At 49.0% G+C, this 133,884-nt stretch overlaps 10 protein-coding genes across 16 annotated transcripts; 1 reads left to right on the plus strand and 9 right to left on the minus strand.

The window, feature by feature from the left end:
- Positions 1–23,072: 23,072 nt before the first annotated feature.
- Positions 23,073–25,219, minus strand: HOXD1 (homeobox D1). The gene is made up of 2 exons (XM_037044729.1): positions 24,480–25,219; positions 23,073–24,103 (listed from the first exon to the last, which is right to left on the minus strand). The coding sequence occupies exons 1-2, from the start codon at positions 25,111–25,113 to the stop codon at positions 23,790–23,792; spliced, it is 948 nt and encodes a 315-aa protein (XP_036900624.1). The 5' UTR covers positions 25,114–25,219; the 3' UTR covers positions 23,073–23,789.
- A 14,526-nt stretch (positions 25,220–39,745) lies between these two features.
- On the minus strand, positions 39,746–58,969 carry HOXD3 (homeobox D3). Its single transcript, XM_037044395.1, has 4 exons — positions 58,885–58,969; positions 44,121–44,226; positions 42,935–43,558; positions 39,746–41,313 (listed from the first exon to the last, which is right to left on the minus strand). Exons 3-4 carry the CDS (start codon positions 43,473–43,475, stop codon positions 40,556–40,558), a joined length of 1,299 nt encoding a protein of 432 aa, XP_036900290.1. The 5' UTR covers positions 43,476–43,558; positions 44,121–44,226; positions 58,885–58,969; the 3' UTR covers positions 39,746–40,555.
- On the minus strand, positions 57,472–75,474 carry HOXD4 (homeobox D4). Of its 5 annotated transcripts, none has more exons than XM_037044399.1 (5): positions 75,021–75,474; positions 64,567–64,715; positions 64,286–64,311; positions 59,834–61,365; positions 57,472–59,308 (listed from the first exon to the last, which is right to left on the minus strand). In XM_037044399.1, exons 4-5 carry the CDS (start codon positions 60,255–60,257, stop codon positions 58,980–58,982), a joined length of 753 nt encoding a protein of 250 aa, XP_036900294.1. In that variant the 5' UTR covers positions 60,258–61,365; positions 64,286–64,311; positions 64,567–64,715; positions 75,021–75,474; the 3' UTR covers positions 57,472–58,979. The 5 variants fall into 5 exon arrangements, with proteins under 5 accessions (XP_036900294.1, XP_036900293.1, XP_036900292.1 ...); XM_037044398.1 differs by having other exon boundaries at positions 59,834–62,020; XM_037044397.1 differs by having other exon boundaries at positions 59,834–62,039.
- A 3,939-nt stretch (positions 75,475–79,413) lies between these two features.
- Positions 79,414–82,600, minus strand: HOXD8 (homeobox D8). 2 transcript variants are annotated; one of them, XM_037044402.1, is made up of 2 exons: positions 81,254–82,600; positions 79,414–80,846 (listed from the first exon to the last, which is right to left on the minus strand). In XM_037044402.1, the coding sequence occupies exons 1-2, from the start codon at positions 81,813–81,815 to the stop codon at positions 80,554–80,556; spliced, it is 855 nt and encodes a 284-aa protein (XP_036900297.1). In that variant the 5' UTR covers positions 81,816–82,600; the 3' UTR covers positions 79,414–80,553. The 2 variants fall into 2 exon arrangements, with proteins under 2 accessions (XP_036900297.1, XP_036900296.1); XM_037044401.1 differs by having other exon boundaries at positions 79,414–80,849.
- Positions 82,601–87,155: 4,555 nt separating this feature from the next.
- Positions 87,156–89,775, minus strand: HOXD9 (homeobox D9). The gene is made up of 2 exons (XM_037044403.1): positions 88,472–89,775; positions 87,156–88,125 (listed from the first exon to the last, which is right to left on the minus strand). The coding sequence occupies exons 1-2, from the start codon at positions 89,235–89,237 to the stop codon at positions 87,884–87,886; spliced, it is 1,008 nt and encodes a 335-aa protein (XP_036900298.1). The 5' UTR covers positions 89,238–89,775; the 3' UTR covers positions 87,156–87,883.
- A 2,540-nt stretch (positions 89,776–92,315) lies between these two features.
- HOXD10 (homeobox D10) lies at positions 92,316–97,053 on the minus strand. Its single transcript, XM_037044404.1, has 2 exons — positions 94,639–97,053; positions 92,316–93,269 (listed from the first exon to the last, which is right to left on the minus strand). Exons 1-2 carry the CDS (start codon positions 95,381–95,383, stop codon positions 92,992–92,994), a joined length of 1,023 nt encoding a protein of 340 aa, XP_036900299.1. The 5' UTR covers positions 95,384–97,053; the 3' UTR covers positions 92,316–92,991.
- On the minus strand, positions 92,316–105,291 carry HOXD11 (homeobox D11). 2 transcript variants are annotated; one of them, XR_005066169.1, is made up of 3 exons: positions 104,122–105,291; positions 102,903–103,358; positions 92,316–93,269 (listed from the first exon to the last, which is right to left on the minus strand). XR_005066169.1 is itself a non-coding variant. In XM_037044405.1 (2 exons), exons 1-2 carry the CDS (start codon positions 104,900–104,902, stop codon positions 103,123–103,125), a joined length of 1,017 nt encoding a protein of 338 aa, XP_036900300.1. In that variant the 5' UTR covers positions 104,903–105,291; the 3' UTR covers positions 102,638–103,122. The 2 variants fall into 2 exon arrangements, 1 of the variants encoding a protein (XP_036900300.1); XM_037044405.1 differs by lacking the exon at positions 92,316–93,269 and having other exon boundaries at positions 102,638–103,358.
- A 6,182-nt stretch (positions 105,292–111,473) lies between these two features.
- On the minus strand, positions 111,474–112,432 carry HOXD12 (homeobox D12). The gene is made up of 2 exons (XM_037044730.1): positions 111,859–112,432; positions 111,474–111,712 (listed from the first exon to the last, which is right to left on the minus strand). Exons 1-2 carry the CDS (start codon positions 112,430–112,432, stop codon positions 111,474–111,476), a joined length of 813 nt encoding a protein of 270 aa, XP_036900625.1.
- Positions 112,433–117,484: 5,052 nt separating this feature from the next.
- Positions 117,485–119,265, minus strand: HOXD13 (homeobox D13). Its single transcript, XM_037044731.1, has 2 exons — positions 118,491–119,265; positions 117,485–117,735 (listed from the first exon to the last, which is right to left on the minus strand). The coding sequence occupies exons 1-2, from the start codon at positions 119,263–119,265 to the stop codon at positions 117,485–117,487; spliced, it is 1,026 nt and encodes a 341-aa protein (XP_036900626.1).
- A 9,639-nt stretch (positions 119,266–128,904) lies between these two features.
- EVX2 (even-skipped homeobox 2) lies at positions 128,905–132,477 on the plus strand. The gene is made up of 3 exons (XM_037044732.1): positions 128,905–129,331; positions 130,219–130,490; positions 131,764–132,477. Exons 1-3 carry the CDS (start codon positions 128,905–128,907, stop codon positions 132,475–132,477), a joined length of 1,413 nt encoding a protein of 470 aa, XP_036900627.1.
- The last annotated feature ends 1,407 nt before the right edge of the window (positions 132,478–133,884 follow it).

A 133,884-nucleotide genomic window follows, 5' to 3' on the forward strand; every position in this document is an offset into this window, starting at 1 on the left:
CGAAATCTTTGGTCGTCATCGCCATCAGCTACCCCATCAGCTACCCCATCATATTTTCCTGAATCTCATCAATGGTCTGAAGTCTCTTCCCTTTCAAAGGCAATTTTAGTTTTTTGAAAAGCCAGAAGTCACAGGGTGCCAAATCTGGGCTGTGGGAGCTCTGAGTCCCTTGGGTGATTTGATGTTTTGCCAAAAAACTCTGCATGAGACGTGATGCATGAACTGGTACATTGTCCTGATGAGCTGCCAATCACCAGTTGCCCCTAGCTGTGGCCTTCTGAATCATCTGAATAGTTTCTGTGGAGGAATGTTCAAGCTTAATGCAAAATTTAATGCAGATTCATTGGTCTACTCGCTCATCATTTTGAATGTGACGGCCACACAGTGCACATGCTCACTCAAAAGAGCCTATCAACCCCACTGACAAGTGCAGTGAAGTCGTCAAATGTTCATGCGTGTGTATTCCAGTCCACTCTCCTTGGTTGCCAGGTTACATTGATATCACACAAATCATTCTCATTATATTAACAATGGCTGGACTTTTCTGGACAGACCATGTATATCTCAGTGAGGGGGGAATAAAATGATGGCCAAAAGTCATGCTTATATTAAAAATATCGGCCCTGGCTGGTGTAGCTCAGTGGATTGAGCACGGGCCTGCGAACCAAAAGATCGCAGTTCGATTCCCCATCAGGGCACATGCCTGGGTTGCAGGGCAATTCCCAGCAGNAACCCCACTGACAAGTGCAGTGAAGTCGTCAAATGTTCATGCGTGTGTATTCCAGTCCACTCTCCTTGGTTGCCAGGTTACATTGATATCACACAAATCATTCTCATTATATTAACAATGGCTGGACTTTTCTGGACAGACCATGTATATCTCAGTGAGGGGGGAATAAAATGATGGCCAAAAGTCATGCTTATATTAAAAATATCGGCCCTGACTGGTGTAGCTCAGTGGATTGAGCACGGGCCTGCGAACCAAAAGATCGCGGTTCAATTCCCCGTCAGGGCACATGCCTGGGTTGCAGGGCAATTCCCAGCAGGGGCCAGTTCCCAGCAGGGGATGCACAAGAAGCAACCATACATTGAAAAAAAAATATTGTCATTTGTGTAACAACCAACATGACAGGACAAACCCCCAAATCTTTCCATCATAGAATCCCTAAATAGCATACTTAGGCATATAACCTATGCTTTGTTCATCTGATGTACACTGAAAGTAAAACATTTAATTCTAAGAAAATATCCAACTTGAATCACTAGTTATCTACCCTGAGAATCATTCAGGTGAATAGAATTCTCAATATAAGTTTACATTCCATATTTGTTTTTACATTTCCATCATAACAAGAGACTTTAGGTAGGTTTAAAAGTATTTTTAAAAGGAAGCAAAGAAAGAGATCCAATGGGCCTCTCTTCTCTACTATGGAGTTAAGGTTTTCAGATAAATGGTTGGTGGATGTGCTTTGCCATTCTATGCACCTTTGCTAACTTCAGCATTTTCTATCCTCTGAAGCTGCTCACATTAAGAACTTTAATTTTTAAAAATTGCTTGCAATTTCAATATCAATTAGCAAATATCATATGACCGAATCATTTAACAAGGTATTGGTAACAATGCTAAGACCGGCAGACATGAGGTTCTTCCAAACCTCAGACTTCTCACTCTTCACCAGGAAAAATATTTCACAGAACTACAGATTTTAACCAATGTAGTGCCACCCCAAAGGAGATACAAAGCCTAGGAGCGTATCTAGGGAAGTTAAAATTTCCCAACTGTCTCCCACCCAGGATCTTGGCACAGTGGATTTCAAGTAAAAATATGCCATATGGGCAGACTTAAAAAAAAAAAAAAGAAGTCAAAACAAGGCAATGGGAAGCCTGATTTGCATGCAGGAGAAGGGGAAAGAAATTCCAGTCCCCTTTACCAGGATAAGAGCTGGCCTTGCACGAGCTTCAGCTTTCCTACCCTAACCCTCCTCCCACACAGCAAATACCACTCCCTCTGTGACTCCCTCCTTGGCTACCTTGGTCACTCTAAGCCCCAGTTCAGGCCTGGCTGGCGTAGCTCAGTGGATTGAGCACGGGCCTACAAACCAAAGGATTGCGGTTTGATTCCAAGTCAGAGCAAATGCCTGGGTTGCGGGCCAGTTCCCAGCAGGGGACACACGAACGGCAACCATACACTGATATTACTTTCCCTCTCTTCTTCCCTTCCCCTCTAAAGAAAAATAAATAAAGTCTTTAAACCCCAGTTCATGGTGCATCTGTCGACTGTCCTGAAAATTATCTGCTGGTACTCATGAGTACCTAAACTGACCACCAAAATTTGCTGCCCACAGCAACGTGAAATAAATTTTGAGTTCTCTTAGGCATGAACAGCCTTATCTTTTAAACTAGTGGCATTATTTATTAGTAGGTTTTAACAAGCAATTCAGTTTGAGTAGCACATAAGGTTGACCTAATAACCAAATCACTGTGACATTCAAATTCTCAATAGCACTTCATCCAAGGTGCCTAGGTATTCCCCATATCACTTAAAAAGCACAGAAGAAGCTTGAAATCACTTCACTTGTCTTCTTCAATCAGGAATCCATGCTTTTAAGTCCAAGAGGGGGAAAAATGTATGGACTTCTGAAATACCCTTTATTAGGTAGCTAGCTACTAGTCCCCCGAATTCAATAAAATTAGGTTTTTTGTCAACATCGCTTTTATGAGATTCCCTGCAGATCAAAGTATTATTTGCACCAGAGATTGTCGAAACCTCATAGTTTCTTATGATGCACACGTAGCTGTGGGAGATAGCTACAGGATCTGCCACTCCAGAAATAGTTCCAGGAGCCAGCAATCTTCCGAAAACTAAAGTATTACTTGAAATGAAAGTGTCGTGAAGTACCAAGCTAAATTGCTGATCTATAGAAAGTTGGTAGCATTCAATCTTCTATCTGATTTTGAAGGTGAGTTGCATCCTAATCAAATCATTCAAGTGCTTGACCAGTTTTGTCATTGCCCCTCTGAATCATAAACCTTAAACTAGAAATGGCAAACCAGAGGTCCCAGAAGACACCCTGACAACCAGCATGACCTTTGCCATAAACTTCTGTGATGTTTCTATTCTTTAGAAAGAAGTCCATCTATGTAATTCCAAAGTTCTCTCTTTCTCTTGTTTCCTAATTTTTAAGGTTTATTACAGACACATTATTTAATAATCGGGTCATCAATAATGAATATCTTATTAAGAATGAAGACATGTTTAAATTTGTCTCAGATTTTCATGCAGCAGAATCATGTGAAAATCCTCAACATATTGATTCCAAGCTGTGTGATCCTGGGAAAATTATTTAATATCCCCTGACCTGTTTTTTTCTTCTTCTGTAAGTGGAGCTAATAATACATACCTTGCTGGGCATACTGTAAGAAGTAAACAACATATAAAGTAACGAGAATTTCTTTCTTTTACATTTTATTTATTTTCAGAGAGAGGGGAAGGGAAGAAAAAAGAGAGGGAGAGAAACATCAATGTGTGGTTGCCTCCTGTGTGCCCCCAATTGGGGACCTAGTCCACAAGCAAGGCATGTGCCCCAACTGGTAATTGAACCAGTAACCCTCTGGCTTACAGGCCTGCACTCAGCCCACCAAGCTACACCAGCCAGGGCTAAAGTAACTAAACTTTCATAGGCACATAAAAGATGTTTGACTCTTTTTAACAAACATTTAAATTTATTTATACACAAACTTGTAAATAGATGTGTTTTCTTTTGCCAGTAATGTCTTTAATGTTTAATTATCTCTTTTTACCATTTCAAAAAGGGAATTAATCAAGCCTATTTAAAATTTTCATATTAAGGACTGATTTAAAACATTTACATGCATACAATATCACATTCTGTTTCTCCTATTTAGTTAGCTTTATATTTTAAGAAACTATTTTGTATAACTACATAGTCTGTATGATATCCATTTTGTGCACATGAAATTTCTGTTATTGGATGTATAGTTTGTTTCCAGTTCTTCAATATTATCATCAACAATGTTGTATGAGAGAGGAAACTCTGTGCATAAGAGCTTTCCTAATTCGTTAATTGTCAATATCTTAAGCTACAGTTCTGAAAATGGTATTAGTGAGTCAGAGTATGAACACCATTCTAATGGTTTTGATCTGCTGATTGAAGTGTAGGAGGAAAGTTACTATGAGGTAGGATTATCAGAAGTCAGAATATGGAGATTTGGACAATGGGGAAAGGAATCTTTTATGGGGGAAAAAGAGCCTGAAAAAATAAACAGAAACAAGTAAGAGGTTTATATGAAGAAAAGACGAAAGGAAGTGAGCCTGACCGAAGTGGAAGTAGAGGTGTTTTTGGCAGCTATAGAAAATCAGGCAGCATGAGTTAAGGAGATTTTTTTAGAGGCGACACTTAAGAGTGAGATAAAATAGTTTCGGCCTGCTGCAGTCTCCTAGAGCCAGGCCAGAACAGTGTGGTTTGGGGGTGGGAGGCATGGGAGTGAGGGATGGCTCGTGCAGAATCACTGGTGACAGGACCGAGGCTGACTTAGATGGGAAAGTCGCTGGGGTCACAGGAAATAGCTGTAATCAATGGAAAGTGAATCCACACACCTGAAGAGAACAATGAATAAAGGGATGTAGAAATAGGTTAGTGTAAGAAAAGGACGGAGATTGTATTTCCCAAGAGTTTTCATCTGAGTACCTGGAAGTAAAGAGAATCAGGTGTCACTAAAATGGCAGGAGTCTGGTCACTGGGAAGGGGACCAGTTTACTGAGGAGTAGATTGGGTAGGGGATATATTGATTTTGAGCTAAAAATAAGATGGATACTCGGGTGGAAATGCCAAGTGTAGACAATCAGATGCCCTAGCATTCTTCAGGACTTCAGTGGATTACGTTGGATACGTATAAAACAAGAAGTTCTTACTACAGCCCAGGATATCTTGTCAGAAGGTGGAGAAGGGACTGTGGAGCTTCTGAGACGGTTGGAATAGCCAAGGCCTTGGACCAAGGCAGCAAGTAATCCTGACTTATCAGCACGTTGCCTCCCAGGACCAAGACATGAGTGTCAGAATTTAATCAGAAATCATGTCCCATTCTCTAGTCTTAATAACATTTCCGTGATCAAACACAATTATGGTGAAGCATCAGGACAAACAAGGATGAAATTTAGAATTATTTTATTTAAACTAGATGCAAACCTGGCAATGCTACTATCTCAAGGCATTTTATTTGGGGACCGATAACATATTGTTCATAAATTATTAACTGCTTTACTTCAGAAGGTACCTGTGTCAAAGATCCTCTAAAATACCTGGTAGAGACCCTGAAAATCATCTCTGGTAGAGACCCTGAAAATCTTCTCTGAAGAGCAGTATGAATAGCTTTCAAAAAGCATGCAAGAGTGAAAATTTGGCAGGACTCACACCTGCAAAAGCTTACAGATGAGCTCCAATGTCCACACCAAATAGTCAGAATTTCAGATTCATCTTTTAACTATAGAGAATTCCACAAGAAGAAACTAGTAATCCCGTGGGTCACCCAGAACCACTGAACTCATACCCTATATTCTAAATATAACTCTTGGTATTTTTTCCTTAGAGGAACACTAATCACATATGTGGGCCATATGTTACAGTCTAATATCTCCCCAATCAGCAAGGAATTTCCTCAGATTTTTCACAGGATCCCTGAGGACCCAGAAATAGACAGCAGGAGAATTCAGTTTGAAGTAGTCATCTTAGATTGAGTTAAATATAATTATATACGTAATGATACCAGGATCCACTAGATAAATTGGGGTATATCATGTGTTTCTGTACTTGTGTGTTCTATTTATTTTTAATTATTAATTTTAAAGTTATAGAGAATATCTCCCATCAATATATTTTCTAATTCAAGAATCATAAATAAGATTATTGGTGTAAGGCCATAGTTAGTCCCCTAAAAAAGACTCTATCTTCAAGGTGAGAATATAATGCACCAGAATAACTCATCAACTGTGGGACTAACTGTGGCTTGAAGGGCCTCCAGCACAGTCTATCTGCTGAGCCTCCTCTCCATCTGCAGAGGAGGAAAGCTTTGGAAATTGCTGTCGGTGGGTCTCCCTAAAGCTCTATATCAGAATCAAATCAGAAGCATGTCAGGTACATCCATCTCCCAAGAGTTCTGAGCCACAAGAGGTCTCCAAGGTTTTCTAAACCTCAGGTCTCCAAGGTTTTCTGAGTGCAGAAAATGCTTTGGCCCAGGGTCTCCTTCTTTCTCAAGGTCTGTGGAGCTGGAGTGGAGAGAGAAGGGAAGGAGAGGGGTGAGTGAGAACACAAGGACACACTTTCTTGCCCATTACTAGAGGTCATTTTGATTCTTTTAAATTGAAAATTCGCGGAATTATATTTTTTTTCTTTTCTGTAACTCCAGGAAAAATATTCCTTGTAATTAAATAAGATTTTGCAGTCCATTACCCTGTAATGGATGTAGCCTTTGGGTATTTTTGAAAACTAAAATTAAAAGAAAAATGAGCAAGTAAATGTGTTGATTAATGCATTTATGAGGATCTTTACACTATCTGTTAAACAGACTAATGAACATTTTTAAGCAAAATAATAGCATGAAAATAAGTATACTGTGTCTTTGTAGGGATAGACCTGTCTTTCAAACCAACCACCAATGAACAAAGAGTCAAACCCATCCAAAGATGAACACAGGGACACATGAAGAAACTAACTTACTCCCACACACAGTAGGTTGGTAGGAACAGCAGCAGCTCTCTAAAACTACTGGCTCAGCCAGGTGACAGGGACGAGCAGGACGTTTGTCAAAAGTTTCAAAGTTGTGCCCAATTTATTTATATTTTCCAGTCAGTGCCTTCCTTCAGGGGCTGTGCCTTACTGACTCGGGCGGCTTTCCAGGCCCTTTGTTAGGGCAGAGAAAGGCAAATGAAACTTCTGCCTCCCCTCCCCACCCACCCAGGGCCAACTTAAGGCCTCCCTCCAGGCCCTAGCCCATCTCCATCTTTCTCCTACTCCGGGGTGAACGCACAACTAGGATTGAAACTGAAGATGGGTATGACAGCGGCTTCCTGGGTCCTCACTTCCTGGTCTTCAGCCTCCCACCCTAGGTCAGAGCTGGCCTGTGTGACCCATAGAACATTCTGCTGTGACAGTGTGTCTCTTCAGAGGTTAGATCATAGAGGCATCACAGCTTCCCCCTTGGTTTCTTGGATTTCTTTTTTCAGAGGGACTCAGTAGCTAAGTCATGAGGACACTCAAGCAGCTGCATAGAGCAGCCCACATGGAGAGGACTGAGCCGTGTGAGTGCGCCACCCTGGAAGGGAATCCCCAGGCCCAGCCAAGCCATCGGACTGCTAGAGCCCAGCTGACATGGGGCTGTAACCTGGTGAGAGATCCTGAGCCAGAGCCACCTGGCCAAGCTACCTCAAACCCACAGAAACTGTGCAAGTTTAATAAATGATTATTTTATTGTTTTAAGTCACTAAGTTTGGGGTGATCTGTTAAATTGCAATGGATACCTAATATAGGATGTTAATATAGAACCCCTCTTGAGGGGCATTTATAGTTTAACCAGAGTATCTCACTAAAGAAAAAAATGGTGAAATGACAGCCCCTCTCTATCACCAGGCAGCCCCTCCCCTGATCTGCCTGCTCAGTAAGCTTGTCCTTCTTTCTGTTGTGGGAGAATAAAAGGTAGTGCTTTGGGCATCAGGTTCCATCTTTCCCTCAGCCCAGAGATTCTTTTTTTTTTTAGCCCAGAGATTCTGAACTATAACATTCTGCTCCTGGTTTCGAGAAGCCCAGAGAGCTAATGGCATATCTGATTGTTGCAGCTCCGACCCTGCACTACATCGAGCCCGCAGAGCGGTATCTCTGGGGCCCGGTTCTTCTCAAGAGTAAAATGAGGGCTGGCTAACACAGGTTTAGTGCTTGCTGTATACTAAAAGACATCCTTAAATACTTTTTAAAAAGGCTTTTATTTATTTATTTTTAGAGAGACAGAGAGAGAAGGAAAAAGAGAGGGAGAGAAACATCAATGTGTGGTTGCTTCTCACACATCCCTAACTGGGAACCTGGCCTGCAATGAAGGCATGTGCCCTGACTGGGAATCGAACCAGTAACCCTTTGGTTTGCAGGTCTGTGCTCAATTCGCTGAGCTACCCCAGCCAGGGTTCCTTAAATACTTTTTATGTATTATTTTATTTGACCCTTACAACAATCCTATAAGGTAATACTATTTTGTTCATTTCCCTATAAGGAAACTTATGACTAAGGTTAAATGACTTGCCCAAGGTCAAATCATAACAACTAGAGTCAGAACTTGAACCCAGACCATCTGATTTCCAAGCCCAAGTTTCAAGCTCAGTTAGGATCCCGCACTATGAAAAGCTGCTTCTCCACTCCCTGCCTCACGCCACCCAAAGCACTGTCCACCCTCAGCCAGGTATGGTGGGGTCATCTATCCATCTTAGACGCTCACCTGCCCTGGCCACACGAATCTCACCTCCTTCTTGTCATTCCTGCTCTCCTGAAGTTCCCATTGCCACCTTGACTCAAACTCATTAGGGTCTACTGAAAAATAATTCCTGGTTAAAAAGTAAATATGTTACCTGGGAAGTACACAACAACCTGTTATCATCATCCTTGACCTGGTAGCAGAGAACATAACCCAAAAGGAATAGGAAATAGGGCAAATACATTTGAATCTGGGGGGAATTTGGGAAAAATCTAAAAACATAGCATTTTGGGGTGTCAGAAGAATACTGCCCCTCGCACACCCACACCCCAGACATACTCCACCCACATCCCAGACACAGAGAAAATTTTAACTTCAATTATCCAGAAGTTTGCAATCAGAAAAACCAGAAATGTGCTGTTTTAATTTAAGCATTTACATAGTTTAGTATCATTTTGAAAAATATAATGTTATCATAAGTGATTATAATGGAGGTGAGGTACAGCAAAATCATTTATTTTGAAAACATTATACTAATTGAAATGAGCCAGATAAAAAATGCCAAATATTCTATGGTCCCACTTAAGTGAAGTACATAGACAAATTTATAGAGGTAGAAAGTAGACGGGTACTTACCAGGGGCTGGAGAGGAGGCATGGAGTGTTTAATTTGTATGTAATTTCAGTTTTGGAGGGTGAAAAATTGCTGGTAATGGATAGTGGTAATATTTGCACAATATGAATGTGTTCCATGCCACTGAATCGTACATTGAAACACAGATCAAATGTAAAGTTTAGATGTATGTATATTTTACCATGATAAATTTTTTTAAATCATTTCTGTTCCTAGAGCTCTAAAGTCTGTATCTGGTCTTATCACATCTCTTTGGCATCAGTTACTAACCCTTCACATTTTTCTCCAAAGTGTCTGTTTTATGTTTTTCTCTCTTTTTCGTTTGCCTGGAGCCCTCATCATCTCCTATCAAGGCTCCTGAAATGAATCCTTAAGTGGCCTCTGTGACTCCTGCCTCTTCCCATCTAATCCATTTTATAACTCTGCTCTCTAAGTCATCTCAGCATTTAACACTCTCAGCGTCTCGTTCTTGTCTCTAGTAGAAACTCAAACCATATTAAAACAGTCTTATCTCTGATTCAGAGGGAAATTCAGTACTATACAGAGTGGTGGGCACATATTTTTAAAGTGTATTACTTCAGTTATCTTGATTGTGAAATTCAGCATACATCCAGAAGAGTGTATTGAACTTTTGGGTACAGTTGAAAAACAACAACAACAACAATCAAAACAGACCACTTGTATAACCAGGTTAAGTTAGGACATTGTCAGTGATTGCTTTAGAGTTGACTTAACCCACTACTGACAGGAAGGTGTAGATCAATCTGTGGGGGGCAGGGTGGGTAGTGGCAGAAAAAGCCTCATAAAAAGAAGGTATGGAGACAAACTGCTCTTACTTATCATGTTAACCCAAGTATGGGAGGCAGCACCTTCTAGAATAGGACCAGAGTAGGCCACACATCCAACTCCTTTTAAAAAAATCTCTTCAGCCCTGGCTAGTGTGGCTCATTTGACTAAGTTCTGGCATGCGAGCCCTTTGTCGCTGCTTTGCAGACTTCCAGCCAAGATGGAGGCGTAGGTAGATACAGCTGATTTCTCACACAACCAAATGAAGGACAACAACCAATTTAAAAACCAGAAACAACCAGAACTGCCAGAAAACCGAACTGTGTGGAAGTCCAGCAACCAAGGAGTTAAAGAAGAAACATTCATCCAGACTGGTAGGAGGGGCAGAGACAGGTAGCCAGGATGGAAAGGCAACAGACAAGACAACAGACCTGGCCAGGTAAGGTAGTGGTTGGTGGACCAGGCAGTCCCACATTCAAGTGCATATAAGCTGGGAGGAATGACTGGGGAGCGAGATAGGCAACACAACCCAGGGTTCCAGTGTGGGCAAATAAAGCCTCAAACCTCTGACAGAAAATACCTGTAGGGGTTGAGGCAGTGGGAGAAACTCCCAGCCTCACAGGGATTTTATTGGAGAGACCCACAGGGTCCCAGAATGCACATAAACCCACCCACATGGGAATCAGCACCAGAAGGGCCTAATTTGCTTGTGAGTGATGGGGGAAGTGACTGAAAGACGACAGACAGAGGAGCAAGTGGCATTGTTCTCTCTCAAACCCCCCCCCCTCCACAGTGCTGCAATTCACTGAAGTGGGTTACCCCGCCCTGGCGAATACCTAAGACTCTACCCCTCACTACATAACAGGCGCACCAAGACAAAGAAATATGGCCCAAATGAAGGAACAAATCAAAACTCCAAAAATAGAACTAAGCAATGAAGAGATAGCCAACCCATCAGATGCACAGTTCAAAACACTGGTAATCAGGATGCTCACAGAATTGGTTGAGTTTGGACACAAAATAAAGGGAAAAGTGAAGGCTATGCAAAGAGTAATCTTGGATGAAGTGAAATAAAGAAAAAGTGAAATAAAGAAAAATACACAGGGAACCAACAGTGAAGGGAGGGAAACTGGAATTCAAATCAACAATTTGGAATGGATGAAGCAAATAAACATTCAACCACAACAAAATGAAGAAACAAGAATTAAAAAAAAATGAGGAGAGGCTTAGGAACCACCAGGACAACTTTAAACATTACAGTATCTGAATCATAGGGGTGCCAGAAGGAGAAGAAGAAGACCAAGAAATGGAAAACTTATTTGAAAAAATAATGAAAGAGAACTTCCACAATCTGGCAAGGGAAATAGACTTCCAGGAAGTCCAGGAAGTTCAGAGAGTCCCAAATAAATTGGACCCAAAGAAGCACTCACCAAGACACATCATAATGAAATTACCCAAGATTAAAGATAAGGAGAGACTCTTAAAAGCAGCAAGAGAAAAGGAGACAGTAATCTATGAAAGAGTTCACATAACACTATCAGCTGGTTTCTCAAAAGGAACTTTACAGGCAAGAAGGGGCTAGAAAGAAGTATTAAAAGTCATGAAAGGCAAGGTCCTACATCCAAGATTACTCTATCCAGCAAAGCTATCATTTAGAATGGAAGGGCAGATAAAGTGCTTCCCAGATAAGGTCAAGTTAAAGGAGTTCATCATTACCAAACCCTTATTATATGAAATGTTAAAGGAACTTATCTAAGAAAAAGAAGAAGATCAAAACTATAAGCAGTAGGCCCTGGCTGGTGTAGCTCAGTGGATTGAGCGCGGGCCTGCGAACCACATGATTGCGGTTCGATTCCCAGTCAGGGCACATGCTTGGGTTGCAGGCCAGTTTCCGGCAGGGGCCAGTTCCCTGCAGGGGATGCACGAGAAACAACCATACATTGATGTTTCTTTCCTCTCTCCTTCCCTTCCCCTCTAAAAAGATAAAGAAATAAAGTATTTAAAAAAACTATAAGCAGTAAAATGACAACAAACTCACAACTATCAACAACTGAACCTAAAAAACAAACACAAAAAACAAACTAAGCAAACAACTAGAACAGGAATAGAATCACAGAAATGGATAACACATGGAGGGTTATCAGTAGGGAGTGGGAGAAGGGGGACAAAAATACAGGGAATAAGAAGCATAATTGGTCAGTACAAAATAGACAGGGGGAGTTAAGAATAATACAGGAAATGGAGAAGTAAAAGAAGTTACATGTATGACCTAAGGGGACAGGAGGAATGATGGTGGAAGGGGAGGTACAGGGCAGAGGGGGATAAAGGGGAGAAAAATGGAACCACAATAGCATAATCAATAAAATATACTTAAAATTTTTTAAATAAATAAAATGAAAGGACAAAAAAACCCACAATGGGTCACCAGTTTGATTCCCAGTCAGTGTGCATGCCTGGGTTGTGGGCCATGTCCCCAGTAGGGGGCGTGTGAGAGGTGAACACACATTGATGTTTTTCTCTTTTTCCCTCCCTTCCACTCTCTCTAAAAATAAATAAATAAAGATCTTTAAAATAAAATTTCTTCAGTAATTATGGTATAGAAAAATCAGAACGGCATAATCAATAAAACATATTTTAAAAATCAGCATGACACTAAACAAAGCAAAAATGAATACAGTAGAGAATCCAGAGTTAGGAAGATGAATATATTACAGCTGCTCTCCCGGAGGAGATAGGCGTGGTGCAGATCATCGCAATAAACAGTCATGGAACAGTGCTGTAATGAAGATGGGTGCTAAGTGCAGTGTGGAGCACAGACGGTTTGGAAACAGAAGAAATTAAAATTAACCAAATTGCAAAACAAAGCAAGAAGCAATTGCTAGTGAGATGTTTGTTCATCATTGGGTCCAAAATTCCCACTTTGAACTGAGACAGTTCTTGGGAAGCAGAAGAGATGAAGGGAAAAAACCTACCCCACTTCTCCATCGCCAGAGTCTGCAGAGCAACTCAGGGCCACTTACCAGTGGAAGTTTTGGAGTCCCAGAGATCTTGTGATTGACTCTGAAGGCTTATGCAGTCTATGGGCTGCCAAATTTGTTAAAGCACCTGGATGTGTGCCAGACTGCCACTTCATTTTGTGCTGTGTGGACACAGTCCTAAGCATCTGAAGCTCCCAGAAAGCACTTAACGTTATTTTTGGACTTGTCTGATCTTCCTTACTACTGAGTTTATAAGTTCCTTGAGGGCAGTGCATCACACAGGATTCTGAGACAAGCACTGCCCCCACTCAAGCTAGTTTAAACACACCACACACACACACACACACACAAAGGTTAACATTAGTGATCTCCAGGAGGATCACAGCCCTAGGCTTAGAGGTGGCTCTGCAGCCCCGAATGTAAGCCAGGCACAGCCTCCAGAGCTGATATCACCACCATGGCACAAGACTCAGCTGTTCCTCTCGCCACAGAGGAAAATGGAAAAAGATTGTTAGAGGAAGAGGGAGAAGATACCAGGCAAGCCAAAACAAGCAAACAGCCTTGTTATAGATGCTCCACCAAATTTTAATAATTTCAAATGAAGGTATCTAATAGAGTTAGAAAATGTTTATATATATATAGTTTTTCACAGATACCTATAGGTATCAAGTTGCAAATAAAATAAGCCAACTTTCAAATAAAACCAGTGAAAGAAGAAGCATTTTCTCACTGTGGTTATCTAACCCTTAATTAGCCTCTTAGAAATTTAACTAAACCTGTTTTGCCGGGGTTTTTTTTTTCATTTTTGGTGGGTTTATCTCACAGACTACTGAAATTTTATGTCTTTCTGAAACTGAAGGATCAAAATCAAAGAACATTTTGGTGTTACTCTGCAGGAAAAAATGCAAGGCTTACTAAGAATACACATTTTTGTCCTTGCCAATTGGCTCAGTTGGTTGGGGCGTTGTCTAGTACCACAAAAGGTTGTGGGTTCAATTCCCAGTCAGGGAGCAAATGGGAAGCAACCATCAATGTTTCTCTCTATCTCTCTCCCTATCCCTTCCTCTCTCTAAAATCAATAAAAAGATAGCCTCAAGTAAGGATTAAAAAAGGAAATACATATTCTTTTTTTGAGATTTTAGAATGATTTTTATTTTAAGTATATTTTATTGATTATGCTATTACAGTTTTCCCAGTTTCTCCCCCTTTCTGCCTCCTCCACCCCACACCCCCCCAATCCTCCAGCATTCCCCCCTTAATTCATGTCCTTGGGTTATACATATAAGTTCTTTGAATTCTAATCAAAAGCTTGCTTGTATTTTTATAAACTCGCTTTTAGCATTAAAAGCAGCATTTCTATAGTTTTTCTTTATAAGCATTGAAAAAAGTGATAATCAGAAGTACTGTTTTCCATACTTCTTGGATCTCCATTTTACTTAAGCTGAAGGGTTTTTTTTTCTTATTCTTTTGCTAATTGTGAATTCTGCTTTTATCAGCACATTTTGGAGCTTGTTTCCAGCCAGTAAGACGAAAATTGAACACATGTGACACCCAGTGCTGAATTCCCTGTTGAAGAAATGAATGATAGACCTTATCTATCATTTATTTGACTCATGTGTACACCCATGGATATTACAGACATTTTTATTTAATTATTCAAGAATTGGCACATGAGATGCATTATCTAATTCCTCTGGGGTCTCCCACTGGCAAAAATTAATGCAACAACTGTGGCTACCAAGTACATTTTTCTCTTTGTCACATATTTTAAAGTAATGGCATTATTTCCTCTACATTTAATGATTATTTTAAAATTGGAAGCAATATATAAGAAAATTACTACAAAGAAAAAAAATCAACAAAATCGTACTATGTAAAAATAATTATCATTATCTTTAGGTGACCATATTTTTTGTCATCTCTCTGGGTAGACACAGATATAAAGTGATAGATGGACACTAGGAGACATTGTTGGGTACACAACAATAATTTTATAAAGCTGGGTACATACCATGCATATTATTTTTAAATAAAAATACTACATTTAACAAGAGAGAGAAACGGATGAAACTAACAGATAACTGTCTCTTCTTCACTAAGGGAGTAACCTCTCAAAAGAGCCTTCTGATATTAAAAGGGAAAAATATTGTAAAAGCTTGAATTTTCTTAGCAAGCCAAATGTATTTTTGAATTTTATTAAAGTGTCCCTAATACTACATGCTCATAATTGACAAAGCTTTAAGCTAACTCTACTTGCCCTGCGTTCAAAATGATAATTGTTCAAAATGATAAATAGGAAGGGGCAGAATTGGAAAATGTAACTTTGAGTTACAAATAACCTGAAGTAGCTTGCCTTTGTCTTTGTGATGCATATTGAGTCAGGGATATTTATAAACTAATACCCTTTTTTTATCTTTGATTGTTCAGGATGAAATTTCTCCAGTTTATTGGTGTAATAAAATATGTAACTTAAAATAGTTTGAGTTTATATGGGACCAGTTAGGGAATCTATGACATTTTTCATCAAACATATACATTTTCAAAATCAAGGGCCAAACCAAAATCCAAAAACCTTCCATGAAAATGGACTTGGACTGTTCTTGGATAGCATCACCATGTGACAAGTTCCAAAGCATATTCGGGGATCCAAACATAGCTGTTTTTGAAGTTTAGAAAGAAACTACATGCTGATAGGAACAAAGATTATTCTGGTTGCATGTGGGCTTTTATTTAGTCAAGACAGAAGAATAAATTGGGCTTTTTGGCAGGTTAACCCAAGAAAGTTTAAATCATTTTTAAAATTGATTGACGATTTTAGGGATAAGTAGTATGCTATTTTTGTCTGAATGAGAAGTATTATAGTTTTGATTTTTCCCTTGGAGCTTATTTTATTTATATATCAAATCTATCTTTTCTACAGTTCTTTCATAAACTAGTAATTTCTTTTCTTGACCCCTATGATGAAGCCAACATACTTCATGAATTTGAAATTTAGATCAAGTGTAAAATGTAAGAGGATATGTGAACATTTTTATATAATAGCCACTCATTCAAGCAACTGAACACTAACACTATTTGGACAATCGGTAATAGGCACACAGGAAAAATGAAAGACTTTCTATTTTATTTACTATAGTCATTAATTAGACCTCAAAGTGTCCTCTTGGCAGCAAGCTCCCCCAACCCCGCCAGTTTAATAAAAGGCTTTCATAAACCCCCAGTGCAAATAGTTATAGGTTTATGTGCAGTTGGGAAAATCCATGATTCCCCACTGCCAGAGTAGGTAAAGGGAAAATTTTCTTTTTTCTGTAGCAACAGAATCAAGAATGTGGTCAATTCTATTTTAACTTTGATGTCAACAGAACACAGCAACCAGACAGAGTCTCTGTTTTCAAGAATGATAAATTCAACCCAAGAGGCACCACAATGTAGGAAACTCATGTAAATCATCACTGCATTCTAATTTATAACACCTGACCCTCAAATGCCATGCATGTGAATTCACATGTCCTTTTGCGTAGGGAAAAATTGAGCAGAAGTGTGGTGGATCTCAGTTTTCTGCATTGCCCAGAATGATACAGTAAACTGGAAGCAGTGTTTAATTATCTGCTCCTTTTGTCCTTCATTTCTCCCAGGCTTCTTCTAAGGTCTAATATCCTTAGAAGGATATTAGCCATCTGGGCTTTTGCTTAACTCAGTGGATACTAAGCTACTGCTCTCATCAAATACCCATCAACTGCCATTTTACTTTCCTCTGTTATCATGTATCACCAATATTTTGCAAATTTTATCAATAACTCTAGGCCTTATTCTCTTCAACCTGATTCCCTGTGATTTTTGTTCCCTTCTCAACATCTTTTAACTCTAATAGTCCGTGCCTGATACTTGGGAATTCAGTAAATATTTGGTGTATATATAAATATGTCTCTCCCTCAGCCCATGTCTTTCCATTCTAGCTGCCCATCATGACTCTCATAATCTATTGTCTTAGGAGTTAGCAAATTTTTATTAAACATCAGACATTGTGCTAGCAATCTACATGTTTATCTGCTTGTCCTCAGAAGTAAATAAGTAAGAATGTTAGTATTCCCATTTTTAAGAGAGGAATGCAGCCCCGACTAGCATAGTGTCGCTTGTTCCAGGATCTGCTCCGAAGCTCATCTGCCTCCACGGTGCACCGCTGTAACCACTGCCTTTAATTGTCTCCAAACCTTTCTTGAGAAATCCCACACTGGACCTCATTTGGTTTCAACAATTCTCCAGGGATTTTGTTCCCATAAGGTACACAAGTGACATTAGCAAGTAACAAATGCAATATATGAAAAAGCCTTAAACAACAACCAAAGTGCATTATAAATTATATTTTGTAAGGATTAAAGGGATTTTTTTAGATAATATTCACACTCTTTGTTGGTTTACACTGTATTCAATCAAAAGAATGTGACTTAAAGCATAAGCGAGAGGTCTATAGCTCCCCTTCATTCACCTCCTAGACTCCTATTTGTATTTTATTGCGTGGTCAAGAGTAGCTATGTTCTACTGTAAATAATGAAATCCAAAGAGTTCTTGGCAGTAAGTTGTTACACTGCTCTTCACCTAGTATGAGAGGTGCTTGATGAGTAGCACTGAACCCTTTGATCTAATAAAACTACATTCAACATTCGGCAAACAGAGTAGGATCACCACTATGTGTAAGGTATTCAGTGAAAGATAAGATATATACCCGGGGAGAGAGAACAAATGAGGTAGGGGGAGAGGGAGACAGTGGCAGAGAAGAAGGAGATGGAGGGGAGAGAGAGAGAGAAAGAGAGAAAAAAACCAAGAGCTCATAATATGGGTGAAGATCATAAGTGCCAAATGACTTACAAACAATAAATGCTGCAGAAACTCAAAGGAGTTAGAAGTTCTGAGGTAAAAAACAAACAAACAAACAAACAAACACCTGGCTGGTGTAGCTCAGTGGATTGAGCACAGGCCTGCGAACCAGAGGATCCAGGTTTGATTCCCAGTCAGGGCACATGCCTGGGTTGCAGGCCAGTTCCCAGCAGGGGATGTAGTTCCCGGCAAGGGGGCACATGAGAAGCAACCACACATTGATATTTCTTCCCCTCTCTCCTTCCCTTCCCCTCTAAAGATAAATAAATAAAATCTTTAAAAAAAACATAAATTTCCTTTGGGCAAGAATGAACAGACTACTCTAAGTGGGTGAAGTTTTTGCGTCAAGAAATGATTTGAGATGGACATGGAAAATGCAGATGTTCTGGTACTTGAATCTCAGGCTAAAGACATTTCTGTTTCTTCCACTGGCAACCAGGAACTACTGAGAATTTAAAGTGGAACATGATGAAGACAGGGCTTTACAACGGATTGGCTGGGAAGGATATTAGAGGCAGGGAGCCAAGTGAGGCACCCGTGTGTGTCTGAACGAGATGATAGATAGCACTGAAGCCAAAGGAAGGGGAAGAAGGGCAGCACTTTGGAAACAAGTAGTGATTTGATTGTTCATATCTCTTTTCTGCCACAGAAGAGAGCATTTATTTTGCAATTCACACATGCATTCTAAAGCTAGAGAGATAAAAAAATTTTTAAGATTTTATTTATAGAGGGGAAGGGAGGGAGAAAGAGAAGGAAAAAAACATCAGTTGGTTTTTCACAGGATCTGGCTCTTCCACCCAGCAAGGAAGTGAACCAACCCTTTGGTTCACAGGCCAGCACTCAATCCACTGAGCCACATTAGCCAGGGATAGAGAAGTGAAATTTTAAAGGCCTCAGATAGTATTCCAATAATATAGCCTATTGTTGACGATAATCTTACAGTTTCAATATTTCTAAATACACTATTTATTTTTTTAAATGTTTTATTTACTTATCTTTAGAGAGGAAGAGAAGGAGAGAGGGAAAGAAATATCAATGTATGGTTGCTTCTCATGCGTCCCCTGCTGGGAACCGGCCTGCAACCCAGGCATGTGCCCTGACTGGGAATTGAACCGCGATCCTGTGGTTCGCAGGCCCACACTCAATCCACTGAGCTACACCAGCCAAGGCTAAATTCACGTTTTAGTAACAAATGGCTGAGCAAAAGATTACGGAAGAATACTAAAGTGATAAGAAAACTTAATGGCCATCCAGACCAATTCCCTCGTGTTTTATAGGAGATACTGAGATCAGGGAAGTTATTTTCCCTTTTAATCAGAAAACAAAACTGGTGGAAAAATCCAGACTTCCTCCCTTAAGAATAATGTTTTGGTTTGTTTTTACATGGTCCTTTACTTCAGCCTCAGTGATCCTACATTTCTTTTTTTTTAAAGGTTTTATTTATGTATTTTTAGAGGGGAAGGGAAGGAGAGAAAGAGAGAAATATCAATGTATGGTTGCCTCTCATGAGTTCCTGCTGGGAACCGGCCTGCAACCCAAGCATGTGCCCTGACTGAGAATTGAACCGTGATTGTGTGGTTTGCAGGCCCACACTCAATCCACTGAGCTACACCAGCCAGGGTTGATCCTACCTTTCTTTAGAAGCCAGAAGTGTAGCTGTGGGCTCTCCAGCTGTATAGTTCTCTTCTGATTATGTCACTGAGAAGAAAATACACAGAAAAGGCCCTTCCAGGATGAGAGAGAGCTCCCATTCCGAGGGAGTCAGTAGCCCAAAGCAGAATGGGATTGAGATGCTCAGATTGCAGAACAGAGCCCCAACCTGCCCTTGTCCACATTACCTATTATCGAATACGCTTGAAGAAGACTGAACAATAATTCTAGCTCCAAGATGTTGGAGGAAAGCAATCATTATTGCCATCTTACAGGAAATGGCTGGGTAGCAGGCATGGAGCAGTGGTTCCAGGAAGAGGGCAGAGATGTCTTTACCATGAACCCAAAGAAACTTTAACTCTACTAACTTGGGCCCTCCTACACAACCCTCAAGGATAGGATGTGCAAAATAGTCTGCCACCCGCTAGAAATACCTCAACGTGTCAGTGACCTGCTTTCTGAGCTATTATAAGTCCAAATATCCCCTCTTTGGCCATTCTTTCCAAACTATATCAGTAACACTATTAAAAATGGAAGAGATCATGTTTAAATCTTTACAAATCCAAGTAATAGAACTCCTTATCGCATCAATAGTTAGGATGTCTTTCTTCTTAGTTCATTATGGAATTTAAACAGTTTCTATTGAGATTATATTTCTGAATAACAAGTATTACTTAAACAGATACAAGTTAGATGTTAAATTGAAGTATTTTGTATATATTTTTTGCATGTGCCTGTCCTGGAAATATGCTATAGAAGTTAAAACCATGAAAATCTTGATTTCTATTTAGATGGAGATTTATCATTATTTGTGAGATATGTCCAGTATGGTTTCACTTTAAAACCACAAATAAAGTTTTAACAATGGGCATTTTTCTTGTTGAGAGGTCTGTGGTCAGACTAAACATCTCTCTGAACCTGATTAGGTCCTGAGGTTTTCAAATTCAATATTCAGCAAATATAGAACATTTGTTTGGCCATAAGAAATAATTAAGAAACATCAAAGCTCATGCAACTCTCCTGAGCCTGCCCCTCCTTTCTAATGAGATGATAATAGGACATAACCTCTTCTGGTCTTGGGCCTTGCCATACGTAAGATTGAGGCAGAATAAATCATACACAATTAATCTTTTTGAGAATCTAGATGACACTGCTTTAGGTTTTTTAAAAGATGTTATTTATTCATTTTTAGAGAGAAGGGAAGGGAGGGCGAAAGAGAGGGAGAGAAACATTGATTGGTTGCCTCTCACATACCCTCAACTGGGGACCGGGCCCACAGCCCAGGCATGTGTCCTCACCAGAAATCGAACCTGCAGCCTTGCAGTTTCCAGGCCGACACTCAGTCCACTGAGCCACACCAGCCTGGGCTGCTTTAGGTTTTCACAACAGCAAGTCCTTCGTTTGCTAGTACTCAAATAATAAAAGTTTTATATGCTATTAAGTTATTTCTTTTTCCTTACTCCCAACTATCCTGAATCTAGAAAAGTAGGCACACAGTCATTCTGTGAAGACAAAAGAACATTGACTAGTTAATTATACAACAGCCAGAACTGTCCACTGTGTATTCATTCTTGTAATGTGTTACTGGTGGGTGAATTAGCATGTTTAGTTTCAAATCCTGTAAAATGGACATGGGATTGTTTTAGTTGTTGCACAATTTTAGTGATAACTATCACACTTCATGTGGGAGATCTGACTCAAAATAACTCAAGACTAATAACAAGAGGGCTGTTCTACAAACAATCCACACGGCCTGGGTACCCCCACTGACGAGCTGTATCTGATCATTTCCAAAACCACTTTTCCTGTATAAACACAGTATCACTGTGATTCCAGAGACAGCATCTCCTTATTTGCTTTCTTAGAACTGAATTCTCCTTCTTCCAATGATAGGTGCAAAATAAATCATGCAAATATCACTGAATTGTTTCTGTAGCATTTTCATGGTGAAAGGAATCTCCGGAGGTCCTCTAGGTCATCCAGATCGCCAGTCAAGACTATCCCCAATACTGAATATAGCTGTATAGTGATCTGCATTAAGAAAGCTTTTAAAGATCCCTAGGGTTGATCAAAAAATAGCTAATATTGGCCTGATTCATAGAACAGCATTATACATGTCAAAATAGCCACCTTCATCAAGGAAGACATCCATCAGGGCTAAGTGCTAGTAGTACTTAAAAAAAAAAAACCACTTTATTTTCCCAAAGAAAAAGGTGGTAGATCAAGGAAATGATCAAGTGTGTTGGTATTTTTTTGTTTGTTTGTTTTTGTTTAGGTGTACATTTGAACGCTTATCAGCAAGGAAACATTGCCTTGTCAAAGACCACTGCAGGAGAAGCCTGGAGGTGGTTGTAAGCAAGCTGATCAAAACTCCTTTAACAAGTCCTTTCAAACAGCTACAGAGCTCAGAGGGGAGGCTGTTGTTGCAAACAAGATCTGATTAGCATGACGTTAGTAAAGGGAGGATGGCAAACATAAGAATAATATTGACAGACTTACTTTTTAAGTGCTTTTTCCCTTTATCAGCTGAGTTTGTTTATAGCTGATAGTTTTATTCCTGCAATTCTAGCAAACTGTGAGTGCAAAGGACAGGACTTTCACTACAATTTCAATCTTCTAAAACAATTAATCACATTACTGTTTTATAAGGAAAGTAATCCTCCACAATCATTAGACCCCTGAGTTATGGGATTTGAGGCACTACTCCAGAATCTAGAAATCCTAGCTAAAAGGAGAGCTGAGGTTCTTTTCTGGATCATTTGGGCCTTTAAGCCTCTCAGTTGAATTGTACAGAGAACTTAAAGATATAGCTATAGCTATCTATATAGTGAGGAAAATGACCTGCCCTCACAATTACCCCAGGTATCTACTTGATTTTGTGTATTAACATTACCACTTTTCAAATATTTCTGTAATGTTACATAAAAGTTTGGTCAACCACAGGTGCCTTCAGGATTGGGAATTGGGTGGAAATAAGGTTAGAGAAGACTTTTTCTTTTACACATACCCTCATGCCAAGTTTCAAATTGTGTGCTTGTGCTTCTTCCTATGAATTCATTTGAAATAATTTAATTGCAAAAACAGAAATTAGTGTTCTCTTTCAGCCAGATATTCAGTCTGGGTTATAGGAAGTAGATAGCTTTGACTACGGGCTTCTTTCAGCCTCTTTATAATATTTGACTTTGGAAGTAGGAATCTAACCACTGAAAATTTTTGACATGCAGCTGCATTTCTCAGAGAACACTAATCAATTTACTAGCAAAGTCTCCAGGTCACCCTTCCTCTACTTTTTCTAAGACCAGAGGTAAAAGAACAAGATCTCCCTACAGTGTCTCCTTGGCTTTTCAACATTCCCACAGGGAGCACCGAATCTACAAGGTAATGTGCAGTCAACATATCTACCATAAAATGAGGGTACTTAAGGTACTGAAGTAATTCCTAGGTTACTTAGATATTTGGTAGAGGAGGATTTTTTCCTCCCTTAAACTACTCAGAAAATAGTCCCTAATTTGTTTGTGTATACAACCTATAAGGAGTATTCTTTTTTAAAGTTATCAACCTAAAACAAACTCCCACAGCAGAATCAAGAAATTCCAAATGGAAGAAACTGAATCGGCTTGAAAGAAAATCAAAATGAGAGTAAGGAAAAGCAGAGAGTAGCACATTCTGTAGTTTTTATTTTAAAAAGTTCAAACCTTTCCCATGCCATGACATTAAATGTCATATATGTTCATTTCAAGCAAGCCTTTTTAAAAATATACATACTGTATGTATTTACATTCAAGTTTGAGTAATTGGTGTGACATGTAGTTCAGGTTCTAACCCTTACCCACCCTGTGGATTTGTTCAGCTACTAACTAAACAGCGATTGTATCTTCACTCAGGCACATGGAGAGGTAGAAATTGCTCCTTAAAGAAAAACAAAACTGGAGTGCAAATGTGAGGATCATCATCCAAGCAGCTTAGCTACATCAAAGAGGCCGAAACTAGCTTTGGTCATCTCAAGAAGCTGAATACATGTAGTCTTGTCCTTTTAATTAAAACCAGAAAAACTTTGGGCAGATGCTCTTTTGAGCACTTCAGGGGGTTGGCAGAGTTCTGCAAATAATGCACTGCCATTCTGCACCCAGGAATTGCATATGACTAAGGCAACATAGCAGCAGAGTTGGGCTGGCAGCTGGGCACGTTTTCCCTGATAAGACACAAATAATACACACATGAGTGGCTTAAGAGACCTCAAATTAATATCTAGACACCCACATAAGTCAACTAAGACACTTTCTTTCCCAAGTGAAACCTCTATTTCCACCCAGGTCCACCTCCATCCCAAACTGAGCTAGTAAGTCTACAGGGTTGGGTTGGCCTATAACTTCTGCAGGCCAAGTTTCCTCAGCCTCATGAGGGCTCTTGGGCCTGAGAAGGGCTCCCTGGGTTCTTGCCTGAGAGGGGAAGTTGGAGAGAAGCCACAGGGCTGGCCAAGGGCAGAAGCCCTTCTCGTTCCCTCTTCTTCTGTTTCATCCTGCGGTTCTGGAACCAGATTTTGACTTGGGTGTCATTTAGCTGCAAGGAGTTGGCTATCTCGATGCGTCGGGCTCGAGTTAAGTACTTATTGAAATGAAACTCCTTCTCCAGTTCTGTCAGTTGCTTAGTGCTGAAATTCGTGCGGATGGCGTTGGAGGGGCTAGCGGCTCCGTATTCGGCGACTTTGCCTGCAACGTAAACACAGAACATCAGCGAGGCGTGAGGACACGGAGACCGAACACCGGCGAGCAATGGGGCTATAGTTAGAATCAAAGTCACAACCCAGCCCTCCTGGGTCTCCATGAACACAGTTGTGCCTGGAGAAGTGCTCCAAGGAGACAACCCCCCTCCGGCAATTTTCTCCACGCCTGGCACACTTTCCGAGAGTGTGTTCGGGAAACGCTCATGGGATTTGCCTGCTTCGATAACACCTCGGAACGCGTTTCCTCCATAGAACACAAACCGCCGTCTAGAGGGACAGCTGCAAGATGCTCCTAGCGCAATTCCGCGGAGGCGGCTCTGTCCCCAGTCCCAGGAGCGTCCGTTCAAAGCTCCAGTACTTACTTTTCTTAGAGGCGTTCCTCTTCACTTTCATCCACTCGAACGTGCTGAAAGCAGCGGGGAGGCTGGAGGCTGGGGAGGAGGACTTGGGGTAGGCACCAGGGTCCGGGGACGCGGTCTGGAAGGCCCCGAACGGGCCGTCGGCGGACTCTTTGAGACACGCCGGTAAGGGGCCGGGCTCGCTAAAAGCCGCGTAATCCACCTGGCCGCTGAGGAGCAAGGAGCCACCGCCCGAGAAGACGGCGGAGGTAGCGTAATGGACGTGCGCCCCGCCGTCGTCCGCCGGCCGCCCCAGCGCGCACGGGAAGTCGTAGGCGGGCTCGGGCCCCCGGAAGGCGTAGTCGGCGCCGCCTGCCGCGGCAGGTGGGGTGCCCGGCTCGTAGGCCCCTTCCAGGGTGCACGGCGCGTACGGCGGCGCGGCCGGGGGTGGCGCGGGAGTGACCGGGGGCGAAGACGCGGGTCGGGCCGCGGCCAGGGGCAGGCAGCCGACGAAAGCGCCGTCGCCGCTCCCCAGGGGGAAGGCGGGCTGCAGGGCCACCGGCCGGGCGTCGGCGCGGCGGAACTTGGGCGCGAAGCTAAGCAGGTCGCCGCCGCCCCCAGCGCTGCCGCACGACACGTACTGCAGGTAGGAGCTCATGGTTCCGGCCCACTGACCTGAGCGCGCAGTTCGGGGCTGGGCTGCGGGGTCCTCGGGACCGCCGCCCTCTGCGCTGCTCCGCCTTTCTTCTCTACCCGCGAGGCCGTCGCCGAGCCACGGCGAGGGAGCCGGGGGTAAATAGTGGCTTAATATAGAGGCCGGGGTGGCCACGTGGCGCCAGCGGGCCAATGGGCGTTTCCCCCGCACGGCCTCGGACTCCACGCGCCTGCCCCGCCGCCAACTTTACCGATTTTGCGGGAGGTCGCCACCCAGTGGGCCCTGGCCCGGGGGAGAGCTGTCGGGGCCCTGGGGCAGCCTGGGGAAGGGCAGGTTGAGGGCGTGGGGCGAGCGCCTGGGGCGCCTGATACCCGGACAGGTACTGGGCGAAGTGTGGGGAGGAAAGCTGGACTGGCCTCTCTGGTGAAGACGAGAGGATGGAGGGGGTGAAAACTTGTTCAGGGTCTACGGTGGCTGGTCGCTCAGGTGCGGACTGTGGGCGTGGCGGGGTGGAAAGGTTTAATGGGAGCTCGGAGCTCGGCCATTGGAGACGGCTCCTAGCCTTTCTCCAGGGCAGGTAGTTATTTCTCTTTGTTTTTTGCTTTGAGCCGTGGCGCTTTTGATTTTCTTGGCACTAGTGTTATTTCTATCCTAAACCTGGAGCACATGTTTAATTTTTCTCCCACTGCCCGACTCATGGGACTAAATTTTATACTGTAAGTGCTGGGTACCTGGAAAAGCAGCCTTTTCTTTTTCAGACTTCCCACGATACTTCACAGCATTCCCTTCATCTTCTTCCCCCCTTCCATTGGCGGCTGCATACGTGCGAGTGTTGAAGTGCCAGGTTTTGATTTGGACAGAAGATACAGTTTCTACCTTGTTCGAAAGTTTAGCTGATTTTTCCCTCTGACTATGGCTGTCAAAATAAAGTCTGCTCTTGTAATGGAGCGCTCCTAGTGCTCCTATCTGGGAGGCTGGCCACGCTTTCTCCTAGGCACTTGGCTCACAGGCGCAAAGGCTTCCCAGTGACCGGTCAGATCTCAAAGGTTTGGACAGGCTTGTACCTCGAAGCAATAAAAGCTTCTGTTCCATCAGATAAGTGCTGCGTCTTCTCTTGCGAGTGTAATGTGAGGGCTTACAATGTTAATGGGCTCACGTCTTTCCCTTGATAATATGGTTTTGTTTACAGAGTGTAGAGAGACGGGGAAATAAAAGTGCAGTTGGCACAGGAAATGGAGAGTAGAAGGGTCACAAAGACACTATTTACATTGACAAACTTTCCAACTTCCTTGAATATTTCTTTTAATGTTTCCCTCTTTGGGGTTGTAGGAAAATAACAAATTAAATAGGTGTTATTTACACACAGCAGTAATGAAAGAGGGTGGTTTCCTAAAAATCTGTGTTAATAAACAGTCTACTCTGGGCTTTTCAAGTGCCCTTGAGAACTTGATCTATTACAGCCTCTGAGTTATGGTGACGGAGGTTTTATTATTGTTTTACTGATCCATTTGTCATGAAAGAGCAATTGAGCCCTTGCCTAAAATTCCAGTCTGAGGAAGTCTGCAAAATGGGAGTCATCACAGTCGAAGGAGCCAGTTCCTTACCGTGATGTGAACTTGTGAATAAACAAAGCCACACCAAACTGTTACTGCTGGTAAAGCTGAAGTTGAGCCACGATGGGGGGGGAGGGGGGGAGCCCTGGTGGTGTCTGGGGCAGGTAGAAAGGAACCAGCACAAAGCTGAAGGGACCTGGGATTCCTGCGCTGCTGGAGTGCTTGAATTTCATTGGACAGTAGAATCCTATGCTGAAAATAGCCTTTCAAACTTGATGTTGCCATTTTAGTTTTCTTCTGTAACCAATCAAATGAAGAAGGTCCTAAATAGTTTTTTAAGAGAGAAAAATAAAGGTGTTTCTCTAGCACCCAGGTCAGGAAATGATAGAGCTCTTCAGAGCTAGCTCTGGCTTCAGATGTAGATGCATTTCTTCACTGCCCTCCCTCTGCACCCTTAATGCAAAAGTATCAGCAGATCGGTGCTGCTGTGTTTACTGTGCCGGGATAGCCACCCCTGGCCACACTTTAATAGCCGTTTTTTACCAGCATAATGTCTCACCCAGCTCTTATACTTCTATCTGAAAACCATAAGGCCCTCTCGCAATAGGCACTCATCAAATGACTATTCCTAGGCCCAGAAGCCCCAGGGGGTCAAGAAGGAAGTGCAGCCGTGGAAACCTCTCTGTAGGTGTCCAGCTGCTGCAACCCAGGATGTAGGACAGAAAACCCAGCTTAACTGTCTGGGAAGTTTGGCCAAAGTCTAACAGATTTAGAGCCCTTTTCTCTAAGATTTCGGGAAAAACAGGCAGCCTAGGTTCCTCGGCAGCCTGCATTGCCACAAGGACCAGGTTTTCGCTACCGAGCATTTGGGGCAAAAGTTGGACCCTTCCTGTCAAAATTAAATACTCACTTTGATGCACTTATGAGCTTTCCACATTATTTCACTGAGGCAAATTTTTGGACATTGAGCTTTTGCTGAGGGAAAAGAATGAGATTTTAAAAATTCAGTTGTTTTCACAACTGTGGGTGAGGTGTTCACTCTTTGTTCAGACTCTCTGATAAGTGCATCCAAGGGAATACAGTCTGTCCATCCTTCCTTCTACTCCCTTTAATATTCCAGTCTTTGGCAGATCCTACACCTTGGGGTGTGGAGTTGTCATCTCCACTGTCAAACTGGTTCTTGACTTGCCAAGTTCACAGTCAAGTCTCTGGTCATCTCAGCAAACATTTGCCAAGGACTTACTATGTTATTTTGTTGGGGGAGGGTTAGGCTGGGGAGAAACAGTCATAATCCAGAGGAACAAGGGGTTCGTTTCTGGCACAAGTCTTAGCTATAATATAAATCTACCCCAGTCTTGGCTGATGTGGCTCAGTGAATTGAGTGCCAGCCTGCGAACAAATGGGCCATGGGTTCAATTCCCAGTCAGGGCACATGCCTGGGTTGCTAGGCCCAGGTCCTCCTACTAGGTACCCAATAGGGAGCTCATGAGAGGCAACCACACATTGATACTTCTTTCCCTCTCCCTTTCCCCTTTCTCTAAAAATAAATACATAAATCTTTAAAATATATATATATCTACTTCAGAAGAATTTGTCTATAGTTTTCTAAGGAGAAATTGGAAGATACTGGGGGAAGTGTGTGTTGAAAGATGTGAATGTAGAGTATTTTGAGTAACTCTAAAGTTTGTCTTCTAGATGTTCACAGGGCATGGGAGAAATGTCTTACCGATTCTGTTGCTTGTTCAAGTCATGAATTCCCAAGGGTCACTTGCCCTGTTGTGTCCTGGCCTGAGAGTCCTCAGCAGGAGGTGATAGCAGAGGGGCCTGATTGCCAGGTTGCGTTTGATGTAGGAATGCTTTGAAATCTTTCTTGTCCTACTTACCGGAGCAGCCACCTCCTGCCCACTCCCCAGACTACTTTTCTCCCCCATTTCGAAAGGACAGGCTTCTTTTCTGCAGGCAGAAGTGATAGAGCATGGCAATCTGGTCCTCCTTCTATTTACAGTTGTTCCTAAGAAGTCTCTTGGCAACCCTCTCCACAAGCCCCACCATGTTATACCTTGGAGACACTTGAGCACATGCAAACTGTTGGTTCCACAGCCCCAAAGCCTAGAAAGGTGCGGGTAAAAGGGTGGAGGGGGGCTTTTCCCAGAATGGCGATGGGGATGAAAGGAACCCTAAGGACAGGAATTCTAAACCTATTAGGAGTCTGATAATATGACCCTGCCTCTGGAAAACAGTTTCAAGTTTTCCCTGTGCCATTCCCTGAGAGCTTTGTGAATGGAAGGCTCATGACTCAAGCTTGTGCCTAGCACGTAGTAGGCTTTCAGGAAATCTTTGCTGGGCAGAAATAAAGAGTAGACAGAATGGTGTGTCTTCACCATAACTAATACTAGCTAAAGGTTTGCTCCCCAAACCACTTCATGTGGGTAGGAATCACCAGAGGAACTTGTTTAAAAGTGGGATTCCTCAGCCTGTACCTAGAGCTTTTCATCCAGTTGGTCTGACTCAGGCGTCTATATATTTTTCTAAGATTCTATTCGTTTACTTTTAGAAAGAGGGGAAGGGAGGGACAAAGAGAAACATTGATGTGTGAGAGAAACACTGATATAGAGGCAGCTCTCACGTTGATGTGAGAGCTGCCTCTCGAATACCCCCAACTGGGGACCTGGCCTGCAACCCAGTCATGTGCCCTGGCTGGGAATCAAACCAGTCAGTCTTTCAGTTCACAGGCCAGTGCTCAATCCACTGAGCCACACCAGCCAGGACAGCAGTCTATATTTTAATCAACCTCTTGGGTAATTCTAAAGCGAAGTTCTTTGGAACCACACTTTGGGAATTTCTGCTTTAGGAGCTGGGTTGAGGAAGCAATATCGGGGAAGAACTGTTATTCTGTGGGAGGGACCCTAGAACCAGCAAGATGACAACTCGTGGCTAGTTGGAGTATGAGTATACCTGAGAAGTGTCTTGTAGCCTTTTGGATAGTTGAGACAGAGAGGTCAATGTCAAGGTCAAATTTAAATCTAGTTGAGTGGAAGTTCCAGAAAATATCCTTAAAAAGTAATCAGTAGGAATTTCCCAAGTTTTGCTGACATGATGGTACTTTGAAAACTGGGCTCACTTTCTCTCTTTGCCACCTCCCTACCTTGGCTTTGATGATGCCAGTGGGATAAGAAGTAAAAGAGGTATGTCTCTCCCAATCTCTTCAGAGAAAATTTGGACTGATTCTGAGGCAGTGGGCGGAAGGAAGGAGTGGGAATGGGGGTTTCAAGAGGGAAGAGCCAACCCTCATTTCTTTCCACCTCTGCCAAGTTGTCTAGAATCTGCAGTTGAGCTTCAGGGATCCAGAGAGGAGGAAATGCCCCTTGGACTAAGCTGTTTCCCTTCCGCTGGCTAACGGCTGGCCTTTCACAGCATAAGATATCGATGCTAGAAGGCCCCTTAAAGATAGTGAGATCAAACCCCTCCTCATTCTAGGAGGAAAGTCACGTTACTCAGAAGTTAAAAAGAAAAACCATCCTGCAAAAAATGAGGGAAATAACTTGGGTCTCTGACTCTCCATAGTCTGTTGCCTTTCCATAGTCTGCAAAAAGCAGGGAGCAAGGCAGCCCCTCCTCTGTGTAGTGGCCACCTGGATGCTGAGCAAACAGCACAGTGTTGAAGGAGGCACCCTCATTTCTGGAAGCACACCCAGCCAGTGTGGCTGACTGGGAGGCCTACTGCCCTCTCTTCAATAAACTTGTGCCCCACACTTCTGAGGCCCCACCCTGAGCTACTGCTGCATAGAGGCTGTGATGGACCTGAGTCTCCACCCACTCCAACACCAAGCAAGGGTAAAGGATCCCCTCATTTCCTGCTGAGCTGGTCAGCGTAAGGGGCCTGGGGGGACAAAACAAGAAATGTCCCAAGATTAATTTGTACCTGGGCAGAGCAAGTACAGATAAGGATATGTGTGAACATACACAGTGCATTCAGGCCAGTTACAGTTGTACTGATATTTTTTTCTCATTTATTTTTTAAGTAGGTAATAAGTTTAAATCCATGTAATTCAAATTACAAAAGTACAAAAGGGTATGCAGTAAAACTCTCCCACTCCTGTCCCTAGTCACCTAGTTGCCCTTCATGTAGGCAGCCAGTTTTGTGAGTTTCTTATATATCTTTCCAGAGACACTTTGTGTATGTGTACACTCACATCCAACATTTTTTACACAGCCAGTAGCATATTAGATTCCTTTGATCCATGCTTTTCTCTCTACTTTATCTTGAAAATCATTTCCTGTATACAGAACTTAAAAATGCATACAGAACTTCCTGGCTCATTTTTACAACTTCATGCTGTTCTACTATCTACGCCTGTCACAATTTATTTAGCTAGTCCCTTATTAATAGGCATTTAGCTTATTTTCACTCTTTTGCTGTTAAAAACACAGATTCAGATTTTTACGTATTAGAAAGATTCCTTGATGAAAAACTAGTCAAAAGTATGTGTGCTGCCAATTTTGATACATATTGCATAGAAGTGAATCAGTTTATACTTCTACCAGCAACAAATGAGAACTCCTGTTTCCTCACACTTTTGCCCAGTCAGTAGACATAAGCTGTTTTATTTCTGTCAGTGTGATAAGTGAAAAATAATACTTTTTACTCACCCATATAGCATTTCCAGAAGTGTCATTCTGTTTATCTTACTGATCCTTTCATAATTCTATTTTACAAATAGTAATACTGACACAGAAAATATAAGCAACTTGGTGTAGCCACACCCAATGTAAATGGCCAAGGTCAGATGTTCAGCACTCTTTCCTATACAGTAGTGTGCCGTAGGGAAGCCTAAGAAGATTCAAAAACAGTGGGTGGCTCCCAGCATTCCTTGAAAGATACATGATATAAAAAAACACGGAAGCTTTCTGACATCTGCTAAGAGGCTTCCTCTTTAGTGGTCTGATACCAAGACCATATTTCGCTGCACGTGTCCCCTGGAGAGTAGCACCTTCTGGAAACAGCAATCTCATCTGACCTAGTCTTAAACATTAGCTTGCATTCCGTATCTAGGAGGCAGTAGGGTGTTGTATTTAATTTGCTGAGACTTATTTCTCACTGGCCACCCAACACCTAAGTATTGATCAGCATGGATGGGTAAGAGGATGTTTCCCCTAGGTTTTATATTTATATAACAAGTCAGTCACTTGGACCTAATGAAGACAGTAAAACACACACACACAGAGCTCTAATGATGAGGTAGACATCTATATTGACTATTTCATTGATGATCAAACTGAAGGCCAGAAAGATTAAGTGAACTGCTTATGGTCATGCAATCTATCAGTTAACAAAGCAGAAAATACAATGTAGACCTAAACTTGAACTAATTAGTTTCCCCTGCAAACTCTCCTCTTCCCTCACCTCTATTCATTTTGGTGAATGGCCTGACTACCCACTCTGGCCCTCAAAATAGAAACCTAGGGCTTAGCATCCACAACTCTTTCATCCAGTTGATCATCTATTCCTATAATTCTTCTTCCTAAATGTCTCTTCTCTTCATCCTTATTATATCAGTTCCTCTCTAAGCTGGATTATTACAGCAGCCTCCTTTTTTTTTTGTCTTCTTGCCTCCTAACTCTCCTTTCTCCAGTCAGACACAGTACCCCCAAGAGTTAGCTTTCCACGTAACCTCACATTCCAGTTTATGACTTTTGGTGGCTCCCACTGCCTACGGATCAAGTCCAGACTCATTTCCATGGACCTTCTACAACCTCTCTTTCCAGCCAGGTGCCCCACTTCAAACCACTCTCCTTATTCCAGGTCCAGACTTTTCTCTCTCCTCCCTCCCTGCTTTTTTATGTGCTGCTCTCTCCACCTGGTATGTCCCTCCTTTTTAGGCCCAAATCCCTATACTTCAGGGACCTAAATTCGCCTCTCCTGAGAAACCTTCTTTGACACTACAATATTGTTAGTGGTGCCTTCTCTTTGTTCCAGGACTGTTGTGGCCACACCTCTATTACAGCATTTGTCGAACTGTTTTAGGATCGGTTCTTTCTCTCTCCCAGTAGATAGAAGGGCATTGCCATCAGTGACTCATTTTTGTATCCCAGAGCCCAGTACAGTGCATATAGAAGCTGTGCAGTCGGCATTGGTGAAAAGGCAAGAAATGAGGATATCGGGACCAAGTATTTTAATTGCTCAGTGAGTCAGGGCACTGTGCAAGGCCTAATGTTTTAGCTTCTATCTACCTGGAGTAAAAGAACAGCAGAACATTTCTCTGAAGGAAGTTAATTGCCACCCCAAGCAGATGATGAGAGAGAAGAGGACCCGGGAAGGCGGAGAAAGCCAGGACTTCCTATCCTTCAGAGACTCCTTTCTGTGGGCCGTGGCAACACGTTCAGCTGTCTTCAGAAAATTCTCACCTGATAGGACTCAGAAAAAAGTTAAAAGAGGGGATAGCCTGGAACTTTCTTTGAATTTACAAAGAGGTGAGTATGTACCACTCAAGGAGGGGTAGAAGAATGCTTTGCCACCCACTCACACAAAGCCTCCTCTGTAAGTGGCTCTTGTCCGACCGCCCCCACCCCAAACTGAGAGTCTGTCCCTTTATTGTATTGCTAAGATGAACCTGAAAAAATTGCAGTAAACTGCTCCCACAGCATGGTAACTATGGCTAATAATACTGTATTGCATATTTGAAAGTTGCTAAGAGAATGAATCTTGAAAGTTCTCATCACAAGAGTAGCCCTGGCTGGTGTAGCTCAGTGGATTGAGTGCGGGCCTGCAAACTACATGCAGCAGTGATTGAGTTCCCAGCAGGGAACTCACGAGAGGCAACCATACATTGATGTTTCTCTCCTTCTTTCCTTCCCTTCCCCTCTAAAGATAAATAAATAAAATCTTTAAAAAAAATTCTCATCACAAGAGTAATGTAACTATATATGGTGATGTCAGCTAAATTTATTGTGATCATTGTGATATATACAAATACCCAATCATTATATATGTATATATGTATGTATGTATATATGTTTATATACATATATATAAATTGTACCTGAATTAAAAATTGGAAAAATACTGAAGTTCTGCCCTCACATCAAACAATAGAGGAGAGGCATATCATTGTAGTTGGTGTTTAAGTATACTTTTATTATTTTTTTTTAAGATTTTATTTATTTTTAGAGAGAAGGGAAGGAGAAAGAGAGGGAGAGAAACATCAGTGTGTGGTCACCTCTGACACACCCTGATCAGGGACCTGACCTGCAACCCAGGCATATGCCCTGACTGGGAATTGAACCAGAAACCCTCTGGTTCACAGGCCTGAGCTCAATCCACTGAGCCACACCAGTCAGGGCTTTATTGTTATTTTAAATGGCATTCAAGTTTAGTTCCAGTTCAACAAGAGTCTTCATCCTGCTTCCTCCTACATAAATACTCCTGTAAGTTAATAGAACTAAACTAGTTCACACCCTCCCTTGAAATCTAGTCCCTGGGGAACATCTTTTTTTAAACTCTTAAATAAAAGTACCTGCAAGAACCTTCTAACGCATTGGAGTTTTTCTTGTCCTGCCATCTGAAATGGATTTGCCCTTCTCTGGGGGTAGAGCTGTGCTTAAGGGTGTCACTTGGACAAGCAGGAGGTGTGTAAGGGGCAAAGGGAATGCAGAATCAGTGAGGGGCAGGCTTAGGGGCAGACATGTTGGGAGGGTGTTGGGCACCCTGAGTCCTCTGAGGGCGGAGCTGGTGGGAGGCAGTGCTGGCCACTGTGTGGGGAGGTCCCCAGCCAGTGCTTCCCTTGGGCTGCACACAGCAGAGGGCTGGCGCGGCTAAGCCGCTGCGGGTGGGCAGCTCACTCTGTGTGCCTGTGTCTCCTCCGTTTGTGGTTTCTGGTCGGTTCCCAGCTGGCCCAGACTTGCTCTGAAGGAGAAACCGCTGTCTAGCGAAAAAAGTGCATACCGGGTGATTGATGAACTCTTAATAGAACTAACCTCTCCCGCCCCTCACCCCCCACCCTAGACACACACTGAGAAATCATTCACCCCAGCCCTCTCCCCAGACCTCCTCACTGGTCTGGGGACGCTCAGCAGCCAGCCCTTTGGGTGATTAAGTCACCACACTGTTTGTCTTTCCAAAGTATTCCAGGTGGGTTCAGGACCAGCCACCCACCCCTCCACCACAGCACCCTGTCACGCAGGGAGGTGGGCAAGGGAGGCTGAAGCAAGCACACATGTCACTTGGTGGTACAGTCCAAACAGGTCTTTGTGCAGCCTGATGATTGGAAGAAGGGGTTAGGCGGTGCTATTGTTACCCGCAGGGGAGGGAGATGCTCAGACTTGGGGTCCCTGGCAGCCTTCTCCCCAGAGTATCCCCAGATCTGAGGACTGGCGGGGGTTTCCTTTGTGTGTGCTCTGCCTGCCACAAGGATGGCATCCTTACTGCCCCAGGGGGCAACAGACTTGGGGGTGGGGTGCCAGCTCTGCCTCTGACTCCCTCCAGCTCAGCTCATCTGACCCAGTTTCCCCACTCTGCCCTTGCTTTGAACAATAGATCCATAAAAAGGCCTTCTCCCTGTTTCCTTATAAGTTGGGGATGCTCTGCCCTCCCTCAAAACGGCCCTGGCCCAACAGGTCCTCCCTCTAGGGCTGGTTTGAGGCCTGCTTCCCCAGCAAAAACACCTCATTTGTACCAGGGTTCCCCATGAATCCTGATTTAAGTTAAGAGCTTGTAGTTGGGCTCTTGTTAATGTTAAAACTCTATTATCATGATTTTCCAGATAGTCTTCCATAGAAATGATTCATACTAACTAGAGAAAACAGTCAAGACACTTTGCCACAAGACCTAGGACAAGAGGACTCGGCCATCTTTCCCACCTTGCAGATCTCCTGGGGACCCTTCATCTGCTTCTGCAACTGCAAATGATTGGACATCCATTCACCTCGGCTGATCCTTCACACGTGCAAACCTTTTGTTCACTGTGCATCGGGCTGGCCCTGGCCTGAAAGTAGGTTTTTAGATTGTCTTTGTACCTTTCCAACTTGCCGATGTGGGTATGAAACCTGCTGGAAGTGTTTAGGTATAGGGTTCAGGTCAAGTATGTAAATTCATTTGGCACCAACTTTGGGTCCCAAAGATAAAGGTATTTGTAGAGACAGGGCACAGTGAGAACTAAGGTTTTGTTCTGTGATGATCTTCCCCATCAACTAGCACTACCGGAAGTTTCATGTACTTAATCTTTTCTCTCTCCTCCAGGCCTTCTGCAAAAGAGATCTAACTGAGCCAGACCTCAGAGACCATGAGGGTGGGGCTGGCGATTCAGTCTCAGCTCCCTGTGCCCAAACAGTCTAGGTAAATAGGTCAGCTCATTCTCTCTGGGAAGTGGCAGTGCTCTCAAGTGATCAGGCTATATACCTGTGAGGAACTGGAGCTTTCTGCTCTTTATTTAATACTCAACAAACTTATGTTCAACTTGTTCTTTTCTTACAGTTTCTGAAAGAAGGGCCAACATAATGCCAAGAACTCTCAGATGAAGAGGACCTTTCTAAATCTATAACTGGGATTAATCAGTTCTTTAGGAGGAAGTTTCAGCTAATTCTCAAGATCAGTCAAAACAGTCCTCTGACTGTCCTTTAAATACGGAAGGTGTAAACAAGCCTCTGACTTCCCCAGGTCAAGCAGAGAAACACTTTCTAGTAGGAGTTGGGTTCCTCCTTTGTTATTCAAACATACACCCACACACATCCTCTTCACCCTCCCCAAATGAAAAACCTCAACAGATGGAGAGCCTAGGCTCCCAAGTCTGCTGGCTGAGACGGTGCACTCCACTCAAGGGTCAATCAGCTGGTAAAGAATGGGAGAGGGAGTAGCTAGCTAGTATAGGTAATCGCCATCTTTTAAAACTGTTCAACAAGGTTAGCAGCCTCTAGGGCTTGGGAAACCAATTTGGCTGATGTGTCTCTGATAGGGACGAGGCTTGAGGCTGTATACCAAGGGGAAAGTACTCGCTCTATATTCTCCCCCTATCATTTGAAAGCCTGTACAAAGAAATGGTACAAATGGATGGTTAACTTAACGATTCCATCAGAGGTGGATTTTTCTCTGTCAGGTCCCTGGATAAAGCTGAGGTCTGAAAGCCAGGAGGCAGAACACGTACTTAATCGCCCTTTCTTACTGCCTTTCCAGGGGCCAGTCGGAAGTACCCGTGCTCCTAAGGCCTGTCCTCTGCAGCTCCCTCACCCCCGTGGCTAGCTCAGCTGGGTCTGCCCCCATCACACCAAGCTAGGTCCTAACTTTTTCCTGGTAATCAGGAGACGCTCTTGGTTTGCCTAAATCTCTTTCCCTACTGCCACCTCTCATTTTGCAGTGGACTGTTCCTGCTGCCTCACGTTCATCTCATTTGGAAATCTCATTCACATTTGATTGAACAAAACGACTGCCACTCCCCATCCACCGGCCCAGGCTTGAGACCTAAACCCCTTTCTTCGGGCCTCAAGAGGATCCCCCACCACGTCCCTGATCCCCCATCTCCCCGAAAGCGGTCTCTACAGGGGGCAAACAACAGAGCTAGTAATCAAGGTCTGAGCCAAAGAGCCATTTGCTCCCTGTGGGCAAACGAGGTGAACCTCCGGGAGAGCAAGGCCCGAAGGTAGGCCAGGACCTTCCCCGCCTCCAGTTGCCCAACCTTCCCTTTGCGTGGCCCCTGCCTCCCAGGAGCCGGTGGAGAAGAAGCTACGCACACAATGGTGCAGCCGCTTCCCAAAGAACGGCAGCTCTGGGCGCCCTCAATCCAGCAGCCGGCAGCGAGGGCCAGCAGCCTTGAGGCCTCGGTGCGTCCCCTATTGTCCCTGTGTCGGGCGCACACGCGCTAGAGTGGAAGTTTGCTTCCTTGCCAATTCGACCCTTCCCGCTGCAGATCCTCCCCATGAGAAGAGGCCTGGGCCCCGGAGCACCGCAGCAGGGCACGGCTCCCCTCCCCCAACTCCTTTCTCTGCTGGGGGTGGTGCGGTGGCGGGTGCCTCTGATAGAGCAGCTATTGTGACCTTCCATCGAAGAGTGGGAACCCAGCCGAGTGTGTACCGCCGGCGATGGCGGGGGAGGAGGCGACTGTGTGCAAACCTCGAGTGCGGAGGGGAAATAAATAAAACTTGGCAACCTCGGGCAGTCGGGCCCTTCAGAGGGCTTTTGGTTGTGTTTAGACTCTGGTGCTTCCTAACACTAATTGCAGGCTCAAAAGGAGCAGAATTTATGGCGAAAGCCAAGGCGGCTTGTTTATAATTTATGAAGTTTTAAATGGCTGTGTCGCGGCCCCGGTCTCGCTCTGGCCTGTGGCTGTGCAAGAAGCGTCCTACCCAGACTCCCCACCCACGCCAGGAGCGACTCAGTGTAGCCCATCTGAGTCTTTCTCAGAAACCTGAGGAAATCATTCCCCAAGAAGTGAGAGCGAGGCAGAGATTTGTCCCAAGAGAACTCCCCACCCTCCTCGAGAAGGTGCCTTGGTGCAGCGGTGGCTACCTAGAGAGGGAGTCCTTAACCCCGCGCTTCGCTGGAGCCCGAGTGTGAGAGGAAGCTAATGTCAGCCAGGCTAGACACCGTTTAAAGTCTAATCCATGAAACCTTAAGCCACAGATGACACTTGGGGCCTTACAGACACCCGCAGACTCAGCAAATACTCCTGCGGTAACAGACCGCGCTGGAAAACGCCTGGAGCCACGATGCACTATGTATTTTTTATTACTCATGGCAGAAAGAGGAGGGAAAAACGGGCTGAATCTAAACAGCCTAACAATTCATCTATTTAATATTTAGCCAGTTAAGAAAGGTTGTTGTTATCCCTGCAAGGCAGAAAGCTCTTCTTTGATTTCCCTAATAGTTTAAAAAATGATTTCTTACAAGATAATTAGAAATCCTGCCTTTGGACGCAAATTTCATAGAAAACAATTTTAAGCCTTGAAAGTAGGTACTATCCCTTCAGTTGAAGTCATTTATTCTGCTGATACACTTCTACAACATACTTTAAACCTGCTCAGAAAATGTGAAATTTAGCAAAAGGATAACCCCCTCCCACCCCCAATCTAACATGCCATTTTAAAAACAGCACAAAGGAACAGGGAAACTAAATTATTTCTTGAGCCATCATTATTTAGCGAAACACAAACATCCAAAGAGAAACGATTGTTGTTCCACCAGAAGATTAGAAGTTAAATTATTTCCACACAATAGGAATTTCACCTTGTGTCACCAGGGATGTAGTAGGAGTTGCATTATTTGTCAAACCAAATAGAGATGTGTGGGACGACTTTGCTGAAATACAAAGAATTGAACCTTATCTGAAGGCGTTTGCCAAGTGCCTCCTCCCAGAGAAGTGGGTGGGAATTGTCCACCCCTAGCTAAAGCCACACTGTTATTTACAAAATGCTTATAAATCCTTGGAGACATTTCTTACCCATTTAGTACAAAGAACAAGAGTAAACAAGGTGTTTATACTTACGTTCCATTAATGAAACTTTTATTACTTTATATCATGGGGAATGTTTGCTTTCTTTAGAAATGAACCACCAACCACTATAAAGGAAAAAGTCATGACATCGTTTCCTACAGAAAAGGCTTAGGTGCATGTCTCCAAAGGATCGTTTCTTTCTTTTTTTTTTTTTTTTTTTTGCACCTTAGCTTTTTCATAGCTCAATTCTTACAACTTTGCTTCTGTCTCTATTTTTTTTTTTTGATTGTCAGGTTTTTTTTAAAGTTTTTTATTACTTAACACAGAAAAGTGAGCTCGGGCCTCCCCAGTGTGAACGCCATGTAAAAATGTGGATTTGTATCTAGAAAGGGGGGGGCAAGTAGAAACTGCAAGCAGGCTCAGTACAAAGCCCTACCCAAATCATTCCCTCCAACATCTCTAGGTTTGCATCCTCAGATTTTCCCCTTAATGTCAATAGCTGGGATGTAATCAAGTATCCCTAGAAGCAATCTAGGTACTATATTGGAGATGCATGAAAAAAAATTCAGTGGGTCAGGCTATTTGGGGGCCTTCCACAGGGATTGTTGGAAAGATAAAGGCAGTGATCTATTTGCAAGTGTGTGTGATTAACACAGATACTCTTCTGAGAATTTTTTTATTCTAAATATTTGTTCAAATAGTACCAGACAATTTGAAATCAATAAACTGTGTCGAGTTGGAGGGCTGCGGCTGTTGAGAAATGAGTAACGGGTGTGTCTACCCATGAAGGACATTTTGCGGTCTTGATCCTTTACATCAACTACAAACACCAGCCACGGTTACAACTGTTCAAAAACTACTCTCTTTAACTAATTCAGACCAAGGGGACTAAAGAGGTGAAATGTGGACCCCAGGGCCTGGGAGCGCGTTCCGAAGCTGGCTGGAGAATTCTACAAATATACACATAAATACATTAAGACGAGGATAAATAATCAGAGAAACGAAATGACTCGCTTCAAATAATAAATACAGATTGTTGAGTCCGATGCAATCCTTACAGGACGGGAAGGAGCATATAAATTAAGGTGTCCGCAACTAGGCTAGACACAGGCCAGGCCCGGAGCTCTCCGGGCTCTGGCCCTCTGCAGATCTCGCTGCCGATGGCTCTCAGACTTACCTTCGGGACACCATTACCAGGTTAGAGTCCCTCGATCCGCGGTACATGGCACCGTCGGGCTTACAGAGGACAATCCTTGCGGCTGATTTATGGCAAGTCACCCAAAGGAGGACGCGCCAGGAGGGGAGGCCCAGTCTCCTGTGCCTCGGCCGCTGTTGGCCCGAAACCAGGGAGGCTGCGACCCCGGCTAGGGTGAGGGAGGAGTCGCCCGCTGCCCTGCGGGCCCCGCCCGCCACCCCCGCCCGCCACCAAAGCAAAAGAGGTAATTGGGCCACTACTTCGGGCCGTTGGCGGCCGCTACAGATGCGTCAGTTTGGGGGCCTCGGGCAGGCGTCCCTGAGACGAGTGGTGGGCCGAGAGATCTGTGTAAGTGGGATGAGGGTCGCACGGTCCATGGTGGTGGTTTCCGGGAATCTGCGCGGCGCAACTGTAGTCCACGCTGGCTGAAGACGGATGCGAGAGGTGGCCCAGGTTGAAGACCGGCCCAGACGCGGGCGCCATGGAGTCGACGAAGTTACCGCCCACGTACACCGGGCTGCCCTGCAGGTTGGCGCTAGCGAAGCCGCCGCCGTTGCTCGCCATGGGGTGGGGCTCAAACTCGGGCGCCGCGTAACGCTTCTGCTGTGGCAGGCAGCTGCTGAGCGGCGCGGTGTAGGCGGTCAGGCCGTACATGTTGGGCTGAGATTTGGCGAACGCGGGAGGCGAGGGCGCATCGTAGGCTAGGCCCGGCACCGGCGGCAGCTGACCGGAGTAGGCCACGTGGCCGGCAGAGCCGCCGAGCGGCGGGCTGCGCTCTGGCGACTGACCGGCTGGCGAGTGCAGGATGCCCTTGGCCTTCTGGTCCTTCTTGTACTTCATGCGCCGGTTCTGGAACCAGATCTTGATCTGGCGCTCGGTGAGGTTCAGCAGGTTGGCCATCTCCACGCGGCGTGGCCGGCACAAGTAGCGGTTGAAGTGGAATTCCTTTTCCAACTCCACCAGCTGTGCACTCGTGTACGCGGTGCGCACCCGCTTGGACGCTGGGCCCGGCGGGCTCTTGTCCTCGCAGCTCTCTCCTGGACCGGAGGGAGAGAGAGGGGCGCTGAGAAGGAGAGGTGGAGACACCCAGGGGTGGAAGGGGTGCTTCCCTTGTTCCCTCCTCTTCCCTCTCCTCCCCCCACTTTAATCCTGGCTGGAGTCGGGGAGGGGCTGTTTGGAAGGTGAGATTCTGAGAAGAAACTCACCAGCCCCGAGCCTACTAATCAGTCGCACCTGAAACCCCCATCTGCCGCCTGAGGTTGATCCTCTGTCCAACCCCTCCCCTCCCCTCCCAAAGGCCGTGGAGGAGTTTAATGGGAGACTAGTAGCAGCTGGTAAGGCCTCTGCTCTGTCAAAGAAGGGCCAGACTTCTTTGAACACTCCTCCTAGCCTCCTAGCCTCTGCTGGGGGAGGGGAGTGAGGGAACAGTCCCAGCCTGCCTTGCTCAGGGGCTGGCTCCTGGGCAATGTACCCAGGAAGCGTGGACTGAGGATGGAGATCTTAGCACCTCACTCCAGCCCAGCTACACCCAAAAAAGCTTTGCATCCAAATGCAGGGAGATGATAAACCATAAAATTACTGCCCCAGAGTTTTGGAGGATACAAGGCTAGGCTGGGAGCATATGAGTATTGCGGTGCTAGCACCAGCAGCCTCAACACTGGTTTCCACCACCCCTGCCACCTCTCAGCAGCTTGTCCACTCCCTCACTGGGAAGACAAATGGATTTCTCCTGGGAGGGAGGGCCTGTGCCTGCAGCTGGGAAGGAGGGGCAGGAGAAGGAGCTTACAGGCTGGAAGATACTTTCCCTCTAGGAGCAGCAGCCCCAGAGCAGCAGGCAAACTAGAGACCTGATAACAAGCTAGCTACAACTCAGGCGGCAAAGTGGCCCTGAACCTGCAAGCAAGTTCATCTACTTGAAGATAAACCACATCAGGGAACAAAAGGCCAGAAAATTTCAGGAATGGAGCAGGCTGAGAAGAGAGAGAGGCAGCAGGCCTCAGAGCTCCTGTCCCTGCCCATTGCCCACATACCCTGAATGGACCTAGAGAATATCTTCTCAACTCTAGAGTCTCCCTTTGCAGGGAGAGAAGCACAAGGCTGCCCCTGTTTCAGAGCCTATCCTCCTCTCCTAGGATATGCCCCTCCCTACTATGGATTTGCTGGGATGGGGAGAATTGGGTTGGGTGTAAAGCACTTAGGATGGTTCTTAACATAGCACTTCATAGACTTTAGTTCTTATTAACTTAAGAGACTGGGAATTCATGTGACGTGGACTGCATAGCCACCTGGGCTCAGGGAATCATACCTGTCTTCAAGTTTTGAAGAGCTACTGGATGGAAAAAAGGAGCTGAGTTATGGCCAGCAGCCCAGGAAAGCAGTTATTAGGTCAGTATAGGGAAGAGCTGTCTATTAATAACTATGAGACTTGCCCAGCTATGGCACCAACAATCTGGAATGGAAGTTAGTTCCCTGTCACTGTAAGGGTATGACCCCAATAAGGAACACTAAAAAGAAGGGACATTTCTGTGTCAGGCATTTAGACATATGGCCTCCAAGGTTGTACTTCCAGCCTGAGTTTCTTGGTTCCTAAGTGAGCTAGCTTCTTGGGGTCAGTGTGGTGGGGATTTAGTCCAGGGTGAAGCTCCCCCTGAGAGCTACCTGCAGTGGCACAGCTGTTCTTCTGCTTGGAGTTCTGCCGGGACTCTTTCATCCAGGGGAAGATCTGCTTGCTGATGGTGGCTGAAGAGCCAGAAGCATTGGGACCACCCTTGGCCTTCTTGGCAGGCACTCCACCTCCGGGATTGGTGGGTGAGGATGGGGGCAGGGTCGGCGGTGGAGGAGGGGGCTGTGGTGGCTGCTGCTCTGAGTTCAGACCAGGAGGCTGACTGCCACCACCCCCACCCTGGCTGTTGCCAGTGCCAGGCCTCATGCAGCTGCCATTGAGTTCAGCCCCTTTGTGGGATGGCGCCCGCAGGGGTGCAGAGCTCTGGATAGAGCAGGCAGAACCTGGGTAATCAGTGTCCAGGGAGTTGGCAGCAGCAGGGGGTGGATAAGGCTGATGAGGGGCACTGTAGCCATAAGTGTCAGTGGCTTTGCTGTAGCCATAGCCTCCAAAAAGTCCTGGGTTGTCATAGTAAGCAGCCTTCTGCATCGTGCACTCAGGAAGCTCCAGGGCCTGCTGACCCTGCTCAAATAACATTGACCACCACTGTCTCCTTCACTGCCACCTCCAATGTCTGCCAAATCCTGAGAGAGCTGGGGCAGCCCCAGGCTCCAGTAGACCTGCAGAGAAGAAAAGTGAGAGGCCCCAGCAGGACTGTCATTGGCAAGACCAATCAATATAGAAGGACTAGCTTAGGCTCTCTGCTTCTCACCCACTTCATAGTGGGGAATCTGGAATTTTATGAAATTCAACTTATTTGAACCCTTGGAAAAGTCAGAAGTTATTTCTCAAAGGCATAAGAAAATATATTTTTTTCTTTTTAGTTACATCCAAAGAAAGGGACTTTTCTTTTTTTCCAGATACAATTTTCTTTCTCCAAGAGTGTCAATTTAGCATTTGATACTGCATCGAAAAGCACTTATGGACTTACACACTTTAATGGCGGATTCTCCCACTTGACTTTGAGTTCCTTGCAGGCAGGGAGTGTGTCTTATTTATTAATATATTCCTAACATCTAGCCCAGGGCCCCAAATATAGTAAGTGCAACAAATGCTTATTGAGTGAGTGAATGAATGAATGGACCGATCAACCATGGGACCATCTCAGGGTTTTGGTGGGCAAAAGAAAGCCGTATAACTCACTCAGAATAGCCAGAGTGCTCAACAGAATATCTCCCCCACCTGGTTTCAGAATCTCAGCATCCTTCATGAAGACCCAGATAGTCCACCTTCTGGTAACAGGGTGAGAATTGGCCCAGTTAGCTCTGTGGGTCAGCTGTGAAATCCACTAGGAGATAAAAACCAAGAATAGAACTTGAAGACTCCGGACTTATTTTGAGGCTAGAAAATGTTTCTTCTCTTTCATCTACCTTTTTCTAGACTCCTAACTTGGTCCTCCACTACTTTTAAATGGATACCCTGAAAATGGGTGAAGAGATTTAGAATTTGAAATGCAGGGAGCAGAGATAAATGGAGAATGCTTTCCAACGATCATTTTTTATTCTGCACCTATTGTGTAGATACTATTTACCTCTGCTCTGCATCCTCCATTCTACCACCACTATCTAACTCACAGCCAGTGAGAGAGCTTCTTTTGGCATAATGAATGGACCCAGAATTGGAATTAGAAGGAGGGAAAAAACACCTAAGAAAAATTCTACTACCCCTTTTGTGTCCTCTGACTCTTGATAGACATTTCCCTTCTTACCCACCCTCCCCATTCTCCTGAAAGGCTCCCAAGGAGTTAAAGTATAACTAATACATTCAACTACTTTTGTCTACTTGATAAAGAAAACTCATTGGTCAGCTCCCTGGCCTTAATTCTTGGTCTCTTCTTTTGAGCAACTTTTTTTACCCACAACTCCCTGTCCTACCTACATCATGGTCACCAAGGTGGACCGCGTTATCTAGACAACTTATGCGGCCTCATGGATTTGACCACTGGTACCAAAATCACTTCCTAGTCATTCATTTACCCTCGCCGTCACCACAAAGCCTAACTAGATTTTAAAAAATCAGTTAGGCCAGGTGACTCAGTCAGTTGGAGCATGGTTGCCCACACACTGAAAGGTTGTGGGTTCAATTCCTGGTCAGAACATATACCTAGGTTCTGGGTTTGACCCCCAGTCGGGTCATATGTGGAAGGCAACTAATAAATGTTTCTCTCTGTCTCCCTTCCTCTCTCACTAAAATCAATAAAAACATATCCTTGGGTAAGGATTTTTAAAATAATTTTAAAATAAATTAAAAATTACTCATACTAGCCTCTGTTTGGTACTATTATTGCTCATTTTTGTTCTAAAATATAAATGAATACGCCACTTATCTTGATAGGAGGCCCTTCTCAATAGAATACTAGGATGTTGTATTTTAGGAGTTGTTTCTAAAGTTGTTATTAAAGGTATGCAATTAGGGCATCTACTCAACAAAGCTGATCTTAATCTTTCTTTCAATTCATTGTCTATGTTCTCTGACTCTTAGAATTGCTGATTATCAAATAGACAGCTACCTCCTAGTTCTACGACTAATATTTATGTGTCCCCAGGCAAAGGCACCAGGGACCCTGAGTTTGCTGAAGTTTCTGTACTATTCTGGGGTCCTGCTTCCAGTCTTAAACTGTGGGCTCCCCGGATGTCAAAATGGTCACATTTGACACTGTGACCAAGAGAACTCGCTGCTGCTTCTGTCATTCCACTTACAACAGTGGAAGAAAAACATCCCCTCTTGCCTCCCAGGTTGACCAAGTTATCTTGGTAGGTGAACCAGTCATATTTACAAAGGTTCTTTAGGAACTGACCAGGTCTTTGAAACAGATGGCTTCACATGTGTATTTGTTCCTATGGCATATTCCTAGAAAACACTCTGTGTACAGATGTCAAAAGTGCAAACAGTGGGCATCCTCATGGGTAACCACGGAGTCTGTCCTCTGTTTTCACTGAATTCAGGGACTTCAAGGCACACACAATGGTGGTTCTCCACACCACCATCCACCTCCCTCGCAGCCATGGCAGCAGCCCTCTCCTAAATGGGAAGGACTTTGCTGTCTCCCCCAAATCCCAAAATATACTGTGCCCCAAAGAAGCCACTGCTTCTAAAACAGAACCTGAGAATATTGTCAGAAAACTTTTAAAAAAAAAGCTTATTTCTTTCCAGAAATCCCTATTCCCTGTGAACTCTGCCTGAACCTAAAAAGCAGGAACGGGTCATAAATCACTTGGACAATGGTCAACTGTTCAGTGGCTCATCTTTTCGACCACCCCCCACCCGTTCTTTAAGGCTTTCTTTTCTCACCCTTTGGTACCTCTGCTCATTTGGGCTCTGGGACCCAAATGCCTTGGGGTGAAGACAAGCCCCTGTAGGGGGAGGGGCAGTCATCCAAGTCCTCAACAGCCCTTTCCTCTCACTCCTCCTCTCCTCCCCCGACGCCCCCCGCCCCCCCAGACCAGGGAACCAGCGGGGCAACCTCTCCAGAACCCTGCCGGCGCCACCCCGGCCCCTCTTGGGGAAGGGGCGCCAAAAGGGGGTCGAGATCATCCCTTCTGGAGCTCCCGAGAAGCTGATGGAAGGAAAGCGGCCTCTAAGCGACCACCACCCGCCGGCTCCCCAGGCCGCGTTGCCCGCCGCACCCACCGCGCCTCTGAAACAGCCGAATCCAGATACTTGCTCACTGCACTTAATTCTGCCCGGGATCAATACCTAATATGATACCGAATAAATAAAAGGCGCTCACAGCGGCCAGGGGACGGGGTTATTAAGCAGCTGGAGCTCTCACGGTGCATATCAATGCACCTGTCATTGTGGTTTGTAACAAAATTTATGACTGCGAGCGCTGCGGCAGTAAACGCTTCAGTAAGGAATGAAAAGAAAAACACGTCCCCAGGCCCGGCACTTCTCAGAAGTGGAAAACGGACTGAACGTAGGAGGAAGCGCGGCAAAAGAATGCCCTACTCTGCACTTTTCCCGGCCCGCGCCCCCGGAGTAGGGGGACTATATATAAAGTGGCCGGTGCCGCCCCTCGGAGCAGCTCGGCCGGGCGCCCGGACGCGGCAGGGACGCGCGCAGCCTCGCCGCCGAGGCCGAAGACCTGCTGCCCGCAGGGCCCGGGCCTCCCGAGGGCCCGCTCGGGGGTCTCGCGGAGGCCGGCCGGGCGCCAGGCTGCCCGAGGCGGCCGTGGGAAGGGCGAGGGGCTTGGGGATGGAACGGGCGGCCGTCTCCGGGCCGGACTGGCGCTCTCTGGTCGTAAATCACGGATAGGTAGAGGCGGGTGGTGCAAGTTGAAAGAAAAGAGGGCGGCGGTGGCGTGCTGGTCGCATCTGTCAGTCTCACATTTTTCTAAGGTTCGTTCTAGTTGCCCTCGGCTCCTCTCTCTGTTTTGCCTAAACCAGGACCTTGGAAGCCCCCCCCCCCCATCTCTTCTGGCAGGGACGGCCCTTGCTGGGTAACCCCGTTAACTCACTGGAACTGAGCGAGGATTCTTCCCTCCCGTTGGCTTCACTACTTCGGGATTTTGGAACTACCCCCTTTAGGGCGTGCTCGGAAAGGGGGGTGTCTCTCACAGCTTTCTGCCCAAGTTCTCCTGCTTTCTCAGCCTGGGCCTCTTTTGCCCTATGAGGAGCACTGGACGGGCCTTCTAAATCACTCTTGTTTAGCCCAGATAACTCAGTACGCGTAATACACCCTGCATTTAAGGCACTGGGCTCACTGCATTAAAATGCCATAAATTTGAAGGCCGACGATGGGTTATCATGTAACCGCGGCAGTTCACACTGAGGTGATCCACCTCAAAGCCGCCCTTTGTTTCATGTCTTGATGTATGAATCCTGAGATGGCTACCTTGAGGTGCAGGACAGATGAACACGGAGTGGAAATTATTTTTTTAATCACGTCACTCACAATTGTGTGTATGAGTGTGTATATGTGTTTTCTTGAATTTTGTCTCTAACTCTTTTTGTAGGTTCTTCGGGTTCCTTTTGATATTCTGTTCAGGCGGATCTGGAACAAAATGGAAAACTCCAAGTGGCAGCCGGTACTTACAAACACATATGGAGAGGATTTACCCTCTTTAAAGATGTCATAATCAATGTGAATATTGTAAAATGTGACTGCGGCCATTCAGGGTGCCTTCTCTCAGGCAGAAAAGAGACCCGTGGCTCCTGGGGAGCAAGAATCCTTTAACACGAAAATCCTTGACTGGTCAGGAGAAGGGGGAGTTGAATCACACCCTTGGCCAGGGGGTAGGCCAAGTATGTCAGAGGCACAGAAAAACTAGTCCCTCTCCCCCTGCTCCAGCCAAGCTTTAAATCCTCCAGGGCAAGCCCACCCTTCTAATAGCAGAAGAGGGGACTGTGCAGAATTGGAATGGGAGGGAGGCTACAGCATAGCACCAGAAAAGGTCCGTGAATTGTGTAGATGGGCCTGGGTGAGTCCCAATCAATGGTTGCCCAGGCAGCCTGAGTAAAGTGGGAACTGGGTACTATTTCTCCGTTTGTACGTTATACATTGATGGTTTCCCTGAGTTTATTATATTCCAGTAAGTACCGGCCACATTCCTGACCTGGGTTTCCCACCCAGCTGCTTAAGGATCAGGCTGCAAACCACCTAAGAAAGAAACATCCTTCTTACCTTTACCCCCAAACAGACGGAGCTGCCCACCACTGCCGGAGCTCAGTGGGTACCTGCCCCATCAGGTTAAAGTAGAGATACAATCCCCCCACTTGCATCTGTCCTGTGCAATTTGTCGACTCAGTAGTTTGCAAACACTAAACCGTGCTGGGGAAGCCCCACACAAAGCGTTCCGGGCCCTTTTAAAGACTAGAGCGAGCAGCCATAAGCCTTTGAAGTGACCTTTGGCTCACGCGGCAATAACTCACCCTTAATGAACACCCAACGGAAGCACCTCGGAGAGATCCCGGCCGGGTAGAGATCCTAACATCACGCCTGGACTTCAGCTTCCCAGCCGGCCGGGATCCAGGGGGTCCACTCTGCTGGGCGGGCCCCAAGGGCTTCTCAATGAGGCGCGATGTACCCGGACCCAACGACCTGACCAGCAAATCCCAAAGCCGCTTTGTATGATACATTCACGTGGACGGACGTCAACTTTTGCTGCTTGATTTATTTATTTTTTTTAAAAAAAGATGTTCCTTAAAAGTAGGAACTTCCCCTCAGAAGAATGGCTAAATTGGGAACCCACCCAGAGCCCCGATCCCTGGATGCAGGTAGCTAGATTTCGTTTTCTCAGCCGCGGAGGAATAGGGTGAGTTTGCAACTGGGCATTGAGGTGCTCTATACACTCTTGGTACAAGAGGCTTAGGGAGAGAAAAGAAGACCCCAAGGTGGCCAAAAGTGGGCCACCCAAAGCCCCCACCACCTTCCCCTGGGCTCCCTCCCCAGTGCACCCACCATCCACCCCGGTGGACTTCAGCCTCTTGCTTGTCCAGAATGGAAGACTTAAACCAGCTGGCTTCCGTCCACCAGCTCAATACCTTTCCACAGACAGAAACTGGGAGAGCAAAACCCCTGGGAGAGCTGTCAAAGAGGAGCTGGTCCTGGGCAGGCCTGCCGATACCTCACCCCCTACCAGTACCCAGGAAAAGTCTTTAGGATAGGGAGCCTTTAGGATAAGGTGCGGATTATTGAAAATTTCAAGAAGTTATAAGTGAGTGCTCCATGGGGCCAAATGAAATGCTGCTCGTAGTAATTGGATTCAGCTGACTAAGTTGGCCAGCGCACAGCTCCAAGGCAGCAAGCGAAGAAAAATGTCCAGTGACTCTAAGTTCTGATGAAGCCAACCACAGGCGATTGACAAAACAACTTTGCTGCCCTCCTTTGATGGCAACTCCCCTGGAAGTCGGTCCCTCTCTCACTAGCGCCCAGTCCTAGCCTGGGCTGAGGGAGTGCTCCTTGCTTTGTGGGTTCCTGCCCCATAAAGGCCCAGTCTGACTCAGCCCTGTGGCATTCCCTTGAGCGTGGAGCCCTTTATTGGGACTCAGGTTGCTCCTCTCTCAAACTGTGGTCTCTGGAAAGACCCGGGATGGATTGTCCTGTCCTCCCCATGCCAGCAGCCACAGGACATAGTAAACAAAAGGATGGATGGGATGCTGGAGTCAAAATGCAATTTACCTTTCTTCCTGGATCTTTGGGAAGAAGGACCCAGAAGCCCTAAACCTTTCTCTGCCACTCTTGCAGTCAAAACCCTAGATTAGTGCAGGGGAGTGTGGAGGAGATTCCAAACTCTTCTGACTAGTTTGGAGGTTCTCTTGAATTTGGGGAGAGAATCTTGAGTGGTACTTTAACCTTCCAAGAAAAAAAATTAAGCCAAGAGCAAGAGATAAAGGCCTATGTATGTGGAGCTAGCTCCCTGAACAATGCAGGGAGCTGGCTGGCCACAGAGTTTATTTTAAATACATATAAATCAACCTGCCTGCGCCCAGCCGGGCAGCCCAAGACACTGAATTAATATGATGCTCCATCTTACTTTGGCGTGACAGTGTAAAAAAAAAGTTTCTTTTTATTCATTTTCAGCCCAATCTCATAACTGCACATTTACCCCCCCAATACTTCCTTCAACCCCCAACCCCCTCACTGACCGACTCCTCAAACTGCCACCTTCCTCTCCCCACCCCATGCCACCGGCCACCCTCCAAGTCTGGCAAGGTAATGTGTCCTCCGAACCTTTGGGTAGGCGGGGAGCATTCCCACAAAGCGAGCCTTGTTACGATTAATCACCGTCCTCGATGTATATGTAGAAGTATATCTAGGTCTGCGCAGGCTGCCTCAACAATTGGCAATAATCAAGATCACAGATTACACAAAATAAATCATATTTAGTATCCCACTCAGGGCAGCAAGCAGCCCCCTGCCCAAAGATTTCCATTTTGTCATGCATTTGCTTACCTGGATCCCAATTTATCATAAACCCGGTGTCCTCGGCCTCAGAGTGGGCGCCAGTGGGGGGCAGAGCTAGCCTTCCCCCTTTGTCTGCAGACAACACTGTCCCAACCCTGGTCTTGCGTGCTCGCTGACGCGGCCATATACCCGAGCACACAGAATTCCCGGTAGAACGGAACCAGGCTGAGGTTCAACTACCAATAAACGCAGGAGGAACGAGTTCGTAGTCCCCAGGCTGGCTTCGCCTGCTCTGCGCGCCCGTCGGTCCACCCGCCCGCCTGTCCGCTCACAGGCCCAGAGCGGTGGCTACCCGTGCCCCCACCCACTCCTGGGTTCCTGCCCAGCCCTCCCAAGCCCCCCAGAGCTCGGGGGTTTGTTTTGCTTTCGGAATGTGGTCCTTTCTGGATTTGGAGAGAGCCCCGGAAACCCCCTCATAGTCGGGAAACACAGACGCTGCCTTCAAATGCCAGCATATTTGTTCACGTGACCCCGGGGGAAGATTGTACTGATTGAGACTGAAACTTTTACACCATCCAGCCCCCGGAGCACAGCCAGGCCTGGGGGCTGGGAGGATGGGCAGGAGGCGTGGGATCCGGGCCCCTTCCCAGGGGCAGACATTGGAGGGTATGAGGATGAAGGAAAGCCCCCATCTCGCTGCTCTGGACAGACGTAGTCCCAGTCTGGCCGCTGGCAGTGGGTCGGGGGCGCTGGGAGCCTCTCCTCCTATGACCCCTGACCCTGGCCTGGCCTACCTCGAGACTGGTCACGGGATGGAAATTTTACAGGCCGCCTATCTTAGAGGCTTCTCCGCAGGCGACTGTGGAGCATCAGATGCCCAGGGTCCCCTTGGCTCCCGGTCTGCACCCAAGTTCCCCCTCTTCCTCAGGCACCAGGGCAAGGTGCCGCCTAGGCTAGGGAGCACTTTCCCCTTCCCTGGGCAAGACAATCGCGTTGCAGCACAGTACAGGCTCCGGTTGGCGCCTCCAGCGCACTGACGAGGCCCGTAGTCCCACCACAACCACCGCATCGCCACTGCTTGAGGCCTTGGCTCCGCCGGCAGACGCCCCAGACAAGACGCAGCTCTGAGCGCCAGAACAGGCGTGCGAACGGCAGCCGGTTAGCACCCAGAGCGGTTCCCGAGCTGTTCCCCTCTGCACCTTTGTCACTTCACCCCGGGTCCTGCGAGGCCTGCAGCGGCCGAGGTGCCCAGCGGCTGTTTGCCAGGACCTGTGAGCCTCCGGATCTGGGCAGGGCCCGCTGATCCCACAGGCTGCGACTGCAGGACTGCACAGCCGGCCGTGCCTTCCCGCTTCCTGCGGCACCTTTAAGAAGGCGCGAGCCAGATTTATCTGGGGGAGGAGGGAACTTATGTTTTAGAAATATTAAATCAAGACAGGTTCGCAGCATTCTTTGAGAGGTCGGTGAAATTCACGGTAACAATTCTGCATGTGGTCCAGAGAGTTAAGATGCGGCAGGCAAGCGGGAGCCAGCTTCTGGCCCTCCAGCGAGACTCCCCGCCTCACCCCGCCCCACCTGCACCCCAGAATCCCACACCACGGAGGGGTCTCCACCCCTTTCCTGAAGTCTCCCTTTCATGGCCAGCTCTGATCCTCAGCGGCAGTGGGCACGGAGCAAATGCCCCGTCGCTGCTTGCAAGGTCTCCAAAGGGCAAATGTGCTCTGCAGCCGCAAAGAGCCTGGGGAAACGGGGTAAGGTTCTCCGCATCCCCATTCCAGAGGCTGGGGAAGACCCAGAGGGCAGGTCGAGGCTCGAGCTCCCAGACCTGTCAGCCGGCCCCTTCTTTTGTGCACCTGGCTGCGCCTGGCTGGAAGCCCACTCGGGGAGCCTCATGGAGCTGGACCGTGGGTGCCCCATTCCACCCCCGCCAGGAGGACCCGCCCCCTAGCCTCCCACTAGGGGCGAGCAGCCGGCCCGCAGCAAGTGTTAATCTCCAGCCAAAGAGGGGGGCCCCTTTGCGGGAATTTGTCTCCAGGAAAGGATCTAAGCCTTCTTCAATCGGAGCATATGTTCATAGAGCAATAAACCGGAAAGATTTACAGTCCTCGCCCGGCCCCCAACAGCCTCGCACCCTTTCAGGAATTACTTACGATGATTTATCACACCAACCCAGGCAATTGTCACACTGATAAAATAGCCCGGGCCGGTGCCCGCCAAGCCCGGGCCTTGGGAGGCTGTTGGCTGCCAGGCTGCCAGCAGGGCTAGAGAGGCGGGTTATTTTGTGTTGTTGTTTTTGTTTTTTATGTGGGTTCCTCTCCCGGCCTACCAGGAAATGTGAAGTTCGGTTGGAGTGGGTGGGGTTGGGGGGTGGGAGGGGAGCCAATTCTCATTGAGAAAAAGGCAAGTAACTTGGAGGAAGCACCCGGAATCTGTACTAGAGTCACTTGCAAAGCACATAAACATTTGTCATCTTTGAATAATTGAATTAATGTGTTATTGTTTGAATGTATAATTCATAATGGAGGAAACTCTGTCTCTGTCTGACGGGGAAATATACACACACCAAAAAAGAAATCATAAGACACACAATCCCCAAACAACCACCGAGAGCAGCTAGCCTCCGAGAGCAGAAATCATCCTCAAAGCCAAGAGAGGGAAGCGGGTGAATAAAGAGGCTGTCCTTCCCGGCATCCTGGCGGGAGGGAGTCGAAAGCTAGAGGAGAATGCCCCCGGCCCCCATCCCCTGTCTCCGGCACACTGGGGGTGGGCTGGGGTGGGAGGAGAGCAGAGTGGCCCTGGAACCTTGAATCTCCTTGCAATGCATAAGAAAAAAAGGCTGAAAAGGGAGAAAGCGAGAGATACAGCCTTTGCATCTCCTTCTGGCCTCTCCTGCATACCCCTTCGTCCAGGTTTCCGCAAGCCCCAGGGTCTCCCACTCCGGAGGCAAGGACTTCTTTAACTCGCTTTTATTTTAGATCACCCCCCCCAAAAAATTAAAAATACATAAATAAAAAGGAAGAAGGGAAAATTCCTTGCTGGGATGACAGAAGCAGCAGAGCTTGGGTGGGGAAGGAGGGGATTGGGAGAAGCAACTCGGAAATCATTATCTGTTGGTTAAAACCTGCCTGGGGTAAAATTTCAACTCGATTTTATAGCCTCCTATTATGACGCAAAGAAAAATTTACGACCCTCGCTTGAAAAGAGGGCTGGGGCCTTTTCTCACCGGTTTAAGAATAGGCGGCAGATGCCGTGACAGCGACCATTGTTCCCGGTAGACACAGGCGACCGGGCAACCTCGGCCCCGCGTGCGCCAGGCGCGTCCCCCAGCCGGCCAGTTTTTACAACTCCTGTTGTCTCCGAACAGCCTGTGCGCACCCTCGCCCCCTTTCTTCTCTCTCTCTCACACACACGCACACACACACTCGGCCACACTCAGTAATTTTTCATAAGCGCAAAGCTTTGCTGAACCAAAGGTCACCATCCAAGCCACTAACAACTTCTCGCCAGCGCGTGGTTCCAAATCAGGAAGCAAAAGGAACTATTTGTCAGCGGCCCTGACAGCTAAATTCATTAAGGATTTAAATCTGAAGAAATAAAAGTCGCCAAAATATTTACCTGCCGGCTGCACTCCCCTGCGCACGCCGTGTGGGGGGCCCCCTGGGCGGGTGATATTCTTGGGATCCCTGCACTTTCCAAGTCGAAGAGAGCCCTTTGCGTGGCAGATTAATGACGACTCCGTGTTTCTTAAGGGACGTGCTGAATTAATTATTTCACCAATCACGTGGTCGGGACTTGTAGAAATCTATTCTTATCATCTTCCTCGCACTTTGAAAATTCTCCGGGTTATGAAAGGCCCTCCCCCAGCTGCCGGCGAGCCCCGGCCGCCAGCCCGGCGCGGGGGGCGGGGAGGGCTCCCCAACATGGCGGGCGCGCGGGCGGGAAGCGCGGCTCGCTCGCCCGCCCAGGGGCCGGTTTACTGTACTGGACTCGGGCGGGCTGGGCTGCGCGCTCGCGGCGTCCTCATCCAGCCGGTGATTCAGTGCACACAGTCTATTGATGTATTGGTGGGCACAGGAGGAGCCATTAGCCAGAAGACAGGCAAAGGACAATCATAAAATTTGTCTGAATATTTAAACTTCTGTCTACGCACTTATAAATACACATGTCCACGCGTCTGAGGCGAGCGCTTCCATATATTAAGGACACATGTCTGATTTTACGCATTCTGCTTATTTCCTGTCTCGAGCCAGGCCCTCCCACCCCATCTACTTTGGAACTCCTGTCTTGGCCCCTCTTCAAGGCGAGGCCAAAACGTGAAAAAGCCCTCGCGATAAAAATAGCGCACGCCACTTTTTATAGTGGGGAGTGTTTATTGTCGTCTGGAGGGCGGAGTGGGGAATGGGCGAAGGAGGGGCAGGTGCTGGAGGCCCCGGTGGGGCTGAGCAGCACAGGAAAAGTAGAAGGAACCCAAGATTGGAGGCCAGTGGGGTTAGGTCAGAGCAGCCACCGGCCAGTTCCAGCTTTGCCCAGAACCCAGCGTGTCCACCCACTCCCAGAGTTGGGGGGTGGGGCCGTCTCTCACCCACCGGTTCCAGGGGCTGAAGGGGTCTGGGGCTGACTGGAGCCATGCAGAAAGCCAGCCTGGAGTCTCCTTTGAGGCCAGTAACTTATTTTCCTTTCAAAAATAGTGCCCACCACCCAACAGCCTGAATTCAATCCTAGGCTTCCCAATGCTCACAAAATATGTGCTGGTCAAATTGGGAGTATGTATGTATGGGGAGGATGTAATGTAATGATAGAATTGCTAAGCCTTACACAGTATAAACTTCATATGCCAGGCATATTGCAGAAAATTTTAAAAGTGCTTATACTAAACATTAGCTTTCAGAAGACTTAATGGAAAATGCTTTTGTGGAGGCACCAAACAGGAGGGAGATTTTGCTATACCTTTTATTATTTCAAATATAGATCAATGAATTACATCAAAACTACAGGCAACAATTAGTATAAATAATACTTTAATCAGTGGCAGCAGAACATTGGTCGATTCTATGTAAAAAGTACCTTGTGTGAAACACATCATGGGCTGACTGACAACGTCTTCTCCCAACAAAAGACTGCAATGGACAGAGTGAGACGGGAGTCTGAGGGGCAAAGTCCTCAGCAAACACTCCATTCCCCCTAGTCACGACCCCAATACAGCTTTTAAAAAAACACCAAAACAAACTCTTCTGGCTCATATTTGGTGGAACAAAATAGAAACAAATACAAGCAAATGGGCACTGAGTCTTTCTCCATCCAGCTTTCTGCAGAGCACGTTCCCAGATGGAAACTCATTTCCTTCCCTGCCCTAGGTAACGTTGGGGGGCCCTGCTTCTTCCCTGCCCCATTCCTGTAGGCCCAAATGGACGGTGGGGTCCAGTTGGGACCCCAGGGTCTTGAGCTGCCCTCCAGGCCATCCATGCTCCATTAACATTTCAAAAGACAATCCCTGGAAGCTGAGAAGGATAGCTGAGGACTTATAAACAAAGAAGTTGTTTCTCTGATTAAGTTACTTTCCTAAGTAATGGGGCTATGTTTGAGAATGAGCTTGGATTTTCTTCATCAAAACATGCCACTTGGCTTTCTGCTGGGACAGGGGTAAAGCCAGTTAAGTAATTTTGGCATTTGGTCTAAAGCTAGGGTAAGGGACCTGAACTTTTAGGAAGGGGGAAAATCTATATAATAATCTCTATAATATACAGGGGATTGGCAAAAGTAGGTTTATAGTTGTGAGTACGTGAAACACAGAGTTTATCCTTCTATTATTATTAATTACTGTATTATTCATTTGTAATACAACTCTAAACCCACTTTTGCCCACCCATGTATATGTAGTTGGATGCTGTGAAAATATATACTTCTCTCCCCTCCCAAGGAGAAGTTACACATATTCACAGATTTGGGTTTAAGGAATGAATCTTAGCAACTTTTCAACTTGCCTGAGGATAGCGGCTCTTTTCAAATGCTACATCCAAAGACCGCTCTCCATGTTCGAGGGAAAAAAAGAAGAGAAGGGTAGTTAGAGTCCAAAAGGTTAAGGGTTTAGAGGTCAGTCCTCCCGGCTGAAATACAGCTAATCGAATAGAAAATTTGTCCTCTGGATGAACCTGATTCTGTAATTTAGCCCCGAACTTCAGTAAAATACCTTTTCAGCTTCTCAACGTGAGGGCGTCAGAAAAAAGACATCTTGACTATGTATGAACTCTGTGCTTTTTGTCATAGAAACAATGATGGGAATAATGCAGGAATATCCATCTTTAATATCCCGACATGCTGATATTCAAGTATTGCCATGTGCAAGTCTGAGAGCCAGGCTCACCCCAAAGAGGAACAAAGAGCTGTCCCCGGGGTCTCATACAAAAGACCAAGGCTTGGAGGATACTTTAGAGAAGTGGAATTTCAGCCTAGAGACTCCAGTGAATACCTGCCCTCAGCTCTCAGGAGACACTGAACCAAAGAACACGACTGCTGAGAAAAGTCTTTTCTTTCCCCTACACTGAAATGTATTTTTAAATTACCACTGAGACCTTCTAAAGTATTCTGAAGCACTGAAAAACTAACCCCAATTCTGAGTCTCTCTTTCAAGCTCACTCTTTCTCTCTCCCCACTTTTATCACTTCTCGATAGCTACAACCTGAGAGGGGGGTTTGGAGCCTGAGGCTTTGGGGTTTAAATTTTTGAAGACTTTTTTCATTTGAGTATATGAACTCTGGTCATTACCTTTGACTCTTTCCCCTTATCCCTAAGGGTCAGCATTTTAGGAAAATGAGCTTTGAACCCTTACCAGGCATGGCATTAGAGAAATGACTGAAGAACACCTCTCCTGTTGTCTGAGGGTTGTTTTAAACCACTATTCTCAGGAAGGAACAGGGCCTGACAACTTTTGTACTTTTACAATTTCTGCTTCTAATTAAATGGGTTGAGAAAAACTTCTTTAAGATATGTTTTAAAAATAAAAACCTCAGGGGAAAACCCCTGAGACCAACTTTTGTGGACTTCTAGATTCAATTAATTTTTTTTCTTTTTTAAAGTAAGACTTCCTCTACTTCCCAGCCTCTCCCCCCACCCGAATACCCCCTCTCCCATATAGGCCATACACCAATTCTTATAAAAATATTACTATATGGGTTATTTGGGCATTTGGAATTCAGTTGGAACAGAAAATTCAGCCATTATCTAATGACCCAGAACATAGAGGTTTTGTTTTCTTTCCCCAGAAGAAAAATGTTGGACCATTTGTTTCTTTCTTTTTTCCTCTTTCCTTTAATCACTCAGAACTTGTTGTAGCACAGTGCTGAAAAAAGCACATATGGAAACATATTTTCAAGAACTCAACTCAGAGTGGACCCTTTGCTTCCCTCTAGTAGGGCTAAGCCCCCCCCCCATTTCTGGGGAATAGGGAGGGGGTGGGGTTCAAAATACCAGTTACAGCCAGAAGTCCACACATCTCTGATTCTGCCCTTTTTTCCATCTTAAGGTTTTTTGGCACTAAGATGTCAGTTATTCCTGTACCCCATTCCCCAGCAAATAAATATTTAAGCAAATATAATCTAAACATAAAATAACCCGTTTCCACTTCCTTCTTAGACTCATTTCTTTGGGCATGGGGCCAGTGGGAACAATATATATATATATATATATTTCTTCACACTGGAAATTAAATAGACAACCCAGAAAGTTCAGAAATCCTGGCCCAGCTCTCCTGCTTCCACTTAGCACAGAGGTGGCCAACGTGCTGCCTCAACTCCCCCACGTTATTAAACCACAAAGATCCCTGGAGGGGTGGGGTGGGGGAGGATGTTCAAATTCACACTGGGATAAAGCATTCAACCTTCACTTGCAAATTCAAGATCCAACAGCGGAAGGTTTTTCATGAGTTTAATGACTCACCAAGGTTTTGTGTTCTCAGTAGCTCCTGCCATACGATAATATACTTAGAGAGAGAGAATCCCGCCCTCCCCTTCCACCCCCGCACCCGCTCCAGGGAGGGACTGCCCTCGGGCAGGATGCTAACCTAGTCCGAGGGCGGCCTGCGTGTCCCAGGCCCACCCTACAGTACCTTAGAGCCCAACGAGGTGACAGCAGGCCCGGCCTGCCCCCGCAGCTTCGGCTCAGCCGGGAGCGCAGGGAGGGATGGGCCCAGGGTACCCACTTCTATAAGGTCGTCAAGTCCGTATGGTCCTTGGCCAGAGCCTGCAAATGCTGGCCGGGGGTAGTGGCTGAGGAAGAGCAGGATGAGGACGACGAGGACCTGCCTTTGGTGTTGGGCAGCTTGTGGTCTTTTTTCCACTTCATCCTCCGGTTCTGGAACCAGATCTTGATCTGGCGCTCGGACAGACACAGGGTGTGAGCGATTTCAATCCGACGGCGCCGCGTCAGATACCTGTTAAAATGAAATTCCTTTTCCAGTTCTAGGACTTGCTGCCGAGTGTAGGCCGTCCGGGACCGCTTGGGCTCCCCGCCGCCGGTGTAGTTGGGGTTCACTGAGAAGCAAAACAGACAGCATGATCAGGCGCCTGGCCACCAGTTAGGCCCCCGGCCAGCGCTGCTCCCTTCCTGGCACTCCCGAGGCCCCAGGCCCTCCCCGCGCTCCAAGCCTGCTCTCCTTCCCTCCCTCCTCCCCCCAAGCGCACGCTCACTACTACCCACCCTCTCACACCCACACACTCCCCAAGCTAGCAGGCGGGGGTCCCTAGTTGTGCTCTTCTCTCTCTGGCCCACCGAAAGCTCCGGAATTTCCAAGCATTTTGGAAAGCCCCCTTTCCTCCACCATGTACCCTCTGTTCTGAAAATGGAGTCCTCCCCCACCCCACCCTCATCTCCACCCCCTTTTTTGCCCACAGACAAGCAGCCAGACATAGGGTCCCAGCCTGCTCCCTCAGCTATAAAAATTTATGGAGAGAGTAATTGAGGCGCCCACTGAAGCTCCCACCCACTCGCAGCTCCCTCCCAGGGCCCAGGCCACTGGGCTGGCGTGGGGACTGAGGGGTTGCCGGCCCACGCCTTACCAGAATTCACGTGCACCTTCTTCATCCAGGGGTAGACCACGGCCGGCTGCTTGAGTGCAGTCCCCGGGGGCGGCTGCTTGGGGCCGCCCGGCTGGCTGCAGGCCCGGGCGCCTGGCAGGGGTGCGGGTGGGGGCGCAGGAGGCGCCGGGCACGGCTCTCCCGGGGCGCCGTAGTGGCTTCCTGGTTCTTGCGGGTGACCCCGGGTGGGCAGCGACGAGCCCGGACCCGGGCCGCCTCCGAAGGTCTGCTCACCGAAGTCAGGCCGTGGGTAAAGCCCCGGGGGCTGGAAGTCGGCACCCTGTGCGCCTCCGCCGTAGTAGTCGGCTCCCTGCTCGCCTAGGTAGCCACCCTGCAAATATTCCTCACACGGGGGGAACTTGGGGTCCACATACTTGGAGTTCACCATATACGAACTCATGGCCATTAATTTCAGAAGGTAGAAAATACTAATTTTTCTCGTGTTGTCTTTTTTTCTCCTTCCATAGGGCCCTCCTACTTGCTGTCAACTGAATAAAGTTGGCGGCCATGTGACCAAGCCAGCCAATAGCGAGGAGGCGAGTTTATCACCGGGTTGGTGAGCATCTCATAATTTTCGCAAATTTAACTAAATAACATACGTGTAATCAAGAGACTCACTGTGGCAAATATGAGGGCCCTCACCAGATGTTAATGTACTTCTGATCCCCAGTACCCTCACCACCCGCAGGTAATCCCAGCTTTTGTCTGCCTCTGACTTTGCTAACCTCCAGTGCCCTTTCCACTTACCGACCCGCCTGAAAACAGCTCCCCAAAGTAGGCACAGTTCAAGGGAATCCCCATATGTGTTGGGGTGTGGGCACCAAAAGGCAGGTGGGTGGGGTAGCATCTGAGCTGGGCAGGCAGAATAACCCAGCAGGCAGGGCTCCCGCCAACCCAGCCGCGGGAACGGGGACTCTGCCATACAAAGGCTGAGTCCTGGCTTTGTCTTCATCAGGGTCACCCAAAAGTTACCACAATCTGAGTGGCCTGAATCAATTTAGGCAATGAGTAACCACGAAGCCTTCTGTGAGTGCCCAAGCTGGGATGTTTTTAGCCAAAGCCGGGCCTTGCGAGTATGACAAGAGTCTCCCACTGCCTCAGCCTGTGAAGCTAAGGGGTACTCCAGGAAGACAGTGAGGGCACCGCCACCCACTCAAATGTACCCCAAAGGACCCTGCACTCCTCTCCAGCTTGCCTTCTTCTGGCACTGGCAGTCGATGTCCAGTGAGCATCTCACTGGGCTCCCTCCAACCTTGTGATCCTTGAGGGCAAAGCTGGGGTTACCTGGCCTCAGACCTCACTCCTCAGTCCTCCAAAACCTAGCCTTTTGGCCCTGAATTCATGCAACCAATTATGGTTCACACAGGAATCTCTGTCTAGAGGTGAAGTGCTTCTCGAAGAAAAGGGTGCTCTGTGCCACCAGGCTCAGTCCATCCTCCTGGGGTCCAGTGTACTAAAAGAGGAAGAGGCAGCTGACCCACCCGGTTGCTTCTGGCCTCTCCTTCCGACTCAGGCTATTTCGGAGAAAAATGAAGTTTTTGCATCGACCATATATTCCCCTAGAATCGAATCTGTGACTATGTCGATACCACACAAATTCGGTTCTACAGGGTATATATAGACAACGTTACTACCTCCAGGTTCCACCCAAACGGGGCACCCGGACCACTGCCAGCCTTGTCCTCTTCCTCGGAGCCACCACCAGCCCGACACAGCCACCCAGCATTTTCAGAGACAGTTCAGGTAGCCTGAATGGCTTAGTGGCAATTTGTAGGAACGAGCTCCCCATCCTTGTACTAGGGCTGGGGTTACCAAACAGTCAAGGAGCCAGGACAGTCTTCTTAGGGAAGAAAAAAAATCCATCCCAGAAATGGCTGCTTTATTATTCCCTTTCTCCAGATCCAAATAGCAGCTCCCCCTTATCAAGTGGTATTTTCCAGAAAGGAACAAATCCTCCTAGTGGCACAAGAAAGGCAAGAGGAGAATATTCTCCGTCCATTATTTTTCGCACTGCTGGGCAAGCCAGGTTGACTCACAAAGCCAGTTCTTCACGAAGTCGCATGTTCACCTTCCTGGGCCCTGGGCCCGGCTGTGGCTGGTCTCTCAGTCCTGCTGCTCCTGCTGCTGCAGACCCCCGAGGCAGGCTCTGCTTGCAGGCACCGAGCTGCCCTGGGTTGGGGCCAGAGTGCTAATGGTGAAGGGCAGGGCGAGGGGTCATTCGAAATCATTTACAAACATATCACTAAGTTTCATTATTTTTGCTTTGCCGACAGCAGCACCCAAGTACAAAAGTTCATGCAATGCGCGCCCACCCCAGCGCCTCCGTGCTGTCTGGGGCTCAACCCTCAATTCAGGGCACCAGGAGCACGGGCGCACTCAAGGCCCTGGTGGATTTCAGGGACAGAGGCATGCCTCGGCTCAAGTAGGGTTTTGAGACCCCTGCCTGTAGGTTAGAGGTGTTAAAATATTTTTTTGTTTTGATTTTTCCCTTCATGATTAGAAAATTAATTCCTGCCTGGTAAAGTGGAGCAGGAAAGCAGGGAGACTCCTTTTTGCGTGCCCCCCCACCCCCCGCCCCAGACTGGCAAAATTGGGTATCTGTTTCTCTTCTGCACTTTGCACACTCCCCCAACCCCATCCTAATCCGTTGGTTCCAGTACTTTGGATATTTTGTAGGGATTTCCTGGTGCCAATTCTGACAAGAGCTCTGAAGCTGCCCCATACCCACTTCCCTTGGCCCAGAGGGGTTCACCCCAACTTTCCCTACTGCTAAGTGCTCCCACACACCCGCTGTCTTGGGGACACTGGGCCTAGGCTTTATCCACACAAATTGGGGGGTCCTGCTGCGCTAGGTACGGATCTGGTGAGACTACAGATTTTCATATTTGTTAGACGCTGTGACCTGCATTTCACCTTATTGCTCCACTTGTTCAGACAGGTCAAAGCCAACGAGTTATTGATGAACAAAAGCGTTAAATATTCACCTCCCTCACAACTGTTCATACAAGTGCTTTTGATCTCTCCGGGTTTTGTGCTGTGTTCAGCTACAGGGCGCCGAATGTGGGTTTTCAAACCAGGAGCATCCGCAGGAATAAGCACCCAAGAGCCAGGGCAGTGGCAGGGAGGGGGCCAGACAAGAGGATCCGGAGGATACCAGGCTTTTCAGCCCGGAGCCCAGCCTGGGTGATAGAAGGGACTATGTACTGGGCAAAATCTCCAGTTCTGGGGGTGAGCACACCCCCCAGGGAGTCGACTATGCTACCCAGCCTGGAGGGCAAAGAAACCTGGCCCAGAGCCAAGTCCCAGCTTCTCCGACCCTGGAGAGAAGGTCTCAGTCGAGAGGAAGTGTGCCTTATTCCTACAGCCCTCGGTGTTCCATCTCTCGTTAAAATAAAATCATCTCCCTTTTGTAGTGAGGGAGGGGCCACTGTTTTCCCTCCCTTGATTTTCCCACCCCTGCTTTCATGGTAAGGAGACAGTCTTCCTGAAACTCCGCCGAGACCTCCTCAGATGTGTACCTGTCTTCCGTGCCTCATGCAACTCGGAAGGACCCACCTTCCGAGCCCAGGACCCCAAGAATCTATACCCTCACCTCATCCTTCCCAATACCCCCCCAATCAACCCTCATCCCCGTATTTGCCTGCAACACCAGAGGCTCAGGCACAAGAATTGTCGAATTAAAGCTACAGAGGAGCGGAGGTGAACGAGAAGGGCCGGGGCGGATTCCTCCCTCCTCGCACAGCCGGTGTCCGACACTGAGAGCCCAAACCGCAGAGGCTGGGGCCGGGGGAGGGGCAAGGAGGGACTTCCACCTAAAGCTCGGACTTCGCAGTCCTTCCCGGAAGAGGGCCCACTCAACACACCCGCTATACAGTGTGTGTGTGTGTGTGTGTGTTTTCTCTCTCTCATTTTCTTTCTTCTCTTTATTAAAACAGAGAGAGAGAGAGAGAGAAAGGGGAGGTTGGGGCCAGGCGGGACCGGGTTAAGCTGGGCTGGGCTGCGGCGGGAGATCACGTTGCCTTGGCGTTTGGCAGGTTGGTTCAGCAGGAGGCTAGCCGCAACACTTCAGGGCGGGCTGCTAATTAGCAGCAAGCTCTTAAGAGAAGCGTACTGCGCAGCGAAGCTGCACCTGTGCGAGCTGGGAAGCCCTGGGAAGGCCGGGAAGGTCCAGTGAGGCCCAGGAAGACATGGATGAAAGCCTGCACGGGCACGTTCCCTTAATTACGTGACTATGAACTAGGCCCCCCAAATCTTCCCAGGAGCTCAACTTAAAGCCTCCACCTCCGAAGCGAGCTCCCCTCCCATCACCAGGCCAGGGGAGGCAGGGCCTTTCTTCCACCCGCCCACTCCCCTCGAACGGCCCTTGCCCGCCACCTCCCCAGCTACTAACATCGCTTCTTCGAAATTCTTCGGAAGAAACGGGAAGGTACTTACAGCGGCGGTCCCTCCTGGTCCCAAACCTGTTGCAATGAAAACAGGCATCACTTAAATTCCACAGGAAGATAAAGCAGAGATAGATGATACACAGAAAAAATGACAAGGCCCAGGCACCCCACCAATACAAAGACCTCCCTGCTTTGGGTGCCCGCCCCCAGGAACTGCGCCAAGTTCTCCACGGAGGAGAGACCGCAGTCCTCAAGGGCAGACCCACAGAGTAGGAGCGAATGACCCACATCACCTCCCCCAACTCCACGCACCCTCGGGCAAAACCTTACTGGTTGCTTGGCCCGATTCAGACACGGGAAGCGAGGAGAAAACGGGCCTTTGTGTGTTTCCTTATGCAGAATCGGCTGGGTGGGCGCAGGTCCACTTGGGAGGTGGCAGTCGCTGCATCTGTCCCCAGCCCCAGCTTTCCGTCTATCTCCTGTTGGAAGCAATTCATTCCCCTGTTCCAGTTTCATATTGGTTTCAAATTTCCCAACCCCAAACTAGCGCTCCCAAAACCTGTCTTCTTCCCAAAGAAGGACTAGCAAGGCTGGGACTTGCCTTCCCACTTATGCTCCAATTCAAAACAAAGAGCTATTTCCAAGGGAAATGAGGACCCAAATGATAACCAAGGAGGAGGAGAATCAATGGGTTTCAAGGTAAATGGCAATGCTTTAGACTGTTATCTAGCTCTGTGATATGGCATGAGTTTGTCAGCATTGTTGCTGGAGGAACCACAGAGCAATCTCACAAAACAGCGGTCCTTCCACAGACTGGCGTCCAGCTTTAAGTTTTCCGTCTCCCCTAGTTTTATTCTGGGATGGCAGTCTTCGCTGAGAAATCTCAGAAGCAAAGCCATCACCATCCTCATCCTTTCTCTCTCACCATCTAGACTACCACTGTCTTAGCCCACTTCTGAAACAGATGCTCCATGTGGGGAAGAGATAGACGGTACTGTCCGTCTTGGTGAGGTGGGTACCTCCATTCCTAACTTTCTGGGTCCAGAGGGAGGTGAGAAAACCAGAATTCTCTTTTCTCTGTTAATTTAGGTTAAGGCTAAAGTTAGAATTAACTTTGATGGGATGACTTCTCACCCCAGGAGGAAAAGAGAGGCAGAAAAATCCCCCACCCCTGGAACTGTCCTGGAAAAAGTAAATGACTTACTGGTTTTCTCTCCTAGTGGGCATGGGAGCTGGGAGTAGAACCGCCTCCACTGAGCCGGGCGCTGGCTGGAAGCGCTCACTCTCCTACCGCTGCCCCAGGAGCCAAGCATCTGCACTTGTATGCTCTTAACCTAATTTATGGTGGGAATTATATTTTGGCTTGTCAGCTCTCAAGCCATAAAACAAAGTTTATTGGAATCACGTGCTCGTAAATAGCCATTCAGGTCCCATCTCTGCAGAACCATAAATAACCTTTGGCTTTAAACTTTTATTCACTAAATAAAGGTTCACTGCGACTGTTCCCTCACATTTAAATAGTTCCAAATATCCAGGATGCAAGAGGGTCATATTCATATCAATACCCCAGGCTTTTCAAATAGCATCTTTTCAGAGACGTCTGTTTAAGTTGGGAGATAGTACTATTTGGAAAAGGCTGGTTGGTGGGCATGTCTTATGATTCTTTGGCTGCATTCACTGTGAGTACCTTCAACTCCTTTATTTCAATCATTTTCTAGCTATAGATGTGGTAAATAAATAAAGAGGAAAATAAAAGGCCACTTTTTACTTGCTTATACCAGAAATTATTTGAGATTTTGTTCAAGCTTCAATAGAAAAAAGGGTGGTTGGGAGAGGCTGGGTGGGCTTGGGGGTGGGGTGGCAGCTGGAGTTAACACTTGGTTTTTGTTGTGGATGGGCTCAGCAAAGCTGAAGGTAGCCACATACCTAGAGGTTTCTATAATTTGCTTAGATCTGAAAGGAAAGCCTTTGCAAGTGACCAAACTGCTTAAAACAGCAAGACTTGGGGTTTGGTAAAGTGAGAAAGTGGAGAATAGCCCCATTGGAATCTTTGGCAACTGAAACTCTAAAGAAGGTTATAAAACAATAAAACAGCCCTGGTGTGAAGGGGAGAGGGTGTGAGGAAGCAAATGAGACTCTCAAGGAACCTGAGCCCAGGAAGTCAGATGCCCCCACTCCCACACAGCCCCAGCCACAGGGCTCCCGGCTCCCGGTCCAGGGCCCAAACCTGGGTGGGTCCTCTCCCCAACTGCTGAACCTTCTCTCCCACCAGAGGGAGAACCTAAGAGGGCTGGGGGGTGGGGGAGCATGCTCTCCAATTGAGAAAGCCAAAGGAGCTTGGCCTGAGGGCTGCCCTACCAGAGAGTGCAACTTTCTATGCTTGAAGGAGATGGGCGGGGGGGGGGGGGGGGGGGGGNCCCACCATCAGAAGTAAATACAAAGAACTGATCCCCAGCATCCTTCCACGGCCTGCCAGAGTTGTCACCAAACAGTGTGAAAACCTGTGGTTTTTCCAATTCTGATTTAAAAAACAAAACAAAACTGGATGTTCTGTGTAGATTTGTGGAGCGCACACACATGATTCCATGTCAAATTTAGTGGCAAAAATTCTCATCAGTAAGTTGCATCAAGTCCATGAAAGAGATCCTTCTCTACAAAGATCACTTTGCATCCTAATTTCCACCCATTCTCCAGGCATTTCTAAACCCATTTCCTGATTTGACTTCCTTTCATTAGCTAGAAAGCATGGGGGCCATTAGCCCAGACTGTATGACACCCACTTTTGCTTTTCCCCCACATTAACCACTTAGGAGGACAGTTTCTTTTACAGTTGGTAGCATCTGTTTTTAAAATGAGTAAAGACCAACCCTTTAAAAATGGTTTCTGAATCTGTTAGCACTAGGTGAGCAGCTTCAAAATTAGTCTCTGTTGCACTACTGCAAAAATAATCAAACTTTGAGGGAGTGGGAAAAGAGTTATTTACCCTTAAATTAACAAAACAGAACTAATCAAAGGATGTACGACTTTCTAGGCAATTGGGATGAGCTTTTTATAAGGGTGGGGTGGGGCAAGGAGAAGAACAGTCTGAGGAGATGGCGTTTGAAACAATACCTGGCACCTAGCCAGTCAGGGTTTAGTAGGTTGTGGGGGGCTTCTTTTTGTTTGTTTGTTTTTTAATGAATGATGAAGGATGGTGATTGGGACTTGTTTTCAGTCTTCACTGTGGCTTACAGAAGATGAATAAAATTGAACAGCCTACTCTGTATATTTAGATAATAACAGGAAAGTAGCTAGCTATGCAGAGGGGGAGGGAGGAAAGAAAGGAAGACATTGAAACAGACACCTTCAATTACGTTCTAATCTTAGGATGGCCAGGAAATGTGATTAAGGGGAGACTGTCCACCTGCCCACAATCTTCATTTGTCCTCCCCAACCCCCAATGTCCTGGGCTTCTGCAGATGAGAGACTAGAGATGGAGAAGAGCAAACTCCATCTAGTAAGAACTTTGAGCACTAGGGGTGACAACAGACTAGCTTGGGCTAATTTACTGGGGTTTTCGCAAGGACTTTCTGTGGTTGTGGTAGTAGTAATAGAAGAGAAGGTAGAAGAGGGGAGGTTGAAGCCTTCTTAAAAACCAGTAAGGAATCAGTTTCTGGGTAAAGTGAGACCGTAGTCATTGTCCCTCCCCATTTCACTGGGAAGGGCCAGCTCTGGGAATTCCTTCCAGAGAGCTGCCACAAGGTACAGTCCCTGTAGAGCTCCTCCCAACCCAGAAGCCAGACAGCACCCAGGAAGGAGCAGAGTGTAAAGGGGTCCCAGGAAGTGACAGCTACACTGCAAATGTAATGAGGTCTACCTTTGCCCACCCGAACGAAGGGCCTGGGCTATGTGGCCCCAGGTAAGAGTATTCTGATCTTGACCTTTAAGAGATTTTTTGCCCAGAGGAGGTATTAAGCTCTCCCCTTAAACTAAATGTCTGCAAAACCAGGATGGGTGTGGATGGGAATTCGGGTGAACTCTCTAGACCAGGGACAGAAGGGGAGAGGAGTGTGCCCGGGCCTGGCACTTAGGGATGCATGCTGCAGGCAGAGCTAGGGAAGGGCTGATCAGGGAGCTCAGAGCAGGAGAGACTAATGATGTCATAGTCCTGGTACTGTGCGCTATCAGAAGTGAAGGAGGAACACTTCTGCCACCCACACCCCTACCCACGACAACAGAATCCACTCATGGAGCTTAGGCTTGGTGTCCTCTGGGAAGAAAAGGTGACTGCAGAAGAAAACTTCAACAGTTAGAGATGATATCCAAAAGAACGGGCCCTGGGGCAGGATCTCTGATGGCAGGGTTAGTGAGTAGAAAAGGCTCCCATGGTCCGAAGAAGGGATAGGCCTGGGGCAACCATCCTCGGAGAACCAAGAATGGAGGTTATATGACACAGAAGTTGGGGGTGTCTGGGGGGCTACAGCACTGCCCTATACCATGGGCCAAACTCCACCTGATGTGTTTGATAGCAGAAGAGACTATGTGTGTTTTGAGAGAAAATATGGCCCAGGTGGACTCCTGGTTAAACCAAGAGGAGCATCTTAGCCAAGGGCTGTGGAGGCCCTCATAGGAAAAGTCTATAGGCAGAATTCACGGAAGCCAGGGCTGAGGGGGGTGGAACCTGATTGCAGGGGGTGGGTATATGTGTGTGTGTTGTAGCTTGAGCCAGTATTTACGTAACTGTTTTTAAAAAATATAAGGACTCTCAAAAATTTGGAAGGGATGATGGAGATTTTGGGGCTAAGGCCTTTTAAGACACATCTTGGCATCACTACCGCCCAGGTTGGACACTTCGGCTCAGCTGTGACCCTGGAGCCCAGACTTTGGAACACGCACAGGTTAAGGAAGAGTCAGGCACCCCGACTTGTCTTGATGTTGCCCACTGGCCTTTTGTTTTTCCATCCTGCCCTAGATTTCAAGAGACTGAAAAGAGAGTATCTGCCCTGGGGCTAGAAAAAAGGATTCTTGCCCTGGTAGGTGTGACTGACAGGTGGTGGTGGAGAAGGGGACTTCAGGAGGTGGACAGTGGGGGCTGCTCTCTGGAAAGGCCTAAAGCCCTTTGTAGGAGTTGCAGATGTGTCCATGTGTTTACAGGCCTTCCCTACCTGACACCTGCCCACTGAGGACCTAGTGGTATTTTCTTCCTGGGTGCAGCCACGAACTGTATCTGTAGACAGGTGCCAGACACTGAAACCCAAGGGGGCAGGGCCTATGAGGTCAATTACAGCAATAGGAAGTGTCCCCGAATCATGTGTTCCTGGGTCTGCCGCTTGCTGTGTGACCAAGCCTACCTGGGCCTGTCTTTTCCTCTGTGGAATTGAAGGACAGGGTGAGTGAATCAGGTCTCTTTCAGCTCTAAAAGTCTAGGTCTGATTGCCCAGCAGAAAAGGAATAGTGCTAATAAGGAACACATACTGAAAGCTTGCTGTGTGCTGAAACACTCCTTTAAGTAGTTAAGCAGTGAGTTAATATATGTAAAGCAATTAGAATAGTGCTGGACATATAGTAATGTGATATCCTCATAACACTTGAAGGTACTCTCATTATCCCTACTTTTCAGATGAGGTTACAGGCCCAGAGAGCTTTCCCTACTTGCCTAAACCCACAGAGCAGGTAAGTGCTAAAGGTTTGAATCAAGGCAGTCTGAACCTACTCAGTTTGAAATCTCCAAGTTAGCCAGGGATCCATGTCCCTTCCCCTAAATGTGAACAATTATTCAACCTATGGGAAAGTGACATTAGAAAACCCAATTAGTGAGTAAGTCCCCAGAACTACAGGGGTCTCTGAGTGGTAGAGGGAACTTAACCCCTAGAGACAGAATAACAATAAAAAAGCAGGAGAGACCTGGCCAGTGTGGCCCAGATTGTTGGGCATTGTCCTGCAGACCAAAAGGTTCTGGGTTCAATTCCAAGACAGAACACATCCCTAGGTTGTGGGTTCAGTCCTTAGTTTGGGCAAGCATTCAACCAACTGATACTTCTCTCTTACTTCCATGTTTCTCTCCCTCTCTTTTCCCCTCTCTCTAAACCCTCTCTCTCTAAAAGCAATGAAGAATTGTCCTCGAGAGACACTTGATCAAGTAGTTCTCAGACATAAGTGTGCATCCTAATCACCCTAGAGCAACAGTGTTCACAAATTGCAGGCCCCTGACATGATTTAGTAAGAAATCTGGTGTGAGCCCCAGGTACCTGAATTATAAACAGCATTTGAATGCAGGCCTTGATTAAGAATCAATCCCCTAAAATAGGGGGAAAGGCTGAAAAACTGCATTGCCAGGAGCCAACAGAGAATCAGCAGGGTTGGAGTAGAGCTACTTGTTGAAGTTGTGTGCCACCGCTGGTACAAGAAATGCCCCATGGCACCCACCAAAGGCCTGACATAGGGGCAATGGTGAAAGAAGTGTAGGTGTTGTGGAAAAGGGTAGATATGGGCATCTGCAGAGTTCCCAAGTCAAAAAGTCAGTAAATTTTGTCCTGCCTCTCAAAGGGAGCCCCAGGGGAGTCCCAGGACCCAGGCCTTGCTCTAGGTGAACCAGGGCAAGGCCCACCGGGGGAGGCGCCCAACGCTGTGCTTTTCAAGGCCACCCATTTGGGGTACCAGGAATTGTGGTTAGGTAAAGTGTCAAAAACAGCAGCCCCGCATAAGAGGGCTCCTTGAGACCCTGTGGGTTGAGCAGGGCTTGCCCTACCACAGAACCCAAGTTTCCTGCTCTTAGCAGCCAAGCTCGTGAAAATCAAGCCCCCTCTGGAAAGATGAAGACAAGTGAGATAGCCTGCTTGCCACCCTGGAACCCGCCTACAGGCTCCCAGGACTGGAGGCAGTCTCATCTGCCCGGTCTGAGAAGCTGCCCTCTGGGACTGGGCACAGTGTCCCGACCCTCATCCGAGACACGAAACACTTTGAAAGCCAGGATGGAGGGCGGGTAGAGGGAGGCACGGGGTCAAGTTTCCTCCCCTCCCTCATCTCCCCTGCCCAGTAGCGCCCATAGCTATTCCAACACTGCTGCAGTCTCGAGACGCTTGTCCTACAGCGCCTCCTCCTGGACAAAGCGCCAGACAGCTGAGCAGGGAGATTGCACCCGTCTGGATAATACACCAGGCCCAAGCTTCGATGTGTGGGCGGAGGTCTTCCCGTACCAGAGGCAGGGAGCTCCAGCTGCTGTGTCCACTGCTGGTGGCCAAAGAAGTCGGAAGGTCTTTGAGGTCACCTCCTGTCGCACTCCCTCCAGCACTGACAACAGGCTCGTGGCCCAGGGCCATGCATCCCCCCATTAATTAGACAAGCCCAGAAAGAAAATCCTCCAGTTTTCCTGTTTACTTACTTATTTATTTGACCGCTCTCCACTGAGTCACTGCCTGCCCACCCCCTCCCAAGGCCCTCCAATGTGTTGCATGGGAATAAAAGGATGCCGGGAAGGTCCGGCTGATGCCTTTGGCCTGAAGTTTGGAGGTCTGAACAGGCACCAAAAGGAAAGGCCCTTTCCAAAAGCAGAAGCATCATGTTGAAAAAATCTATACACTTCCTTGAGGATCACATATATAAAATATTATTTTAAGGTGTTAAACATACATACATGTGTATATGTATTTTAACACCTTGAGAGAAGATTTGGTTTTCTTTTAGCGACCAGCTTGTATTTGCAGACTGTTTCTAAAGTACAGATTTAAATTGGGGTGAGGTGGTGAGTCAAGATGATTGAAAATAATGTAGTCAAGGGCAAACGTTCAGCTATATTTAGATTGAAGGCTGGAATAAAACAAAGATGAGTAGCGATTCCTGAGGGAGGAGTGGAGAGATCGGGTTGTATTTTCCTGCCCTGAGTACGCTCATCCCCCTCCCCCAATCCAGGCTTTTGCAGGTTGGAGCTCTTGGCTGGGCTGTTTCACTGCACATGCGCCAGACGCCGGTCTGGCCCCGGCGTCTGGGGGCTTTTCGGGCTGTGTTCCGCACGGCATATCGCTTCAGCGCCTACCTGCAGGGGCGCTTAGATACCCTATCTCAGGGTAGGAAACACACTTTTCTTTTTTCAGAAAGGTAGGAAACATACTTTCAGAAAAACCTGTATTAAAAGCATTGACCGTCTATTTTGATTTGCAAGCCCTGTTCCGAAGACCCAGCACAATCGCCACGTTGCCAACACTCTCCTAATGCTGGTCATTAGGACCAGCAATTTCATATCTAGTGCACGGCGTCTCCTGAGTCGCTAGTCAAGGCAGGGGAAAACCACTCTACGTTCAAATAGCACAACTTCTCCCTCATTCTGCACAACTATCAAGTCTAAGGGGCCAGTTCCTAGAAGGAGGGTATTTATTCCCACCAATTCCGGAAAAGTGGCCCTAAATCGGACTTAAATCGGAATTCCGACTTCTTGGTAGCTTCTCCCCGGTTTCCGGTGCCCCCTCATGCCCTGCCCAGCGGCCGCACTGCGGCAAGGCCGTAAATACCTCTAACAGCTGCCTGCCAGCCCAGAGTGAAATACTGTCTTTGTTCCAATTTCCTCTGCTTCTCAAGCTCAGAAAACAAAATTCTGGCGAAATATATTCATTTGGAGGAGCATCTGACAGGAAAACGTTTGTTTTTCAGCCCTGATGCTTGGCCACATTTATAATAATAAGCTTTGCTGTTTTTCCTGGTCCTCGGGGAGAGCGCAAACCTAGCTCACAGTCTGACCCGGTGACACCAGGGCCCTGACGTGCCATGGTCTCCCTGATGTGCAAACCGATACAAGTGCCGGCCAAGCACTATGGGAGTTACACTTCCCAGTTTGTGAGCTCTAAGGGTCCAAGTGCTTTTTATTTCGTTAAACTTTCATTGGGTTAATAGGGACAATAGGTGTATTTCCGGCAGTGGCAAAAGTGTGAACCAGTCTACCCGTGGACTAAGTGACCTGAATTCAAATATGATTTGCAGATTATTTATTCCCTTACATGCAATAAGCCATTTAGTTACAACAAGCTCTTAATGATGGAGGGGGGGGCCCGCAGGGCTTTTTGTAAAAAGAGCCTTTCAGTCCTCCATATCTATCCGCCCATGACATCACCCTCTGCTGTGTAATTGGACCTTCAGCCGCCCAGGTTTTCTAGTCACTGGGGGGAGCTCAGCCACTGAACCCAAAGAGGAGCGACTGAGCCTTTGAACGCCAGGGCTGAGCCCTTAGCCAGGGCTCAGCTCCTCTCCAACCCCACTGTGGTCACAGCCCACCTAGAGGCTCCTCAGGCAATGGAGCTGCCAGGGGAGGATCTAAGAGCCCCCAACTAGGCCCCTGCTCTTCAATAGATAATGCTTTTTATCAATATGAAAGACTAATCTCAACAGCCATTGCACCACAGCAGAGAAATAGTTACAAAATACAGACATTCCAGACTTAAACGTCACTCCAGGTTTCTTATTTGTGAGTGATCATAGTGACCCATGGTAATTCTGTGAGTTGGTCAACTGGCCACAAATTGTGGACCTCCATTTTGACATTAACGTGATTCCATTGTCAGTTACTAAAATTACCTTTCTACAAAGATATCACTTATTGTTCAGAAATGCTTTTACAGCCAACACGGTTACATTGGAATATCTGGGGAAACATTGTTTTGCCAATGGATGCTTTGGAGATCACACTCCGCTCTGAGCAGGTTTACGCCATGCGCAATGCGGCAGCTTGGCCAAAGGCTTTAACATTTCACAATATGTTCGTGAGTAAGTAGGCAATAGGATTTAAGTGCTACATCCTCAAGTACTGTTCAAAGTATCTGAGAGAAAATATTCTTTTTTTTTCTGCAAAGATTTTCTTTTGATTCACGTTTCAGTTCAGTAATTTTGAAGTAGAGGGGGAAATGTTGCTATAGAATATTGGTTTGTAGGATATATATATATATATCCACAGCACAACTGTACATCCAGAGAACAAAGTATTTGCCCTTTTCCTATTCTGTCAAGTAGGAAACACAAGAACTGTTTGAACATACACATGCTTCGCATTTCTGAAATGTCTAATGTTTTTTTTTATCCAAGCCCTCACCAGATTTCCTGATAATACAACCTACCCCCCAAAGCATCCATATTGTGACATAAAATAATGCAAATGCACCTTTCAAATTATTGGGTGTGGAAGAAACCTTTCTTGAGTTGTTACAAGAATTCACTAAAAATTACAAAACAGTTTAAAATATTTAACATTCCATCTCATACACAAGGCCCAATGAACCATAAACCCGAGAAATTAGTCAGCATCACCCACCAACAACCTAGATTAAAGAACCAAGTACATCCTAGGCGCACAGAATCCACCCCACCCCCACCCCCAAACCCCAACACTCAAAAAACACCTGTTTGTCTCCCAGGTACCTCTGACCACAGACAAACCGCAGAACACTTCTCTATGCTATAGAGTGCCTTTAGGGACACCCAGCAAAGCTGAGATAGCCAGGAACCACCTACACGCTTCCCAGGGCGGGGACTGAGGGGCTGTAGACCCAAGCAGTGGGATCCTATCTGACGCTAACCACCTCCGGGAATCTCCAGAGGAAATGGGCCTTCCCCTGGACTTCTCAGCCCAGCGGGACCTCAGTCAGGACCCCTGGGACTACCACTCAGAGGTAGAGTGATTAGGCAGAAGCGGACCCAGACAGCCAACCCAAGGTCTCGGGGAAGCGAAAAAGGTCTGGCCCGGGCCCACCCAGCTGCCCGAGGGAGTGGACGCCTCGAGCTTCTCCGTGTCGGGGCTCTGGGAGCGAAAAGGGGGCGACTCTTACCCGGAGGCTGCAGAGCTGGAAGCGGGGGTCGGCCGGGGAGGCTGCAGTAATCCATTTGGCGTGGCCGGGCTCTGCGCACCCAGGGCAGCGCGGACCGGCTCAAGTCTGAGACAGAGCCGCGTCGGAACCGCAAGGCGGCACCACCCGGAGCAGGCCGCCCGCTCCCAGCGGGCGGTGTCGGCGCCGGCGGGGTCTTCAGCGCCTGGGGCTCCTTCCGGACTCTCCCGCCCGCGGGCTCCCCACCGGTTCCGGAGGCCGCTGCGGCGAGGCCCGAGCGGAGCGTTGGTGGGGCCAAGTTGGGCACCGGGTGGGAGCCGAGGCCGCTGCGGACCCCGCACTCCCGCAGCCGGCGACTGTAGCCCACCTCTGCAGAGACAAAGGTTAGAAAAAGAGGGGGTGAGGCTCCAGGAAGGCAGAATGCGGGGGGAAATTCGCCTGGGAAATCAGGAAAAAGGCCGTGAAGGCGAGCGGCGCCTGCACATGACCAGCCTCAGCCAATGACGACCGCAAATAGGTCATAAAAAGGTCTATTACCAAGTTGTAAATTTTCTTCAAACAAAAAGGAATTTACTGCAATTCCTTGCGGATTTTGCACGTACAGCTTGCAAGCGCCATGTTTTTTCCTTTCTTTTCTCTTTCCTCCCCCCTTACTTTCTCCCTCCTCCACCCCACTTTTTCTCTCCCTCCCCCACTCCACTTTCTCTCTCCCCACTTTCTCTCACCCCCTCTCCCTCATCCCCCACCTTCTCTCCCTCTCTCTTTTTCATCTTTCTCCCTCCCTCCTGTCTTTCTTCCTCCCTCCTGTCTTTCTTCCTGCCTCCTGTCTTTCTTCCTCTAGGTCCCTTTCCTCTGCTCTCTCTGCCTCTCTTGCCTCCATGGTTTCTGACTCACCTTTTCTAGGATTTTTTTTCGTTTTGGTTTGCCTCTAAACATCTGCTCAATTTAGTTCTGTATTAGAGGGGAAATGAGTGAAGCGTACTGCCCAGGCGCTTAGATTGATGATCCTAAATTGCAGTCACCTCCTTCCAACTCTTTTTTCAGGGATTTGGGGGGCAGGGGAACACTCAGCTTCTCCTCCCCTCCCTTCCCGAAAAAGCTCAGTCGGAAAGGCAGTCAAGCACTTTCTAGTTTTGCCTCTCATCTCCTGGCAAGCCGGCTCCAGTGATCTTGCGCAGAAAACCTGGGATCTGCAGGCCAAGAAATCGCGCTCTCCTCCCTAAACCCTTTCCAACATAAATTGGGGTCTCTCCCACTTCTTGGGGTTTCTGTGGGAGGAGAGTCACCAACCAGCTCAAAAGCTGGAAATGGTTCGATACTTGTGAACTCCAAGATAACAGTTTGACCTCCCAGTGCTTGGCCTTTAGAAATAACCTCCTGCTCAGTCCTGGGTCAGGGCAGAAACACTCTTTTTGGGTCCCCTCCGAAACCCCTTGTGTTAAGTCTGCCCTAAGTGCAATTCTCATTTCTATGTAATTTAATTCTAGTTTCTCTCCTCTTCCCCTGCCCCCCAAATGCTTGCCTATTTAAAAGCCTGCTCAATATCAAAGAGGAAAGAGGCTTCGGGGTTTTTTTCCCCCCAGGGAAGAGCAAGTCCCCAGTTCCAGCCTTAAAAAAAGGCTTTTTTTTTCAAAAGCAGGAGTCACGTTCCCTTTGCAGTTTTTATAGGAGCTGCTCCACTGAACCTCAGCTAAGAGTAAGTGTCCTTGGCTAGTTCTAGCATTCTCATCATTAATGCATGGGCATGGCCATCCAGGCTTTAGAACCTGCCTGAAAGAGGTAGCTCCTTCCCCTCATCCTTTCCTAACACTGGACTTGTAGTAATGTTTGTAAATATTTGCACTGGATGTCTATGTGTAAGCTTTCTGCAATTAACATCCCCATACCCAGTGAGCACCTAAGTGGGTGTGCACCTAAGCAGAAAGGGCGCAGCATCCTCTGGAGCAGGCTGTTTGTATTTCTTGAAAAAGGTCTGATAACCTTGGATAGTTCTGATTTAAGAACTTCTGTTGCCATCTGTCAACAGACGTCATATTCATATGACTGCCAGGGTCCTTTAAATTGTTCTCTTTCCTCCCCTGTCTACTCCCAGATGCCCAAGGATTTAACACACACCAGGGAAGCAGAGAACACAAGCTTGGATGTGAAATACCAATACATTCTCCATTGAAGAATAATAAAACAATGTTTTTAATTATACAAGAAAATGGAGCAAGTTGTTGGGCCCTCCCAAACTACAATATTTTACACTGGTTTATTCACATGGAACTGAACAGATTGTTCAATTCTAAAATTTTCTGAGAAATAATCTCAATTGTTAATATTCCCTGCCCCCCCCCCCAAATAAGAGCAGAGCTTTATGACTCTCCTTTTCAACCTGGGAAGGAAGGTCTGGGAAAAGGCTCTCTGCACTGAAAAGGCAGCCATATTTGCACGCTTTTCCCCAGTGCAGAGATAAGAGATGTGCTGGGCTTTGTGGGACTTGACAAAATGGCAATCCCTGAACTAACTTTTCTCTAGGAACCATTGAAAAACCCACATCCTCCTTTGTTTCTAGTCCTTGCAAACAGAGAAACTAAATAACTTAAAAGGCTTGGGTCTTTCATTGTACATTAACATTAGTATTCTTATTTTTCTCTAAACGGTTTATAGACCTCTCTAAGCAGATATCCTAAGAAGTCCAGGGGAGAGAAGCAGTTGTCTGGGTATGAAAAGGGTTCTCTGAAGGTTTATGCAAATTTCTGCAGCAAAAATGTTTGCCGCAACTCTGCAACCCTCGGATGTTAACAGATATGAGCCAATTACAAGGGCATCTTCTGTGCTTGTCACTTCGACTCTGTCTGCATGAAACACCATGCTGAGCGGTTTGTAGCCACTATAGGAAAGAAGGTGGTGAGTGTGTGTGATGTGTAATTCCCCCAGCTCTTTATTTGGAGACAAATCTATGCTTTTCTCAGCCACAAAAAGAAACATATTCCGGCATTGATTTATTAACCAACACTTTCTGCACATGTGTAGTCTATGTATCTGTACAAATCCAGGAGATACCAAAAATTATCAAATTTGTATATGTACAAATATTCTCAAATACACCAGTAATCGCAACATAATCTTTTTCCGTACGTGAGCTATGATTTTACCATGTGGGTAGGGGGGCAATGGGGCCAGAAGGTACGGCACTTCCAGAGCAGCACAGAAGGAAGACGAAATAAGGACATTTTTACCACCCCTTCTTTCTTGATTTCCATACCTATCCACATACCAGGTTCCCCACCTGATAGTTTCTTATCCAAATCAGGGGCTCTAAACATGTTATTTGGGGAGTATTCTTGAGTCGCAGAAAGCAAATTTTGCTAATAGACAAAGAAGTCCCTTACATGGAGGGCAGCTGGAGTTTGGCCAATACCACTCTCTGACCAGCTTATCCCTACCCCAGACTGTTCCCTAGTCACACTTTCAGGCGCTTGGCATCCTTGCTCTGTATCAGCCAACAGTAGTAGGAGGCTAACGGAGCAAAATGTTTCCAAATCCAGCATGCACATTTGCAGCTGTCTCCTCTCCTGCAAGTGTTTCTTAAGCCCCGAGCCACCCGTGACTTAAAATTGTCTTTCCTAGCTCAGGTCAGAAAAATGCCACAGCCATGGTCTCTTCCCTGGATAAAAAGTCAGGTGGTGCTTCATCTCTGGCCCTGATGAAGAACATTTCCCTGGTCCTTGAAAGGACAAACAGCCTACCAATGCCTGAATGATCCAGGCCTAAAACTATAGGATTCACTTTCCTTACCTGTGCAATAAATTCCACTCTGGAAATTAAAATGTACCTTTAAAAAAATAAAGGCATCTAGAAAAAGCAGACAGCTCTTCAATGTCTACCTGACCAAGATGCTTTCCCTTTTGAGGAGAGAAATGTTAGTTTACTCGAAAATCTCCCTTCCCAGTCCTCTTCCCCCTCCCCTTCTCTCATAAAATGGCAGCTGCAGAAGCAGCTTCAAATGGAAAACGGATATCTTGTTAATAACAGATCCCAAACCCCAGCATCAGTGCAGGCTCAGCGGAATAAGCTGTGGTGTAACCTGGACTCTGGGTCGTCCCCCACTGGGCCTACAACTTGAGTCCTTTGTGAAGTTCAAAGCTTTCACAGTATCTCAGCAAGGTTATTTAGAGCAAGATGAAGCTTAGGCAGCCATAGGCAGCCATAGCCAGCCCTCTCTGGAAAGAAAAAGAGCCCCCGCCCAGCCCAATGCATTTATTAATTTTTATAGCTTGGGTGCATGTAACCTCCACCTCTCTTTCTTTAATCAAATGGGAGCTTCAGGGGGGGCATTACCTTCATGTGGGCAAAAGCAATTGTTTCTGATTCAGGAAAAGGGCTATTTGCGGCGCTCAAAGACACTAGCTCTAGAAAAAGATTCATTTCTTTATTAAGGAGCTAGCTATGTTCTGGAGCGGTTGTTTACACTCAAGATTTTTCTGCATTTGCTCTCACGACTTGTTTTAAATAGGTGAGGCCATCCTGGAGAACAACAGAGGACGTACCAACCGACATCTGAGATGCACACAGTAAGTTGGCTCAAAATGGGTGTGCAAACAGAGCGAAGAGAATACAAATAAATATGCACCTACTCAAAAAATGGAATCACAGCGGCAGCCACAGCATTGAGACCTAGCAATTTCAGTTGATACCAAACGCTGTTCAAAATGAAAGCAAGTTTTGAAAGCAGAGGCATTCCACAAAGTGACTTGCCAAAGTAAAAAGTTAATAAATGAAAATGTTATAATTTTCAAGTATTCATTCACTCTTGATTGTTAAATTGCCATAATTTGTATAGACTGTAGAAAAATTATTAAATGTCAACTTTGACATTGCCCTGAAACTTTTGTCACTGGCCCAACATTTCCCCCAGTTTAAGGACGCTGCAGAGCCAGGACTACACATTACACTCTTCAGTTAAATGTGCTCTTCAAATATTTGGCCCAGACTTTTCCCAGAGATACTACAAAATAAAGAAACTTCTTAGGAGTAAACAAAAGGCACCTGAACCATTATTATAAAAGCAGAAAGAAAAATACATAAATAGTGCATTTTAATCAAATAAAATAAATATTCTGCAGGCATAATTTTTAAAAATTAATAAACTTCTTTTAATTTACTCACCATAAAGAAAAGATTTAAAATGTTCAAGTGCACTTGATTAATAAAGCATTTTATGTTCAATTATTTAGTGCTAATCATTAGGAAGTTTACGTTGTTGAGGCAAATCACCAGCTCAGACATTAAAAACTATCATTATAAAAATTTTGATATAAAGTCAGTATCAAATTACCCCTACATAGGACAGCTCAAGGGCTGTTTCTATGCCATAAAAGACGTTTTTTAATACCCAAATCCCTCTCAAAGCGCAGAAGCCTCAAGTGCAGTGACATGAAGGTAGCTTGAAATACAGGTAAAGTCCTTCCAACAAAGAAAATCGGTGGTGTCCACCAGCATATGTTGATGATTAGATTTAATAGTCTGTGGTAAAATTTTAAAGGTAGAATTAATTCGTCGGGCCTTCAGTTCTGTCTTCCTCCAGCTCTTGGGCTTCCTTTTTCGTTTCCCCGTCCTTCACCTCCTGTCGGGAAACCGGGAATTTGTCCTTGTTGTTCTCCTTTTTCCATTTCATTCTCCTGTTCTGGAACCAGATTTTTACCTGTCTCTCAGTGAGAGCTAGGGCGTGGGATACCTCGATTCTCCTCTTTCTGGTCAGATAAGGGTTAAAAAGGAATTCTTTTTCCAGCTCTAGGGTTTGGAAACGACTGTAGGTTTGTCTTCCTCTTCTTCGACCAGGAGCTGCTGATTAATACAAACAAACAGAAAAAAGAAAAGAAAAGAAACGTTCTTATAAGTATGATGGTGCCAGTGCCTCTGCAGATTGCTGGAGGTTTCTAGAGTGGGTCTAAAGGATAAAATATACACAACTCTCATATATATCATATATATATATATATATATATATATATGATATATATGATGGGCAGGCAAGAGCGAGAGAGGTCTTCCCAATTACTCTATCCCCATCATTTTTTCGAGGTTTCTACTTTAAGGGAAGAAGTCTTTATTACTTTATGAAAAAGAGCCACTGTAGTTACAGAAGAAGGAAAAAGAGAGGGACAGGGAAAGGGAGTCTTAAAGCTAGAACGTGAGATGAAAGCAGATTTCTCCCACTCTCCCCGCTTAAAAAAAAAATGCATCCCAACCTTGTGGTCTCATCCAGGGAAACATTTGAGAAGGAGACGAGCTCTGATTTAAGTGGTCTGGGTCCTCGCCAATATTACCACTGGACGATTTACAGTCAGGATATTGTACCAGCTCGGCCTCTTGCTGGGTCGTAAAAATCGGCTGTCTCTGTAAGTTATCGTATCCGTAAAACTTCGCGGGCTCCCCGTGACAGGCAATCCCGCCGCAGGGGGGAGGCTGCGGAGGAGGCGGAGGATGCGGAGGAGGAGGGGGTACGAGCTGGTAGGCTGCGGCCGGGCTGCCCCCGCCGGGGTGGAAGTAGTCCTGGCCGGGGCTCGGGCCGCCCCCACCACCGCAACCCAGCCCCGCGGGTGGCGGCGAAGGGTGCGGGTGCGCGTGCGCCAGCGGGGGCGCGTGCGGGAAGCCGGCGGTGCTGTTGCCATAGAGCTGCAGGGCAGCGGCGTGGCGGCCGCCGACCTCAGTCGCGAAGTGACAGTCGTAGTAAGTGGGATTGATGGCCTCGCCTGCCGCGGCCGCCGCCTTGTACTTGGAGTACAGCGGGTTCACGAAGTACGAGCTCATCGGGGCGGCGGCCCCGGGCGGCTCGGAGCAGGCAATGAGAGCGCCTCAATGCTGCTGCACTGCCGCAGGGGCCTCTGGGGCGGCTGCCCGCGCCGCTGGAGCCGCCGGGTTACGTCGCTGCTGCCGCCCGCCCGCGCGTCGCCTCTGAGGCTCGGCAGCCGCGGGCGCTCAGCTACTGGGCGTTCATTGCCCAGCTCAGGCCCCCGCCAGCTCGGCCTCGCGCCGCCTCCCTGGCGGGTCGCAGGGCCTCACCCAGCCCCTGCTCTCACCGCCCTCCCGGCCTCTCCCAGCGCGCACCGGCTCGGCCGCAATATAATCGCCGACGCCCTGGGTGACCTGCCCTTCTGCCTCCACTGTTTCCTTTCAGGCACCAGGCGGCCCTCTGCTCACTGGGACAAGAAAAAAAGTGCGCCCGGCCCACGGGGACACTGTTTGGCTTCGGTTTACAAACCCCCCGCTCTGCAGGGAAAAGAAAAAAACACCTTCTGCCTGCCGCCACCTCTCACCTTTCCCCCCCGGGCGTCCCCCTCCCACTGCTCTCGCCGCCGCCGCCGCCGAGGCTGCCGCCCCGGTGCGCCCCGGCGAGGCATTTTCGCACCACGCCACTGCGCAGAGAGGCAGCGAGATGGAGGCGCGATAAGCGCGCGGAGGGATCCGCGCGGAGGCGACACTACTGTTCTAGACGGGACGCCTCACGCCGACCGGGAGATGCCTCCGCCGGCCTTAAAGGGGGCCCATAAAGCCGCACTGCCAAGGGCTTGCGGTGGCCCTTAGGGCCGAGGGAATGTGGGCCGAGGCTGGGGCGCTGCAGAACCTTACACTTGGAGCGGGGGAGCGGGGGAGCGGGGGGGGGCGGGGGTGCAAGACAGGCCACTCCCAGGAGGCTGCAGAGCAAATGACTTTCCGGACCCTCAGAGCAGCCCCGCAGAAGTTGGCCGTGGCTTTTGCGCCACTGGATAGGCGGGCACAGTTCAGGAAACATGGATGAGCACGGTATAGATGGACCAGACCGTACTTTTTCAGTTAGGTCCTATCCAAGTAGTTTGGTTAAAGGCCACATGGGTGACCCCAAAACTTAGCATTATCAAAGCAAATCTAAGTCCTTTTCCAGCCGAGCGGGCCTTGTGGAAATGAAATGTACATTTACCCTTGACGCACTGCACGCCTGACTGAAGCTCCCAGGTTAATTGATATTTAATGGAAATCATGCTCATGAATACAGTTTCCATCATTTCACCCTTGATAGACGTCAGCACCAAGTGCAGGGGGGAAGCTGAAGAATGTAGGCAGGGAGGCATTAAAGCAGACAGAAATGTTCCAAGGCGGGAAAGAGGGCTGGCGCTGCGGTGCATGGTGTTTCCTTGTGCAGGACGCACGGCTCCCGGGTCTCAGCCCCGGTGTGGAGCGGACCATGGCAGGCGGGGCCCCGGGCGGAGTACTCGGAGCCTAAACCGCTGAGTTCCCACCCACCACCCCATCGAGACCGCGGGCTGGCGTTTGGGTCATGCTGGTTCCAGGCAGCTGCAGGCGGTGCCCATCTCCTGCTAAAGATTCCAGTTCATTCTCCAAGCCTGTGTAATTACCCCCGAGAGCGGGCGCCGTGCTCAGCTTTAAAAGTTACTAGTTTCTCCATAAGAAAAGAAAGAACGCTCATCCTAGGTTGCGAGTGATGAGAAAGAGAAACGTCCCGAGTCATGTGGGCAAGTCAAATATGAATCCAAAAATGTGAAGTTTGCTCTAAAGCTGTTTGGCGTTGCACCACCTACCTCCTTCTCTGCCTCACATCCCTCCCCCCCCCTTTTTACTCCCGTTTTAATGCCCAATTAATGTGATAGGTTTCTGTTGAGTGAGTTTACCTTCGCCTGCTTGCCCTTTTTCGTGGGTTCTTTGGGTGACCAAACCCCCTTCCATACGGGATAATCCACTGTTGTAAGGGCACCAGGCCCATCAGCTTTGGAAACCAACCTGGAAAACTCGCCTTGAGCCCATAGAGGATCCTCCCGCTAATGCTGAAACACGTCATGCCGGCTTTTCACACCAAATGCAAACCTCTAAAAACCCCAGATAGCCCCCAAAGGCTCAGCAGACTAGTGAGTTCAAGTACCGCCCCCCCACACTCCTTATGGGTTGCCCCCACCTATGTGTGCCATCCTGAGGTCAGTCCTCATGGACTGAATATCATACTTTGCAAATGGAGAAAATAAGGTCTAGATGGAAAGGCATAACAAGATAATGTCTAAGACTCTTTCGATTGTTTTTGCAGGGAATGGCTGGTAATGGTTAAGGTAAACGGATTGTTAACAAACCTCCAGATGATAAAATCATGCTTTAGTTTTTAAATTAGTAGAGTGCAGGAGACTTTTGTTGGGGAGAGTGTGTTGTAGAGTTGGGGTTTGTGTTTGTTTTCTGTCGGTTATCACCAGGTAAAACTTCCTTTAAATCCTAAGGCGAACAAACGGATTTTGAAAGTTAACTATTTATATTTCAACCTTGCAAGTACCCAGTTAAAAGTATTATTTTCCACAAGCCTTGGAACTAACTTTGTGATTGTGCGTTTTGAATATCACTGCTTGGTGTGCGGGTGTTTGTGTGTTTAAATAGCTCGATAAAAGAGTGGGTTTTGGAATGGAGTGGGGGAAAAGAAAAGTGAACCCAAATCTCAATAATGCGCAAGGCGTCTTCTAGAACTATGTGATTCCTGGAGGTGAAAAAGAAACAAAATACTACAAAATTCATTTCTACACATTCTGGCCTAATTAAGAAAACATTACAACACAATATTTCCTCTTGGGGAAAAAAGTTTTTCTTTCAAGCATTTTGTTTATAATCTGAATGGAAAGGAGCACGATAACTTCGTAAATAAAGATCTATATTTTTACACGCTTCTGTTTTGATAGAATGCATTAACTCACCATAACGTTTATAGTTTCAGCTGTGCCATAGTCCAAATTTCCTGAAATCCTGACTAAGCCAAGATTTTATCCCTAACAACATAGCTGCAGATTTTAGTAGTGCATATTGCTTCTTTTTTGTTAGATTTATCCTAATTTGGAATTAAAAATAAGATTGTAAATATTTTAATCAAAACCTTCCTTAACTGCAATGTTTTACGAGATCACAAAGTGGAGCAACGGCGCTCTCTAGTGGCCAAATGCCACCTCGAGCCGACCGAATTTAACTTTCCTTTTTCCGGCTTAGATCGCTGAGGCTAATAATGCTTCATCCTTTTGATTGTCAACAATCAAGTGCAGCAAACAGGGGCTCCTAAATGCCAAATATTTGTATGTTTCCAAGAGCTTCCAGTAGTGCCTTTTTCAAAAGTTTCCAACCCTTCTTTTGCCAGACATTGGAGGTCCTCAATCTGTAATCACTCACAATTATAGGATGGTTTACATTCAACAAAAATCCCAATTTTCTAAATATCAGCTGCAACAGGGTTGGTTTTTTTTTCAGAGAAGCCAGGAACTTCAAAAACTAAGAAAATATAGAAGTTAATGTTGTTGTTATTTTAAAGCTGTCACCCTTAGCATTAAGTCATGAGCATTTGCTATTTTAATTTTGTCATTTTAATGCTTCAGGTCCATTTTGCTGGGCAATGGGAGAGGGAGAACCAGATTTAAAACTTTTTGCTAGATCTGAGTCGTTGTCTGTAAAGGCCTTGGAGGGCCTGTGTTCACTGGAATGTGTGTGCACAATAAGTGAAATTTTAAAATTTATATCAAAAGTCACAGAATAAAATGAATTAAGCATGGAAACTCGAAATTTTTTTAGAGGAAAGACTTCATTCAGCTTAGGTGTTTCCTGCGAGGTTAATCTTTTTTCTCATTTTTCAAAAACGCTTTCCTCCAACTTAGCAATAACGGCTGTATTTTCTATGAGCAAATAGATATGATTTCCAACAATATTTTTGGTGCGAAGTTTGGAGTGGAGGGCCAGTTATCTCTGTAAAATGGCAAATAAGCAACTTCATTTTATTTCTCCAACGACCCTGGCTGTGAGACCCTGGGCCTGAGTAAATGAATGACCCAAGATCACTAACTCTCCCACCCTTGAAAAAAAAGGCCGCTTTAAAAACAAAAAAGAACAAATTAGACCGCGGCCATAGTCAAATATTATAAAGAGCCACCCACTGTAGGCCAATTCTAATACCCAGACCATTTTAAAAATCAGAGATACATCATCTCCTCCTTCCTACCCACACACCCCCATTTTTATTTCCTAGGTGCTCACACCTCGCTGGGGGCTCCCCAGCCCCTGCTTTCTTCATCCAACGCAGTCTTGTTTATATTTTATTGTCCAGATTTTAAGACCCAGTTTTTGTCTGCATTTTTCCTCTCCTCCTACAAACACAAACATCAAAATGAGACGGTTTCAAAGCGAAGCGCCGGGCTTGTCGTAAACTCATTACCTCCAGACGTCTCGCCGGCTGGATGACTTTATGACACCTTGGCTCTTCCTGTTTTCAAAGAGCCCTAGGTATCGAGTTGGCCGTAGGGGCGGGGGTATGCAGCACCTTCTGCCGGATCTGGGCCTTGGCTTTCCCTCCCAGCCCCCCTCTCCTTTTCCTTCAAGTCCCCTCTTTCATCAGGAACCCCCCCAAACTCTGCCATCGCCCCCGTCTTCCGCCCATCCCAGGCTGCCGGGCGCCGCAACCTCTCGGGCCTGCAAAAGCTGTGCTGGGCCCGAACCCTCACTTACAATGACCTTCATTTTAGCCTCTGAATTGCGGCCCTGAGAGGGCCAAGCTGGGAGCTAAACGCACACAGAAACTGGGTTGGGGGAGGGGGGGGCGACAGGGTAGAGGTAGCTGCCGAAGAGAGCCTTGACCATTTTGATCTGCTAAGGTCACTCTGGGGCTCCAGTGGGGAGGAGCCGAGGCTCACAGCCTGACCCGCTCAGCCCTCCCGGAGCCAGCCAGCCCCACCGAGCTGGAGTAGGTGCTGCAGAGTCCAGAGCTGGCCTTTCCCTTGTTTGGGGGTACAGGGGGGTCAATGGCTGGGACTCCAAGAGCAGAGGGAGTCATGGGGTACGGTGTGTCAAAGCCCCAGCAAGAGGGTTGTGTGGCTTCTGGGGCCCTTCAGATTGGAGGCTGACACTGAGTCCAGGGCACAGAGTCTGCCCAGGTGCTGGAAGCAAACTGGGGAATCGATAAGTCACCAAGGGCCGCCCAGGTGCTGTGCTCTAAACCCAGTCTGCCCACACAAAGGGAGACCCCGAGGCACATCAGAGAGACTTCTCAGGTGCCACAGCCCGATTTTTAGCGGTGTCTCCTTCCTAGGGACAGGGGAGACATCCCGTGAGGGTGGTATTTTGCAGAAAGAGAAAGCAAGACACACAGCGTTCAGGGCCAGTGTCTGGGCTCCATTTGATCAGGTCAGCATTTATTGGTAGGAAGCGGTAACATTTACAACTGGTCCTCAGGCAGGAACCGGGAGCGCCTACCCCTTCGTCCACCCAAGAGAGCTGAGCCCTCCCAGAGACAGTGGTTCCTCCAGTGCACTGAGAATAACCTCCCCCGGGGGCCCCACTCCACCAGAGGACCTGGGTTCCTCTTTCGGCTTCCTTCCAGGTCTCAGTCGAGGGCCTCAACGCTCCCTGAGGAAAGGGAGCTTTCATAACCGTTGGACCACTTGGCTGGGCTTCTTCTGGCCTCCACCCTGTTGTCACTCCGCCTTTATTCTCAGAAGTGGGGCTTGTGTGGCCCCTGCTTGAGCAGCGCAAGGGGCTAAACTACAGCACTTTTCGGAAACATGGAGAACATTTACAAAGGAGGAGGCTGCTCAAGTCAGCGTGCACTCACAAAACACAGCATTTCCTAAGGAACCAACCGGGCAGGAAAGGGAGGGTGCAGGGCAGGGCAAAACCCCAAAGCCACTTGGTTTCTCCAACACATAATGAGCAAATACAGAATACCCCAAATACCTCACAGAGACCAACCACAAAGTCACTTCTACCTAAAAAAGGGGTGAATGTCTGAATCGCTGGAGAGTTTCTGGAAATCAAGCACCCACACAAAAAAACCCACTGCCTTTTGCAAAGCAGAGCGGCCCCGCTGGTGCTGTGATGGGTCAGTCTCCTTTGGGGCATTTCTCTTTGCTCATCTTTTTCATTTTCATCCTACGATTCTGGAACCAGATTTTGACTTGTCTCTCTGTGAGGTTTAGAATCCTTGCCACTTCGTAGCGCCGGTCGCGGGTGAGGTACATGTTGAAGAGGAATTCCTTCTCCAGCTCCAGCGTCTGGTATTTGGTGTACGGGCAGCGCTTTTTCCGGGTAGAGCGAGCGTGGATCCAGTTTGCAGCGGGGTTGTCTATGAAGAGGGGGGTTTGGAGAAGGGGAACGAAGGGCGGAGGGAAGGTGGGGAGAGACGGCAGGGTGGAGGAGAGAGGTCGTTAAATTAATTTCACCAAGGATGGTCGCTTTTCACAACTTAAGGGAATTATCATAAAAAGCCTTAATGCCCGCGCTCTGTTTACCGTACAAACCGCGCACCCAGGGTAGGTGGTTATGGGAAGCTTTTTTATGGATGCGTGTTGCTCGCCTAGGCTAGGATAGGCGGCTAGACGTTTTTATAGGTTAGTAAAACTATCAGTTTTGCACATTGGAGCCTTACCGGTTTCAGCAATAAATCAGGGGGCAATTTCTTTTGCACTTACTTGGGTCAAGTTGCTGTTGCGGCGGCTGTGGATGCTGCTTCTCCTCCTCCTTTAGCGGGCAGCCCGGGCTCGGGTGGTCGCTGCAAGCCGAGGGCTCCGACGAACCGCCTGCCCCGGCCCCAATCCCTGTCCCGGGCCGGGTTCCCCCAGCCGCTGCTGCCGCCTTGTCCTGTAGGAACGAGTTGCACGAGAACTCGGGGTCGCCGCTCCCCTGGGACTCCCGGGCCGAAGAGCACTCAGTCTGTTTGGAGGTGGAAGACGAAGTGGAGGAGGAGGTGGCGGCGGCGGCGGCGGCGGCAGGGGTCGGGGCCGCTCCGGTTTCAGGCTTAATCCCGTAGTGGCGCCTGTTGGGTGGGCCGCTGGGGCCGGGGCTGGGACCGGGGCCGGGGCCGCCGCCGCCGCCGCCCGCGCCGCCCGGGAAGCCGGGCAGCGGTTCCATCCAGGAGCGCACGTAGCGCCCCGGCTCGGAGGCGGCGGCGGCCAGGGTTGGCGGGGGCACGTACGGGTGGTAGAGGCCGCTCATCGTAGCCGCCGCCGGGGGCTGGGCAGGCACCGCGGACCACGAGGCGGAGAACACGGCCGATTTGGGGGCGAAACTACACGAGGCAAACTCGGCGGCGGCGGCGGCCGGGCTGTCAGCCACACCTGCGGGCCTGCCCGGAGCGCCGGGCCCCGGCGGCCCGAAGCGCGCGGCGAACACTTCGTCGCCCTCATGGCCTATGAGCGAGTCCACGTAGTAGTTGCTGAGGGTGCCACTGGAGGACATTTTCCGGCGCCGCGCGCTCGCACCCAAGGTTACACTGCCCGCCGCCGCGCCGCTCCCCGCCGGCGCCCCAGCCGCCGACTAGTTCGCGGGCTGCCGCCTCCACCATTGGTCGCGCGGCCCACGTGATCATATTTACCAATACCGGGAGTAAATCAGTCCGCTAAACTGGGGGCTGCTGTGATTAAAAAAAAATCATCGTCAACAGAAGCGCCGCAATTAGAGCCCGCGGGTCCGGCCCTGGCGCCGGACTTGGCCCAGCCGAGCTCGGCCCGCCCGGCGGCTTGGAAGCACGCGCCCGCCTGCGGCCGGAGGAGGCGCTGGGGACTATTTGTTCGCCGCCTCTCGCCGCCCCGGGTCTTTCAGTCCGGTCGCGGCGGTCCCTCCCCAGCTCCCGGGCTCCCTCGGAGCTGCCAGCCGCGCGTCCTGGGCACGCCGAGCGCTCGGCCGGAGTCCGCAGCAGCCGCGGGCACGCAGGGCCGGCTCGGCCCGGGGCAGGACGGCCTTCGGCGGCGGCCCCGGGCGCCGGAGGGGAGTTCTCCGGTGCCTCTCGCCCTACCCAAACCCAGCCCCTCCCTACACACACCCACACACACACGCTCTCACAGCTTGTCGTGTTGTTTAAAACAGGTGGAAGACCTCTGTAATGATATTATGCCTTTCAATAAAAATTTTATGAGGTGTATTTGATTATAGATTAATGTGTCCCTAATAAAACGGACGGATGGAGCAACTCGGAGGGCCCCCTCCCCCTACCACACACACACCTTCGCGCAGCCACACACACCCCCGACGTGAGGCTCAGCACACGCCGTGGCCCGATGAGTAAACTGGGGTGGCCTGGCCCGCGAGCTGGGCCACGGCCGAGCCTTCCGTCTGCCCTCCGAAGGGCCGGCAAGGAGAGGAATCTGCACCGTGTGGACAGTGGTGGCCAAGGTGCCTTGTCTTTTCCAGGGCTGCTGTAAAGACCCTGGAAGAGAACATGCCATAGGGCCGAACCCAAATGCTAGCGCAAGATCCGCTCTCGCCCGCCACCGCCCGCTGCCCGCCGCCAGACCATGCCTCCAGGAGGCCGGCGGAACCGGCCCCTCACAAGGCAGGGCCTCCTTCGTGTGGTTCCCACTCAGGGGCCTCCAAGTGGGTGCCTGCAGAGATATCTTTAAAATGGTCTGGTCCTTGGGCCATTCTTTTTTTTTTATTGTCATAATAATTCTTCTTCTTCTTCTTCTTCTTCTTCTTCTCCTTCTCCTTCTCCTTCTCCTTCTCCTCCTCCTCTTCCTCCTCTTCCTCCTCTTCCTCCTCCTCCTTCTCCTCCTTCTCCCTCTTCTCCTTTTTCTTCTTCTTCTTCTTCTCCTCCTCCTCCTCCTCCCCCTCTTCCTTTTTCTTTCTTGCCTCCAGAGGTAAGGCTGGGCAGCCTTGAATCTGAGGGAAATGCCCACCGTCACTCCCAAAACCATAGTACAAAGCCTCGGAAGCTGGTCTGGGAGCCCAACAGAAAAGCAGCCGGGTCGGGCGGCAGACGGTATATTCCTTCCTCTACAAGTTGCCCAGCACACCCTTGTAGGGTTCCCAGCCCACGTTGAGGTGGGGGAAAATGGTGGGGGGTGGGGAGAAATGACTACTTATGGCCTAATTGATTGTCTTTGCCAATGGTTTTCTGATTTTGTTCCAGGGAATTTGACTTTGCCTGTGCAGTTCTCCTCTGAGACATGGCCCCCTGTCAACAACTAGTGGTGCTCCCCACGTCGAAGGGGAAATGGAAAAGTTAAAACTGCCCTCCTTCTGCCCAACCAGTTGAGGTCTGGGGCAAATTGATTCCAGTGTTCCCAACCTCGAATTCACCCGGACCCGACTCTCTCCTACTCCTAGGAAATAGCTCCCCTAAAAGGGTTCTGTCTTGGAACTGTGGAGGTTCTTGGTTTTGAGGAGTGAGTTTAAAACTCTGAATAAATACGGAGTCTGCCAAAAAAACCCTGGGTGAGTGCTCTAACATTTAGAGCCCCTAATTTGTTTTTAGGGGAAAAGGAAGGGGGGAATAAAAGAACTTGATTTGAGAAGCTGCTTGAAGCTGTTGGAGACCCTTGGAAATCGCAGCACAACCTGGGGCAACAAATGCTCTGTCAGCAACTCCCCCCAGGCCTCTCCTTTCTTCTTCCTGGCAGAAGGCTGGACTCTCTTGGGCTGAGTATTCGCAAGTACACATACTGGCGGAAGCTGGAGTTTTCCAAGCCATGGCTGGAACATTGGACTTCATGGGAAGTCATGTCCATCTGCAACTTTTCTTTCAATCACCTTTTGTACATTTTCTTGCCTCTCAGGTAGAGTGGTTCCAACCAGTATTTTGTAACTGAATAGAGGGAAGGTTTACTGGGGGAGGGGATCTTTTCTTTCTTTAAAAAAATTTCCATGTGGGCGACTAAAAGGTGGTGACTGAGCATAAAAATCCTTCCAAAAGGAAACTAGGAGAAAGTGGGATGGGAAAACTCACCCATCCTCTGCTTCACTGTGGCCTGTCTTGCACTTGGGAGAGGGGTGAGAATAAGGGAATGGGGTGCAGAATTGGATCCGACACAATGCTAAGATGCTGCTTGTTCTTGCTTCTGCAGTAGAGGCCTGGCAGCTTCCAGGCAGGCAAGACTGGTTTCAGCCCAGCCCCTGATGATGGCGTGCCCGTCAGAATTGCCAAGCCCCCACTGAAACCAAAGACAGAAAGACACAGAAGTGGGGAGCTTTGAGAAAAAGCGTCTTGGGCACAGGCTTACTTACCAGGCTGGAGCTAGAGGGAAACTCAGACCCACTGTGAACTCAATTCAGTCACTGCAGGGAGAGGAAGAGAGGATCCCCCTTCTTCCCAACTATGGAAACAGCACAGCCAGGCTGGATTCTCACTGCCCCCTCCTCCACTGCCAAACTGTAGGACCCTAGGCCTCCTCCAGCTTCTCTCCCCCACATCTTTTCCCTGCTCTCTGTACATGCCACCCGCAACTGCCCAAACAAGCAGTTGAACAGGGAGATCATCGCACCATAGGCTTTCATTTCCACCCTAACAAAATTTCATTTTAAAAAGCAGAGGGAGCGAACTCATTTCCAGAGTTTATTGCATTACACATGCGACCAGAACATGCACAGAAAGCACAGGTTGCCGTTACACTCTACCGAACCACAGATGCACCACAAGGGAGAGGCTACAAGGCATAAGTCGTCAATATTCCATCTCATCAAGGACAATGGCTAAATTCATCTGCGAAAAGATACATTGTAATGTGCTTTTTCGTCCCCCTCCCCCCAAAGCTTGTGGGTTTTCTTAATCTTTTTTAAATATATATGTAATTTAAGCACTTTTAAGTACTGATGAATTCAAAACGCCATGGGCTCCTGGACTAACAACACACAGACCTTTTGTGTTAGGAAAAACATGAAAAAGTCACATTGCTGGATGGATGAATGGATTGATGGATGCTCTACAGTTCCAATAAGTTAAAATCCAAATAAAAATGCGCAGTAACTGTTACCCTGCATTACGATGAAAAAATAATAAATTACACGTGCTAGTTTTTTAATATATATATACTCATAGGGATTACAGATCACTTGCAGCACGAACAGAATGACCCCAAAGTCACAGTCTAGCAGGAAAACAAAACAAAACAAAAACAAAGAGCAATGAAGGTTTTGTTTCCACCTTCCCAGTTCTCCAGCACTCGGCCCTGGAACTCCAAGCCCCCTTTCTGATCCTGGCCTCCCACGGGCCTAGGACCTAAGAGAAGGTGAGGTTGGCGGTCAGTTCTCGGATCCGATTCTCTCGGCTCATCTTCTTGAGTTTCATTCGGCGGTTTTGAAACCAAATCTTGACCTGCCTGTCGGTGAGGTTAACGCTCTTACTGATCTCTAGGCGGCGCTCGCGGGTGAGGTACATATTGAACAAGAACTCTTTTTCTAATTCCAGCGTTTGGTGCTTAGTGTAAGGGCACCTCTTCTTTCTGCCACTCTTTGCAGTGAGCCAATTGCTGGTTGGAGTATCAGACTTGATTTCCTCTAACAAAATTAAAGGGAGAAGAAGAAACAAATCAAGAATTTTTTTTTCTCTTAGTCTGTTCAAATGTACCCTTGGCCATGACCCCGCTGTGGCAGCCAGGCCGATTTGGGAAATATGGCATTAAACATTACTCACATGAAGTTGGCCCTGGAAGGGATTTGTAATTGATGTCAGACTAGTTTAAATGCACCAAATGACACAATGGGTGGATACCTTGCCCTCTGTGTCAGGGTTCTCTCTCTCTCTCTCTCTCTCAACTTTCTGACTTGCACCAAACAATCATACAATAGTAAACTTTCAGGGTCTCCCCAGCAACATTCTAAGTGATCAGGTCATAACAGGGCTGGAGTGGAAGAAGCAAGCCACGGCCTGGACAAGCCTACAAAGCCCACTGCTGCCTCAGGTCCCCAAGCCTGCCACTTCTTCACTTCTCCTAGGCAAGCACGGAGCCCCACAGCCAGGTTGATAGGTGCTCATTCTGTTTCAAACCATAACCGAGGAACTGAGAACTCCTTCTCTGCCCTGCCCGGACATTGTTGAATCCTCCAGAATTTCCTGAATTCTCTTGCCTTCTTGCCACCACACAAAAGCATTGCCCCAGAAATGTATCTCCTTATTGTGGCCCACCTCTGGGCACTGAAGGAGAGGCTCAGGGGCAGGGTTCCTTCTGGAAAAAAAAAAAAAAAACAGAGCCCCTGGCTTTTTGCCCTAGCCCAGCCCTAAGGCTGGCTCTGCCAGGTGGGCCACACAGATTCTATTCTCCCCCCTTCCACCTTTGCCCCCTTTGCAAATGAATTGCAAAGCTCGCGGCACTTTCCCCAGACAAAGCCAAGGTTACCTCCTAGCTCACAGAGTCTAGGAGCCCTGTCCTCCTACCCAAGCACCAAACAGCCAAGCCATCTTGTTTCCCTTGCTGCCTCCAAGCTCGCAGGATGCGGGGTGCATACACTTAAATACAAACACGGTGCCTCAGACCACCTTAAAATATTCACTGGGTGAAAGGCAAAGCTGGGACCGCAAATCTGAGCAGGAGAAAGGAGGTTCTGGGGCTCTGTTTATGAGCCGCAGGTCATTTGCGCTCTTTTGTTGCATTTCAGATCTAGCTCAGGAAAAATAAACCCAGCAAGCCCTTCCTCTGTCCAGGCTCCATCAGTGTGGGGCCAGGACTAGCCAGGAGGGCCAGGGCAGCAGGGAAGAAGCAGGGACGATCTTGGGACTGAGACTGCTCCATCTAAGAGCCGGGGGGGAGCAGCACCTGCCAGTCGCCCGCCTGAGCTGCCCGGGCTCTGCGCAGGGCACTTAGGTGCTCCCTTTTTGCCAGGTTCCCGCTGCACGCCCCGCTGGGGCGGCAACTCTGCGCATACCGACCTTTGCTTTCCTTCTCCTGTACTTCAGGACTGGACACGGAGACTTCAGCCAAGCAGCTCCTCTCTTCCGGAAGGCCGCCTTTGGCCTCGGGGCTCTCCACCTGGGAGACTTTGGTGGGCTCCTGGCCATTCGCGGGCTCGTTCATCTTCTTTTCCATCTGCAGCTGGGCGGCCGAAAGCTGCGGCTTGGCCGCGCCGCGAGGGTTGAGCTGGAGCATGACTGTGGAGCTGCCTTCGGGGCTGTTATTGTACTCTTGGGTTTTCCCGGTGGCGTAGGTCTGACTCAGTCTAAAATATCCAGGGACAGGAACCTCGGGGTTCTCAACGGGACAGGACTCAGGGACCAGCCTCTGGTACGAAGGGACCTCAGCAGAAATGAGTTTGTTGCGCTTATCAGAATACATGCAGCAATTGGATTCTTCCTTAATGTTGGTGGTGAAGGAGCAGGTGGGGACTTGCTGTGTAACAGGTTGCTCTATTCGACAAGATCTGTTCGGATCTGTCCAACTGTCTACTTGAGGTATATAAGGATGCACATTCATACCCATATTTTGGTGGTTCACTTCTCTTTTGGCCAAAGACGGGAGCAGTCCACAGGTTTGCATTCCATAGGTCCCCATGTCTGCGCTAGGTGGTGGCATGTACATGCTGGCGCTGCTCGAATAAAAACTGTCACTCCTGCAGGCACTGATCAAGGAATCTACTAAAAAAGTATTAGCAGCAGGAGAGCTGTTGGGAAAGGACATTTTGGGGAGGAATTTGAAGAAGAGAGATTGTGTCCTTTGTAGGCTGACATCTCTAGGAAAACATTCCCCGTGTAATTGTGGATGCCTCTGCCGACCACATGACAACTAAGCCAATGAGATTTGAAAATGGCCTTGAGCCGCAGCCTCCTCGCAGGTCACGTGCTGCAGAGCAGGGCCAGCGGGCCGCGTAAGCACGGACAACAGCGACATCTACTATGCGCCCGAGATAGTGCGCGCTGGAGATAACCGGCCCAGCGCTCTGCGTCGCCCGCCCGCCTACCCGGGGCTCGCTCGGCCCGCCGGTCCCATTCACGTCCCCCACTCCGGCCTCTGCGCCACGCAGGCGGAAGAAAAGGCTCCCCCAGAGGGGCCTTGGGAGGATACGCGGGGAGGGAAGCCGAAGCGCCGTGGCGCCAGCACATAGAAGCATTCCACGCACACACCCAGGCAGAACGCTCCCATCGGAGCCGGGGCCCAGGCAGGGGTAGGGGCCCAGGCTGGTTAATTTTGTCCCGGGCAGCCGGGGAAGGTGAGTTGATTCCCCGGGCTCGGAGACATCCCACCCCGGGGGTCCATAGGAAAGATCTCTCGCGCAAAGACGCGGCCAAGGTATCCTGGGAAGCAGAGACTCGAAGGGCCGAGAGGGCCAAGAGGCCACGCAGCTGCCGCCCCGGAGCCCCGAGGACTTGCTCGGCCCCCGTGCTGTCCTCTCCTTCGGCTTGCCTTGCCGGGCTCCAGGACCCTTCGCTCCCTGGAGCCTTGGGCTCTCAGAGGAACCACACCCCGACCTTTTCGGGCGGACGCTGGGAGCTTTCAGATCGGAAACAATTCCTCGCCGGAGTAGTTCGCTATCTGAGAAAGCGTCCCCCGGGTTTCCAGCGGGAGAACGAAACCGAGGTTTCCCTCCCCACACACCCTGATAAATAGATGGCAAAGGAGGAGGAAGAGAGAAAGAAAAAAATATTTTTTTTTCAAAAAAAGGAAAACTCTCGCCCTCAGACTCCTGAAGTTTTAGAAAACTGACTGGGCCAAACAGAGAGAGAGATGATGCAAAGGTGTCATTTGGTTCTTCTGCAAAGAAAAATGTTTTCCTTTTATGGATTTTGTAAAAGCATTGGTTTCTGACAAGTGCAAGGTACAAAAGGTTGTTGAATTTATTAATACATATTAAGAAGAATCAGGGCGATCAATAAAATTCTCATCTACATTCTTGGGCTACTTGGTAATTTTCTTGCTTCTGAAGGATTTTAAAGAGTTATACCCACGGTTGCCACACACGGGAAGATATTTTATTAACAAATCAATCGTGACTTTGTAAAGGATAAGATTAATAGTTAGGATTTAGCATAATGGCGTTCGCTTTATGAATTATTGAAAATTATACTATTGATTTTTCCCCCTTCGCTACTAACCAAGAAGGTCAATTTTTGTTTTAACACAAATCGTCAAATATTAAAAGCTATAGTTTTGTCAGAAGTCGAATTTTATGGTTTGAACAATACCTAAAATTATTTGACATGGTTTCGCCTGGGTAAGGGGAGGGAGTAAAAAAAAAGGAGGTGGGCGAGGAACCTGAGCCCTCTGTTTCTTCTGGGGAAGGAGCGTTCCATAAAGAGGATTCGGTCTGGGACTGCGGTTGAGCTCATTAAAGAACAGCCACCATCACCACCAGGGAAACTCAGAGTTTTATGAGAAAGTTCAACAACTTCCTCCCTCCTTCTCTAGTTGCAGGCGGGTAAGCAGCCCTTTGGAAGCTCCAGCCTCCGGGCAGCAGTGGGGAGCTTTAACCTTGATTTCCAAAGGCTTGCCCTGGCCCTGCCAGGGCGCTGGAGCCATCATCCGTTTTCCGATCTCCTTCACTGCCTTGGACAGAGGGAAAGGGCCCCACTAACTCTGATGGTGAAACCGTTCTCTAACCGGGAAGGCATCCGTGTTTTCTTCTCCACACGTTGCCCTGTATGGGATGGCCTTGGATTTCAGGCACAGAGACTGAACTTGTGGGTCAATTGGGTTTCCGCCTCAGGAGAACATTTCTTTGCAGCCCGATGCTAATTAAAGCACATCAGCTTTCTGGGGAACCTAGTTGCCCTGCTTGCTCCTTCACAAAAACCTTTTCCAACAAACCTTTTGTCACTCCCTCCCCAAAAGGAATCTCCGTTGGCCGGGTGGAAAAATAGGGGTTGGACATTATTTTCGGCCTTGGGACTGCTTCGCCTGTCCCCTCAAAGTGCCCTTGCCCAAACAATAACCCCTTTTAAAAACTCCACGGTGGCAATGAGACAGACCTTTTAAACCTTTACGCAGCTGTTCAAATACAACATCATTGTCAGGTTAAAAGCCCAGTGCCTCTAACCGCTCAGGCTGCAGGATGCCTGTGCCGGAGAAGCCTGAGGGTTAAACATTACATTACCTTCCCGCAGGGTTGTCTGTTTTTAAGCTTGTGAGGGGAGGGGGTAGATGGATGAGACAAGCAGAGAAAAAAAAAGAGCAACTTTTGACTTTAGTCTGGTAAAGTCCTGTTCAAAACTAAGAACCACTGACCAGCACCCCAAAATTGCACTCTCACAAGGCAGAGATTATCACCCCGGTCACGGCAAAGCGTGCCCAGGGCTAGACAATGTGCCCACTATGCACGCTCTCTCTGCAGGCGCCCTGACGCCAGCCTGGTGCTTCAACCTAGTCCCTTTCCATTTTGGCCAGGGCAGCCGCCAGGAACTCGGTTGTCCATTTTTCCCCAACCCATGAAGAAGGCAAGACTGTTTGATGTAATTGGGAATTTTATGCCTATCAAATGCCCTTTCATAATCTTTATTTTTACATGAAGAAAACAGCCAAGCTAAAAAACAAAAACAACAAAAACACAGCAATTCCTGGGAGAGCGGATAGACCTGCCAGGACAGGCAGGATCTACCTTCGGAATACGGGGGCCTTTCTGTTTCAGTTCCCAGTGGGTTGGAGCTGAAAGTCACCACCACATTGGAGTTGGTTTTTAAAAGGTCTTCACTCAAAGAAAAAAAAATGTGTATCAAATATAATTTTGAATTTATTATCACAAAATTCTACTTGATTCTTTTTTCAAATTTCTGCCTTCAGAAGAGCTCCCTGAGGCCAGAGACTGCCAATATTTAAAGGAGATTTTTATCATAAAAATGGAGCAAAATAGTTTTAATACAAGAGAATCACCTCGGCAAGGGAGGACGAAAAGTTTGCCTAAGATCCTAAGGCTTCGATGAAGCAATTGGAATGAAAAGGCAGTGGCTTTCAAGGCCAGTCTTTATTTTGCTTCCGAGTATTTAAGTAGCTGTATAGCCACTGTTCTCCATCATCTTTAGATCACTGGGAGCCGTTACCATGAATAATAAATCAATTTTGTAACATAAAGGAGATAAATATCCATGTTTGTACCAAGACACCCTTCTCCCTGGCATAGCTCTTTCCAAAGAAAAATTAAAAGGGTCGCTTTATCAAGAAGTTAGCATTTGTAATCAAGAAGCGGTTTGCATCTGTGCCCTCCTGTCGCCGGGCCTGAATGAACTTGGGGGCTCCTTGATTTGCTCTAAATTTGGGCCCAGAGTGGCCTCAGGGACATACCATTCTTTAGGGGCAGAGTGGATGGAGACAAATTTTAAAAGCTTCTTCTCCAAGACACCCACAGAGGGTTGCACTGTGCACCTTCCAGCCAAACTGAAAGAAATCGGAGCAAGTAGGGAGGCTGGGGAAGCCACCGCCAACTCGATGAGGGATCTATGGAGATGTGTACAAGGGCCGGCGGTGGGGAGCCTCTTTCCGTAGCAGACACAAAAGACTCCATAGCGCATTTTCCCTCCACTTCAAAATCTGAGACTTCAGCAACTCAAGATACATGACTACCCTCCACAAGTCCCATACCCCTGAACAATCAGGAGGGGTCAGGCCTGCAGTCCTTAGAAGTCCTGGTCCAGTTCCCTGGCCTTTTTCAGGCCCACCTTGGGAGCTGCCAGGAGGAAAGGAAATGCAGACCGCTGAGCACCCATGTGGTCTTCAGGAGGCTGCCAGCCAAGGCCGAGAGGCCCCGCAAAGCCACATGCACCCCCACTGGAGTCACCCAAAGAGGACCACAACGACATTTGAGGAGGGGAGTCCTCACCCCTCCTGGAGTGAGGCCCGGGTTAGGTCCCAGGAAATGTAGCTTCACAATAGCTAAGTTGGGCCCACAGTCTGACAGGCTGGAGCCAGGGATGCCACAGGGAACACCCACGTCTCTGGCTAGCACCTCTCCGGGGTGTTCATGGTGCCCCATCCACCCTGGAGCCGATGCCGGCTCCCAGGGGTGGACCCTCAGCCTTTGGTCCAGGGCCTGGAGGGAGGAGACATTCAGCAGAGCCGACCAGGCTGGACTAATTCTGAGGGTTGTATGCGCTTCACAATGAACTTCGGGTAAGAAGGGATAACTACCCATCCTTAGAAACCCGCATCCTAGAGACCGCTCTTTTGGAACCTCCCTTTTGGCCTGCGGGTGGCAACACATGCTCTTCCCAATCTTAGGGGCTTTGCAAAGGGCGGGGGTGGGGGGTTGAAAAGAACAGCATGAGGCAAGCAGACGGCTTGGAGGGGTGACCCGGGGGTTGTCAAATGCAAAGCCCGTTTCCTTCCAATGCATTACCCATTCCACAATGCCTAGAAGTATAAATGTTAACTGATACAATCTGCCGCTTCCCACAGCCACATCAGTCCAGCCTGGCCCGTGCGACCCAACTCATAATCCTTCCTGCCTGTGCCTCTCAGTCGCTACCTGTAGCCTCTGGCACCAGACTTGACTTGGGTGGAGGGAAGCGTTTTAGTCCAGAACGACACTCCCTCAGTTGCAACTCCTATTTTTTCTAGCACCACACCCAGCTAAATTGCCAGAGCCCTGATCCGTCTTAAAGAAAAGCGTTTTAATCATCCCAGAAGGTCCGAGAGCGAGAAAGGAGGACAGGGTTTTGGGGAAGGGGTGGTCCTGTCCTCATATTGCTCCCAGCACTCAAACCATCAAGAATATTGATATTCCCTAATCCGATTAACATGCAGTGGCATGACCTATTTCTAAATGCACGTATTAGTCTTTTAAAAATCTGTCCTGAACACCACCAGGTTATAACAAGGTACTCTTTGCAACAGCTTTGTCTTTAAGTAGACAACGATTAGGTGATAGCTTTCTTCAGATATCTGGGTAGTTCCCGAATTTTCTTTGTCTTTGTACAACTTCCCACACCTCATGTCTGCTTAGAACAAACAAACAGCAAACAAACACTTTAGCGGCTGCCTGTTTCTAAGGGGCTGAGACTACCTATTAGAATCCAGTGATAGAAAGATACGGTACCTTGGCCTCTGCGCCAACCGCGGCTTCGGGAACGTGAGCACGCCCCCGTGTGGCTCTCCAAGGCCATACAAACGGAAAATGGTATCTCTTGCCTAAGGTGGCAAACGTACAAGCTTGCTACGTTTAGCCGCAGTAAAAAAAAAAAAAAAAAAGGAAAAAAAGAAAGAAAGAAGAAGAAGAATGAAAGAAAGAAAGAATAAAAGGGAGAAAAAAAGAAAAGACATATGCCGAAAGAATAAACTAGCTTTAAGCAGCTTCTGGAAAGATCATACTACTATAACTCCTAGGGCACTGACATTGTAACAGACACCCAAAATTCCAAACAAAGGAATCCCCTTCCAAACGAAATTACTCAACTTTAAGCTTTGTTTCTATTGCATTTTTCACCAAAGGTTGTGGGACGTTTTTGAAAACAATATATTTTCTTTTGATCCATGTCATAGAAAGTGCAATAATTTATTTGACAAGGTGACAATTTAAAAAAATATAACGAAAGTGTTAGTCTAAATAGAACTTCCTTTTTCAAATGTTTGCATTTAAAATCGAGGCTCTTTATTAGAGCAAAGGGTACTGCTATCTGTGACTCCCCCCAGAACTCTCCACTATTTCCTAGCTGTATTAACAACATGCTGGTAGACATTTTAATCTAACTAGTGTTCTTAAAAGAAGTCAATTGTTATTGAATTACACAAATGCTTGAAGGGAAATTAAGGTTATTGATCCTGAAATTAGGAATTTGCTTAGATTTATGGTGAGTCCCCATATGATTCTGTGTGGTCATAAATGTGTGTGGGGATCTGGGTGTGTGAGCATGTGTGTGTGTGAGTGGGTGGCGGATGAATATCACAGAAGGACCTTAAGGCGCCTAATTATTCAGAAAGGTTAAAGGTGATGACCTTGACATTTTGGAAGTTCAAAGGCATACACTTATGCACTTATGTTTTTCCTTTCCCCCAAAGCCTTGGCAATTAAAAAATTTTGCATTGGAAGTGTATGCCTCTTTGGAAGAGGCATGTGGTGCTGTATATCTTATGGATTTTTTTTTTTTTACTCTGGGCTTATGAGAAGTTAAGAGTCATAAGATTCACTTTACTCTTTTCAGAGAAAGAGAAGTTTTCCTCACTCCTCCAGTTTATTGCACATTGCGGAAATCTCTTTTGGGCCCACCAGAAGGTGTATAATATAACCCAATTAAGCTGTTTAGAACTTTGGCTTTTATGGTGTTGTCTAGACAGTTCAAGGTTTTGTAAACAGCCTGGCCTGGTCCTGAAACATAAAGTGCAGTGCACCCCCAACACATGCTTTAACTTGAAGCGATAAATGTGGTGAGAACTGGGTCTGCAGCCCCATGCCCTGTTCCAGGAAGGGGGCTTATGTTCCCTGCTCCAAACCTGCTGTGACACCAGCAAAGCTCCCCGAGACCTCTCTACCCATGGAAAACTTCCTTTTAGCAAACTCGTTTTTCAGTAAGGTTTCTAATATTGGTTTCTTCTTTTCAGGGACCTTGGATCCCTGACACTTTAAGAGTGAATATGCATTTTCTAATCGGTTTCTTAAAATTTTCCTCCCCAGAAATTCTAAGTTCACTAGACTAGTGTGTGGGGGGGTGGGGTGGGGGTGGGGTGCAGGATGTTGCTTCTTATGGTCCTGCTGCTTCAGCCTCATCATCTGGAGAAGACAGCACCAGGGTCACATCCTCAATTTAAAGAAAGGTTCATCCCTCAAGTGATTTCTGAAACCAATGTAACCTAGAAGTGGGGGAGGGAAACTCTTATTTGAGCGGAATTAAAAAGCATTTCATTTGATTTTCAGTTGCACGGGGGAGAAGCTTTGGGCTGCTAAAATATCCTGAGCAGACACTAAACTTATTCAAAGAGGAAAATTCATACAGTATATTGAAGCTGTAACCTCCATTTTACTAGAAACCATTTATTCACACAAAAGACAGTGACTCATGCCTTGACACGACAGACCAAATGTACACATTTCCCAGAGTTTAAATAATCTGCATTCACCAAGGGAGAAAGACAGGGTCTCTTAAACTCAGAACAAAAGCAAGTGCCTTGCCGCCCAGGCCTAACTCTCTACAGATCCCACAGCGTCCCCACCGGGACCTGGACAGGGAGGGAAAACAACAGCACACTGGCGGTAAAATTGTAAAGGGACGTTTGCATTTACCATTTTCCCCTTATTAGGATCCGTTGGGCCAAGTCCCGGGCCTGGTCCGCAGGTAGCAGTGGTCGCTGGGAGGTCCCGAGTTGATCGTGGGAAGGAATGGTGGAGTTCCACAGAGAAGAGGCGTCATTAAACCCAAGGACACTGGGCCTGCGGGGGGCAGGCTGGTAGGGAGGAGGGTGAGTGAGCGGGGGTTGTGGGAGAGGGGTGCTTCCTGGAGCTCTCAAAATAAGGGATTTCCAGTGAAATACTGCAGACGGTCTCTGTTCAGTTTCTTTTCCTTCATCCTGCGATTCTGGAACCAGATTTTCACTTGCCGGTCAGTAAGGTTGAGCATCCGAGAGAGTTGGAGTCTTTTCTCTTTGTTTATGTACACGTTAAAGAAAAACTCGCGTTCCAGTTCTCGGATCTGGTACTTGGTGTAGGGACAGCGCTTTTTCCGGGACCGCTGGGGGGCCACTGTAAGGCAAAGAAACCAAGGGGTGAGAGAGGCCACTGCCTGCCAACCCCCGCCCACCCTCCCGCTTGCCCGCCCAGGCCTTCTCGAGGGCCAGGCCTCGGTCCTTTGGGGACGTCCCCTGCCGCTCTTGAAAGGCCCTGCCTGCGTCGTGGGGGATGATATATGGGCGGGTACAGGAGACATTGCGGGCGTGGACCTGTGTTCACACCCGGACACACACACACACACATACAGCCTGGCGCTAAGGTGGGGAAGCAGAGCACGAGGCAGCCTCTGGGCTGGAACTCGAAGGGAGAGAAACAGGAGCGCGCGGGGGCATCTGCTCGACTCCAGGCAGGAGCGCGCGCCAGCCAGAGGCTTGGATAAAGTCCAGTTCAAGGATCAAACTCTCCTCACCCCACCCCACCCCTTAAAAGGGGGAGGCTCGAGTGTCCATACTCACAAATTGGCTTGAAATCATCCCTCCCTCCCTTCATGGTCTCTAGCACATACACAAACACACACACCCACCCACCCACCCAAACTGAGAAAAGCTCTCAGCAGCGATTAACGTCCTCCTCGAAGTCTACCTTAAGCCCACCTAAATTGGTTTCCTATCGTAAACACGCTTTACAACGGCCGGGGAAATCTTATAGGATGTATAAACCTCTTCGAACGCTTATAAAGTAGCACATAAAACGGCGCAAGCGGAGGGAGGCCCCCGCTGCCCCCCCGCGCCCCGCGGCCCCGGGCCCCGCCGCCCACCCGGCGCCCGGTGCCTACCTGTGCCGCTCTTCTCAGCCCCCGCCTCCCCCGGGGGCCCCTCGCCGTCACGCCCGCCGCCTTCTGCCGCCCCCTTCGGCTCCGAGGCGGGGGTCGCCTTGGCGCAGGGACTGTCCCCACCGCCACCTGCCCCCGTCTTGGGGTCTCCCTTGTCGGCAGCACCCTCGGGTTGTGGCGGCGCGGGCGGCGGCGGGGGCTGCGGCCCGGCGAACGGGGGACCGGGCGCGGCCTCGTAGAATTGGTCGAAGCCCTGCGGCAGGATGCCGTTGCGGCCCACGGCGCTGTAGAAGTTGGAGGCGGCACCCGCAGGGCCGTGGGGCGGCCCCGGCGCGGCGCACACCGGCTCCGGCGCCTTGAAGAGCACGTCCGGCCGGCGGCCCGCGGGCGGGAGCAGCTCGCGCTGCATGGCCGCCTCCTCCGCTGCCGCCGCCGCCGCCGCCGCTGCCGCCGCCGCCGCGTAGTAGGGAGCGTAGCCCCCCGCGCCGCCGCCGCCACCGCCGCCCCCGCCGGGGCCGCCCCCGCCGCCACCGCCCCCAGCGCCGCCGCCGCTGCCGCGGTACGGCCACTTGGCGCGCTCCAAGCTGTAGTCGCGGAAGGCCACCTCGCGCACGGGCTGGACGTGCGGCGCTAGGTTGGAAGAGTAGGGGAAAGTCATCTGGCAGGACGACGGTTGCGACAGAAACGATGGCTTGCTGGCGAAGTCCGACGGGGCCACATAGTAGGCGCAGCCGGGCAGGTACATGCTGGCTGCGCTCGGGCCGCACTCGTCAAAGTCATTCATGGCTCCGCGGCGTGCGCACCGGCGAGCCCCGGGCCGCTCCCCGCGCCGCCAACCTGAGCCATTGATTGCACAAGAGGCTTGGGCCAGGATCAACTAAGCAAAAATCCCCACCGGGCGCTGACGTGCAATTCATCTTGATTGATTCTGGTGGTAATTATGTCACGTGACGCCATGGAGAGAAATGTCCTTATATCTATATCAGTGCTCGCCAACACGCCCCGGGACGGCTCCTGGCGCCGAGACACGCGCGTTGGGGGCGGATCTGGCCTCGCTCTCCAGCCAGATCTCTCTGGGCGCCCCCTGACTAGGCTGCTCCGCAGACTGGGTCACCTGTGTGCTGCCGGTGGCTGCCACTGCTGGGCGCATCTGCCACCGCCCGGTTGGGCCGCCCGCCCGCGCCGCTTTAAGTACGCGGACCGAGGACGAAGGGGAGGAGGAGGGAGGGGGAGGAAGGAGGAGGAAGGGGGAGGAAGGGGGAAGGGAAAGAAGCGGGGAGCGGAGGAGGGAGTCCCGGCTCAGGGCACTGGGGACTAGGTGTGAGGGTGTGAGGTTCCCACTCTCCACACCCCTTCCTGCAGCCGCTCCCTCCCCCGCGACGCCGCCACCCTCTGTAGCTTGCTAGCCAGGAGCTTGTTGCTTCTGGTTCAAGGGGCGTGATTGAGCAGCTCTGGGGCGCAAGCAGCCCTGATTTACATATTTCTCTGCCAGGCTTTCACCACACAGTAACTTGGCTCTCTTCATTCCTTACTCAAGGAACGTGAGTGCCAGCCTCGAGAAACCCCACCAGGAGCTCACTCGGGCTAAGGCCTCGGTCCCCACTCGGCCCTGTCGCCCTCTCTCCGCCTGTCTCCGGTCCTGCCTTTCTTGTCTCTCTGCAGCCCTCTCACTCTTTTCCTCTCCTGTCCTCTCTGTCTCCCTCCCCTCTCTTGTTTCGCCTTTGCTTCTTCCTTCCTTTTCCTTTTCTCTGTCTCCTGGTACTCTCTCCTTCCCCCAGCTGGGTGTCACTGTCTCTGTCTCCCTCCCTGTCACCTCTCTGCATTTTTTTTCTCTCCCAGTGCTAAGGCAAGGAGGAAATCCAGCCATCAGAGACACCCTGTGGCCCCTCTAGAAGCTGGCGGGGGGAGGGGGGAGTTGGGGTGGTCCTGATAAACAAAAGGATCCGAACTCCTTCTGTCTGGGCACACAGCCTTCAGCTCTCCCCCAGCAGAGAGGAAGCATCGGCATCTCTGCCCTCCTGGTCCTCTTTGCTTTCTGGCCATGACTGGGACCAGTCCATTTCACATCCAGCCCCTTCCCTGCGTCCGGAGCCTCGCCAAGGCCTACACATCCGCCTCGTCTCCCCCAGTCTCCTTCAGTGCCCTTGGGCCAGCACAGTTGCACAGTTACTGCACCACCCGCCCCCCAAGTTCTTTGGCTTGCGGGGAGGGGGAGGCGGTGTCTCTTGGCAGTTCTTGCCTCCTTGCTTGAGTCCCTCTATGCCACTTGGCCCTGGGGACTCCCTGTCCATTTGCCCCAAGGCCTCACTCTCCTAGGTGGACACTTTGTCCCTCTTCCCTAGCCTAGGGATCCAGGCAAGGCCAGAACTCCCACCTCCAGAAGAGCCAGCGCTTTCCAAAGGTAAAATCAGGCCCTGGGAAAGAAGCCCCCCCGCCCAAAACCCAAATCCCAGAATTCAGGATAGGAAGTTGCCCCTCTCCCCAGATTCCTCTGCCCAAGCAACCTGAGCACTGGGGCTCAGCCCTGTACCCAGAGCAGGCGGCACAGGCTGTGAATCTGGGTCCCTCCCTGGCCCCCACCACTGCAGTGTCTAAGAGGTGAGCTCTGCTCGCCACCTCCACAGACAGAAAAGGTGGGCTATGGGAGCTCACATCTGATTTCTGGCTGATGTACCCCTCGTCCTCCTTTTCTCCTCCTTCCCCTTTTCCTTCCACTCTCCCCTCTCCGCCCTGCTCCTACCTCTGCTTTTCTCCGAATACAGCTCAAACCGGTCGGTGGCGACTGGAGGGTGAGGAATCTCCCCGCCCCCCCCAACTGTTCACCCCTGTATGCACCCTTCTCGAATCTGGCACCATTGCCCAGATTCCAGCTTGTCCCCTTCTCCTCGACCCAGACCGCCAACACAGTTATCTGCCTCCCCATCTCCATCCCCGGCCCGAGCCTCTTCCTTTCGGGCTCCCAGTCGACGCCCCTGGATCTCTCTCCTAAAATGGCTCCCGGGACACTGCCCTGCAGCGGCTCAGGACCCGGGGCAGCGGCGGCGGGGCCCCGAGTCGGGTCTTTCTGTGTCCAGGGTGCAAAAAATTCTCTGCACAGGGTGGGGCACAGGCATGCCGCTACCCCCAAAGTAGAGTCTGCTGACCGCCAAAGAGGGAAATGGGGAGGACGAACCATTCAAGTTCAACGACATGGCGATGGCGGCTTCGGCTGGAGCCGCGCTTTGGCGGGGGAGGGTTCGCCATCTGCGGCGGCGGGCTGGTGCACCGGGGAAAGGAGCCCGCGGGCCCCCCACTGCGCACTCGCAAGGACCCCCGCCCCCACACCCAAGCCAAGGCTTTCGTTCTGGGCCCAGCAAGCTTCGTCTTTTGACTCCAGCTCCCTCCTCGATCTCCATCCAAAACCCCAGGAAAGCGGCAACCTCCCACCCTCTCGTCCCGCTCGAGAACCTACCGTGAAGGCTCCGGCGCTGTGGCCTCGTCCTTTGCCTGCGGCCCCACTCGAAGCGCAGGGAGCGCACCGGACCCTCCCGGAACAGCCAGCAGCTCCGCGAGTGATAGCTTTCTGAGCAGCGCCCGAAAGCGATGCGGTAATTTCGAGCCACCCAAGATAAGACACTAACTTGACCTTAACTTTGTCAGGGCGCCCCTGGTATCTGGAGAACGTGAACAGACACTGTCTGGCAGCTCTCGTAAAAGCTGACTGGGGAAGGGATTCTGAGTCATTTCATTTATTGCCACTACAGTTCTGCAAGAAAGCTTTTCCTCCCTGCCAAACTTTAATTATTTATGCTCGTTTAGGAAACGAAAGAAGAGGAGAAAAGCGGAGAAAACACCCAGAGCCAGTCCCTTCCTGCAGAGCCTGCGGAATGGGCTTCCTAAGTCAAGTGACTGGAGAACAACAACAACAAAAAAAAATGTGGGGAGATCACCTTTGTCCAAGGAGATAGGACAGGCGCCTTGGCCCCCACCCCACCTCCCACTAAGGTGGGTGTATGCAGCTGAGAGAGGCAGGGTGAAGGGGCAACCCCCCTACTATCACACATGAATATTTACAACGGTTCTGGATTTGTCCTCCACTCCAACCCCCAACCCTGGCCTCCCGGAAGCCTCCCCAACCCGCCTCCCTTGGGGAGAGCCCCCAGGCCTTAAAAGCGCCCGGTAGGCCCTCTGAACTCGCAGCCGACTGAATGCCAGACGAAGCCGTTTTTTTCTCGTTTAAAAACCTTTTTCTTGGTAAAGAGGCCTGTCTGGACTGCAGCATTTCGGAGAACGCATTTGTCTTTGTGCGAGGGAATGTTGAGCACTCCGATTTCAGCATCCTTTCTCTCTGGCGTTTGTTTCTTATGGTGAATTTCGTCGTGGTTCCAAATCCCTGCCAGGACTTCGGCTACGAAGGGAGAGAGGACACCGCTGCCTTTGTATTTGTGCGGATCAGTAAAAGGGATAGATTTGAAAAACATTGCTGAAGCTATAAGGGATGGACAGGATTTTACACTTAGAATAATTGCAATCTCTTTGAGGAGTGGTCTCCACGAATATCTCTTCCCATCCTACATTCCAGGCTAAAGTGATAGAACACGATGATTTCATTGTGTGTGTGTGTGTGTGTGTGTATGTGTGTGTGTATGTATGTATATATATATATATATATATATATATATATATATATATGAAAAGCATGGCCTTGGCGTGTTGTCTCCGGTCCTAGATTTAAATCTGGGTTTCCTGGACTTTTACCCAGCCTTCCCAACCTGAGGTCCGAGTATGGCTTCAGCCTTTGTTTGGATGTTTTGAGACCCAGCTCTGGGTACCATAGTGCCACCACCTCCCTGAATCCCACAAGACCGGAAACATTTCTAAAGTTAAGGCCTCCACAGCTTCTCGGTTCCTTTTTTCTCTGTTGCATTTTTTAAAGGAGCTATTTTAAAAATATTTTTAAGCTACACATCAAGTTCGCTTGAGGGAAGAGGACTTGGAGCCACTGAACACTCAGTACTAGAGATTTAACAGTTTTGTGAATTGTCCCACTTGCTAAAAGCTAGCAATTCTCTGCTTTCCATCTCTGAGCCAGCTGGAGCTGGGGTCTGCAAGAGGACAGTGAGCTCAGCAAGCCCGAGCTTTCCCAGCCCGAGCTGGAGTATCTGAAGGCCTAGGGGTGCAGAGGCCACATTTCCCAAGAGAGTTTGCTGGGCTGCAGGCAGAGGTGCCAGTATGGAGGTTTTCAACAGGGCATCGCCTTTTCCAGAGAAACCCATGGCAGAGAAAGATGTTGGTATGAAAATCTGAGGAACCTCATATCTTGGCGCCCCCCCCCCAACAACAAGCTTTCAGGTTTGAGAATTTAGGCAAAACATAGAAGCCCCTGCCCGCCATAAGCTGAGGGTTTGCTTAGTGTGTGAGACACACTAAAATCTGTCTGTGAATCTTCCTCTTTGGATATTTTGGACACATTTTGTTCATAAGCTTTCATACACCATTTCCTGACTGACTCGGAAGACATTTTCTTATTTAATGGACAGTCAAGTCAGTACCTACAGTGAAACTACAATCAGAAAAGAAAAAAATTAATTTCATGGCCTGAAAAACATAAGGAGGGAATCCGAAACATTTTTGAAAAATCAACATCAGTCCCTTGACAGCTTGGCTGGGACCTGGATATTTATTTCCACTCGAACATTTCTATGTGTCTGATATATACAAGCTATTGTTTTTGACACAATCAAAATAAAACAAAACATGCACGACAACTATCAGGTCGCAGAGAAAAGGCAATTAGTCTAAACATCAACTAAGGTCAGTTGGGCTGAGGCTCAGGAGCTCCTTCTGAGGTGCCCACTCTAGGTCCAGGGCCTGGTCCTCCACTGAAAACAAAACATTGGACTTTGGGAAGAAATCTTCTATCCTTTGGCTGTTGTGCATATTGCTAGGAGTTGGGGGCGCTACTTCTCAGGAGATGGAAAAGAAGCCGGGACGGTAGGATCTTGGGATGGGGGTGGGGGGCTTGGGTTCACTGAAGTTAAGGCAGGATACCCAGCACACCTAGGACAACTCCAACTGGCATTCTGGAACCCCAACCTCCACAAAGCAAGCCTAGCAGAGCCCAGGGCCTTGCACAGGCCGCAGAGGCAGGCCAGAGATGTCCTCAGAAAGGGTACAGTGGTCGAGCCCCTTGGTGGAGTTGGCAGGTGATGGAGAAGAAGAGGAGAACTTCTGGTCCTCTCTTGGTCAAGAGCAGCTATGGGGGGGCTGAGGATCTGAGGGGCCTCCTTTCTTGTCCACCCCCTGCCTGGTGGAGGAGGAGATTTCACTTCTCCCTGCGGTGGCTCATTACTATAATTCAAGAAAGAAAGAAATGTTGGCACCTTTACCCACCTTGACAGGAAAGCCATATTTACAGTTGGAATGTAGGGCCCCCCTGCCCCCTTGCTCACTCCCTTCTCCTGCCTCTTGACATTTTCCTCTCCCTCCACTGCAGCCCAGCCTCAAAGCAGACTAGCATCTCCTCATCAGAGCTCAGCTCTGGAGCCCAGTTACCCAGCACAGGGCTCTGGTTGAGGCGTGTGTGAAGGGGATGAGAGAAGTAGGGGAATTTTACCAGTCTCGGCTAGGAAGTGCAGGTTGCCATGGAACCCCAGCCTCCCTTGCCCATTCCTAGGAAAGAAGTATCCAGTCCACTTCGCCCAGCTGGAGGAGCCAGTCCAGCTTGAACTCCGAGATGTCTCTGAGTTTGTACGGCCACACTCCTTCCCCTTTCCTCCCAAGATCTGAAGGTCTAAGGTGGCTTTTGTCCTCTCAAACCAGCCAGGGAAGACAGAGGGTGGTGGTGATGGTACACTTTCCTTTCTCCGGCATCATGATTCTGGCTTTGCCATAAGGGGCTTTGGCTGCAAAGAGACAGGATTGTGCCCACAGCCCTTTTCCACTTCGCCCTGAAGCCCTTCCTAAATTCAGTTCCATTCTGAGTTCTAACTAGGTGTCTGCTAAATGCAGAAAGGATTGGGGAGAAGGGAAAAGGGAGACTAGGCAAAAGCAGAAATCCAAGTAAAAGGGAGCTGGAGTGAGCCCAGGTGTAAATGCCTTAGCCGAAAGCAAAGACAGGTGACCCCAGGACCCCACTGGGGAACCCTCAATGCCAAGGTTGTGCTGCAACTTTCACAGCCCCTTCCGGAAAAGGGAAAGCCTGGAGGCACTACTGGCCAGGTCTCCAAATCTCCCACTGGCTTTCGGGGCTGCAGCCAGAGCAGGAGGGTACCTAGGATCAGCTGAGGAGTGGAAGGAAAAGCCCTAGTCCCAGATCTTCCTCCACGCCAGACTCCGGCTCAAAGAAGCAGAACCGGCCTCGGCCAGGCCAGGGATTAATACAGCGCCAGCGCCTGCTCCCGCAGCACCACACGCTTCTTCTTCATACGACGGTTCTGGAACCAGATTTTGACCTGCTGGTCGCTGAGGTTCAGCCTGTTGGACAATTCCTTGCGTTTCTGCCGGTTGATGAATTCGTTGAGGAGGAATTCGTTCTCCAGCTCCGCAATCTGCTGCTTCGTGTAGGGTTTCCGCTTCTTGCGGGCCCTCCCGGGGGCCGCCCCCCACGGCAGGCCTGCAACACAGCCCCAACCCAAGTCAGCCCAGCCCGCTCCCTGTTGCCTGCCCACCCCCGGAGGCTCCCTCCCCCTACACACTGTACCCTGCATCCCACCTCCCATTCCGGCCCTGACTGGCCCGGGGAGCATGGCCACCGTTTACCGTCGGGCAGCGAAGGTCGCAGGCAAGAAGCGACGCCCGCTGCCTGCACTGTCATGTTCAAGTTGAGCGGGCCCTTGGTGTCGTCCTTGAAGCCGGCGGCGCAGGGGGTCCCCTCAATCAGGGCCGCAGAGCCTGGCGCGGCACGGCCCACACCCGCGTAGTCGTACTTGGTCGATTTGAGACCAGCGGCCGAGGGCACCAGGCTAGACTCGGGGGCAAAGGGCGGCCGCGAACGGCCACGCTCCTCAGGCGCGGCGGCCACGTCGGGCGTATAAAACTTGGCCTGCTCTTCGGGTCGGTCCTTGGCGCCAAGGGGCTGCAGCCCAAGAGGCCCGGAGCCAGCCAGGTAGGGTTGCGAGAAGCCGCCGAAGGCGGTGGCACCGGCAGGCTGCGCTGGGGCGCAGGAGGCGGGCGTGGTGGCCCAGGGCAGCGCGCCGCGAGGGTATGAGATGGGGGGAAGTGCGGCCAACTGGCCTCCATTCGGCCGCAGGTTGGAGAAGTAGAAGGAGTCGGGCGACTGCAGATTCAGAAGCGAGCCCACATAGCCCGCTCTGTAGAGACTGCGCTCACACATCTCCAACAAAGGGCTTCGGCTGTGCTCGCAGCAGTATTTAGTTACAACCGGGAATAAGAGGACAGGCTCAGACGATTGGACGAAACTTTGCCTGCAGGTTCTTCAAAGCCGGTCATTTCAGCACCGCCTACATCCCCCCGACCCGTTTTCCCCCCCTTCAGGGTATTATGATAACACCCGCAATATTCGATGGCGAAGGACAAGCCTGCCAGGCAGAGCCAAGGCATGTTCGAGCAGAGGGTGAAACCGCTGCAAGTTTCCAGGCCCAGTGTCAGGAGCTGGGGACATCAGGCATAGGGCGCCTTTGCCCAAGTGTCCCTTGGGACCCTTCTTGGTCTTGATTAGCTTTGTACTCCCGTCTTTTCGCTGCTTACCTGGGCCAGGCTTGCTTCTACTAGCTTTAAGATGCAGCCGAGGCCTTTCCAGTAAGGCGTGAGTCTCAGTTTGCCCCAAGATCCCGTGGTCTGGTGGGGCCACCAGCTCTGTCCCTAGACCTGAGCAATGGTACTCCTAACCCATCCCTCCCAGGCCCATCTCTGTGGAGAGAGCTCTTCGCAGGGTATCTCACAGCGAAAACCCACGAACTGCCTGAGCCCTGGGCCCCAGGCTGCAGGCACCGTCCCAGAGGTTTACTGATTGAGAAGTGCATCACAAACTCTCCCGAGTTCGGTTCCTAGGAAGGAAGCTTCACACCACTCCTGGGTGCTTCTTCATGGCCAAGCCTTGTGGTCCTCCTGGGGAAGCCTGGACTGGACCGCTGGATTGGCCAAAGGCTACATTCCTTTTATAGCCAGGAGTCACCTTGGCTACCACATCCTGCAAACCAGAAGTCCAAGGTGTCCATCCACTCTGTGGCAGGCAGAGTAGGCAGAGCTTCTTCGCACTCCCCCCACCCCCGCCCCCGACCTGGTGTGGAAGGAGAGAAGAGTCAGAGCCACGGGTCACACCGAGGAAGAGGGCTGGCAGCATTCCTCCCTCATCGCCTCCAGGGCCGCGGGAGGCTGGCGGGTTCCGGGGTCTGTAGAACACGGAGGTGGGCGGGGCAGCGCTCTGTTGCCGGGAGCATCGTGGCAGCCCCCGCAGCAGGCCCTGGGTCCAGTCTGGCCAGAGGGCCAGGGGTCGTCCTCCCCTGCCTCGGGTCCCAAGACCCCCAGCGACCCGGCGGCTGGAGCCCGCCCCAGCCTGCAGCCCGCCTCGCGGTCCCCTAGCCAAGCTGGAATTGGTTAGACCGCCAGCTCCGGCACTGAGACCACACAAGCGCCGCCGGAGGGCAAGGCTGACCACCGCGCTGCGACTTTATTGTGTGAGTTATGGCGACCAATTGGGCGGCTCTGGGGAACGCAATCGGCCTCTTCCTCCCGCTCTAGGGCGGGGGAGGGGGTGGGGTGGGCACGTCCAGGGCTCTTCCAGACTCCGTCAGTTGCCTCGGGAACTCAGACCCAGACGCACGCCACTCCCCGTCCTTTGGTGACGGGGCGGGGGTGGTAGACGCAAGCTGCTACCGTAGTTCCTAGGGACCTAGGGGATCTGGGCTCTCACTTTTAGTTTTTAAGGAGCTACAGCCTCCCCAGGTCCGTAAGCTCCAACTCCGTGGGTCCCTGACGCCTCCCCTCCTCCCGTTTCAGTGTACAGAGATTCTCCGGTATCTCCAAGTCTACTCCGGACCCTTAAGCAGTCGCACGGCTGCGGTTGGCCCCTGGGGACTAAAGATAGAAAGGAACTAAGTGAGAAACAGAAAAAGACTAGAACGAATTAGACTCCTTTCATTTCTCCTTGGCTCAGAATGGTGCCCAGTCACCACGTCATCTCTTGAGTTTACGATTTCCGAGGTCCAGCAGGCAAAGTTGTATGCGTGGAGCTGCGAGCTGGGGACAGGGAACAGGGAGGCAAGGGGTGGGGGTTAGGGATGGAGGGTGGAGGTTGGAGGCTCGGCTGGTAACCTGGAGAATGGGAAAGGAAATTTCGCCGCGGAGCTAAACCGCGCGCTCTGCCAATGCCGCCAACTGCCCAGGAGATGGCGAGCGAGCTCCACGCCTGACGTGGAGCAGCCGCACGGTCAAGATCAACAGTGAAGGACGACGCAGCCGCCCGGGGTCTTCAGCCTCTGCGGTCACGGCCCGCTGCCAGGCGCGTCGAGCGGCTCGGGAAGCCGGAGAACTGGCGGCGAGTCTGGCCCGGACTGCGAGGCCAGGAGGACTCGGCAGGCTGCCAGACGTGGGGAAGCGGGGAAGCGTCGCAGCTCCCCGCCCCCCGCCTTTGTCTGGCGGTGTGTCCCGGCTCCAAAGCCACCTTCGCCTCTTGAATCACGCGCAAAAACGCGAGCCTTGATTCTCCAGCGGCGGCGCTCGAAACCTGCCGGGTTTCGGAGGCGCTGTCCTAGCGGGCTCTCGGTCTCCACGTGGAGGAAGCGCAGCTCCGGTGGGAGCTCCTCCGCCCGAAGCTCCCAGGCCCTGGCGGCTTCCCGCGGGCCTCCCTGGCAACGCCTAGCCCACCGACCCGTTCCTCTCCCCGCCCCCCCCCCTCGGAATATAAAAGGAATTCATATAAATAACAAAGTTCATCTGTTACTGATTTAGCCTTCAAGTCAAATTCCACCGGGAGAGTGAGCGCAGTTTTAATCTTCAGCAAACCTCCCATTTCTCCCAGGCGGAGGGAAACTGACAGGGAAACTGCAGTTAAAAGAAAAACCTCGAGGCAATTCCCTCCATCCACTGGCAGGAAACCTGACCAATGGACCCGAGATATGGGCCTTGGAGTTTGGAAGTTACACAAAAGAAGGGGTTGGCGCTGGGGGCTACGACGACATGGGAGAACAAGGGAAAACAGGCCTGTTTCGGATGAAAAACAGCAAATGTTAGTAGTTCTTCACAAAGTGGAAGGTCGGGACGGCATGGCCCCATTTTCTCCAGAGATTGAATCGTGGTCACTTCTCTCTCCCTCTCCCCTCTGTCTCTCCCCCTGTATATATCTCTCTGTCTCTCGCTCATTATTAACACGAAGACGTCTGCCCCGCAATCAGTTGCAAGATATGAGAGAAATCAAGCGGGCCAGAGAAAACGAAAGTAGCTTCGAACCTGTGATCTCTGCTCTTTTCTCTGGCAGATACTAAAGGAGCCCTCCCGCCAGAAGAGTTTACATATTGTGTGAGGTTTTAAACATCTGTATTAAGCTCACATATCAAAAAGTTAGCAACCACTAAATTAATTGATTGTGCCTGCGTGCTAACAACGAAGAGGCAACCTATTTCCCTAAACAGCCATTTCCCTGACAGGCAAAACGAAAGTTCGTAGTGCCTAAAAATTGCGTCTAGAGGTTTAGGCTCTATAATTATGGTTTCAGCCTACAACTGCTGTGTGTGGATGGCGGGAGAAGGCGATAAGGCATAAGCTGAAATGTTTCCTTTTTAATTGCCAAATATGGATATGTCTAATTTTAAGACCTTCCTAGAGTAGATATTTATTACAGCCTTTCTAGGAAGAAAACCTCCAAGTGAGCATGTTTTTCTGGACCTGGCACATACATATTGATTTTAAAAATGAAACTGTTTGAATAGATTGGTAATATTGAAAGAAGTAAAATTTTATTGGAGATGTTTTTAAGGTGGTCTGGTAAAAAATATCATTTTAGACACCACAAGTCATACCCTCATGTAAAGGCGTTACTATTTATGTCGAAGCCTCAGAAAAGTGGGGAGGACTGGCAAGAGTGGAGAACCTAGAGGTTTCAGAGACCAGAAACAGTGCTGAGTTTTCTTCATATACAGGGAACAGCATAGTGTTTCAGATAACAATGTTTTACAATAAATAAGAACAGTTTCTAGAGCCAACACAAGCTTGGGAGAGAAAACAAATGTGTAGAGACTCAGAGGAAACAAGAGAGTTCTGTTTATTTGCATCTCCCTAGGAGTAAAGAGTGATTTTTAAATGCCTGAAGCACTGCTCACATATCCCAGCTCACAGACATTTCATCTACAAAAATAATCTCTCAGTTGTATAAATATGCAGCACTTTAAAAGTAGTTATCACTTTCAGAAAGATTTTTTTTTCTTTTTGGACCTTAGAGCTCCACAAGTTTTGCATTTGTTAGATGTTTTACAGCTTTGAGAGAGGCCCAATACATTTGTTCTGATGGTCAAGTTATTCACTGGGTTCTGGATGAAAGTTCCCACCCATGTGGCCTTGGTTGGACACTTTTTTAAGGGACGGAAGAGATGGCCTCGATTTTAGTTCCACAGACTGGAGGCCAAGGAGAGGGGGTGCATTTATACCATTCATAATTGCAACCATTTAAATATTTGCATGTAGAGCTGGGGTAATGAAGTCATCCACGAGGACACATTATTTTCAAACTAAAGATTGTAAAAGCACAGATCTACAAGGTATGTTAAACATTTACAACAGCAAGTGAAAGATTCGAAGTCAGAAAGATTGTCTTCATTCCAATACCAATACAAACCCTATTTAATAAGGTAGCTGCTTTTAAAGCCATAACGGTATCTCCAGCCTCCTGTTTTTAGCATTTCCAGTGACCCTGGAGAACTGCCTCCCAGAGCTGTTTTCACTTGCCGCAGGGCAACTGCTGAGAGCTAATGATTCAATTACCTAATCACAGGATATGAATGACTGCAAATTGTTCTGCCTTAATGGATTATGAAGATAATCAGTGCTGGAAACAGGCATATAAAGTAACTAAAAAAATAAAATCCTAAAATGAAAACGAATGACATTTCTGAAATTCATGGGGCAGGGGTATTCAAAAATACTTCAAGTCCTTTATACTGGCCTGGAGGGAGAAACAGAACATTGAAAACATCATAAAAATAAACCTAGAAAAGAAAAAAATCAATAATAAACAAGTAAACAGAACTACAAAGTCAGGTGGGGTAGCAAAAAGTTTTAGAGCCAGATAAGGGGAAGAGAGAAAAACAATTCACAAAGTTTGCCATTACTGGCTGGGGCATGGGGAGAATTAAATACATATTCAAGTCTTTCCGAAGGTCTTTTGGAGACAACAGAAAGCATTTAAACAGCTCTGTGGCCAAGCTGGTCCACATCAAGAGACAGTATCTTTGAGCTTGGAGACAATTTTCTTATCTTTCACTCTTCGGTTCTGAAACCAAATGGTCACTTGTCTTTCGGATAGGTTTGTGGCAGCCGAGATCCGCCGCCTCTTGTCCTTGTTAATGAACTTGTTAATGGCATACTCATTCTCCAGTTCTTTGAGCTGAAGTTTGGTGTAGGGCACCCTCTTCTTCCTCCCCCGACGGTAGACACACATGTCTGGCTGATTTAGAGCCACATCCCCTGGTATAAAAAACAGAATGGAAAAAATTAGACCAGAATATTCAGAGCACCCAGCTAGGGACTGTATGTGTATGTTTGGAGGGGCTACAGGGACTAAAGAAAACCAGGCTATTTACTAATTGTATCATTATCATTTACACAGACATTATTTATATGTTGTTAAAGAAGGATTATTTACGCTTCAAAGTGAAGGCCTATTGGAGGGATCATCATGGTTTCTCAGGCCAGCATCTTAACAAGCCTGTGATTTTATGGCGTGGTTATCGAGAATGCTCATAAGGATAGTTTCTGCAAATACCGGTGGTGCACATACAAACCATACATAGACTTTTAAAAAATACAGGCTGTTTGTTCAAGCTTTGATTTCTTGTGTTCCAGTGTTTGAAATTTGTGAGCTTTAGTGGTTACTCTGGGGCATTCATGTCCTTGAAAAGTAGGGCCCAATTCTGTGACACCTCTTTGGGGAGGAGACCAAGGCCTGACTGAGCAAAGGGCATGCAAAGACCTTCAGCTTTAGGCGAAAAACAGGCCTGTGCCCGTACACGACAAAAAAAAAAAAAAAGGTTGGGAGGGAGGCAATTTAAATCAAAGGGAGGAATTTGCAGATTTCACTCTAACTGGAGGAACTGTTCCACAACCCTGGTTGGGCAAAGGAGGACTGGCGCCCACTCTGAAGTAGGGACACACACTCCAAGTCCTTTCATTTCCTTCTTCCCTTCTCCGCAGTGCTCCCCGCTTTCCCCCAAAGTCCTTACCTGGAAAGGATGATTTCCAAAAGTGGGAGCCCTGTGGCTGGTCCTTGGCGCAGTACACCTGGCTGTTCCACCCGTTGGCCAGCGTCCAGGACTGGTAGCCCTCCATGGAGATGTACGCCTCGTGCCGAGGCTCCCCGGAGCCGAAGGTAGACACCATATCGATGTAGCCAGGCACGTGCTGGTAGGGGCTCGTGTAGCCCTGGTAGAAGGACACTTCTTTGGCTCGCGCGGGTACCTCGTTTGCCGGCACGCTGCTGCTTGCCAAGCCTGATACGTCCATGTACTTCTCCACCGGGAAGCCTCCCAGCGAGGAGTGCGGCGACGACTTGAGAGCATTTTGCTGTAAGCCCACACCGTGCGACATGCGGCAGCTATAGTAGCCGTTACCGAAGTGGTAGCCGTAGCCCAGAGCTGGGGCGCCCGGGGGCGCTGTAGCGGCCGTGCCCGGGGCAGGGCACTCTTTGGCGGAGGGAGCCTCCGGGCGCGCTGCGACCACAGCCGAAGATGACGAGGACGAGGTGGAGCCCGCGCGCTCAGACGTCCCAGGGTATGCGAAACCCGAGGCGGCCGCGGCCGCCGCCGCCGCTGCTGCCGCTGCCGCCGCCGCACGCCCGGAGTGTGTCCCGGCGAACACTGGAGCGGAGAGGAAGCCGCGACACTGGCCGGGCGCTGCCGCCGCCACAGAGGAGGAGGAGGAAGAGGAGGCCGGAGCCGCCCCGGCGGCCCCACCGTCCGTCCGCAGCCCGTCCATGTCCCAGCTCCCGGCGCGGCTCATGGCCCGGCCTGGCCGGGACCTGGCCCTGGCCCTGGCCCCGCGCAGGACACCATGGCGCAGCGCGCCTCCTCCCTCCTCTCCTTTCTCTCTGGTTCTCGCGCTCCCGCCCTCTTCCTCCCTCTCTCTTGCTCTCTCCCTCTCTCTCTCCCTCTCTCTCGCTCTCTCTCTCTCTCTCTCTCTCTCTCAGTAAGCCTCCCGCCTCCCGTCGGCCCGCCCGCCCTCCAACAGGTTAGCTCATCGTGGGACGTTTATAAAAACGAAGTTCAGGTTGGGAGGGGGCCTGGGCCAGTCGGGGGGCCGCCTCCCTCCCGGAGGGCTCCTGCTCCCGGCCGTACCATTGGCTGCGCGGGGCCACGTGGGGGTGGGGGCGCGGGAGAGCCTGGCTCCCGGCCGGGGCCCCACTGGACCCACCCACCCTGGCCCCCACCCCTCCCCAGCCCCTTGCGCAGCCCACCTTCCCTTCCCGCCCTCCCGGGGACTCTAGCGTTTGCGCCGCAGCCACCCCCACGAGCTGCTTGCGCGACTAACCATCCTAGGCCCTGTTTGCGACTGAGGCGGGAGCTGAGGCCTGTGCCTTTTCTTCGCCAAGGCTATTTTGCCACCTCTCCTCGGCTCCCTGAGCTGCACAACTAAATGAAGGCGAACGACAGAGATGGTCAGAATGTGGAAACAGACCAATTTTTTATCCTGATGCTTAATCGCTCGGATTAGCTAACCTAGACCCCCAAACCTGAGGGAGCTAATTTTCCCGGCTTTGCTACGGAGACAAAAGTATATCACGCACGTTATCCCAGGAGATTCTCCGAATTAAGACCAATCGCAGCAGACCCTGCTTATACACATACTGTCTGCCGGGAAAATGCTCACGAAGCGCCCTTGGAGCTAGGCGCAGGGACTTACGAGTAAGTCAAGAAGACGAAAAGACTCGGCGGGGGAACCTGACGATCTCTCTACCAGCGAGAAAAGTCCGGTGCCTGGTCTACACTATTCTCCCCTACAGTCGGGCCAGCCGGGAGCCGTCTCCCGAGCTGGGCTTCCCAGGCCTGGCATAGTCTCCCCAAGCGCAGGAAGTCCCAACTGAGGGATCCAGGCGAAAGCCACTCAGCCGCCCAGAGCAAAAGTTATGCACCTCGCCTGCAGCTGACTAGTCTCTTGCATTTTGGAGCCGACACCGCCCCCGCCCCCCCCGCCCCGCCCGTCACTCACACCAATTAATTGAAAACTTCACTCTCCCAAGGACCTTTGTTTCGCTTTCTTTTCCAAGCTGCCTACAGCAGAGACCTGAGAGGGGTAAATTAAGAGGGATGGGTTTCCCCCGACCAAGCAAAGTTGGGGCTGGTGATAGCAGCCCAGAGCAACGAGGTCTGAACTGGAGGGGGTTAGAGTGGGCTGCAGACAGCATGGCGAGGATGTCAGGCATCACAGCCCTGACCCCTCTTCATTCCTTTGTGCCATTCCTCAGCCACTGAGCCCCAGTCCACTATCCTCCGTCTCATCCATTAACAGGGAGCTGTTGTGAGTCCTGCGGTAAATCTAGGGTTCCACTTTAGGAATGACATTCAACTACCTGAGGTTTCTGGAATGGGTGTAGGAGCCCTCAGAAAAAGCCCATTTGAATCTGTAGTATCAACTCCCCAGGCCAGACTATCTCCAAGAAAATCACTCCCCTGAGTGATTGGTGAGGCCAGCTTGTCACCTAGCCCGGCTGTTCCTGGCCGGAGATAGAATCTGGGTGGAGCAGAATAGAAGAGCCTGGGCCTTTTACTGGGGCAGATTCTGGGCTGGCCTGGCCTTGCAGGGTGGGCTGCTGGTGTCGAGAGTGTTGACACGCAAAACCCAGTAACCATAAAAGGCTCAAATAAAGGGGAAAGTTATGAGAGGGGTGCTGGGAAGGAAAAGTGGGAGAATCTGACCCTTTTGAAGTCCTAGACATGTTCATGATCAATCTGAGACAGGAGGACCCTAAACATTTGCAGAAAATCATAGGGTATAGGAATTTGCTAATAAAAACAATTTTGCCTACTTGAGAGAAAACAAAAGTTAGCAATGGAAGCTGCATTGGCATTAAACAACAATGACAATGACAACAAAATGCCAGCCAGGGCTAGGTGACAGAGTTACTGACTTTTCGGAAGAGTCTAAGTGGATTTTATTTACCCAACACTTTGGTACCAAACTAATCATGGGATGCTATTCTGAAATGCCTTTACTTTTCCCCTTTACTTTCCCCTCGTCTCCTTCTGTTTTCTCAGAGAGGGAAATATAAAGATACTTTGAAATTTTTTTCTGTGACCTCAAAACGCAAATTTGTTGAAATATTTCTAGGACATAATTGGAACCAATGAAATTTTAGTCTCTTAAAACTAAGCATCTTGTGATCTTGTGCCCTGGCACATCTGAGTGATTTTCTATCTGATAAATTCCCTTTAAAACCTGATTATATGCTAAAAATAAAGAAAGTCAAATTGAAATAGGAAGGAAGAACTTGTCAAGTTTTGCTGTTTTTAGAAAGCCCTTCACTTTTGGTTTTATTATCTGTGCAGCAAATTAAGTTCTGCAGGACTGGGAGGGAAGTCTGAATTCATGCTCTAGTTGAAAGACACTTCTCAGTGGTGGTTTTTGCCTCCAGTTGCCCTATGGGAGCCTTGGAAGACTTGGGGTTTCTCTGCCTAACTTTGTGACTGTTCAGAGACCAGGGAGACTTTGAATAACAAGGAACATTGCCTCTTGCTGTCCTGCTAGGGTACCTGCCTCCAGTGTAGCCCGAATTCCAGAGAGAGAGAATTCCCTGTAGGAAAGAGGCTCTGACAGGACCCTATGAGAGCTCCTAAACCCAGCACCCCAGGTCAGCTGTTGCTGTTGGATTATGGGGCTGTGGCTGAGTACCAGGCAAAGTCAGGGCTGCTCTTTTTATGAACCAATAAGACACATAGTTTACAAGCGGGGGTGGTAGTTAGGAAAGAATTTTGAGGCTGAATTTACAGAAACATTTCATTTAGTTTGTACACCCTGTGTCTGAGCCGATTTCAGGTTTAAACCTAATAAGAATAATTTTATTAAACTACCCAGTAGCACAGACTGTGTGTGTGTGTGGGGGGGGCATATATTAGGTTTGGGGTTTAACAACAAAAATCATCTTTGTTAAATGAGAATCTTTTGCAGCCATTAATGTCGCCAAACACTGATGTGGTATTCAGTGAAACCAGTTTTGCCACCTTTCCTGATTTTGGTGAGACACTCAGGATGACCCTTCATTGTTCAAAGTTCCACTCTTCCAGGGATAGAGTCGGATCAGCTCTGCCCTCTTCTCCCATAACTTACTTCTTTTCTTCCTTTCTCTCCACAAGCACCCTTTGGGGCAGGCTGGAAGTCACATTCTCTTTTTCTCCTTGTAGATGGTCCTTAAAATTGTGTTCTTGTCATGGGGTGGGAAACGGGTAGGTGCAGGCTTTGATTCAGACCCACTGAAGAACGTAAGTTCCTCTGCTTGCCAAGAAAGCGGTGACCTCAATTCACCACATAATCGGTGACCATTCGGGCCAGAGCAACAATTACCAAGTCCTGTCAGGGACGGGTCCTGGGGATTCCTTTGAAAATGTTATGCAGGACACCTTCCAAATGAACTTGTAAGAAGCCAAAACTGTGGTGTAGAAATAGAGTCTTAATTCCAAAGTGAAGTTTTAAATCCAGTGGATCTGGCTGGACAGTGTCTTAACCAAGTCTGTGCCCTGACAACTTTGGAGCTAATCTTCCCTCTGCAGACAATACCCAGTTTTACTCAGGCTGGAAATATCAAAAGGATTTGTAAAAAAAAAAAAAAAAAAAAAAAAAAAAAAAAAAAAAAAAAAGAAAAAAAAAAAANAACACAAGAATTTAGAAAAAAAAAAAAAAAAAAAAAAAAAAGCTTTCATAACCTACAGGAGAATCAGTATTCAGGAAAGAGGACATTTTTCTTCTTTTCATGGGAATAAATATGGGAATGTGGTATATCCACAGGATAGAAGAGCCATAAAAAAATGTTAACCAAATGTTAACTGATGTGACTAAAATCATGATACAAAATTTTACAGCCAGTCTAATCCCAACTACATGAAAAAGACATGAAATGTCATAGCTGAAGGACATCAAAATAGTAACCACAGTCCAGGGGACAATGAATTATTTATTTTCCTTTGTTCAATTTTCAGTATTTCCCTGGNTAATTCCAAAGTGAAGTTTTAAATCCAGTGGATCTGGCTGGACAGTGTCTTAACCAAGTCTGTGCCCTGACAACTTTGGAGCTAATCTTCCCTCTGCAGACAATACCCAGTTTTACTCAGGCTGGAAATATCAAAAGGATTTGTAAAAAAAAAAAAAAAAAAAATCAAGCCAACAAACCTAGGGTGAAGAAAGGGGTCTATAGCAAAAACCAGACAGTGGAATCCTGAGGTCTGAGACATGCTGTTTGGATTTAACAACAGTATTAGGCTTTATTAAGTGTAAATTGTTTGCAACAAAGAAAACCCTCTCCAAACCCAAAGCGTTATTTGGTGAAACTAAGTTTGCCTCCCACAAGGAGGCTGGCCCTTGTTGGGGATGGAAGCACTCCTCCATTAATGGAGGGAATTAAACTCAGTCAGCGTCTTCCCTCTCAGAGAAGCACTAATGTCACTGCGAATGGGGCTCTAGAGGGTGGGCCCCAAACTGGGGACCTTGGTTACTTGTTGCTCTTTTCGCAAAACAAAAGCAGGGACTGCAAATAATTTTCTGCGGTTTGGTTCACATCTCAAGGTCCTGGGGCTGTCCCCAGAATACACTTGTCCAGCAATATTGTTAACTGAAGTGCAGAAAGTGCTCACTCGTTGGGCCCTTTGGGGAGTCTATGTCTCTCTCTCCCTCTTTCTACACTCTCCCCCCTTCCGCTGCTACGTAGAAACCTCTGTCTCAACAGGGGAATCCGCTGGTGGTCACCCGCAGAGCTAAGGAATGAAGGTTGGGGAAATGCCTAATCACCAAGGGGCGGGGGTGGGGTGGGATGTGGGGTGCAGGGAGAGAGGAAAAGGGGAAAGCGGCAAGGCTTAGCTTCCCGGATGGTCGTCGCGCAGTTCCCCAGGCCTGGCGCTAGATGTCCCTGCAAGTTTTCCTGTCGCATCTCAGGGCGCACAAGCTTCCAACAGGCAGCAGGTCTGGCGAGCCCCCCAAATTCATGGAGAAAGAACTCCTCCACACTCCACCCAACACGTTGGCCTTCCCTGGTGGGGTGCGGGATTGTAGAAGGAAGAGGGAGGAGAAATAAAAGCAGCCAGAGAGACCTGGGAGAGGCAGAGAACTCGAAGCTGTCCAGCCAGGGATGGCAGCAAAACGAGGACAGTAAGGAGTTCAGCCTGGGGTCCCCAAACCAGCGTCTTCCCTTATAAACCGTAACTTCCAAGCCACGGGGACCTCACTTAGTAAAGAGAATGTGCCCTGGGTTCACAGCCTAGGCTGTAGCCATCCTGCTGTGCGTGCCCATGCAGCAGGCCCAGGCCTCCAGCGAGCCTGCATCCCAAAGCAGGCCGCGTGATTTGGGTCCCATTATCCAGAAGCCTTCCACGAGGAAGACGGGAGTCAGGCCCCAGTGGACCAGGTGCTCCTCTCCTCCCCTCCTCTCCGGCAGCACAGACAAATGTTTATTATCTTCAGTCAACCGAAAGTACAGCACCCGCAGTTCCTCAAGAAACAAATACTTAGTCTGAAGGCCTACTTCCCGTCCCTCCAAATTAAGCCTCCTTTATGTAATTCATCTTTTTAAGCAAAATTTGTGTTTTAGATCATTTGGAGAAAGTCCTTTCTGTATCCTCACCTTCAATGCACCTTAAAAATTCCTGTTAAACCACGGGGATGTGGAGTGACTTCTTTTTTTTAAAATTTTTATTTAACTCTTGTTCAAGTACAGTTTTCTTTCTTGGGTGACTTCTTGTCTTGTTTTATTGAGGCCTGTACCTAGGTAGTGGGTAGGAGGCCTTGATGGCCCAAAAGCTGTGTCTGAAATGAGTGGAGACATTTGACAAGGCCAATCCTAGCTTCATTGTTGACTTTCTGGGAGAAGTGTAAGGTTTGGGTATTTCATTAATAAACACCAACAGGCCCTGGCTGGTGTGGCTCAGCGGATTGAGTGCTGGCCTGTGAACTGAAAGGTTGCTGGTTTGATGTTTCTCCTGCACTCTGATGTGTCTGTCCCTCCTTTTTCCCTCTCTCTAAAAAATAAATAAATAAAATCTTAAAAAAGTAAACACCAACAGCACTGTATTAATAATCTTCTCCCTACCCTACACAAACTCAGTGTCTTCAAGGTAGACCAAATTTAAGCAATACATGGAAAGTAAGAAAACCAATAAAAAACACCCTACCCAAAACATACCTTACAACATGGATATTGTTAATGTTTAAATCAGGAGCAAATCCTCCAACTTCTCCGTGTGGAAGGTTTCTCATTTCTGAGAAATGGATAATAATACAATCAATTCCTATAGTTTCTGTGAACTTCATAGGAGATAATAATGTACATAAAAAGCACTTGTAACTTCAAGTAAAAGCTATATATAAGTTGACCAATATTACTACTACTGGTTGGTGTGGAATCTAAATAAAATGATGGGACATTAAATATAATGTAATCTTCACTGCATCCTATGAAACACTGTCTGCTAAACTCAGTTTAGTGAAAAATAATAGGTGATTTGTACTGTGGGCAGTTTCTCTGACATGTTCTCCAATATAGTTTTCATAATAAACGTGCTAGAATACAAGTATCAGTGTTATGTATTTAAAAGGTGCGATGTAGTTTTCAAAACCCTAATGAATGAAGGTGTCCCCGAAAAATGGTGTTTTCCCTTTTCAACAGACCCAGGTCCGGTTTGGCGCAGACTCTGGGGCCAGAGGATGGGAGAAAGTGGGAGACATGCTGTCTGGGTAAAGGAAGAAGGGTCACTGTACCCACCCCAGAGCTCAGCCTTGGCTTCCGTGATTGAACGCTGCTCACAGCCGCCGAAACCGCGAGGAAAACAGATGGGGGCGCCAAACGACAGCAATAAAGGCATCCAGGACTTCCGCCCAAGTCGCGCCTCCGCCCAAATCCACCCCCAGCCCGGGCCTTGGCCCCTCGTCTTCCCTCACGGATCGAAGCCTGGATCGATGTGTCCTTTCAGTCCCCAAAGCAAGTGGAATGGGGGGGGTACCCTTTCCAGTTTCCTGGACAACGACTCTCCTTCGCTGGGTGCGGCCTGCCTGGAGTGGGTAGAGTGGATGCCTGGATTGTGGAGGAGGGAGGGAGAGGTGGGGGGCATCAGCAAGGCTGAGCTATGACCGCTTGCAGGGCCGGAAAGCCGGCTCAAAATGGGCTTGTAGTGCTTGGAGTAGGGTAGCCTCTGGGGCAAGGGCAGACGTGGACCCCAGTCGAGTCCTCCTCTGGTACCCGAAGCACACTCCACGTCCCCCCACCCCAACTTCTCCAACTGCCTGCCTATCCAGCTTTCCATTTCTCACCTTGGGGGAGAACTACGTTTATTACCTTAAAGAGGTGGAATTGATTTTCCAAGCAAAGCTCGCGTTGTTGAAATAAGTTGGCGCCGAGGGGAAAAGGAGAGAAACTTTTGGCATTGACTACGTATATAAATGTATATAAATATACTTCACACCTCGCCTCCCCTTACATTCCTGACGCGCCCCCAACGGGTCCAAGGTTAAAAGGAAAGCGCCAACAGAGAGATGGACAAATAGATCCCGGATTTGCCCCTAACATACCCCGATATGCTGGGTGTGGCAGCAAGGAGGAAAGGGGGGGTCTGGATTGGGGTATGGGTTGGTGCTGAGGCCGGGATGCAGGACCCGCGCCCGGTGTCCGGATTGCCAGGGTCTCTCAGCTGCTTCGGAAGCTCACAGGCCGACCTCAGTGTCTCGTGTCTATCCTCTTTCTTCCCTGCCCGTGGCCGAGGATCTTTCCCTTTGGGCTGCGGGCGGGCGGACCCGCAGAGTGCATTTGGGGTCCGGGCAGGGTGGGGCGCAAGCGCAGGAGGAGACGTGTAACAGCCTAGAGCAAAGATTGATCTTCGCTAAAATGGTTGCCACCGGCGTCATTATGACCATCAAAGTTATCGCCAAGAGGCTCAGCCACCAAGCTCAGGCCATAAGGAGGAGCAGCAAGGCTGGTCCGCGACTCTCCGCGCCCGGAGTCAGCTCGGGGAATTCCCAGGCCTACAGGTAAGGGGCTGGGGCGGGGGAAGGGAAGGAGAGAAGAAGAGCTAAGTGGGAAAGGTAGGGCGGCAGGATGGATGGTAGGGGGAAAAGCACCCCTCCCAAGTTTGATCTCGAAACCCGGCAATTTAGCCACAAATAATGTGATTTGAGGAGGGAGGTGGAAAGCTGACAACGTAAAGAGTGGATTAGGGGCAGCCCATATGGTGCTGTAAGTCGCGTCTCTGTTTAAAGTTAGCTGTCGAATTCTGCTATGAAATCGTCCAGCCGAGTTTATTTCCCCCAGGGAAAATGCGTAGGCGAGAAGCCTATCCATCAGCAAGATTATAAAAGTAAAAAACTCGGGACTTCAAGTTCAGAACTCACTCTGCAAGCAGTGTTAAAAAATCAGAGAGGACCTAATGATTTCCGTTTGGAAGCGCGGGCCCAGCGCACCTCCCAGCCACGTAGCACGAAAGTGCTTTCAAAAGTCTACGAGATATTCTCTCTCTCTCTCTCCTTGCCCTCTCCCTCCCTCTCCCTCTTCCTCTCTCTCTCCCCATCTCTCTCTCTTTCCTGGGTGGCAGAGAGCAGCCAGTCTGGGGCGAAGAAGTGGGGAGAGAGAAAAGCGGGGGTTCTATTTGTTAAATAAAAGACATGTTTGGTTCTGAAATTCAAAAGATAAGTAATCCAGACAGGAGCGCATGGTCTTCTCCTTATGCAACTCTTCCTACCTCCTCCCCCCTTGTTCCCCCCTCATTTCCTCTCGATAGTAAATGTTAAAAACAACACCAACACCAACAAAAAACCTTCCTGACGATCTACTCTGGAAAAATCAAAGCATTATCTATTATTTAACACGTATATGTCCGAGGAAAAATGAGGAAGGCGCTGCATGATTAGGACCTAAGGGGCAACCCAGCAAACTGAGAGCGTAATGATGCCCCTAAATGAAGGGGGAAATGTGCCGCGGAGCGCTCTATTAATCAGACTGTCAATTTCACCCCCGAGGCAAAACCCCCGGGCGAGCAGAACCGGCTCTGAGCGGGCAAAGGACCTGAGCCTTCCTCCTCACTTCTTGTCTCTTCAAGCCTCCTACCTGGATCTATTTGTCTGCTCCGAAGCCGCCTTCATTACCCACTGACAGGAGCGTGTATTTATTTGCTTATAAACCTGTTACAATAAATGATTATTCGAACGGCGTCATTCGTACCTTAATGACGAGCGAGCGCTACTTTTTGATGAATGACATCTTGGGCTCGGAAGGATGTATGGGTCATTTTGACCAGTCATTCCCTCGCTCTGGCATCCCACAATTTTTCCGCCTCCCTCCAAAAGAGATAATAATATTTAGAGGCGCTCGCTGGGGCTGAATGAGAATTAGCCCTAGGCGCAGCCCATCATTAGGACGGGACAGCCGGACCACTGTGACATTTTTAGAAAGCTGAGATGATGGAAAGAATAAGAAAAGAGATGATTCTGATGGAGAGAGGGCTGCACAGCCCCACAGCCGGCAAGGGGTTCTCCAGTTTGTCCGATTCCTCTGGCAATGCAGTCCTTGAGGCCCTGGAAAATTCGCAGCACACGGCTCGCCTCAGCCCGCGCCTGCCGTCCGCCCCTCTGCACGGAGCTCTGGGAGACCTCCCAGCCAAGGGCAAATTCGAAATAGACACTCTGTTCAACCTGCAGCACCCAGGCAGCGAAAGCACCGTCTCCTCCGAAATCGCCTCCGCTGCGGACGGCCGCAAAAAGCCGGGCCACTATTCGGAGTCGGCCGCCGAGGCGGATATGAGCAGCGACGTGGAGGTGGGCTGCTCCGCGCTGCGCTCCCCCGGCGGCCTCAGCACCGCGCCGCTCAAGGAAAACAATGGCAAAGGTAACTGCGCCGCGCCGCGCTCTCCAGTCCCATCCTCCCTGTTCCTCCCGGCCGCAGCCTGCCCTTCCTGTTGACTTTGCCCTTCTCCCACTCTCAGCTAGCTACGGTGAGCTGGCTCAGGCCAGGGCGTGACGCCTGAGGGGGACCTTGCCCTGGGGCTCTGATTCTTGAGTCTCTCCCAGGGGCGCGGGCCTGGGGCTGCAGGCCTGCCTGCGGGCCTGCCCTGGATCCGGTGCCCAAGAAAGTGGTTCTGCGCGAGGCTCTAGAGCCAGTCCCCCAGCCAGCCGCAGCGTCGCGCTAGGGGAAGACTGCCCCGAGTAGCTGCTTTGAACTCCGCTGCCTCTGGGCTCCCAAGGCCGAGTGGAGGGGGCATTCTGAATAAGTAGTAGGGGAGCCTCGCCGGGCGCCTCTGAGAGACCTGTTTGGGTCAGCCAAGAAAAAGAGTTGAAAAGTAAGGTTCACCCTCTAATGGTTCCAGTCTGAGCGGCTGCTGGCTTTTGAAACAATTTTAAACAAACCTAAAAGACAGTCACAGAAGGGTTAGGGGCCGTACAGAAAGGTGCTCGGTGGTCTCCAGACCATGGCAAAGCCAGAGCTTTCTAAACTACACCTAGATGTAGGCATTTTCTTTCGGCCAATTTTTCCACTGAGCTGAAATTTTCCAATTTTTTAAAGAACCACCCTAATACAGTTATTATTATTTGGTTATGAAGTGTTCTCCAAACTTATTGATTCCATTAAGGGCAGCAATTTGTAAGCATGACAGACCCCATCAATTCAGGCAGCGCCTCGCTTTTCTCTCCCGGCTTCCCTCCTCCGCGCGGAGCCCCAGCGCCGGGATCTCGGCCCTACAGTGACTCATGCGCTGCCCGCTGTTTGTTTGCCAGGGTACTCGGAGAGCGGCTCGGCCGCGGGCACCACGGCGACGCCTGCGTCGGGCTCTGGCCTCGGCAGCCTTCACGGAGGCGGCGGTGGCGGCGGGGGCGCGGCGCTGGGCGGCTCGGGCTCCGGGGCGGATCAGGTGCGCCGCTACCGCACGGCGTTCACCCGCGAACAGATCGCGCGCCTGGAGAAGGAGTTCTATCGGGAGAACTACGTCTCGCGGCCCCGCCGCTGCGAGCTGGCCGCCGCGCTCAACCTGCCGGAAACCACCATCAAGGTATCGATTCCAGCATGCGCCGGTCCCAGCCTCCCTGGGGGTGTCTGGGTTGATTTTTGTTTCTCCTTTCTGGGTGGCTAGGTTTAGGTGGGGCCTGAAAACCCGCGGGGGAGAGTCACCAAAGGAATTGGCATATTTATTTCTCAGCTGCTGAATCAGAAGGTTGACCAGTCCGGCTGACCTGGGAAGGCCCCGGAATGCCGCAAACGTTCGCCGGTGTCCAGGCGCCGCTACCCCGAGTCCATGGCTCCACTTCCCCCTGGGCAGCAGAGCTGGCTGGTCTTTGTTCCTCTGGTACGAACCAGATATGGAACTTTTCATTTGCTCTTGATCTTGGAGATTAATTTTCCACGTAAATTGTTACAACACGGAGAAAAGGATACTGTATTTTTAAAATCTATTGGGTTAAGAAAGTAGTTTCCTAAACATTTTTCTGTTGAATATCGGGGAAGGGGCATTGTCTCCAGAGAGACAGTGCAATGAAATTGTCCTTATTTATATATTTTAAGTGATTAATTTTATTATACGACCCGGAGAGATAGATGGGAGGTTAGGCGACTTGGTGCACACTTTACGGAACATCCGACACTCTAGAAAAAGAAAACATTAAACTCCACGGGATGGGGAGGAGTGTGGAGATCTACCTTCGGTTTCCTCGGGCTTTCTTTTATTTAGAGAATGATGTCTTCATTAGATACCGGATTAGGAGGGATAGAAAAGTCCCCTTCCCAAGTTTAAGAGGATGTTATTCCCGCCACTCATTTGAGGCAAATGCTTTCAACAAAATCATCCCTTCAATATCAAGATTGAATCCATTACCCTCTGGGAAAGTTCTTGCAGCTCAGAGGATTCCACACCTTGCGTGGCGGCCTTTTATAAAAGCTGCCACCACGGCCTCTCTTCAAAGGCGGCCTAGAATCCCCGTGCGAATTCTGGGATTGAGAGACTGGCACCTGTGGGTGGCGGGAAGGAGAAAAAAGGTTGGGTTGGGACGAGAAAACGCAGCACAACGAAGGGGCGCAGAAGGCCGAAGGGCCGCAGCAGTCGGACCCAGGTAGAAGGCTTTTCGTTGAGGAGGGTGTGCCCACGCCGGCCCACGCCGCCGCCCGCTCCGCTCTGTCCCAGCTGGGAGGACAGAGGGGACTGGGAGCTGGGTCCCGGCCGAGGAGAGCAGGCCGGTCCATTCGGCGGTCCCAGAGGGGCGGGGCACCTGGGGCGCGGGCTGGGGCTAGGGCGCTCCCTAACTCGGGCCGCGCCGTGGCTCTCCCCGCAGGTGTGGTTCCAGAACCGGCGCATGAAGGACAAGCGGCAGCGCCTGGCCATGTCGTGGCCTCACCCGGCCGACCCCAGTTTCTACACCTACATGATGACGCACGCGGCCGCCACCGGAAGCCTGCCCTACCCCTTCCACTCGCACGTGCCGCTGCACTACTACCCGCACGTGGGCGTCACGGCCGCCGCCGCGGCCGCTGCGGCCTCCGGGGCTGCGGCCGCGGCCTCCTCGCCTTTCGCTACTTCCATCCGCCCGCTGGACACCTTCCGCGCCCTCTCGCACCCCTACTCGCGGCCCGAGCTGCTGTGCAGCTTCCGCCACCCGGGCCTCTACCAGACGCCCGCGGCCGCCGCTGGGCTCAACAGCGCGGCCTCGGCGGCCGCCGCCGCTGCCGCTGCCGCGGCCGCGGCCTCTTCTGCCGCGGCGGCCGGGGCGCCCCCAAGCGGTGGCTCCGCGCCCTGCTCGTGCCTCAGTTGTCACAGCAGTCAATCGGCCGCGGCCGCTGCCGCCGCGGCCGCCGCGGCCTTGGGCTCCCGGGGGGCCGGCGGGGGAGGCGGCGGCAGCGGCGCGGGGGCCGCCGGGGGCTCGGACTTCGGCTGCAGCGCCGCGGCCCCGCGCTCTGAAAGTGGCTTCCTGCCCTACTCGGCTGCCGTGCTTAGCAAGACCGCCGTCAGCCCGCCGGACCAGAGGGACGAGGCGCCGCTCACCAGATAACTACGTCGCCGCCGCCAGGGGGCCGTGCCCGCCGCTCCGAGTGTGTCGGGGAGTCTCCTCGGCGCTCTCCGCGCCCTCTGGGCGCTCACACGCCCTCTGCGCGCTGCCCGCTGCTAAAGCTGTCGGCAGGGGGCGCCCCGGCGCGGGAGGCCGAAGGGAACCCGTCGGGATTTGGGGTGGGGGGGTGGTCGGGGAAGAGCGGGCGCGAAAGCTCGGCGGGGGTCCCGTCAAATTATATCTATTTTTGTATCTGCTACCCAGCCGCCTCCCCTTCTCCAAGTGTGTTTTCCGCTGCCGAGGCCCCGCTTCCCGCCTCCGTCTCGAGCTCTTGGTCTTCCCGAAGACAATCCCCTCGCCCCCAAACCACTCCGCTGGGGTCTGGGGCCCTGCTCATGACCCCCCAGGCCCGGGTCGCTCGGCTACGCCGCGTGGCCAGAAGCGACGGAGAACCACGACAAAGGGGAAGGGCGTGCGCTGGTGCTTTGTGAGGGAGGGAGGGAAAGTCACCCCGAGGTTCCTGCTACTCTTCCCCACTTTTTTTTTTTCTTTCAACGAGGGTGAGGGGTAGGTGGCAATTTTTCTCTCAGCTTGAGCTTGTTAGGGCCCTGTCCGAGGAGAAGGCCGCGGGGGAGGGCGAGAGCGCGGACGGCTGCGGGTGTGGTCTGTGAAATTGTCCACTGCGTGCGGGATCGAGGCGGCGGGGCTGCAGCCGCTCTCCCGGGGAAGGACGAGGCAGGGGTGGGGAGGGGTGGCGTCTCGCCCCCTCTCGGTCGAGCCACCACCGTTCCCTCCTGATTTTTGGTTAGGGATGACGGCGTCTTGAATATTTTATGCAAAAAGTAACGGCTAATGAGGTTTCCGCAGCCGGGCCAGGAAAGGGAAGGGAAAGGCAGACGGGGGAGGCGGGAGCGGCAGGCCGCGGGGTGTTCGAAGGAACGTGCTCAGCTGCGGTTCTCGACTTCCGGGTTCCGCTCCATCTGGGAAATACTTGAATCTCTAGATATATGCTATTATCCTGAAGCATTTCCTTAGACACTTTTCTGAGTTCGAACTCTATTCCCTCCACCCGTTTGCTCGCTGTTCCTCGGGTAAAATGGTTTTTTGGGCGTATTTCTCACGCATGTGTTTTGCGCCTTCGCCTCTGCAAAAGCCACCGCTGGGTTGTGGAGACCCGCTCCGCCAACCCCGGGTACTGGAGGGGTTTCCTTGAACTTGAAGGAAGGCACATCAAAACCCACCAGTGTTAACTGCCACGTCAATTTTGATGCTAATAATGTGCAGATTATGACGAAAATTGCCAATCATGCTCTCTGATGGACCTCCTTTGAATGTGGAATTGGAGAAAAGTTCCCCGCACGGAGACCTGCTGTCAAGTACTAACAACCCGCTAAGGGAAGTCATTAGGAG

The sequence above is a fragment of the Sturnira hondurensis genome, unplaced genomic scaffold, assembly GCF_014824575.4.
Source record: "Sturnira hondurensis isolate 20B ecotype Veracruz unplaced genomic scaffold, ASM1482457v3 Scaffold0004136, whole genome shotgun sequence".
NCBI lineage: Eukaryota > Metazoa > Chordata > Mammalia > Chiroptera > Phyllostomidae > Sturnira > Sturnira hondurensis.

What these genes read in the sequence shown, in the direction of transcription:
- EVX2 (XM_037044732.1), top strand. Translation starts at nt 128,905, where the DNA reads ATGATGGAAAGAATAAGAAAAGAGATGATTCTGATGGAGAGAGGGCTG. An exon ending in CAAGGAAAACAATGGCAAAG is followed by an intron (nt 129,332 to 130,218) that starts GTAACTGCGCCG and finishes TTTGTTTGCCAG; the next exon opens with GGTACTCGGAGAGCGGCTCG. An exon ending in TGCCGGAAACCACCATCAAG is followed by an intron (nt 130,491 to 131,763) that starts GTATCGATTCCA and finishes CTCTCCCCGCAG; the next exon opens with GTGTGGTTCCAGAACCGGCG.
- HOXD8 (XM_037044401.1), bottom strand. Translation starts at nt 81,815, where the DNA reads ATGAGCTCGTACTTCGTGAACCCGCTGTACTCCAAGTACAAGGCGGCG. An exon ending in TCCCTGGATGAGACCACAAG is followed by an intron (nt 80,850 to 81,253) that starts GTTGGGATGCAT and finishes TGTATTAATCAG; the next exon opens with CAGCTCCTGGTCGAAGAAGA.
- HOXD12 (XM_037044730.1), bottom strand. Translation starts at nt 112,432, where the DNA reads ATGTGTGAGCGCAGTCTCTACAGAGCGGGCTATGTGGGCTCGCTTCTG. An exon ending in GCGACCTTCGCTGCCCGACG is followed by an intron (nt 111,713 to 111,858) that starts GTAAACGGTGGC and finishes GCTGTGTTGCAG; the next exon opens with GCCTGCCGTGGGGGGCGGCC.
- HOXD10 (XM_037044404.1), bottom strand. Translation starts at nt 95,383, where the DNA reads ATGTCCTTTCCCAACAGCTCTCCTGCTGCTAATACTTTTTTAGTAGAT. An exon ending in ACAGGAGAAGGAAAGCAAAG is followed by an intron (nt 93,270 to 94,638) that starts GTCGGTATGCGC and finishes TAATTTTGTTAG; the next exon opens with AGGAAATCAAGTCTGATACT.
- HOXD4 (XM_037044399.1), bottom strand. Translation starts at nt 60,257, where the DNA reads ATGGCCATGAGTTCGTATATGGTGAACTCCAAGTATGTGGACCCCAAG. An exon ending in GAAGGTGCACGTGAATTCTG is followed by an intron (nt 59,309 to 59,833) that starts GTAAGGCGTGGG and finishes TTTGCTTCTCAG; the next exon opens with TGAACCCCAACTACACCGGC.
- HOXD3 (XM_037044395.1), bottom strand. Translation starts at nt 43,475, where the DNA reads ATGTTATTTGAGCAGGGTCAGCAGGCCCTGGAGCTTCCTGAGTGCACG. An exon ending in GAACAGCTGTGCCACTGCAG is followed by an intron (nt 41,314 to 42,934) that starts GTAGCTCTCAGG and finishes CCTCCGGTCCAG; the next exon opens with GAGAGAGCTGCGAGGACAAG.
- HOXD13 (XM_037044731.1), bottom strand. Translation starts at nt 119,265, where the DNA reads ATGAGCCGCGCCGGGAGCTGGGACATGGACGGGCTGCGGACGGACGGT. An exon ending in TTGGAAATCATCCTTTCCAG is followed by an intron (nt 117,736 to 118,490) that starts GTAAGGACTTTG and finishes TTTTTATACCAG; the next exon opens with GGGATGTGGCTCTAAATCAG.
- HOXD11 (XM_037044405.1), bottom strand. Translation starts at nt 104,902, where the DNA reads ATGAATGACTTTGACGAGTGCGGCCCGAGCGCAGCCAGCATGTACCTG. An exon ending in GGCTGAGAAGAGCGGCACAG is followed by an intron (nt 103,359 to 104,121) that starts GTAGGCACCGGG and finishes TTTGCCTTACAG; the next exon opens with TGGCCCCCCAGCGGTCCCGG.
- HOXD1 (XM_037044729.1), bottom strand. Translation starts at nt 25,113, where the DNA reads ATGAGCTCCTACCTGCAGTACGTGTCGTGCGGCAGCGCTGGGGGCGGC. An exon ending in GAGGAACGCCTCTAAGAAAA is followed by an intron (nt 24,104 to 24,479) that starts GTAAGTACTGGA and finishes TTTACGTTGCAG; the next exon opens with GCAAAGTCGCCGAATACGGA.
- HOXD9 (XM_037044403.1), bottom strand. Translation starts at nt 89,237, where the DNA reads ATGTCCTCCAGTGGCACCCTCAGCAACTACTACGTGGACTCGCTCATA. An exon ending in GCAACAGCAACTTGACCCAA is followed by an intron (nt 88,126 to 88,471) that starts GTAAGTGCAAAA and finishes CCCTCTTCATAG; the next exon opens with ACAACCCCGCTGCAAACTGG.